This window comes from Acanthochromis polyacanthus, chromosome 9 (genome assembly GCF_021347895.1).
Source record: "Acanthochromis polyacanthus isolate Apoly-LR-REF ecotype Palm Island chromosome 9, KAUST_Apoly_ChrSc, whole genome shotgun sequence".
NCBI classification, from domain to species: domain Eukaryota; kingdom Metazoa; phylum Chordata; class Actinopteri; family Pomacentridae; genus Acanthochromis; species Acanthochromis polyacanthus.
Genome location: NC_067121.1, coordinates 33,359,919 through 33,498,545, shown reverse-complemented (window position 1 = coordinate 33,498,545; position 138,627 = coordinate 33,359,919). Strand labels below are relative to the sequence as shown.

At 39.6% G+C, this 138,627-nt stretch overlaps 15 protein-coding genes and 1 non-coding gene across 28 annotated transcripts in view; 8 read left to right on the top strand and 8 right to left on the bottom strand.

The window, feature by feature from the left end:
* Positions 1 to 5,151, top strand: part of pecr (peroxisomal trans-2-enoyl-CoA reductase) — a 6,788-nt gene extending 1,637 nt beyond the window's left edge. The window contains exons 2-8 of the mRNA XM_022207613.2: positions 679 to 812; positions 1,670 to 1,835; positions 1,905 to 1,986; positions 2,066 to 2,162; positions 2,247 to 2,357; positions 3,398 to 3,509; positions 4,737 to 5,151. Coding sequence (XP_022063305.1) covers positions 679 to 812; positions 1,670 to 1,835; positions 1,905 to 1,986; positions 2,066 to 2,162; positions 2,247 to 2,357; positions 3,398 to 3,509; positions 4,737 to 4,819 — 785 coding nt within the window. The 3' untranslated portion in view covers positions 4,820 to 5,151. The remainder of the gene's footprint in view (positions 1 to 678; positions 813 to 1,669; positions 1,836 to 1,904; positions 1,987 to 2,065; positions 2,163 to 2,246; positions 2,358 to 3,397; positions 3,510 to 4,736) is intronic.
* Positions 5,152 to 5,780: 629 nt separating this feature from the next.
* Positions 5,781 to 8,248, top strand: ndufb3 (NADH:ubiquinone oxidoreductase subunit B3). The gene is made up of 3 exons (XM_022207615.2): positions 5,781 to 5,911; positions 7,791 to 7,919; positions 8,017 to 8,248. Exons 2-3 carry the CDS (start codon positions 7,792 to 7,794, stop codon positions 8,165 to 8,167), a joined length of 279 nt encoding a protein of 92 aa, XP_022063307.1. The 5' UTR covers positions 5,781 to 5,911; position 7,791; the 3' UTR covers positions 8,168 to 8,248.
* Positions 8,249 to 8,359: 111 nt separating this feature from the next.
* On the bottom strand, positions 8,360 to 23,233 carry LOC110960390 (UDP-glucuronosyltransferase-like). Of its 9 annotated transcripts, none has more exons than XM_051953499.1 (10): positions 22,626 to 23,231; positions 13,200 to 13,304; positions 12,568 to 12,631; positions 12,338 to 12,486; positions 11,257 to 11,384; positions 11,038 to 11,131; positions 10,774 to 10,899; positions 9,099 to 9,186; positions 8,767 to 8,986; positions 8,360 to 8,649 (listed from the first exon to the last, which is right to left on the bottom strand). In XM_051953499.1, exons 1-10 carry the CDS (start codon positions 23,052 to 23,054, stop codon positions 8,379 to 8,381), a joined length of 1,674 nt encoding a protein of 557 aa, XP_051809459.1. In that variant the 5' UTR covers positions 23,055 to 23,231; the 3' UTR covers positions 8,360 to 8,378. The 9 variants fall into 9 exon arrangements, with proteins under 9 accessions (XP_051809459.1, XP_051809457.1, XP_051809462.1 ...); XM_051953497.1 differs by having other exon boundaries at positions 13,200 to 13,682; positions 23,004 to 23,230; XM_051953502.1 differs by lacking the exons at positions 11,038 to 11,131; positions 11,257 to 11,384; positions 12,338 to 12,486; positions 12,568 to 12,631; positions 13,200 to 13,304 and adding exons at positions 18,929 to 19,022; positions 19,148 to 19,275; positions 21,019 to 21,167; positions 21,249 to 21,312 and having other exon boundaries at positions 22,521 to 23,232.
* Positions 23,234 to 24,047: 814 nt separating this feature from the next.
* Positions 24,048 to 28,910, top strand: si:ch211-227n13.3 (uncharacterized). Of its 2 annotated transcripts, none has more exons than XM_022207618.2 (6): positions 24,048 to 24,233; positions 24,761 to 24,841; positions 24,987 to 25,477; positions 25,817 to 25,892; positions 28,088 to 28,180; positions 28,274 to 28,910. In XM_022207618.2, the coding sequence occupies exons 1-6, from the start codon at positions 24,094 to 24,096 to the stop codon at positions 28,647 to 28,649; spliced, it is 1,257 nt and encodes a 418-aa protein (XP_022063310.2). In that variant the 5' UTR covers positions 24,048 to 24,093; the 3' UTR covers positions 28,650 to 28,910. The 2 variants fall into 2 exon arrangements, with proteins under 2 accessions (XP_022063310.2, XP_022063311.2); XM_022207619.2 differs by having other exon boundaries at positions 24,225 to 24,339.
* Positions 28,911 to 31,192: 2,282 nt separating this feature from the next.
* cxcr4a (chemokine (C-X-C motif) receptor 4a) lies at positions 31,193 to 34,591 on the top strand. Its single transcript, XM_022207628.2, has 4 exons — positions 31,193 to 32,161; positions 32,249 to 32,463; positions 32,552 to 32,835; positions 33,799 to 34,591. Exons 1-4 carry the CDS (start codon positions 32,147 to 32,149, stop codon positions 34,392 to 34,394), a joined length of 1,110 nt encoding a protein of 369 aa, XP_022063320.1. The 5' UTR covers positions 31,193 to 32,146; the 3' UTR covers positions 34,395 to 34,591.
* A 6,611-nt stretch (positions 34,592 to 41,202) lies between these two features.
* Positions 41,203 to 48,628, top strand: mcm6 (minichromosome maintenance complex component 6). Its single transcript, XM_022207620.2, has 18 exons — positions 41,203 to 41,407; positions 41,548 to 41,694; positions 42,854 to 42,964; positions 43,051 to 43,138; positions 43,231 to 43,392; positions 43,468 to 43,633; positions 43,720 to 43,868; positions 43,957 to 44,107; positions 44,209 to 44,350; positions 44,808 to 44,949; positions 45,276 to 45,383; positions 45,508 to 45,663; positions 45,837 to 45,965; positions 46,060 to 46,224; positions 47,301 to 47,424; positions 47,552 to 47,755; positions 47,867 to 48,006; positions 48,098 to 48,628. Exons 1-18 carry the CDS (start codon positions 41,310 to 41,312, stop codon positions 48,203 to 48,205), a joined length of 2,490 nt encoding a protein of 829 aa, XP_022063312.2. The 5' UTR covers positions 41,203 to 41,309; the 3' UTR covers positions 48,206 to 48,628.
* Positions 48,629 to 49,325: 697 nt separating this feature from the next.
* On the top strand, positions 49,326 to 51,623 carry si:ch73-71c20.5 (DUF4748 domain-containing protein). Its single transcript, XM_051953583.1, has 3 exons — positions 49,326 to 49,480; positions 49,737 to 49,983; positions 51,199 to 51,623. The coding sequence occupies exons 1-3, from the start codon at positions 49,414 to 49,416 to the stop codon at positions 51,365 to 51,367; spliced, it is 483 nt and encodes a 160-aa protein (XP_051809543.1). The 5' UTR covers positions 49,326 to 49,413; the 3' UTR covers positions 51,368 to 51,623.
* On the bottom strand, positions 51,494 to 89,944 carry tmbim1a (transmembrane BAX inhibitor motif containing 1a). The gene is made up of 12 exons (XM_051953582.1): positions 89,672 to 89,944; positions 62,702 to 63,019; positions 61,725 to 61,792; positions 54,713 to 54,777; positions 54,575 to 54,628; positions 54,422 to 54,472; positions 53,920 to 53,959; positions 53,162 to 53,199; positions 52,973 to 53,060; positions 52,770 to 52,865; positions 52,636 to 52,689; positions 51,494 to 52,553 (listed from the first exon to the last, which is right to left on the bottom strand). Exons 2-12 carry the CDS (start codon positions 63,012 to 63,014, stop codon positions 52,404 to 52,406), a joined length of 1,017 nt encoding a protein of 338 aa, XP_051809542.1. The 5' UTR covers positions 63,015 to 63,019; positions 89,672 to 89,944; the 3' UTR covers positions 51,494 to 52,403.
* Positions 89,945 to 91,235: 1,291 nt separating this feature from the next.
* casp8 (caspase 8, apoptosis-related cysteine peptidase) lies at positions 91,236 to 99,055 on the bottom strand. The gene is made up of 12 exons (XM_022195254.2): positions 98,844 to 99,055; positions 95,775 to 95,947; positions 95,436 to 95,611; positions 95,185 to 95,287; positions 94,368 to 94,497; positions 94,228 to 94,280; positions 94,077 to 94,137; positions 93,893 to 93,957; positions 93,672 to 93,783; positions 93,394 to 93,521; positions 92,555 to 92,946; positions 91,236 to 91,573 (listed from the first exon to the last, which is right to left on the bottom strand). The coding sequence occupies exons 2-12, from the start codon at positions 95,880 to 95,882 to the stop codon at positions 91,438 to 91,440; spliced, it is 1,464 nt and encodes a 487-aa protein (XP_022050946.2). The 5' UTR covers positions 95,883 to 95,947; positions 98,844 to 99,055; the 3' UTR covers positions 91,236 to 91,437.
* A 260-nt stretch (positions 99,056 to 99,315) lies between these two features.
* Positions 99,316 to 102,843, bottom strand: catip (ciliogenesis associated TTC17 interacting protein). Its single transcript, XM_022195255.2, has 9 exons — positions 102,532 to 102,843; positions 102,138 to 102,314; positions 101,992 to 102,047; positions 101,011 to 101,097; positions 100,662 to 100,829; positions 100,450 to 100,574; positions 100,052 to 100,128; positions 99,901 to 99,968; positions 99,316 to 99,746 (listed from the first exon to the last, which is right to left on the bottom strand). Exons 1-9 carry the CDS (start codon positions 102,638 to 102,640, stop codon positions 99,558 to 99,560), a joined length of 1,056 nt encoding a protein of 351 aa, XP_022050947.2. The 5' UTR covers positions 102,641 to 102,843; the 3' UTR covers positions 99,316 to 99,557.
* Positions 102,844 to 105,857: 3,014 nt separating this feature from the next.
* LOC110951964 (caspase-8-like) lies at positions 105,858 to 107,796 on the bottom strand. Its single transcript, XM_022195256.2, is given in 3 exon segments — positions 105,858 to 106,252; positions 106,376 to 106,673; positions 106,676 to 107,796. Coding segments are annotated over 3 exon segments (537 nt in total). The 5' UTR covers positions 106,770 to 107,796; the 3' UTR covers positions 105,858 to 106,107.
* On the bottom strand, positions 106,517 to 115,599 carry LOC110951965 (caspase-8-like). 4 transcript variants are annotated; one of them, XM_051953592.1, is made up of 7 exons: positions 111,160 to 113,629; positions 110,743 to 111,086; positions 110,619 to 110,656; positions 109,688 to 109,793; positions 108,390 to 108,927; positions 108,082 to 108,266; positions 106,517 to 106,627 (listed from the first exon to the last, which is right to left on the bottom strand). In XM_051953592.1, exons 2-6 carry the CDS (start codon positions 111,077 to 111,079, stop codon positions 108,119 to 108,121), a joined length of 1,167 nt encoding a protein of 388 aa, XP_051809552.1. In that variant the 5' UTR covers positions 111,080 to 111,086; positions 111,160 to 113,629; the 3' UTR covers positions 106,517 to 106,627; positions 108,082 to 108,118. The 4 variants fall into 4 exon arrangements, with proteins under 4 accessions (XP_051809552.1, XP_022050950.1, XP_022050949.1 ...); XM_022195258.2 differs by lacking the exons at positions 106,517 to 106,627; positions 111,160 to 113,629 and adding an exon at positions 115,433 to 115,599 and having other exon boundaries at positions 107,931 to 108,266; XM_022195257.2 differs by lacking the exon at positions 106,517 to 106,627 and having other exon boundaries at positions 107,931 to 108,266.
* A 444-nt stretch (positions 115,600 to 116,043) lies between these two features.
* Positions 116,044 to 116,115, top strand: trnae-cuc (transfer RNA glutamic acid (anticodon CUC)). Its single transcript has one exon. It is a non-coding gene; the product is annotated as a tRNA-Glu (tRNA).
* A 3,403-nt stretch (positions 116,116 to 119,518) lies between these two features.
* LOC110951957 (granulocyte-macrophage colony-stimulating factor receptor subunit alpha-like) lies at positions 119,519 to 126,876 on the top strand. Its single transcript, XM_022195246.2, has 10 exons — positions 119,519 to 119,604; positions 120,100 to 120,173; positions 121,847 to 121,899; positions 122,001 to 122,155; positions 123,307 to 123,482; positions 123,667 to 123,800; positions 125,270 to 125,414; positions 125,563 to 125,668; positions 126,153 to 126,234; positions 126,318 to 126,876. The coding sequence occupies exons 2-10, from the start codon at positions 120,107 to 120,109 to the stop codon at positions 126,402 to 126,404; spliced, it is 1,005 nt and encodes a 334-aa protein (XP_022050938.2). The 5' UTR covers positions 119,519 to 119,604; positions 120,100 to 120,106; the 3' UTR covers positions 126,405 to 126,876.
* Positions 126,877 to 127,983: 1,107 nt separating this feature from the next.
* Positions 127,984 to 133,110, bottom strand: LOC110951958 (SH2 domain-containing protein 1A-like). The gene is made up of 4 exons (XM_022195247.2): positions 132,889 to 133,110; positions 130,618 to 130,678; positions 130,403 to 130,538; positions 127,984 to 128,696 (listed from the first exon to the last, which is right to left on the bottom strand). Exons 1-4 carry the CDS (start codon positions 133,062 to 133,064, stop codon positions 128,647 to 128,649), a joined length of 423 nt encoding a protein of 140 aa, XP_022050939.1. The 5' UTR covers positions 133,065 to 133,110; the 3' UTR covers positions 127,984 to 128,646.
* Positions 133,111 to 133,330: 220 nt separating this feature from the next.
* LOC110951959 (uncharacterized protein CXorf38 homolog) lies at positions 133,331 to 138,323 on the bottom strand. The gene is made up of 6 exons (XM_022195248.2): positions 138,075 to 138,323; positions 137,844 to 137,978; positions 136,785 to 136,907; positions 135,507 to 135,656; positions 135,212 to 135,424; positions 133,331 to 135,115 (listed from the first exon to the last, which is right to left on the bottom strand). The coding sequence occupies exons 1-6, from the start codon at positions 138,276 to 138,278 to the stop codon at positions 135,005 to 135,007; spliced, it is 936 nt and encodes a 311-aa protein (XP_022050940.1). The 5' UTR covers positions 138,279 to 138,323; the 3' UTR covers positions 133,331 to 135,004.
* Positions 138,324 to 138,627: the final 304 nt, after the last annotated feature.

Here is a 138,627-nt window from a genome sequence, read left to right as displayed (position 1 = left end):
TCATGATTGTGATTAATGATTGTTTAATTTTATAGCCCTGCTACTGCGCTAGTCTTTGTGATTGGCATGAGGGAGAGAAACTGAAATTAAAGTATCGCTCTTATTGCATTGGTATCGTTCAATATCAATAACAAATGATGGTATCGATATTTGGATGCATCAGTGTGCAGTTGGAGGTCTTTTGTCTGTTCCAGGGGTCCGGAAAAAAAGTCAGAGCCCCAAGGCTGAGGAATGATCTGTCCGAGGAAATCAGACCATCTGAATCAGAGTCTCTTCTTGAAACATCCTTATTATTGTTGTTATTGTTATTATTATTAGTAGTAGTATTAGTAGTATTATCGGACAGCCTTTCCTGATTTTAATTGAGCTTTAATTGTTTTCAAACTGCATTTTATTTCTTTCCATATCTAAAACTGTGCTGACCATATGCACAACATTGTGTTTTTGTCCATTAAATTCAGACTATGGTATAACTTGTCTGTTTAATTTGCTGCCTGCAAAAGCCCTTTGTAACTTTGGTTTTAAAACGATCTCTACTGTATAACCAATTATTATTATTCTTGTTATTTTTAATTGTTGTCGTCGTTGTTGTTGTTTCTGTTGCTCAGAAAGCTCTGTTTTAGTGTGTCTCTTCTGGAGTGATCACAGTTCTGTCCTGGCTGACTGTTGTGTCCTCAGGCTGTAATGTGGTGATCTCCAGCAGAAAGGCAGAGAGGCTGGAGGCAGCAGCTCAGGAGATGAGAAAGAAAATCCCTCCCTCCAGTCCTGCAAGTGTCACTCCTGTACCGTGTAACATCCGCAGCGAGGATGAGGTGAGTAGAGGGCTTGGACACACAGCTGAAAGAATTATCCTGATAAAATGTTTTCTGGGTCACTTAATATTGGTCAGGTCGCGGAGGCGTTCCCAGGCCAGACGAAATACATAATCCCTCCAGCAAGTTCTGGGTCTGCCCTGGGGTCTCCTCCTTGGCGCACGTGTTCGGAAAACCTCCAAAGGAAGTCTCCCTGGAGGCATCCGAATCAGATGTCCAAACCACCTCAACTGGCTCCTTTCATTGCGAAGGAGCAGCGGCTCTACTCCGAGCTCCCTCAGAATTTCTGAGCTTCTCATCCTATCTCTAAGGCTGAGCCCAGCCACCCTACAGAGGAAGCTCATTTCAGCTGCTTGACTCTATGATCTCATTCATACCCAGAGCTCATGACCATAGGTGAGGGTTGGAACATAAATGGACTGTTAAATTGCAAGCTTCACCTTGCGACTCAATTCCCTCTTCACCACGACAGCTTGGTACAACGGCCGAATTAGTGCTGATGCTGCACCAATCCACCTATTCATCTCTCACTCCATTTTCCCATCACTCGTGAACAAGATCCCGAGATACTTGAACTTTTTCGCTTGGGGAAGTAACTCCCACTCAACCTGGAGGGAGCAATCCACCGGTTTCCAGCAGAGAACCACGGCCTTGGAGATGCTGATCTGCATCACATTTGCATTTAAGTGAAAATATCAAATTGTTATTGCTGTGAAGAGTCTGTCACCTGTACATATCTACTTATCACTGTCATTTTACCATCCAGGCCTGAGGTGAGGACTCATCTGAACTCTGAATCGGCTCTGTGTTGATGTTCTCAGAATTTAATTTCAACATGTTGTCTCGTCCTGCGGCAGGTGAAAGCTCTTGTGTCTTCAGTGATGAAGCAGTACGGCCGCATAGACTTTCTGGTGAACAACGGAGGAGGTCAGTTCAGCAGCCCAGTAGAGCATATGTCCTACAAAGGCTGGAAGGCTGTTATAGACACCAACCTGAATGGAACCTTCCACTGCTGCAAGGAGGGTGAGTTTGCTGCGTCCACTTAACACTGCATCGGTGTGTTTAGTGTTAACAGCTCTGCTCTCTCTGTAGTCTACTCTGCATGGATGAAGCAGCACGGAGGTGTAATCATCAACATCATCGCTGACATGTTTAGAGGCTTCCCAGGCATGGCGTAAGAACCGCCTCCGTCTAAATTCACCCAGATATCAACACGCTTTCTGCTTTAACAGGGTGTCTGTTCTCCCTGACAGCCACACAGGAGCAGCGAGGGCAGCAGTGGACAACCTAACCAAGAGTCTGGCCATCGAGTGGGCACCTTCAGGGATCCGAGTCAACGCTGTTTCACCTGTATGTACGGCTCATGAGTTGGTTTGTTTTGGAGATTTTTGATAATGCAATAATTTGACTTTCATGTGTTTGTTTTCTCTGCAGGGTACAATCTTTTCCAAGACTGCAATGGAGAACTATAAGGAGTTAGGGTCGCATATTTTCAAGTTGAGTGCTACACTTAGCCCTGCAAAGAGACTGGGAATGCCAGAAGAGGTGGGTAACTGCTTAGACACCCACAAAGACAGATGTGCTGCATCTTAAAAGCTGTTTGACAGTGATTTTCAGTACTAATGAAAATAATGTATTAACAGAAACATATGGAAGTAGAAAAAGGGTCATTTTTATAGCATGTGATTGCATAGGTGAACCTAATGAAGTGTTCACTGGACATACACCAAATAGCCACAACATTGAAAAAAGAACTGCCTAATAATGTGTTGATCACTCTGGACTCCACAGACCTCTGAAGGTGTCCTGTGGTATCAGGCACCAAGATGTTAACAGCAGGTCCTTTAAGTCCTGAAAATTGGGACGAATGGCCTCCAGGGAGCTGCTGTGTTTTTCCAGCAACGTTCAGTGATGCTTAATTGGATTAGGGATCTGGGGAATTTAGAGGCAAGGTCTTCAAAGATATATCTGAACAATGTTTGCAATGTAGCAGGGAGCAATATCCTTCTGAAAGGTTCATATTCGTAATGTTAATCTGCATAACAAAGGTGTGTATCAGAATTCACAACACTGATTTTTTTTAAAAAGAACAAAAACAGATCAATTAGTAGTATCAGATGATATCAAGAAACCACATAGTTTAATGCAACGACAAGTTTGACACCTCAGCGAGAGAGGCTGAGCAGTGGAGCATTTTTATCCCCCGCCTCCACGAAGTGGAAAAAGGGGGATATAGGTTTGGCCTCCGTCCGTCCGTCCGTCCGTGCGAGATGAAGGGGACAGCTTTTCTCGGAAACTATTACAGCTAGGATTACGAAATTTAGTGTGTAGCTTCACACCATGGACACCTTGATCAAGTTCGAAAATGAGACCTGTGCGATAATATTTAACAGAGTTATGGCCCTTGATCACTATCTTGGATATAGACTCATAGACATCACATGTGGCGGGGGGGATATTGATGACCATGTCGTCATTTATATACTTGGCAACACAAGGCTGGCTGTAGTTCCAGAAGATGTTTTGTGTGTTTGTGGGGTTTTTTGCAACATCACACAGTAGTGACTTTTTTCCTGTTTCTTCAGATTTCAGCAGCAGTGTGCTTCCTGCTCTCTCCTGCTGCCTCCTACATCTCTGGAGCCACACTGAGGGTCGATGCAGGACAAAGCCTGTACAACATCATGTGGGAGATACCTGGTGTGTACACCTTCCTTTTGCAGCTGCACATTACAGTATGTGGGTCAATATAGAATTGCGGGACTTTTCGTAACATAGTTGGCAGGTATCATAGTTGACATTTTTGCTGTTTTCAGGCCTAAAATCAACATGGCCGCCTATAACCAAACACCACACGGCATTTTTAGAGAAAGATTCTTCTAAATATTATATATACAATTAACTTTCAATTTCAATTTTACTTAATTGTAAAGATATTGTAGTAAACCTGTTAAAATCCACACTTGACTCACACACTACTTTATATTAAATTTCTCAGAAAGCCTTGGAGTCTTTCCAGTCTTTTCTTCAGGAGGAAATGACATCATGTGGAGCAGGTCATGTGATCTGGAATCAACACACTTCCTTGAGAAGTGGTTTTGTATTGGGTAACTTAGCTGAAAGTGATTTCTCAGACACAGATACAATTTGTTATCCATCCATCTATTCTCTATACACCGCTTTATCCTCACTCGGGTCGCAGGGGGTGCTGGAGCCTATCCCAGCTGACTCGGGCGAAGGCAGGGGACACCCTGGACAGGTCACCAGTCTGTCGCAGGGCTACATATACAGACAAACAATCACACTCACATTTACACCAACGGGCAATTTAGAATAATCAATCAACCTCAGCATATTTTTGGACTGTGGGAGGAAGCCGGAGTACCCGGAGAAAACCCACGCATGCACAGGGAGAACATGCAAACTCCATGCAGAAAGATCCCAGGCCGGGATTTGAACCGGGGATCTTTTTGCTGCAAGGCGAAAGTGCTAACCACTAACCACTGTGCAGCCCCCAATTTGTTGTTTTCCATATAAAGTTTCTTATATATGTCCAGAAAAGAAGTATCTGTCATGATTATCTCAACTCAATAAAAAGAACACAATCAAAACTATTTTTTTGAATAAGCTCATTTTATTATTGTTTAGCTAATTAGAAGGTGATTGTTATTTAATTCAGATGGTTATTTAGTTGACATTTTAGTGATAGCCAGTCATTTTTTATTAATAAGTGGTTGTTTCCATAATAAATAATTATGGAATTTGTAAAGACATGATCATAATGAACATAAAAACATTAGTTTCTTTAACTTTTAATAAAAATGTATGCAAGATATATCCCATGGACAAAAGTCAAAAGTCCCTCAATTCTACATTGACCCATACTATACTGTGCACTAATTCCATGTTTTGTGTGTTTGTCTCCAGATCACACTGCATGGGCTGACGCTCCAAAGGGGGAGAACCTGGAGGCTATGAAGGAACTGTTCAACCCAAAAAGCAAACTCTAATTCAATTTTTCTGACATGCAAAGCCCAGAAAATCACATGGTCGACACGCATCATAGACACTGAGCACTGTCTCTGCAGTGTGTGATTTATTCTGAAAATTGTGTACATAATTGTGTGTAATTAGTAGCAACAAGACTGTAATTTTGTGGATGATGATTTATAGAATGTAACTGGTGAAATGTACAAAGAATTTTTCTTCCAGTGCCTTTGCTAGTAAATTTGTAATTATAGACAATTTTCTTCAGTGTAACTGCAATATGTGATGTACAAATTGAGACAAAGGATGGAGAGATAACTGCAAAACACAACAACTAAAAATATCAATCATTTCATTCACTTGTCCTTTTCACTTTAGCCTACCTCAGACTACACTCCTGCCATGATGAGAGGGGAGAGCATTGCCACACTATTTTCAAAGAAGCAAACTGATCGTTTAATTCTGTGAGTTTGATGTTTGTAACAGAGGTGGTAGTCAAAGTAAAAACAATTTACTATCTTATCATATCAACAGATGCCTTACACTGATGCTGCAGACAAACTGTTAATTTTAGCTTTTTAATGTAACATGTTGGATTGCAGTTTTTTGTGACAAATCCTGAATATTAAGTCATTTTGTTTTTAACACCAAAGGATAACACAGTTCTTTATTAAAAACGTTTTGATTACAAACTGCAATATTTTTGTCCTTAACTGAAAATCAGTGGATGCAAAATTTCCTTTAATATAGTGTACCAAAAGCTTTGGAGTTTAATGTTATTTTCATTAGAACTGCATCTAGTGATCCTGATCAGTCAGAAGTATTCCTGTAGAGTTGTGGATAAATTCTAAATTAATAATACATGACTACTTTTTTATTGTCGAAGTAACTTTTGTCTTACACTTAAGTAAAATAACAGATTATTATAACAACAATAATTAAACGTGGAGTTGTACTTGTAGAGTTGGTCTTGAAAAAGTAAAATATTAAAATGCCTTCTCCGCGATAACAACGCTCCGGTAGTTTGGCCCTAAAGCTTGCCGTAATGTTGCCGTCAACCAGCATTAACTGTTGCAGCACTTAGTCCACAGCAGAGGTCACAACAAACCATTCAGGTACAGTCATTTTTATTAATAACATAAAACATGTCGTGTATTTTTGTTGTACTGTCACTGTAGACCATAGAAAGAAGTTTACATAAGGTAGGTGGCGACTAAAAACGAGTCCTTGTACAAATGTCACTGTTCTATTAGCGCATGTTAGCATCATTAGCTAACGACATGCTAGCAGAGAAAACACCATCTGACTTGGTCGATGTATGTAATCTACACATTATCTCAATCAAGGCGTCTTTGATCTGGTTGATTACATTAGGATGGGTGAAATCAGTATCATTGACTGATAATGATACTGATTGTTAGTCGTTGATAACGTAAATCACATGAGTGCAAATTGTGTATTTGCCTTAACAGCAGGTAGCTTTAGCTTTAAATATGCATTACAGCAACAAATTCGTCTTATTTTAGTCGGAACAACGCCGATCTGATAAAGCAGACATTAACAAACAAGAGTATAATTTTGCAAGCATTGACTAAACCGTTAATTGTTCTGTTTCCAAACAGAAGTTGAAGACACTTCATAATTGTACATTTATTGAAAAAAACAACATTATTGTCACTTAATTTCAGTCTGGCTTTATGATGTTTTTATCTTTGTTTAACAAGTCCAAAGGACGAGGGAGAACTCTTTCATATAAGCTATATCTGATCATGTTTCAGTAGTGTAGGAGCTGATCTTTTTTTCTATGTTGTGCAGTGTTTTGGTTTTAAAATGAAACCCAATATTAGAACCAACTTTTACAAAACTACAGTGAAGTAGCCAAAGAGTTACGGAATGCACATATGTCTGTAGATTCTCAGTGAAGCAGATCATGGTTATCTTAAATGCTTCAGTGGAAAACAAAATGGACTTTTTCAGTTGTTGATCATAACTGGGGAGGCCTCTGGGCTGAGAGATGACACATCCTAAAGAATCAAAAAAGACAGTTTCCTTCTCCTTATGGCAATATGTCTCAAAAATAGTCCATTCTGCATGTGTGAAAATGTTTTATTTATTAATTATATGTGAATTTTAAGTACCGACAATTCAACAGTAATCCAAACTGTGTGTGTCATTTCGTCTTTCTCTGTTTACAAAAAACACAAGACTTATAAAAATGTCTCCCTTTAGATGAACGCATCCAGAAAATGTGTGATCAACTCGTCAGTTGTAGATAGTATTGAGTTAATTTGTCACTTATTTGCACTTGTTTTGTTAAAAATATATAATTGTTATGAGGCCAGAGAAACTTTAATTTGTATAATGAGTTCTCGGGCTGGACCCGAATATCCCGAATATTCGTTCGCTACGGCACTATCCGGATATTAATTTTGGTATCCGAATAAAAAAAAAATGTATTTGTATCTTTCTTAGTAAGGCCTTATTGAATGAATCAAGTCTGCATTCTAGGTAGGCCTCTTATGTGATTATCATTTTAATGTATGATGGGGGTCAAACGACAATCATCCTCTGTTTAGTTACATACCACAAGTAACAGCCCATTATCACTGAAGGACAAATGTTGAAATGTGAGATTATTTTCATGAAACATAAACAAAGGCATTTCAACAAGATTTTGGGTTGGAGTTTGTTTTATTCAAAATTTTAACACCAAGATTTTCATCTTCAAATATCAGCACTTGGTCCTTCTTTGATGACTTATAACTAGTATCAGCCCTGAAAGAACCATGTCAGTCATAGTAAATTGAAGAAAATATGTTTTTGTCTCGATGTAATAACTTTGAGCAAATGAACAAAGTCGTGGTCTTTTTTGTTGTTAACTGCAAATATATCTCAGTTGATTGATGAGAAGCAAATTGATCTTTACTTGCCTTCTAGAAAGGGTTAAACTTAAAAAAGGACTGCTAAATTGCCAATATCTGTTTGTATGTTCAGCATGGGAGGTGACCATGGACACAGCAAGTTGTCAATGCCAGACTGGAAACAATGGAAGGTGGAAGGAACACCGCTGGAGTTCACCCAGCAGAGGCTGGCAGCCAGGGGCCTCAAGGACCCATGGGCACGGTCTGTATTTGTACCTACATGCGAATACAAGTGAGATTTTTCTATCAAAGAAGATTCTGAGACCATCTTTCTGTCCTGTCAATCTCTCTCTCGACAGCAATGAGGCTTGGAGATATTCAGGCGGCTTCTCTCGTGCTGTGACTCTGTCAGAAGTTCTGCTGAGAGGATTCAAGTGGGGATTTGCTGCTTTTACTGTAGCTCTGGCTATAGAGTACACCATGTTCCCCCCAAAGAAGGGAGGCCACTAATGCTCATTATTGTCCCTCAAGACTGATGGAATCTAATGATATTCTGTATTTTCTGTTAAATAAATGTCTTTTTGATCACCACATGGTTCTTCTTACGCCTGATTTATAACACAACTGATTACACACATTTTGCATTAAGCTTTTACTGATAATGATGTGAGTTCCCTTAACAAATTATGCAGATACACAAAGTGTTGTTTATAAAATCTTGTTACTCTTGCTTCCTCTTCCTGGTCAGCCTTCGGAAGCATACTTTCATACACTTAACTGTCAGCGTTACAAAAACCAGCACGACAGTAACTAATAGTGCTATAACATCCAGACAGTAGTACTGGAAAAAGTTGAGGTCATGGACGGCAGCTTTGAGATGTTTCGCTCCTTTGTGTCGCATCACAAACTCTGTCCAGTACACTGACAGCTCCAGCGGGTCGAGTGGCCGATCATTATGAAGCTCGGACAGCTTCTGCAGATTCTCTTTATACCTGGACACAGATGGAGGGGAGGGTTGAAGAATATGACACTGAGTTGAAGTAGATGATGTGGAAAAAAGCAGATTCTGAAACTAAAGGTCAAAAAATCACACTGAGCAGCTTTCTCACCTGGTGTCATGAATGATGTCGTTCAGTCCCTTGAGAAGGCTTTCTGTCGTGATGGAGGTAATATCCAACATAACTCCCGCTCCTCTGCTCACCATCCTGTGTGCGTTGTCAGCCTGGTCTCCACCAAGTGGCACCATCAGCATGGGAACAGCGTGACACAGTCCCTCAAACAGACCATGTGAACCAGCATGAGTGATGAAAGCTCGAGCTCCCGGATGTGCTGCGATACAAAACATGCAGAATTGTCAGAAGTTATGATATGTGACATGTTATTTGTCAATTTTTACTAACATGCTTCATGTTTTAGGATGTGTTGCAGTCGACTCACAGACCTAGTAGTTCATTCTGAGGCACCCATTTCATCAGCCTCACATTCTCTGGTAATTTGCCAGGAACCTTCCCAGTGTACCTCCATACCACCTGTTAATGTAAAATAAATCAAAGGTGCAGTATGTTTAATATAGCAACAAGGAGCTGTTTACCATGTAAAGATAAAGTGTAGTGATAGTATCCTTGGCAGATAGTAAAGTCACACTCCCTCTGTGTGCGCTATAATGCCAGATTCTCTGTTATATGTTTTGGTAGATGAGCTGCACAGTTTGTGTCCGGCTCATGTCTCAGCCTGGGCTTGGGATCTTTCTGCGTGGTGTTTGTTTGTTCTCCCTGTGCATGCGTGGGTTTTCTCCAGGTACTCCAGCTTCCTCCCACAGTCCAAAAAGTAACTGGTGATTCTAAATTGCTCATAGATGTGAATGTAAGAGTGCTTGTTTGTCTCTATATGTGTAGCCCTGCGATAGACTGTCCAGGCTGTCCCCTGCCTTTGCCCTGAGTCCAGCCACCCCCGCAACCCTAATGAGGATCAAGCGGTGTATAGATAATCCTTGGATGTTTGGTCCACTGTTTCATTACTGGGATGGAATCCATATTGGTCCTCCCAAATCTAAAGTTCGACAATCGGTTGGAGCCTCCCTTCCAGCACATGAGAGTAAGTTTTCCTGAGGAGGCTGAGAAGTGTGATACCCCAGTAGTTGGCACACACTCTCCGGTTCCTCTTTTTAAAAATGGGAACCACCACCCCAGTCTGCCACTCCACAGGCATGGTACCCAGCACCCACATGACATTGTAGAGACATGTCAGACACGACAGTACAACAATGTCCAGAGCATTCAGCACCTTAAGGCGAATTTCGTCCACACCTGGTGCCTTGCCATCGAGGAGCTTCTCAACTACCTCAGTGACCTCTGCCACAGATATGGACTAAGATCCCCCCTAAGTCTTCAGGTTCTGCCTCCTCCACGGAGGACGTGTTTACCGGATTCAGGAGTTCCTTGAAGTCCCCAGTACGGTCAGCAGTTCTCCACCCCGACTGTACAAAGCCTGAGTAAAGCACTGCTTCCCTTTCCTGACACATTGAACAGTTTGCCAGAACTTTCTCGAGGCCAACTGAAAGTCCTTCTCCATAGCCTCTGCAAACTCCTCCCACACCCGAGTTGTAGCTTCCAGAACTGCTGTAGCTGCAGCCCTTTTGGACAACCAGTACCTGTCAGCTGCTTCAGACAACCCCCGAGCCAGCCAGGCCAAAAAGCCTCCTTTTTCAGCCTGACGGCTTCTCTCACTCCCCCACCAGCCCTGGCTCCAGGGGAAGGCCCCGGTATCCCTAATCCCGGCAAGATAGTGGCTTCTCCTTTTTGTGCTGTCATCAGAGTTTTTGAATCACTCTTAGTCTGGTCTCTCCCACAACACTAATTTGCCTTGGTAGACTCTACCAGGGACTAAAGCCGCGAACAACATTGCTCCCAGGATCACAGAGACACTCAAACTCTTCCACCGTGATAGGGTGACGATTCAACGGGGGTTTGTACACAAACTCTCTATTTGTAAATGAAATGTGAAGGGAGGAGAAGGAGGTGTGGTCGTTTGTTTTGATCTTGGTGTTCAAGCAACATCCATTGGTGCTTTAAACTTTTAATTGCTGCATTGATTTAGAATCCTATATTTTCTTGTACCTTTTGTGGAATTTGCCTGAAGGCCTCCAGGAAGACAGCGGTGATTGATTCCGGCAGATCTGACACCATGGATCCCAGAGTGAACACGATGAACCCATGCTCTCCTGACACCCAAGACTCCAAATCCTGCAAAAATATTCGCACACATTCAGACTTTTCTTTCACGAGCCTTTGTCTATTCATTTCTTAATCTTCCTGCTTTACAATTGGTGTTGCCTTTGTATTTTTCAATAGTAACTGGAATCTGAAATACACAGGTCTTACGTCAGGAAGACGATTTTTAACTTTGCAGTTGATGCCACCAACTTGTACCATGTTAGGCATGAGAGGGCGTGGGAACTCCAGTGTGAAGTCTATCCTGTTTAAACACAACATACCAAGATCTTTTCTTTCAGTGTGATCTGAAAAACTATTTGTACAATAGTTTGAGTAAGTCAGTGCTTCTACACGTTTATTCTTCTATGTAACCTTGATACATGTTACCTCATCAGCCATATATCAGAGTCTGACAGCACTTCAGCGATGCTCACTTTCTCTCCCAGGAACTGATGGGCGAGGTGGTCAAAGTGCCGATATATTAATCGGCAAAGCAGCGGCTCAAACAGGGCGATCTGTAGGTCAGAGGCATCAGAGAACAATAAACAAGTACACACCTCGATGTGTAGGTGCTTGTTTAAAGACAAGCTTCAGTTTAGCTGCATCAGTGAAATTTTAATAGCAGGTCATAAGTTTGAGATGCATGTGCAACAAAGCAGTCCAGGTCAAACTGGATGATTTACAACATACAGCAAAGTGGAGAGACGTTTGACCGATTCTGACAGGTCAAACAATGACCAAGGTGAGTTTCAGAATGGTTCATTTAATAGTAACAAAGTGTGCCCAGAAATGCATAAAAGTTGAAGCACCTCTCCTACTAGTTACTTTGCACTGCATAGCCTCTTGTCCTACTAAACACACCCAGGAGGTTTTATAGCCCAACCCTCTTAGCCTACAAAGCCCTTTTCACTCCAGACCTCTGCACCAAGGAACAATGAGAACATTTTACTTGGTTAATATTTCATTGGTGATTGTCTTATGGTTGTTTTGGATGTCTTTTATCTGTGCTGCATTAGATTTCTAGGGTTAAATAACTTAAAGAAAATGCAAATGCCAAGATAGTGCACAAATGCATTCAAGTTCAACTACCTGCCAGCCTACTTTACTTTATCCATTAAACAATATGCATAGAAAGAAATCATCCATCTATCTGCCCACCCATTCGTCCATTGCTCCACTTGACCATCCTCATCTGTAACAAATGAATTTCTGGAACAGATTGCTGGATTCAGTGTTTAAATGGGAACTCAAATGTCCATCATCATTTTCACTGAAATTATTTTTTTAGCCATGAACAGGGAAAATAAATCATACCAGGGTTAGGATTAGGTACTGCATTAGCTTACCAAACAAAATGGCCATTTAGGAAAGACATTTGTCATTTCAAAGAGTAAAGACTGAACTGACTGGATTAGCTCTTCTTTCTATGCATGAGCTTATCCCTGCATGTCTGGACCAAAGCACTAACCAAGCTGTTGAAAACTCTCTCCATGAAGGTCATTCGGTCCGTCAATCCACTGAAAAAGCGAGGCACGTACGATGGCGGGGATGGGCAGCCTGCAGCCTTTAAATCCAAGGAACATGGAATACCCCTCAGCAAGTTAACAGTGGGGAGACCTGAAAGTGTTTTAGCACCGACTGGTGAGAAAATGCAGCGGCTCATGAACACACAGATCATGAAAATGTGGATAAACTCACCTAATTTCCGAGCTATTAGTGAGCCCGTAGGCACCATGGGGTCTGTCAAGACGGCATCAAAATTCTATGAAGTGAAAAACTGGTGAATCTTCAAACAGTAAACAAAAACTTACTTATACATTCATACCCCACACATCAGAAGAATAGAAAGACATCAGCTGAAGACAGTTTACCTTTATTCTCTTGCACTCATCAGTGAGGGAAGGTAACTTAAAAGCATACTAAGGAACTTCCCACAAGTACAGTTTTGAGGCATATTTGGTTTTATTTAGGTGTTTGACATCCACAGTGGTGTATTTATCCAATATTTTCACAAAAACAAAGATTAAAAAGGCTTTTATCATAGTTTCATTTTCTTCATTTCCACCTCATTAATTAACACATGATCTCTCAAATTCATCTTGGGCCACTTGGAAACTTCAGTAGAGAAACTACACCATGAACACCTTACAGTATAGTGGATTCTAATGCAGTATCATCCCTGAAAAAGACTCGTCTCCACCTCTGTGACACAGTCTTAATGATTAACCTCAGAAATTCAGTTTAATTTTCAAAGCTTGAAATGCAACATGGAACTGTGCTCAATTTTAAAGTCGATCCTGATGGTGTTCAGTCACTGTATTTGCACTCACCTGCTGTGCCAGATGTGTGATGATACTGTCGTTGAACAACAGGCTCTCTGCAGTGACGTGAATCATGTCCATGATGGCCTGAAACTGTGACATTCGTGACTGCACCTTCTGCATGAAAGACTCTGTAGATTTTTCCAGCGCTTCTGTGTTTTTGGCCATCACTGAGTCTATAAGAGCCTGGTCATAAGGAACAGGATGGGTGACAGTGTCGTAGTGTTTCCCCGGGCCCATCCGCATGGAAATCTCAGGCATCACCACGGTAACACGGTGTCCGCGGCGGCCCATTTCCTGGGCAATGGCTTTTACACCGATCCAGTGACTCCCGTCCATCGGCACCACCAGCAGATTACCTTTAAAAGCTGAAGAACCGATGTCACTAGCAGGAACGGTGTCAGCGGTTTCAGCTTTTTTTCCCTTCACCTTCCCCTCTGGTTTGGGAGTTTCTGCCTCAGATCCCTTCTTCTTATCTGCTGCACCACTCACCTCCATTGCCGCGCTCAGCAGCAGAAACACAAACACTGCTGCTTTCCTCATTGTCTCTGTGTCTATGTCTGCAGCTCACTGAATGCAACACAAAGAAAACAGGAGGGAAGTGAGACAAAATGTTATAAGAAAATCCTTCCTTCTTTGCACTTTGAATGTTCCTGCAAAACTTCCTTCAGGCTCCTCTTGAGTTGTTCAATTTCCCCTATGAATTAACACTGCTTGTCTGTGCTCAAAGTCCTCACTAATACAGGAGCGACCGCCTCAGTCCTCAATACCTTGCAGCCAAAGGTCGTTGACAGTAGATTAGTGAGTCACACACACATAAAAGAAAATGCATAGTAACAACTTGTGTTGCACCTACGGAACTGGGGAAAAGTTTAGCGCCCAGTCGGTGCTTTTTGAATTGTAGTCATGAGAGCTTTTGTTTTTTTAACAATTGTTGTTTTATGCATTTGAGTCCTTTGTAAATTTGTTTTGGAGGTTTCACAACTGCACTGTTTTGTTATGCTGTTGCAAAGAGGTCCTGTGTCAAAATAAGGTCATAAAACTTACATTATTGTCATTAATTTAGACAGCGGTGCCTCTAAAATGGGGGACACGAGTGGCAACGCTCAACCCTGGACTCTCATTGGCCACCCCAGATTGAATAGATCTAGTAAGTTAATGCACTGAACTCCAATGTCTGAGTTTCATGAATGCAACTATGGTGTCCCAGTGCAAGTGACAGCAACATTAGAACAGCTACACCTATAGTAGTATCTAGTTGGCCCGCCCACAAAAACAGAGCATAGTTTGTGTGCCTTTAGTTGACAAAGGTACACACATAAACCTCTCCAAAACCACACAACATGGCTCCTGAATGGTAAATCTTGCCTATAAGGACAATGATAGGTTTTTTTAAGTCCTAATCTGCTGTAAAGTAATTATCAGTGTCAGATAAATCCTATAACTGTGGTGCTGAAAATTCTGCTGTCCCCAATGCAGACACACACTACTCACTAATTCACAGAGAAACTGTAAAAAACTACTTTGCAGATCAGCCATCCAATAGCACATAGGGCGTGTGAATCATAAAGGAGAGGGTTTGACTGATCAAAATATGTCTGTATCTGGTGTAAACAACATTATGGCTGCGTTCTGAATCACATACTGTTAATTTCTGTTTTCAAGTACGTACCACAGCTGCCCTCAAAAGGTGCCTACTGCACAACTTATAATTTTAAGGGTTTATTCCTCCAAAACTATTACACTCTGTCCTCACTCTTCAAGTTTTGAAGGTTTATTTCACCAAAACTCATCATAAAGGTTTATTCCACCCAAATAGTACTTTCTTAATAAAAAGATATGGATTTAAGTTTATTCCATCTTTTATTCCATCTACATTTTGTCCACTTTGTTGTAGATTTAAAGGCTTATTCCACCCAAATTGTGCTTTCTTTTAAAAGGGTATGAGTTTCCAGCTCTATTCCACCAAAAATACTACTTTTGTCCACTTTCTTATCGTATTAAATGTTTATTCCGCCCAAAATTGTTTAGAGGTGGATCTGAGAACCCAAGTGCAGACACAGATTGAGTCAAACAGATTATGGCTTACAGGATCTTTATTTAGAGGAGTGAAACATAAACCAGTACAGAATGTGGAACTAAACTGGGGGTGATACAAACCAAGCTCATGGCCTACACTTAATCTTAAACTCAAAGATAAACTTCATCTAATTTTACAAAAATCACGAAAATTAATTAAATGAGAAATTTTCTGTAAAAGATAACTGGCAATGGGAGGTTAACATCAGTAGATTCTGCTAAATTGAAATTCTCACAGGTGACATTTAAACTGAGCAGTGCTGTTTCTTCTGCTGTTCACCTGGCATAGCCCCTCTCTTTAACATAAGAAAATAAACAACCACAACAAGAAGGGGGGAAAAATCACTCACAGTCCACAGTCTTTACAAATCCAGGCTAACTACTTATTTACTCAAGTTGCTGTTGCAAACTCTTCATCCCTTTGGTTGATGGATGTGGGTGATATCCGAGGCATGCCAACCGGTTTCACCTGTTCTTCCTGTAGGGCTGACTTTGGGCTGTCTCCTATGTAGGATCTGGGCATGGAGTCAGCAGTTGGCATTGTCCATTGTTTTGGTCCATCCAGTTTTGTGAGAACTGCATCTCCCGGGCTCAGTGGAAGGAGAGTCCTCACGTCATTCCTGCAGTTGTAGAAGTACGCCTGCCTCTTTTTGGCAGTGGCATCAGTCTGCTTGATGACATCCTGGTTGGCACAGTTTGGGTTGAGGTTGCCCTGCAAAGTGGATACGGTTCTGGGTTTCCTACCCATCAACAGTTCCGCTGGGCTGACTCCAGTGGAAGTGGTAGGTGTGGCTCTGTACGACATCAGAGTGAGGAGGTGGCCTTCCTGTCTAAGTATTCCTTTTATAACCTGAACAGCTATCTCAGCATGTCCATTGCGCTGAGGATGATGTGGACTTATTGTAGCATGCTTGAAATGATACACTTTGCTAAACTCTCTCATCTCTGCTGATGTTAACTGGAGTCCGTTATCACTGACAATCACGTCTGGAATACCATGACCTGAAAATATGGCTTCGAGCCTGGCCACTGCCTGACTGCTTGGGGCTGTTGGCAGATGTAGGATTTTTAAATACCCTGAGTAATAGTCAGACACTATCAAATAGTTTTGCACAACATTTTGCCTTGGTCTGGATGGGATTAAAAGGCATAAGTCTCATCAGCAGTCTCTGACATCTGATGGGAACACCGTCTAGGTCTTTACTGTTCATAAGGGGAATGCGAGGCTTATGATCAGTTACAAGCCTGAAGCTATCAAGCATATAGGTATTTCTCAAAACGTCCACAAGCCCAAACCCTGGCCAAATACTCTTTTTCAAATTGAGCGTACCTGGTCTCAGTGTCGCTCAGGCACCTGGAACAGTCGACTATGGGCTTCCAGGGATTCCCGTGTTGCTAGAGTAAGACGCCTCCCAGTGCGAACTGTTGGCACCTGTTAATACCACAGTTGGCTTGGTGACATCGTAGAAAGTGAGCAGAGGAGCAGAGGCTAGTGTAGCTGAAATGGGAGACCCATATATTCCTGATGGAATCTAATGATATTCTGTATTTTCTGTTAAATAAACGTCTTTTTGATCACCACGTGGTTCTTCTTACGCCTGATTTATAACACAACTAATTACACACATTTTGCATTAAGCTTTTACTGATAATGATGTGAGTTCCCTTAACAAATTATGCAGATACACAAATTGTTGTTTATAAAATCTTGTTACTCTTGCTTCCTCTTCCTGGTCAGCCTTCGGAAGCATACTTTCATACACTTAACTGTCAGCGTTACAAAAACCAGCACGACAGTAACTAATAGTGCTATAACATCCAGACAGTAGTACTGGAAAAAGTTGAGGTCATGGACGGCAGCTTTGAGATGTTTCGCTCCTTTGTGTCGCATCACAAACTCTGTCCAGTACACTGACAGATCCAGCGGGTCGATTGGCCGATCATTATGAAGATCGGACAGCTTTTGCAGATTCTCTTTATACCTGGACACAGATGGAGGGAAGGGTTGAAGAATATGACACTGAGTTGAAGTAGATGGTGTGGAAAAAAGCAGATTCTGAAACTAAAGGTCAAAGACACACAAAGTCACACTGAGCAACTTTCTCACCTGGTGTCATGAATGACGTCGTTCAGTCCCTTGAGAAGGCTTTCTGTCGTGATGGAGGTAATATCCAAGGTGACTGCTGCTCCTCTGCTCACCATCCTGTGTGCGTTGTCAGCCTGTTCTGCGGTAAGTGGCACCATCAGCATGGGAACAGTGTGACACAGTCCCTCAAACAGACCATGTGAACCAGCGTGAGTGATGAAAGCTCGAGCTCCCGGATGTGCTACGATACAAAACATGCAGAATTATCAAAAGTAATGATATGTGACATGTTATTTGTCAATTTTTACAAACATGCTTCATGTTTTAGGATGTGTTGCAGTCGACTCACAGACCTAGTAGTTCATTCTGAGGCACCCATTTCATCAGCCTCACGTTCTCTGGTAATTTGCCAGGAACCTTCCCAGTGTACCTCCATACCACCTGTTAATGTAAAATAAACCAAAGGTGCAGTATGTTTAATATAGCAACAAGGAGCTGTTTACCATGTAAAGATAAAGTGTAGTGATAGTATCCTTAGCAGATAGTAAAGTCACACTCCCTCTGTGTGCGCTATAATGCCAGATTCTCTGTTATATGTTTTGGTAGATGGGCTGCACAGTTTGTGTCCAGTTCATGTCTCAGCCTGGGCTTGGGATCTTTCTGCATTGTGTTTGTTTGTTATACCTGGGTTTTCTCCAGGTACTCCAGCTTCCTCTGACAGTCCAAAATGTCATTGTTGATTCTAAATTATCCATAGGTGTGAATGCAAGAACGCTTGTTTGGTTTTATATGTGTAGCCCTGTGATAGACTGTCCAGGGTGTCCCCTGTCTTTGCCATGAGTCCAGCCGCCCTAATGAGAATCACATGGTGTATGGATAATGGATGGATGCTTTGGTCGCCAGTCCATGTATGTGAGTGCATGTGAACCCCTCCCTTGGAAACCATTAGGCCATTGGTCTACGCTGAACTTGAAAAATAATTTTCCAGATCATATTATCTCTGAACAACACACTCTTGCGTGAGAGATAATGTTTAATATATGTAGTATATATAAGATACTTTTGCCACTGATTTATGCGTTGCATTGCCTCTGGTCCATCACTTGTATGTGAAAACGGACATACATGGAGTGAAAAGGGCACGAGTGGTGCAAAGGAGAGACTGGTAAAATGAATACAACATTTCTCAAGTTAACAATTCAGTGTGAGTAGTTTACAGTCCTAGCATTGCCAAATGGTTGTGGTTGGATTATTTTTGTTTTTCCACAAACTCTGTTGCATTGATTTATGATCCTATATTTTCTTGTACCTTTTGTGGAATTTGCCTGAAGGCCTCCATGAAGACAGAGGTGATTGATTCCGGCAGATCTGACATCATGGATCCCAGAGTGAACACGATAAACCCATTTTCTCCTGAAACCCAAGACTCCAAATCCTGCAAAAATATTTGCACACATTCGGACTTTTCTTTCATGACCCTTTGTCTATTCATCTTCTGATCTTCCTGCTTTACAATTGGTGTTGCTTTTGTATTTTTCAATGGTAACTGGAATCTGAAATACACAGGTCTTACGTCAGGAAGACGATTTTTAACTTTGCAGTTGATGCCACCAACTTGTACCATGTTAGGCATGAGAGGGTGTGGGAACTCCAATGTGAAGTCCATCCTGTTTAAAAACAACATAAAAAGATATTTTTTCTTTCAGTGTGATCTGAAAAACTATTTGTACAATAATTTGAGTGAGTCAGTGCTTCTACACGTTTATTCTTCTATGTAAAATGTATACATTACCTCACCAGCCATATATCAGAGTCTGACAGCACTTCAGCGATGCTCACTTTCTCTCCCAGGAACTGATGGGCGAGGTGGTCAAAGTGCCGATATATTAATCGGCAAAGCAGCGGCTCAAACAGGGCGATCTGTAGGTCAGAGGCATCAGAGAACAATAAACAAGTACACACCTCGATGTGTAGGTGCTTGTTTAAAGACAAGCTTCAGTTTAGCTGCATCAGTGAAATTTTAATAGCAGGTCATAAGTTTGAGATGCATGTGTAACAAAGCAGTCCAGGTCAAACTGGATGATTTAGAACATTCAGTGTGTGAATGTGTGTGTGAATGGGTGAATGTGACGTATCTTGTAAAGCACTTTGGGTACCTTGCAGGTATTGTAAAGAGCTATATAAATACAGACCATTTACCATTTACCATACAGCGAAGTGGAGAGAGACCGATTCTGACAGGTCAAACAATGACCAAGGTGAGTTTCAGAATGGTTTATTTAATAGTAACAAAGTGTGTCCAGAAATGCTTAACTCCTAATGTAACCACTGTGAAAATCAAAAAGTTCAAGCACCTCTCCCACTAGTTACTTTGCACTGCATAGCCTCTTGTCCTACTAAACACACCCAGGAGGTTTTATAGTCCAACTCTTTTAGCCTACAAAGCCCTTTTCACTCCAGACCTCTGCACCAAGGAACAATGAGAACATTTTACTTGGTTAATATTTCACATTGGTGATTGTCTTATGGTTGCTTTGGATGTCTTTTATCTGTGCTGCATTAGATTTCTAGGGTTAAGTAACTTAAAGAAAATGTAAATGCCAAGATAGTGCACAAATGCATTGAAGTTCAACTACCTGCCAGCCTACTTTACTTTATCCATTAAACAATATGCATAGAAAGAAATCATCCATCTATCTGCCCACCCATTCGTCCATTGCTCCACTTGACCATCCTCATCTGTAACAAATGAATTTCTGGAACAGATTGCTGGATTCAGTGTTTAAATGGGAACTCAAATGTTCTTTGAGCTGCTATCATCACTTTGACTGTAGTTCTTATTTTTTAAAAAACATAAATAGGGAAAGTAAATTATACACGTGCACACACACACATATACTTGCAGATTATATCTATATATATACCGGGCTTTGCAAAAGTTCTGTTACACGGTTTCATGATCTTTAGAGACGTTTACATGTCGGAGTGAAAAATTCCATTAAATAAACTGAAAGTGTTGCCTTATAGGCAGGTGTCCTTAAAACATTTTTTTTCTCCGGTGAAGTTGTATCAAGATGGAAGTCAAAAGAGTTGAGATATCTGCTCTCCTTCATGCTGGCCACAACAAGTCTGACAGAGCCAAGCAGCTGAACATCAGCCGGATGACCGTCCACAGAGTCATGGAGAGGCTCTGTGGAGAGAATAGTGAAGACCTGAAAGATCTTCACCATTCTTGAGCCTCTCCGCAACTCTGTGGACGGTCATCCGGCTGATGTTCAGCACAAAGGAGAGCAGATATCTCAACTCTTTTGACTTCCATCTTGATACAACTTCACCGGAGAAAAAAATTGTATTAAGGACACCTGCCTATAAGGTAGAACTTTCAGTTTATTTAATGGAATTTTTCACTCCGACATGTAAACGTCTCTAAAGATCATGACACCGAGTGTAACAGAACTTTTGCAAAGCCCAGTATAATATATATGCCTCCAAATATATATGTTATATGTTATAAAATCTGCAAGTACGGCATTAGTTTACCAAATAAAATAGCCACCTGGGCAACACCATTTATCATTTCAAAGAGTAAAGACTGAAGTGACTGGATTAGCTCTTCTTTCTATGCATGAGCTTATCCCTGCATGTCTGGACCAAAGCACTAACCAAGCTGTTGAAAACTCTCTCCATGAAGGTCATTCGGTCCGTCAATCCACTGGCAAAGCGAGGCACGTACGATGGCGGGGATGGGCAGCCTGCAGCCTTTAAATCCAAGGAACATGGAATACCCCTCAGCAAGTTAACAGTGGGGAGACCTGAAAGTGTTTTAGCACCGACTGGTGAGAAAATGTTGCAATGCATGAACACACAGATAATTCAAATGTGAATAAACTCACCTAATTTCCGAGCTATTAGTGAGCCCGTAGGCACCATAGGGTCTGTCAAGACGGCATCAAAATTCTATGAAGTGAAAAACTGGTGAATCTTCAAGCAGTAAACAAGAACTTACTTCGTACATGACACATCAGAAGAATAGAAAGAGACGAGCTGAAGAAAGTTTACCACTTTGCTCTTGCACTCATCAGTGAGGAAAGGTAATTTAAAAGCATACTAAGGAACTTCCCACCAGTACAGTTTTGAGGCATATTTGGTTTCATCTAAGCGTTTGACATCTGTAGTGGTGTATTTATCCAATATTTCCTATAAGAGCAAAGATTTTTTATCAGAGAATTTCATTTTCTTCTTCAGCACCTCATTAATCAACACATGATCCTCCAAATTCATCTTGAGACACACTGGAAGGGCCAGACCTCCACATTAGGAGCCAGCGAATTAAAATTCCTATACGTGTGTACATCGATCAGCAACAACATTAAAGCCAGGTCAAGTGAACAACAGTAATAAATCTACACAATGTTGCATCAGGATTAACAATATAATAAGATTGGACATTATTAATATCATCATATAACAATATTTTTCTGTTAAATAAGTATTCTTTCTTTTGGTATTTTACCTGACACTACTTTTATCTTTACTTTTAAGATTGTTTATGCAGGATTTTAACATGCAATGGCATATTTGACACTATAGTATTGATACCGTAACGCACTGATATGTTGTTGATGTTGCGGTTTCGATGTTTCTTCTTCAGCTCAAGATTCATATAGTGTCAGTGAATGTGCCATGTTTGGTTGGCTCACTTCTGATTGGTTGAGAGTCAGCAGTGTGTGTGTGCTTAATGGGAGAGAGAGCTGAGAATGGCGGCTAGTTCTGGAGCTAAATTCAGGGTTTTCATAGTTATTTTGGGATTGGCTACGGCCCACAGTAGCCTGTGTTAAGGTTTTAATAAACGTTCAGAAAATTAGATAAGGTCTCGCTCATCTATCACAGCGGGTCATTCCAATATTTTTACCGAATAAGGATGTGCATACTTCTTCTGCAACTGTTCAAATTTTAGTAGATAAACTACACCATGAACACCTTACAGTATAGTGGATTCTAAAGCAGCAACATCCCTGAAAAAGACTCGTCTCCACCTCTGTGACACAGTCTTATGATTAACCTCAGAAATTCATTTTAATTTGCAAAGCTTGAAATGCAACATGGAACTGTGCTCAATTTTAAAGTCGATCCTGATGGTGTTCAGTCACTGTCTTTGCACTCACCTGCTGTGCCAGATGTGTGATGATACTGTCATTGAACAGCAGGGTCTCTGCAGTGATGTGAATCGCGTCCATGATGGCCTGAAACTGTGACATTTTTGACTGTACCTGCTGCATGAAAGACTCTGCAGATTTTTCCAGTGCTTCTGTGTTTTTGGCCATCACTGAGTCTACGTAAGCCTGGTCATAAGGAACAGGAAAGGTCACAGTGTTGTAGTGTTTCCCCGGGCCCATCTGCATGGAAATCTCAGGCATCACCACGGTAACACGGTGTCCGCGGCGGCCCATTTCCTGGGCAATGGCTTTTACACCGATCCAGTGACTCCCGTCCATTGGCACCACCAGCAGATTACCTTTAAAAGCTGAAGAACCGATGTCACTAGCAGGAACGGTGTCAGCGGTTTCAGCTTTTTTTTCCTTCACCTTCCCCTCTGGTTTGGGAGTTTCTGCCTCAGATCCCTTCTTCTTATCTGCTGCACCACTCACCTCCATAGCCGCGCTCAGCAGCAGAAACATAAACACTGCTGCTTTCCTCATTGTTCTGTCTCTGTGGATAAAACAGGAGGAAAGGGAGACAAAATGTCATTAGAAAATACTTCCTCCTTTGCGCTTTGAATGTTCCTGCAAAACTTCCTTCAGGCTCCTCTTGAATGAGTTGGTCAATGCCTCTATGAATTAACAGTGCTTGTATGTGCTCAGAGTCCTTAGTAATACAGGAGCGACAACCTCAGTCCTAAATACCTTGCAGCCAAAGGTCATTGACAGTGGATTAGTGAGTCACACACACATCAAAGAAAATGCAGACTTGCATCTGGGGAACTGGGACAAGTTTAGCACCCAGTCGGTGCTTTTTGAATTGTAGTCACGAGAACTTTCTTTTTACAACTGTTGTTTTCTGCATTGTAAATTTGTTTTGGAGGTTTCACAACTGCACTGTTTTGCTATGTTGTTGCAGAGGGGTCCTGTGTCAAAATCAGGTCATGAAACTGACATTTTAGTTAATTTAGGCAGTGGTGCCTCTAAAATGGGGGACACGAGTTTCAGCGCTCAACCCTGGACTTTCATTGGTCACCCCAGATCGAATAGATCTAATAAGTTAATGCACTGAACTCCAATGTCTGAGTTTCATGAATGCAACTATGGTGTCCCAGTGCAAGTGACAGCAACATTAGAACAGCTACACCTAAACCTAACCCTATCCCCCAATGCAGACACAGACTACTCACTAATTCACAGAGAAACTGTATAAAAAAAACAACACTACATATCAGCCATCTAATGGCACATAGGGCGTGTGAATCACAAAGGAGAGATTTGACTGTATCTGGGGTAAATAATATTATGGCTGCACTCTGAATCACATACTGTGACTTTCTGTTTTCAAGTACGTACCACAGCTGCCCTCAAAAAGAACCTATTGCACAACCTTTCATTTTAAAGGTCTATTCCACCAAAATAGCTTTCACGCATGTGTGTCAGACGTCGCGAATCACGTGACCAAACCACGCCTGATTCGATACGTTTACTTCATGAGCTACCGCGCATGTGTCGGAGCGTATCCATCATATGACCACAGATGATCACCACAACCTACAGAAAGTCCATCCAGGAAGCTGTTTCTACGCCGCGCGCTGATTCAAGTTTGTTTGTCCTTAGTCCTCGAGCTCAACATCACAAGCATCCTGCGAGCTCAGCGAGGCTCGAGCCCGTCAACAAGTAAGAACAAGCAGCGATGTTTAGCTTCCGCTTTTAGCTTCAGACGGTAAACCAGAACAGTCAGCAGTATGTCAAACTACGTCAAGTGTGAAGAATCAGAGACGAAGTAAGTACAAACGTGAACTTAGCTTCTCTGAGCGCTGGTGTCCCGCAAGTAGTTACTGTGTTTAGCATTGATGCTAAAGTTCGCAAAACAACAGTCGACTTAATGGATTTTGGAAACTTTACAACAACTGTTCGGCCAAAAAGCGACCACCTGCCTGTTTTTTATATTATAAACAGAGCAACAAATCGATTAAGAGTGGGAATAATTATTAGTTGCAGCTTTAATCGTCGTATGAAAGCAAAAAGAAAAAGGGACTCAACATAGTAGATTATGTATGCTCTTGGTCAAGTTTAGCTCAGTATATACAGTGAAAACGACTCGCTAAAGACGTGAAAGGTTGCATGTTGTTAAACTATTCTAGTATATTTGTCTCTGTTTTGATTTATCTGTCAAAGTGATTTGTTGCCTTCAACTTTTGCAGGTGTGTGATTCACAGCAGGTATGACACGTTTGACTGGGATTCATCTGCTCATTTGTTATCCATAAGAGTAGAATATCATAGGTAAGAGGATAAGAAAAGTATTCAGTTTGTAACCTCAGTTAAACTTTGAAATCAAATACAGCTGTGCACCTTTATAGTCACAGCACACTGTACCACACTTAATAGGTGCTTTATCATCATTTGTCACTGTTGCTCTCTGTCACAGGTCACTTGATTATCGTCTGAGGTGGAAAACATCCATGTGTCCCCAACGCTCCATCAGACGACCAAAGTCCTCCGAGAGGAAACCTCAGAAAAGCCCTGTGTCAGACGAAGACGTTGTTCAGCGTCGGCTGAAGAATCAGAGACGGAGGACGTTAGAGAGGAAGGCTGAAGCTGAAGACAGCAGGGTTGATTCATATGACTGGAGGCAGCGCGATGTCATCGACGTCATCAACTGCACTCATGATGCCAAACACACTGCCATGGAGGAGTCAGAATGGCAGGAGCCCGTAGAGATAACCGACAAAGGATTGACTGAATCAGATGATGACTGCGTCTCTGTTTGCAGCAGCATAGCATCTGGTCCTTCCCTCCTACACCATGTCACCCCCAAGAAACTGAGGCTTCCTCAGGACCTGTGCTCAGCTTGTAGGAAGCTCTATCAGAAGGCCAAGAGAACAAAAACACCAATCATAAGCAAACTTCTAGATATCGGTGAGTGCACTGACTTGTTTGATATGCAACAATAAATGAAAATGTAGTGTCTGTGTGAAGAAATTGGGTCATTGCTGCAGCACATTCTGGTCTAAAGAAAAGCACAGAATTACTGCGGTGGACATGCCACAAACATGTGCATAACACTGACATATGTGGAAGTTTCGACTTAATATATGTCTGGATGATCCCTACAGAACATTTTACAAGTTCAAATATATAGTCATTGTGGCTCTGGAATATGTGTGATAATATAAAAGGATTTTCAACATCAACAAACACCTAAATAAGCTATATTCAATGCAACATTCTGAAACACCTCTTTGGTTTGTTCTTCAGATCCCAAGTCCCTGACATGTGACCAGTGGGTCCTGATCAAAAGCTGGACACCCAGAGGGCTGACCTATGTGAGCGGGTAAGACCACACGTCTGTGCAGTGTGTGTGTGTAGATACCGACTTTAAGATGGAATAGGAATATTCTTCTAAAATTTGTCTCACATCCAAAGATCCACCCAAATGATAACAAAAACATTTAGTCAAACAGCAATAGAAATACTATAACACATGTACACTATACAGTCCAACATTATGAATAACTAGCTGCAGTGCATCAAGTTTAATCATCGCCTTTAATGCCTTTCAGTCCCCACAGGAGCACTGCTTTCTGCTTGAAACCCAAACTCTAACAGTATGACAGACTGAGAAACAATAGATTTCCTCAGTTCCTTTCTCTTAATTTTCCATGTGATGGCAACAAAAGCTGACATTCTTTAAATAAACCATGAAAGATTCTGTTTCTGTATGCAGCTGGAATATATGACTTCAGTATTTAATCCACGATTTTTAAGTAGATACTAGCAGTTGAGATGAACATAGTGACCACTGTACCCTTCACAGATTCCATAGTGCACAACACATCGGAAAAACAATAACAAGACCTGATTGTTTGCTCCAAATGTCTCCAAAGAACATAAATGTGCCTTACTACAAATATAATCTGTATGTGTACTCCAGGATGAACCAGCACCCCCACAAATGCTTAAATATTTACAGGAAACCTTTGTTTATCTGTTTGTTGTAGGCAGAAACTTCACTTACAAATTCAATGGAAGACCAAAAGTTATTTCTTACGTCTTCTTAGGATTGATAATAAGTGAATTTTTTGTCACACAGTCCTCCCCTTTAATTGCCATCACCAAGTGTAGCATCATCTGAAAACTGATAAAATAAAATTTAGGGTGCCACTTGTGCAATTGTTTGTACCAACTGTGAAGAGTAGAGTAGAGCTCACAATGCAAGTTGAAAATTTCAGGTTTACTTTAACTGTCTGCACTTAATGGTACAAATACAGTACAGGTCGTTACACCAAGCAGGCATAACATTCTGACCACTGACAGGTGAAGTGAATAACACTGATTATCTCTTCATCATCGCTGCTGTTGTATATATTAGGCAGTAAGTCAACATTTTGTCCTCGAAGTTGATGTTAGAAGCAGGAAAAATGGACAAATGTAAGGATTTGAGTGAGTTTGACAAGGGCCAAGCTGTGATGGCTGCACGACTGGGTCAAAACATCTCCAGAACTGCAGCTCTTTGTGGGGTGTTCCTGGTCTGCAGTGATCAGGATCTATCAAAAGTGGTCCAAGGAAGGAACAGTGGTGAACCGGAGACAGGGTCATGGTTGGTCAAGGCTCCTTCATGGATGTGGGGAGTGAAGGTTGGCCCGTGTGGTCCGATCGAACAGATGAGCTACCGTTGCTCAAACTGCTGAAGAAGTTAATTCTGGTTCTGATAGAAAGGTGTCAGAATACATGGTTCATCGCAGTTTGTTGTGTGTTTGACCGCATAGCTGCAGACCAGTCAGGGTGTCCATGCTGACCCCTGTGCACCACTGAAAGCACCAACAGTGGACACGTGAGCATCAGAACTGGACCGCGGACCAATGAAAGAAGGTGGACTGGTATTATGAATCAGTTTTCTTTTACATCATGTGGATGACCGGGTGTGTGTGCATCGCTTACCTGGAGAACACATGACACCAGGATGCATTATGGGAAGAAGCCAAGCTGACAGAGGCAGTGTGATGCTTTGAGTAATGTTCTGCTAGAAAACCTTGGGTCCTGCCATCCATGTGAATGTTACTTTGACACGTACCACCTACCTAAGAATTGTTGCAGACCATGTACACCCTGATGGCTGTGGCTCTTTCAGCAGGATAATGTGCCACTAAACAAAAATTGTTCAGGAAAGGTTTGAGGAGCACAGCAATGAGTTTGAGGTTTTGACTTGGTCTCCAAATTCCCCAAATCTCAATCTACACATCTGTGGATGTGCTGGATAAACAAGTCTGATCCATGGAGGCCCCACCTTGCAACTTCCAGGACTTAAAGGATCTGCTGCCAACATCTTCATACCAGATACCACAGCACACCTTCAGGGGTCTAGTGGCGTCCATGCATCGATGGGTCAGGGCTGTTTTGACAGCAAAAGGAGGACCAACAAAATATTAGACAGGTGGTTGTAGTGTTATGCCTGATAGGTGTACAATTAATCAGAAGTATTGATGTGTTTAGCTAAGCTGATTATAACTGCATCTCATTTTTTGTCAGGAAACTTTTGTGCCATGTACAGCTGAAAAAGGAGGCTAATGTGAGAGTGGGAGAATCCTCAGGCTGCTCAAGGCCACACGCTTTCCTTCAGAGGTAATGCATTTATCCGTTTGTTTATTTGCACGTTTCAAATCAGTATTCCTGTGTCAAAAGAAACTGAATGTATGTGGTGTGTCTTGGTGTCAGGAACCTTAGACGGTGTGTCAAAGTTGCCAAGAAAAACCAGAAGAAGAGAAATGGGAGAAAAAGGAGAAGAGATAACAGTCAGGGTTCCCGTGCAGCTAAGCAGCAGCGTCTCCACGGCAACAGTCACCGACAGCACTCCAGTCTTCCTATTATGAATGACGAGCCAGGGCTTGAGGGTCTTGGGCCTCAAGAAACCAACAGTCAGTCAAACACCGATCTGATGAAGGAGTTGATTCCCTGCTCTGTGATCCTGGAAAAAGTCAAGCCAACAGAGATGACACTAAGACAGAAAAGACTAAACCCAGCCGGTAGATTCAGAGACCTGCTCACTCAGCTGCAAAGCAACAGGAGCAGGATTGTCAGAGAGACACGATAGCTGGTGACACAGGAGTGTTTGTTTGTTTTTTAAATCTACTGTTAGAAGAATTCTGGATTCAGATGAAGGTTGATATTTTGTTTTTTCTGTTTCACCTGGTTACTCTGTTGGGGTCTTAAACCTGGAGTTTATTGACCAACTACTCATGCATTCCCATGCTTTTCCTTGTTGTTTAGTTGTTCTTGTATTTTGAAGTAGGAATTGTTTAAAATTGTGTACAACGGGACACCTGTGAATAAATATGTTACGTGTTTTTATTTACAGGTTATCACTGTGTCCTAGTTCAATATCAAACACTGCAGGATATGAGAGTAAACTGCGCTTACATCCTAATAAAAAAAGTCAAAAACCCACAATGCACATAGAAAGGGACATTATGCTCTCTTTTGCAAAACATTACCTGATCAGTCTTAATTTTAAATAGCACTCCTTTTTTTTTTTTAAACTGTATTGTAATCCGTCACAACATTTAACCCTCCTGTTGTCCTCATTTACGGGCACCAAAATTTTGTTTCCTTGTCTGAAAAAATCCAAAAATTCAGAAAAAAATCCCCAAATTTCTGAAAATTTACAAAATCTTCAGGAAGAAAATTCCTTAAAAGTTTTGTTTTTAAAAAAATCCCCAAAATTGGCAAGAAATAAAAATATATAAAATAGAAAAATGAAATAAAAATTGTAAATATTTTCAAAAATGAATAAAAAATCTTCAAAAAAATCCTAAAAATATCTAAGTGCTTCCACTTATATCTTAAAAGTTCTAATATTTTCTTTAAGAACACTGGATTTTGGTTGTTTTTTTCTGAATGTTCCTAAAGAAACCTTTTTTTTAACATTTCCTTTTTTTTCCCACCAAAAACATTCAAAAAATTTCCCCCAAAATTTTGAAAATATGGAAGTTTTCACTGTGAAAATTATCCCTCCCCCCCCCCCCCCCCCCCCCCACACACACACACACACACACACACACATTTTGAAACTTTTAAACGGGTCAATTTGACCCCCAGGAGGACACTGGGGTTAAACATTAGGTTGTGTTGTTGGATCATTTTTCTAAATGCCCACAAGGTGGCGCCACTTACTTTCATAATCAGCATTAAATTTTTCTTCAGACATGGTTCGGCTTTTAAAGAAGTTAGCAGCAGCTCATTTAAGAATTAACGTACGAAAGTCACATCCTCCCACAACACAAATACAAGGTTACTGTTTGAGAGGAGTGCATGTATGCAGTCAGTGAAGACACAATAAAGAAACAATCACTACAGACATACAAGTCTGTGTTACTCATCAACTGTCCCAGGGAGCCTTTACACACAATAACCAGCCTCTTCCTCGACGTCATGCAGCTTTGCACTGATTCATTCACACCTGTGTGACGTCAAAATGTCAGCTGGTAAAAAGTTCAATCTCCAGCTGCACAGATACTGTGCAGATATCTGTGCAGCAGTATTATCAACCTGAATGGGAAGATGTAGCTGAGGATAAATCAGACTGGATCTTGTTTTTTGTAAATCAGTGTGTATTTTTGAGCTGAGCAGTTTTGCACAGCAGTGTTGGTTTTTGAGATTCTTACCGCGACAGCGGTGAATGTGGAGGAAGGGTGTGAGCAGTGAGATGGAGGTAAGGGGCCTTGGATTCAGTCTTGACACTTCAATAGTTTATTTTAAAGTTTGTTTGCTTTGGAGTAGGTTTACTGTTTCCTTATGGGATCAGTGTATTGGGAGAGGATGGGGGACTTAGAGTCAGAGGAAATGTGTCTACTGACAGAGTCCACATCACACTCTTGGTCACATGTGTCAAACTCAAGGCCCGCGGCCCATATCCGGCCCTTAATACAATTATATCCGGCCCACGAGATCATTTTATATTGATTTATTATTATTGTTATTAATGGCCCGACGATATGAAGCGCTGATACCACATAAACTACAGATCCCATAATGCAGCGCAACAGCTGCCTTGCCTAGAGTCCCTATATTATCATAATATAGGGACTCTAGCCTTGCCGAATGATAGGTTAGCTGGGAACATTTCAGCGTCATTTAAAAGCATTATGGAGGATGTTTTTTTTTTTTTGTTTAATTTGTCTGATTCACATAAAATGAATATACTGACCTTTAGTGGACTTGTATGTATGGTTTCTAAAAAAATAAAAAAAAAGTAACTGTGGACATGGCAGGACCTGAAAAACATCAGCCAATCAATGCGCTCGGATTCTATTTGTTTATAGTGCTTTTATTATGTATCTCTGATTTTATTTGTTTTTAGTGCATCGATTATGCATTTTTATATTTGCTTTCAGTGCTATTTTTATTTGCCTTGCTGTGTGTACATGTACAGTATGTACAGCACTTTGGGTCAATCGGTGGTTGGTAAAAGTGCTATATAAATAAAGCTGGATTGGATTGGAAAATTCATGAAAAATTCAGCCAGTTTCGCTGGTTTTTGGTTGATATTTTGTGAATGTTCTCAAAAAAATATTAGAAATTTTACTGATATATATATGTAATCTTTTTAGGATTTTTTGGAAGATTTTTATTCATCTTTTGAAAATATTTACAAGAATTTTCTTGCCAAATTTGGATTTTTTTTTAAATAAAATTTTTAAGGAATTATTGGAATTTCTCCCTGAAGGTTTTGCAAATTTTCAAAAATTTGGGGAATTTTTTTGCAGGATTTTTGGATTTTTTTCAGACAAGGAAACAATATTTTTTGATGCCCATAAATAAGGACAGCAGGAGGGTTAAATGAAAGCAAAATATTTAAGATTTCATGTTTTCTGCCTTAACAGTTGCTTTAACTTTTTGGGTTTTTTTGTGGACTACAAAAGTTAAATTTGAATTCAAGTTTATTCAGTTTATTGTTCAAATAAACACTGATTAGTTCATGATTACGCCATGAGAGCGACATGTTCCTGCTTACATCAGTGTTGAAATACAATCCTGTTTTTTGCTTTTCAGGTGACGCACTGATATCAGAAGCACACATTTACGCTTCGCCGACAGTGAAAGATCAGAGAGTTTCACAGCTCCAGAGTTTACCAGATGTGCTGATAATCATCTCTCGCTCCTTCTGTGCTCCAGGCGTCTCTGTGTCTCCCTCTCATGCATGTTCATGTCATGCAGTGATACAAATATGGACAGATATGTTCACACTCTGCTGGGAGCTGATACTCCTGCTGCTTGTCCTGGTTCAACAGAGCATGGAGAGACCTCTGTTCACACTTATGTCGCCGTCTGATCCTCGTCTGCATTCTTCCCTACAGGAGCTGATAACCACAAACCAGAGCTGAAACAATTCACAAACACACACACAGAAGCAGGCGGTATCCTGTGATAGATCCACTATCGGCACCTGACACCTCGAAAACAGGAAAAACGTTTCAGCAGGAACACAGATGTCGGAGTGTTTGGGGGAGGAGCATGAAAACCACTATAAAGCTGCTGGAGATGGAAATCTGAGCTTCACTCTGCTCAGAGAGGAGAAGAACTGTTCCCATCATGTCGTACTATGAGGTAAGAATGGTTCAGTCAAGCATTGGAAGTTTTATTTCCATGTCTGATTGCTTTTTTTTCCACCACCTTCTTATCATGTGTCTCCAGCACATCCTGGTGGACTACGACTACAACGACACAGGTTCTGGGTCTGGTTCTGGTTCTGGGTACCTGGGAGTGGATCTGGAGGAGCCATGTGATGTGGAGCATGTGATGACGGCAGAGCTGCAGCAGGTCTTCTTGCCTGTGGTCTACGCCCTCATCTTCACCCTGGGCATCACCGGGAACGGCCTGGTGGTCATCGTGCTGGGCTGCCAGCGCAGGTCAGAGGACCGGTACAGGACTGATGACTTTGATGTTGTCATATCAGAAACAGCTGTGATGTTGACGATGTTCTATCTTCATCTGCAGGTCTAAATGCAGCCTCACGGACCGGTACCGCCTCCACCTCTCAGCGGCTGACCTCCTCTTCGTCCTGGCGCTGCCGTTCTGGGCCGTGGATGCAGCTCTGGCTGACTGGCGCTTCGGAGCCGCCACCTGTGTCGGAGTTCATGTGATCTACACGGTGAACCTGTACGGCAGCGTCCTCATCCTGGCCTTCATCAGCCTGGACAGATACCTGGCAGTGGTCCGAGCGACTGACACAAACACCGGTGGCCTGAGACAGCTGCTGGCTCATAGGCTGGTGTATGTAGGTGAGCATCTACACAATCATATGTGCTCTCTTCTCTTCTCTTCTCTTCTCTTCTCTTCTCTTCTCTTCTCTTCTCTTCTCTTCTCTTCTCTTCTCTTTCCCTTTTTACTTCTCTTTTCTTTCTTCTCTTATTCTATTCTCTTCTTCTCTTTTCTTCTCTTCTTCTATCATTTCTTCTTTACCTTCTCTTCCCTTCATTTTTTCTCATCTCTTCTTTTTCCCTTTCCACTCATCCTTTTTTCTCTTCCCTTACTCTTTGTCCTTTCATCTGTTTTCTCTACTTCTATTCTTTACTTTTTTTAAATTTCCCTTCTCTTTGTCTCTTCTTCTCTTTTCCCCTCTTATCTTCTGTTTTTTCTTTTCACTAATATCTTCTCTTTGTTCTCTTTTTCTCTTCCTCTTCTCTTTTCTCTTCTTCTATTGTTCTCTTCTATTTTTTATCCTCTTTTCTTCTTCTCTTTTCCTCTCTGTTGTTTCTTTTTGTCTTCTCTCCTTTTCTTCTCTGATCTGCCTTCTCTTTTTCCATCTTTTAGTCTTGTATCTCTTCTCTCATTCTTCTGTTCTCATCTCCTCTTTTCTTTTCTCTCCTTTTTACTTCTCTTTCCTCTTTTCTCCTCTTCTCTTCTTCTAGCATTTTGTTTTACCTTATTTCCCTGTTTCTTTTTTATCATCTTTTCTTTTTATCCTTTTCACTCATCCTCTTTTCTTTTCCCTTTACTCTTCGTTCGTTCCTCTATTTTCTACTCGTCTACTTTTTGTCTTCTTTTCCTCTTCTCTTCCCCTCTTTTCCCCTCTTCTCTTCAGTTTTCTGTTTTTCTGTCATATCTTCTCCTTGTTCTCTTTTTCTCTTTTCTCTTCTATGGTTCTATCTTCTTATCCTCTTTTCTTCTTCTCCTCTCTTGACTTCTGTTTCTTCTTCTTCTTCTCTTCTCTGACCTTCTTTCCATCTCCTTCCTCTCTCCAGGAGCCTGGTTACCAGCCGGCCTGCTCGCAGTCCCAGACTTGATATTTGCCCGAACAGAAGAAGGAGGAGAAGGATCCACTCTGTGCCAGCGCTTCTACCCGGAAGACAACGCTCCTCTCTGGGTCGCCATCTTCCACCTCCAGCTGGTCCTGGTGGGTCTGGTGATCCCGGGCCTGGTTCTGCTGGTGTGCTACTGCGTCATCGTCACCAGGCTGACCCGAGGCCCGCTGGGCGGCCAGAGGCAGAAGCGTCGGGCGGTCAGGACCACCATCGCTCTGGTGCTCTGCTTCTTCGTGTGCTGGCTGCCCTACGGAGCCGGCATCTCCGTGGACGCCATGCTGCGCCTGGAGGTCCTGCCGAGGAGCTGCAGGCTGGAGGCGGCTCTGGGCGTGTGGCTGGCGGTGGCCGAGCCCATGGCCTTCGCTCACTGCTGCCTGAACCCGCTGCTGTACGCCTTCCTGGGGGCCGGGTTCAAGAGTTCAGCCCGCAGAGCTCTCACCCTGAGCCGGGCCTCCAGTCTGAAGGTTTTACCGCGAAGACGCCACGGGGCCTCCACCACCACAGAGTCCGAGTCCTCCAGTTTACATTCCAGCTAGGGTTTGCTGCTGTATGGATACTGTAGATAGTGTATATAAGTGTGGGAAAGTTTACGCAAAGTATCTGAGAACATAAGGAGCAGTCTGCTGGCTCAGGACTTCTCTTCTCATCATGTGGTTTCTTTTGTAAATAGTGTTTTTATGCTGCTGTGCTTTTACACTGTTGTGGATGTTTGTAATAAAATTGACAAAATACTCATATTTGTGATGGTGTCTGTTATTTGCTTCCTGATTGTGAATTCTTGGCGTGCACTTCAATCACTCTACCACAACTCATTGCCTGAGATAGATATCACTGAAACCACACAAATAATCCAGAGCCCAAGCCGGCTAATGAGAGAGGAGATGAAGGCCTTTGAGCTTTATCACAAAAAACACATTGGAAAGAGACGGGAAATGTGGAGTTTGAAGAACAACAAGCCAGAATAAAATGTGTTTTGGCCGCATAGCTAGTCGATAGCTGCCAACGTGATGTCAAAGCTTGAAATCCTGCTTATTTTTGGGACGTATTACGGTTGTGCTTTAGGTTTGTTGGTTGAAGGTTTTAACCCTCGTGTCGTCCTGGAAAAAATTAATATTTTCACAGTGAAAACTTCCACATTTTCAACATTTTTGGGAAAGTTTTGAACATGTTTTGGTGGAAAGAAAGAAATGTTTAAAAAATGCTTCTGGATTTGGTTGATTTTTTTCCGAATGTTCTTAAAGAAAATGTTAGAAGTTTTACTGATATATATGTATTCACTTTTGATATTTTTAGGACTTTTTTTGGAAGAGTTTTATTCATTTTTTGAAAACATTTACAATTAGATTTTTTTTATTTTTTACATTTTTATTTCTTGCCAAATTTGGGGATTTTTTAAAAAACAAAATAAAACTATTCAAGGAAACTTTCCTTCCTGACGATTTTGCAAATTTTTCATAAATTTGGGGATTTTCTTGCTGAATTTTTGGATATTTTTCAGACAAGGAAACAACAGTTTTTTGGTGCCGTAAATGAGGACAACAGGAGGGTTAAGGAAAGCATCAGCAGTGGGATGCTCACTTCTAATCTTCTTAATCATCACCTTTTCTCTGCTTGTGTTGATTCATTACCATTCAGCTGTGTGCCATCTGAATCCACTGATCCGCAACGCACAGCGACTCTTTCGAAAGATGAAACTCTGAGATGTGGCGCGTGATAACCAGGTGTACCTGAGTCAGAGGGTGTGAAAAAGGGATGCGTTCACGTCAGAGTCTTCGGGGGGCGGGGCTTCAGGTTAGATTTATGTTGATGATATAAACAGTTTGCCGCTTCTACGTGAGAGGGAAGAGAGCACGAGGAGGTCAAGAGGGCCATTTTTCCAGTGTTTTAATGCACAAATACACACACAAAAGTGCTTCCCACAAGACTCCTTCCACTTCGAAGTGTGAGAAACAGAAGCTGGAAGTTTACTGTGTCCTGTTTCCTGGAGCGAAGAGGAGAGGATGAAGAGAAGATTTGTGTGAGAGACAGAAAGGAAAAATACAGTAAGTCAGCGGCACAAAGGAGGTTTCCCTCTGAGGCGGTGTGACTAACCAGACGAGTTCATCACTGGAACGGCGTCCTTTTATCTGCTTATATAAGTACAGAAATGTTAAATATGTGTAGGAAAATCTCTTCCCCTTGTATCTTTTCATATAAGTTTGCTCAACACATTCACACATGCTCATGCACACACAAACATACACACAATTCACTGCTATTCATAGTGTATTCAAAACAGGAAAGACTTCCTGCAGCTCATTTTAGGAAAAACAAGCAGCTAAAACAATCAAACAGCCGAGCAGCTCAGCGCCCGCCAACACAGAGAGCCGTCATGAAGTAAATCAGTTACTCTGAAGGAGGTTAAGGATCCATAACATATCATGACCCCATTATAGGGGTCAAGTTTTTGCTTTTTTTAAGTTTGGAGTCACAGTTTTAGTCCATAGTGCGTCATTAATCTTGCTTTTTATGAGCAGTTTGCACAGTTGTAACTTCATTTTAAGGAAAATCCACCTAAAGTATCCAATCTTTTCCTGTTTAGATATCTGCTTTACCCAAACATAAATTGAAAAACACGGTTTTGTAAATAGATGTGCTGTTCTTTTCATTAATGTGGACTCCTACTCAACAAAAACAGTGGCTGAGCTGCAGCAGAAACGTGAATGTCACATGCAAAAATACTAAAGATGCACTAAACCTCATTTTTACACTTGGAGCAAAGCTAAAATATGAAAAGGGATGAAGTGTAATTTCAAAGCAACAAATCCACGAAAGTAAACTGCCGTCAACAAAGCAGAAAGACAAAGAAACAGAACAATATTTAACACGTCTATACATGTAGAAACCAGCCAGTTCTTCTTTAGCTCCTTACATCAACTGCAGCTCAAATACACTTTTCACAGTTTAACATTCAAACACAGAATAAAAATGATAAGAAGAGATCACTTTAGACTTAGAATGATGTTGAATAGAGTTGTTTTACAAGTTGGTATTAATACTTCACCTGAAAGTATGGCTTTAATGTCCATTTGTCTGTCCATCTCTGTTTGCCAAACTGAAATATCTCAAATATAAATTGCCATTTTAATGAAATTATACATTCATGGTCCCCAGAGAAGGAATCTTCATAAATCTTCACCTCTACACTTCACTTTGTGTTTAGTTGTTAAAGTAAAAGGATGAAAGAATCACAAAAATATGACTGCCATTACTAGAAATCAGTTGTTAATTTTCTGTTAATTTACTAATTAACTGACTAATCATTTTAGCTGTACTTGGATAAAAATTGCACAGTTTTATTTATAACATAATATAAATTTTATACGATCTTCACATGTTTTGGTTGCAAAAATCCTAATTTCTTAGTAACAGTAGTAGCGGAAGTACAAAAAAGCAAAATATCCAATATTTCTCTGTCAGGTATAGTGGTGTGGACGTGTACAATGATATGAAAAGAAAAGACTCCAGTAATGTTCACTTAAATCATTTCCAACACTGCCACATATCGTCTCAACAAGCTGCAAACACAATGATAAGAAGTTTTAACATCTTTTTCAACATTTGCACAAGCTTTTGTTTGTACAGAAAACCAAAGACGATCCATAAGGAAGCTTTAATAAGTATCAGCAGGTTTGTATCGTTTCAGGACTTTTGGTCAGATTTGAAATGTCAGAATGATGAAATGTGAGATCCAATTCCAGATTTGACATGATTTCATTTGCATCCACATTATTAAAACTTTATTTCCAGTGTTTGGTTTCAGTATCGTCGTTCTTTACCCTCAGTTTTGAAGTCTGGCCTGGCTTGAACTAATACCTTTTCCTTTCTTGCATGTTTTAATGTTGGGTTCAGCCCATTTTATCCTGAAAATACCTCTTGGATGTCTTATAATTTTGTTTAATACGACCGTCTTGATGCACTGTCCTGAACTGGGGTTTTGTGGACGAGACAAACCGTACATCCTGTTCTGTTCATCCAGTGCTGATGTGAGCGACATGAAACTGAATCAGTACGTCTTGACTTCAAATCTGTGAGGAGAACATCTCCAAAACAATGAAACCGTGTCACCGTGTGAATACAAATGAGACAGGAAACAACTCATTTTCCCTTCTTCTTTTTCATATCCTGCAACTCGTTCTTCACATTGTGTAGTTTCTCACCTGTTACTCCAAATCTGACACCATAAAAGCTTAATTATTTATTATAATGTCACCATAGGCTGTGTTTAATCTGTGCATGCATGTTATTCTGACTAATAGTAGCTGCAGTGATACATACAGTTCTGGATTCAGATATTCTATAAAACCTTCTCACCAGTTGTCGTGGCACTGATGTTGTGAAGCACATGTGTGAGTGTTTGTGTCGGGGTGGGGGTTTGTGTGTTTGCCCTACAGATGGTCAGGTTCCTTCATATTCAGACAAGCTGAGTTTCCTGCTGCTGAACAATTGTGGGAAAGCCAGAGGTCAAGACAAAAGGAGAAATAAAGTGGCAGAGAGAGACTGAGTTGCATCCAAATGGGCCGCAATAACTTCCTGCCCTGTTCCTGGTGGATTAATACAATGTGACAGGTGAAACCAATAGCCTGCCGGGAGCGTTTGCATTGACCTCAGCAGGTGGAGACGTGAGAATGATGTGGGAACAGGAATAGAAATTAATGGAATAATGGAGCAGAAATCAGTGTTTACCCTCACAGGTGGTCCTCGGACTGAAAACTGCAGCATTTGTTGTGCTCAGTTTGGTTTTTCCTCCTATTCTGAAAAGCATAGACTTAAGAAAGGCACTGATCTCAAAGCTACAGTAAGCTGCACCAGAACTGCCAAATAATTAGAATTTACTTTCAATTCTTATAGCAATGCCTTTTTTTCTGTTTAGCATTTAAATCACAGTTTAAATCCGTGGTACATTATAATGCAGTATTGTCACTTTGGACAGGTCTTTTGGCATTTTGGAAGGGTTTTGAATCACTTTGATCATGTTTTTTGCCATTTTAGACATTTTTTGAGGCACAAATTTTGGCATTTTGAACATGTTTTGAGTCACTTTAGACATGTTTTTTGGCACTGGATGAGTATTTTTGTACTTTTGAAGACATATTTGTGCACGATTTAGGTCACTTTGGACAGGCCTTTTTTTGCATTGTGGACGAGTTTTGAATCACTTTGGTCCTATTTTTTTTGCCATTTTAATCAAGTTCCGACTCATTTTGGATGAATGTTTTGGCATTTTCGACAGGTTTTGAGTCACTTTAGTCATGTTTTTGACGCTGGACACTTGTGTTTTGAGATTATGGATGAGTTCTGAATCACTTTGACCATGTTTTTTTTTGTCAATTTAGACATGTTTAATTTCACTTTGGACATGTATTTTAGCATTTTGAACATGTTTTGAGCCTCTTTAGATATGTTTTTTGGCATTAGACACATATTTTTGTGGTTTTGTAAACATATTTAGTCACTTTGTACATGATTTAAGTCACTTTGGACATTATGACTTTATTATAGTTCTGTTATTATGCATCTGCTGGTTTGCCACTTTTTAGAAATCAACTGACTGCTGCTTTGCTCTGATAAACAAACAGCCTCCTCCAGCGGCCATTTAAAATTATTTCAATGCATCCTTAGTGACTATTGAGTGAAAAGTTGTGTTATATGGGATTTTACATGGAAAAAAATGTGCGAAATTTCTTTTAGAAACCCATCGTTTGCTCTGTCTGAAGAGAAGAAGAGAGATTCTAGTGAGTCTGCAGTTGGCACTCAAGCAAAAAAACTTTATTTCAGATATTAGACAGTGTCTCTAAACTGAGAGTTTCATCTCCTATACAGCAGCTTTTACTGGTAAATCAAAATAGTCAAGTACTGCAACAACATCTGCAGTTTAATTATCTGATATGACAAAATGGTTGTCAAATGAAGGCAAATGTACACATTAAAGAAACACGAAACAACTTTTTTATCACCCTAGCAGCAGTTCAAAACTACAACTTTACATTCCTCTGTGAGAATAATTCAAATGTTCATTGCAATTATTTTTCTGGAAGCATTTCTATTAGTTGTGATCTCTAGTATCTGTATTAGTAGTAGCAAAATATTTGAACTCCTGCTTCATGTAATGTGATTACAACAAGTAGCTCTACAGTAAATAATGTCTTCGCTAATATCAGGTTGACCTCAATGTACATACTTGGATCTCATGCAATAAAAGCACAAATGAAGGTGATAAATGATGAAGTTTTTGTTTTGTTTTTTATAACGATAGTTGTTATTCACCGTACTTGTGTGTTATCTCATCTCTCCTGAGGGAGGCAGGGTTGATACTTAAATTAAGAATATTCAGAAACATTAAGAAACATGAGTGTTTTCTGCCGTCCAGTGGTCACTGTGGAGAACTGCATGATGACAAAATGCTGAAATGCTGACTGAACTCTGTCCCAGAAGGGTTTAAGAATAGAACATCCACAGTTTATGTCAGTTATATGTGTCTGATCTTCTTCTCAAGAGACACGTCCTCTCCAGTATTTGGGTTGCGTCCCAGTCTGTTTGAACTTTCTTTTTTTTTTTTTGGAGTTTTAAGATATCTAATACAATTTTTCCATGAGAAATCCCTCTATGCATGTGAAGCAGTAATTGTGATTTGTGTGTTAATTATGTACTCTCTTAGTCTTAAATAAACTTTGTTGCACCATGAGTGTTTTTGCTGCGGCTTATCTGGATTTCCACAACACTAAATAATTTACATTTTTGTTGTTTTTGTTATTATTATGATTATTAATACTAGTAGTAGTGGTGGTGCTTGTATCGTGGAGTATAGTACTTGAATAAATGTACTAATATAAGTCAAAGTAATTGTACTTGTAAGTTATTTTTTCTGATTCAATTTTTTTCTCAGGGATGATTTTTGATGTACAATTGTTTATAGTGTATGTCTTCATTATGTACTAATGTTTGTATTTAAATAACTTAAATTAAGAATTTGAATACTTCTGAAAAGCATTGTATATGTATTGTCTGCATACTTTCAGCAGTTTGAAAAGCTGAAAACGGTCATATTTAATTAATTCGCAGTTTTCTGTCCTGATCTGCATAATGTCACAACAATTTAACACACATTTGTTGGACAAAGACACACAACGACGGAGCACGTTATAACTTTATTCCTCCTTCGAAGCAGGAAGCGGGATATAACGCGTCACTTTACGCTCTCTCCTCTGATTAGCTAAAACTCCGGTTCTGTTTGCATGGCGCCTCTGATTGGCCGAAAGTGGCGCGCCAAACGTCACGTGTGCCAGCTTTTCGCGCGAAACTGCTCTCTGTTGTGAGGAGCTGAACGTGTTGTCTGCAGCAGCGGCCCGGCTCGGAGTTTCTGCGCATATTTCTGCACATTTTTTTCGGATCTTTTCGGACAGTTTGTCATCATGGACGTCGCTACAGCCACCGCGGAAAATGTCGGAGCGACGGTGAAGGACGAGCTGGCGGAGAAATGCCAGAAGTTGTTCCAGGCTTTCTTAGAGGAGTAAGTCAGGCAGCAGCACGCTTCATTGTCATTGTACTGTTGGCTAATTTCTCAGTCACGGTGAGCATCCAGAGCTGCTCTGATCGGCTCTATTTTACTGTGTTTCCTGATGTTTTTTGTGTGTCCGTGTCTGGGGGCAGGTTTCAGTCCGGGGATGGGGAGGTGAAGTACGTCCGGGAGGCCGAGGAGCTGATCAGGCCTGAGAGGAACACCCTGCTGGTGAGCTTCACAGACCTGGAGGGCTTCAACCAGGAGCTGGCCACCACCATCCAGGAGGAGTACTACAGGTGAGCTCCCCCAGGAACACATGGAAACTGTGCAAAACTCAGATTAGGTTAGTGCTGAAGAGTTCAAGTTTTCTGCTGTAATTTGGTCTTAAAGTCAGAGACACCTCCAGGACTTTTATATATAGAGGATTGATGGGGCCAGAAAATCTAAGGGGTAGCACACAGAAACCAAAAGACATAAAAGAATATCTAGAATGTCTTTATACTGTTGTTTTATGGGGGCAAGTTCAACACTGTCAGCATGAGACAATGAATGTCATGTTGATGTACTTTGGTTTCTTGTTTATCAGTAAATGTTATAGAAAAGCATCAACAAGGAAGTATATCATTGTTGCATAAGTGTTGTTAGTACTTAACTAATGAACAGTAGATTCAGGTTTTAATTTTAAATATAACTTACCACAAATTTGATGAGGTCAAAAAATGTTAATGCTCAAAAGAAAGATTTTTATGTTGCTTTATACATTGTATTTGCCACTCCAGGGGTTAAATCTGAAAATTAGTGAAATCTGCTGGTTTTGCCCATGATGGACCCTCATCCTTTGCTGAAAAGCATTGAAAACATCCTTAACTAAGCCAAAATATGACTTAAAGTAGCAAGAACTACAAAAGGAATTAAAAATGATCAAAAATTAATCCAAAGATCATGCAGTAAGTCAATACTTGTAAGCCACTAAACATTACATGACATTATATTGCAGATATGCAATACAGAATGCATTCTATCTGGAATGTGCTATATAATCAATAAAAAAGTTGACAGAAATATATATATATAAAACAATTAGATTTGCTAATATAAAAAATTCCATGATAAATTAACTCTGAGTCACTCTGTCATTCTATCATGTGTCATTTCTGTTGTAATGAAAATACAAGAATAATGGGATTGTATTTGTAAACTAGAGATTCCAACGTTTTATGTGACATATAACATGACGTGCTGTGAGGCTGCTAACAGGCGGATACGGGGTCAGCAGATTGGAAATGTATCTTGGGGTGTGACCATGGCGAGCTTTAAAAGTGATCAGTAAAATCTGTAGCGTCCCCTTGGAGGTGCCTTTGCTGATCTTCTAATTTAGTGCACAAGTATTGATTAAATGCTGAATAAACAGACTCTGAAAGCATCGTGGATTAACTTTAAGCCTTCTGTTTCCAGGGTGTATCCCTTCCTCTGTCGGGCTGTGCGCAACTTTGCTCGGGATCATGGGAACGTTCCTCTGAACAAAGAGTTCTACGTTGCCATCGAGGATCTCCCCACCAGACACAAGTAAGACGCACAACAAATCTGAATCAGCCTGGTTTCACGTGCAGGGACAGAGGGACGTGTTAAATATTTACATGTGTGTAACGCAGGATCAGAGAGCTTTCCTCGATGCGTATCGGCACCCTGGTGAAGATCAGCGGTCAGGTGGTGAGAACGCATCCGGTCCACCCTGAACTGGTGAGATACAGATTAGTAAACATGAATCTAAATGTAATTATGAGCTTGTCCTCTGGCGTTGCCTATACTAATAATATTCTGTGTGCTTTCAGGTGAGCGGTACCTTCCTGTGCATGGACTGCCAGGCGGTGATCAAAGACGTCCCTCAGCAGTTCAAATATTCTCCACCGACCATCTGCAGAAACCCCGTCTGCAACAACCGCTCCCGCTTCCACCTCGACACGCACAAATCCAAGTTCACCGACTTTCAGAAGGTACTTCAGCTCTGACACAGGAGGCGTGCTTTAAATGAGAAGAACGTGAACTGATGATGCTGCTGGTGTGTTCAGGTGCGCATCCAGGAGACGCAGGCGGAGCTTCCTCGTGGTTCCATCCCTCGGTCCCTGGAGATCGTGCTGAGGGCCGAGGCTGTGGAGACGGCTCAGGCTGGAGACCGATGCGACTTCACCGGGACTCTCATCGTCGTGCCGGATGTCTCTCAGCTCAGCACTCCTGGTAAGGTTTCCGTCTGTCAGTGAAGAGCTTGAAGGAATCCTGCTGGAAGATCCGCTTTGTGACTTCTGTGGTTGTTTTCTGTGCAGGCGTGCGAGCCGAGACCAGCACCCGTGTAGCTGGAGGTCCTCAGGGCTTCGAGTCGGAAGGTTTGAGAGGACTGAAAGCTCTGGGAGTCAGAGAGCTCTCATACAGACTGGCCTTCCTGGCCTGCAACGTGGCCCCGACCAACCCACGAGTAAGGCGCTCACACCACATCTAAAACACAGCTGGGAAGCTCCAGATAAAGCCAGTGCTTAATCCTGAATGTGTCTTCTTTCTGGTAGTTTGGTGGTAAGGAGCTGCGTGAGGAGGAGCAAACTGCAGAGAGCATCAAGAGCCAGATGACGGAGAAGGAGTGGGAGAAGGTGTTTGAGATGAGCCAGGACAAGAACCTGTACCACAACCTGTGCACCAGCCTCTTCCCCACCATCCACGGTGAGTCACGTAAAAGCCCTTTTTTCAAATATATCTGGGGGTTCGGTGGCGATCTCGCGACGCTGTGACCCTTCAACTAAACGTTGGTGATCACTGTGCAGGAAACGATGAGGTGAAGCGCGGCATCCTCCTGATGCTGTTCGGAGGCGTTCCCAAGACGACCATGGAGGGAACCTCGCTGAGAGGAGACATCAACGTCTGCATCGTTGGAGACCCGAGTACCGCAAAGAGCCAGTTCCTCAAGTGAGCAACACACCTGCACACATTACTAAAGGTCTTGTCCTGCTGGAAAAACATTGAATGACAGTGAAAATCCTTGATGGGACAGTTAGCCTGCTTACTTGTCAAGAATCTTTTTATTAAAGTTGTTTTTGGCCTTTTGTTGGCTTTATTCGACAGGTAAGTAGAGAGGAACACTGGAAAGTATGGAGGAGAACGGGGGGGGGGAAGACATGCAGTAAAGGGCCGTGAGCTTGAACTGAATCAGGCCTCTGCGTCAGGGACTATAGCCCCTGTTCATAGGCCACCTGCTCAACCTGTGGAGCTATGTGGGCGCCCCAACTTGTCAAGACTTTTAATGTTTAAAGGAACTATGCAGTTGGTATTTTGACTTTTGTCTGCCTCCATAATGTATGAGATGGGATTGAATGTCTCCACTCTTAAGCACAGATCTGTTAATACTGTGAATCTGTGTTTCCAGACACGTGGAGGAGTTCAGTCCCAGAGCTGTGTACACCAGCGGTAAAGCCAGCAGCGCTGCAGGTCTGACAGCAGCTGTGGTTCGAGACGAAGAGTCCCACGAGTTTGTCATTGAGGCTGGAGCTCTGATGCTCGCAGACAATGTAAGTATTCCAGTTTAAAAATTAAAAATAATTGCACAAAATAAATGTGGAGAAATTCCATCCGAAACAAAAAATAAGATGAAAAATAAGGCTCCTTAAATAAATACTCTTCTTTTTAAATGGTTTCCCCAGGAGACAAAAAACAAAAATGAAATTATTACTGTTAAAAGAATGTTATGTCTCTGCGCCGTAAGAAAAAACTTATCAAAAAGAACCAGCAGCCAACGTGGCTGTACCACCTGGGAATTAGTGAAGAAAAGTGTCCGAGGTTCTGTGAACGGCATCTATGTACATTCTGTGCTACTAACAGCAGGATTTGCTTTCAGGGTGTTTGCTGCATTGATGAGTTTGACAAAATGGACCTGAAGGACCAGGTGGCCATTCATGAAGCCATGGAGCAGCAGACCATCAGCATCACCAAGGCTGGAGTCAAGGTGAGGCACATCAGCTTCAGCCCAAATATAGAAGAAAATGAGGAAAACAAAAAAGACTGTCAGTGTGTTTTACAGTAAATAAAGTGACCTAAGAGGCTTTTCAGTAACCAGACTTTTCCTCCAGGCCACTCTGAACGCTCGTACTTCCATCCTGGCTGCTGCCAACCCAGTGAGCGGACGCTACGACCGCAGCAAGAGCCTGAAGCAGAACGTGAACCTGACCGCCCCCATCATGAGCCGCTTCGACCTCTTCTTCATCCTGGTGGACGACTGTAATGAAGTACGCGGCACAGGCTATGCTTTTCTTTAAATGTTGTTTATTCCATAGTTTTTGCTGCTACATTTTATTCTGTGCTCAGCTGTTTTATTTTCTTGGTGACTGACATGACATTAAAGCTGTAACAACCCAATTTCTGACCGAGTTGAATACGTATCAATCTGTGCGTGTCGTAGGTTACAGACTACGCCATCGCCAGGCGCATCGTGGACCTGCACTCCCGTGTGGAGGAGTCGGTGGACAGACTGTATTCTCTGGATGAGATCCGCAGATACCTGCTCTTTGCCAGGCAGTTCAAACCTAAGGTGGGTGTGTTTGCATCTCTGCCTTCACTCATATCTTTAATTGAGGTTTTACTGTTTACATTAGGGTTTTATCTTCACCATTGCACATCTATAGATCTCCAGCGAGTCGGAGGAGTTCATCGTCGAGCAGTACAAACGTCTCCGGCAGCGAGACGGCTCTGGAGGTGTGTCCAAGTCTGCCTGGAGGATAACGGTGCGACAGCTGGAGAGCATGATCCGCCTGTCAGAAGGGATGGCGCGCATGCACTGCTGTGACGAGGTACAAACAGAAAACAGAGGCAGTACGAAACATAAAACACAACCGGTTTAAGCATGAATTTAACTGACAAAACAAAGGCACTTCATAATAGTATATGTATGTATATAAGCCACGACTGTGTAATTGTGAATCATTCTTTCAAAACAAAAGCCCAGATTTTGTTTTCTTCAATGAACTTTCAAAAACAGTACGGATATTTGGAGATACTGAACAGATTTAGTATATCCAAATACACAGCATGTCACATGAAGTATTCAGAAAGTACCAGGATGTCAGACTAGTATAAATGCCGCTACGCTTTTCTGGCCATTGTTTCCCACAATTCTCTGCATAATGGAAGAAACGTCACATCGTCTCACTCATGTAAAAACGAGCTTGAACACAGAGTGCACACGGACGGATGACAGCTCTGTTTGAACAGCAGACTGTGACGGATAAATGAGCAAGACGATCAGATTTTAAGGGGTGATATTATGATGAAGGATTCAGATTCGGAAAACTTTATTTGTGCCCAGGGAGTAATTAAATGGCACGTAGAGCAGGCAGTGCAACGATGATGTAAGAACATGAGCAGAAAAAAAGAAATTAAGTAAACTAACCCTACATAACACAAGATAAAACAAATAGGAATAAATATATATATGTAGAGCAAGTAAGATAACAAGAATAAAATGAAAAGAAAACACAAACTTAGTAACATAATAGTGTAAATACGGATGAACACTGTATACAAAGTGTAGTAGTAATAATACATTTTCTTTGAAGGCGCCTTTCTCTGTACTCAAGGTAAATGTACAGACACACACACATATATACACAAAATACACATTTAAAAACAGTAAAGACAATATAGGAGATGGAGCAGTTGGTGTCAGATGGAATTGGCAGTTTTAAACAGATGTGTTTTGAATTTTGAAACGGGAAAATGAATCGATGTTTCTGAGTTGGGAATTCCAGAGAGGCTGAATGCTCCAGACGTAGTACGTTCCACTGCATGCAACAGTACTTATTTTGCAAGGACGGCTACAGTTTGTCCAAAGCAACACTGACTTTGTCGTCTTGCTTTCTGTCTCCAGGTGCAGCCCAAGCATGTAAAGGAAGCATTCCGTCTTCTGAACAAATCCATCATCAGAGTGGAGACGCCCGACATCAACCTGGAGCAGGAGGACGAGCTGGAAGAGGAGGAGCAGCAGGAGGAAGGTACTGTAACCCACACTGATGTCTGCATGTATACAGACTGGACATGCTTCTACTGGACCAGTAGTCTGGATCTCTACTGAAAACAAGCTTTCATAAGATTTCATTTTGTGTAAACTTGACTCTGCAGGCGACAACGTCCCTAATGGAGTGAATGGCGTTAATGGAGTGAATGGTATCAACGGGCATGCAAATGGAATTAATGGTCATGTCAACGATGTAAATGGCCATGATGAACCCAGCAGTCAGCCCAAACCATCTCTACGTCTGTCCTTCACGGAGTACAGACGCATCTCCAACCTGATGGTCCTTCATCTACGCAAAGCAGAAGACGGTAGGAGAAGTTCCCTTTCAGTCGATTATTCTTCTGCCTCTATCTGCCTTCGTTTGTGTTGCCTGTGGATTCTTTTTTTCCCACCTAATCTCACATTTTAATGTGTTGTAGCTGAGGAGGAGGAGGAGCTGAAGAAGAGTGCAGTGGTGAACTGGTATCTGAAGGAGATCGAGTCAGAGATCGACTCTGAGGAGGATCTGATCAACAGGAAGAGTCTGATAGAGAAGGTCATCCACAGGCTGGTGCACTACGTAAGTCCACCTTTTGTAAAGATAAAATAATGAATCTCTGAATGCTGATCTCTGTGTTTACACCAAATCCTGCGTAAATCTGTTTCTCCAGGATCACATCCTCATCGAGCTGTCCCAGGCAGGCCTGAAGGGCTCAGAGTCAGCGAGCACAGAAGAAGTCGTTCTGGTTGTCAACCCCAACTACATCCTCGAGGACTAAACCGCTCCACCATGTAGCTTACCACCATGAAGCTGATGTTTGTTGATGCTCATACGTACCACATACATTATAGATGCATTGGAGATGCTGTTAGATTTTGTAAAAAAAAAAAAAAAGAAGATGAAATTCTGTGGCTCTTAAAGAAATATGTTTGCTCAGTCAAGCTAACTTTTTGTAAATATGTTGCTCTTTTCTCAAGTTTTTTACTGGCTTCTGTCTGAGGCGGAGTCAGTGGAGTTTCTCTTAAACTGTGTACTTAGTGTTTGTTTCCAGAACTGTAAATTGGAGACATACACCAAGGCTTACTTCTGTGGGTTCAAGTTATATTGTATGGTATTGTTTTGTTTTTTTTGTATATGTATGACCTCGATTGAATGGAAATGTTTGCTCAATAAAAAAATAAAAACTTTATATAAACACAAATCTGCCTTCTGTTGAAGTTTCCTGCAGTAATTCATATCAATGCCATACTGAAGATACAAAAGAACAGCACAATATACAGTATACCAAAGGATGTGTATAGTACTTTTTGCAATATAACAGCTTTCTCTGCTTTTCGCACTGTATCATGATGTACAGGACCAGAGTGGGACTCATTTTCAGCCCTGGGCTTTCATGCCTCAGACTGGCTCACTTTGAAATACATGATCAGAAAGGGATATATGAAAGTTTAAAAAAGGCTTTGATTTTCATTTTATATTTACAATAAGAAAATAAAATCAGTAAGAGACAGAAACGGAAAAAAAGGTCAGTTTTTTCATTTTCTGAGACCGGAAGTGGTCATCAGCAAGTTTGGAGCCAAACAGTACGGTGCATAGACTGTATGTAATTTTTTTTCGTTAGTTTTCATGGTCATAATGAGAGATCAGGTGGCCGATCTTAAAATAAAACAATATTGAATTTTTTTATAGAGCGTTAAAGTTTTGCGAAGCCAGGGGGCGGGGCTACTTTATTGACAGTCCGGTCTGGAATAATTGACAAGTCCTACGGAGGAGGCAGCCGAGACCCCTTGTTTGGATTAACTCTGACATGATCACTGTTGAGCCCTGCGACGGACTGGCGACCTGTCCAGCGTGTCCCATGCTTTCGCCCGAGTCAGCTGGGATAGGCTCCAGCACCCCCCGCGACCCGAGTGAGGTCAACAGTCCAAACTAAGCCAATTCTGAAGTTGTCCACTCGGTGGCAGCTTGCATTAAGAGCCACTGCGCATGCTCGACTACAGTTACTCAACAAACATGGCGGCGTCCAGTTTAGCAGCAGTCAGAGCACTGAACGGTAAAATACTGTTAATAATTATGTTACAGCTCACGTATAAAGTCACTATTAACCTATTCGTGAAATTACCGTCTTTGGTATCGCTATCCGTGGTTATAACCCAATGACTTATATAAATAACGTGTATAAGATGGTAAAGTTTTGCATTAGCAGGTGTTTGTAGAAGCTGTAGCTCAAGACCTGAGTTAACTCAGTAATGTTTCCTCAGAGCAGCTGGCGGTCATGTTAACAGATTAAAGGTAAATTTCTCCCCCAGGTGTCCTCCTTGTTCCTGTCCGGTGGCTCCTCACTCAGAGCGGTCAAACCCCGGCGGTGTATCGAACTTGTCGGCTACATGTGTCCCCTGCTGCCTCCCTGTGCAGCTCCAGGACGGAACCTCCGAGGAGCAGCAGCCAGACAGCCCGACCAAAGGTCAGCAGGGCAGAGGAGGAAGAACCGGAGGGCTACGAGTACATCCCCAGGAGGAAAGCCAAGAACCCCATGATGAAAATCGGCTATGCATGGTGAGTCCACCTTCTGTTTATGGGTCAATATATAATTGAAGTACTTTTGAAGTCCATATCTTGTATGCATTTTTTAAAAAAGTTTAAAAAAAACTAATGTTATGTTCATCATGATCATGTCTTTACAAATTCCAGAATTATTTATTATGGAAACAATCAATGTACCTGAATGTAAATGTATAACTAGAGCTCTTTGACTTCTAGTTATAATTCTTTTTTTCTCTCTATTTTAAGGTGCACACATTTGAAGTGTCACATCATTTGAGCTCTAGACATTACAGTTATTGTACTATGATTGTTGTTGCTGCAGCAGCATTTATTTGAGTAACTGCACAGAAAAAGTTGTTTTGAACAAAATGCAATGTTCCATTTTAAAATATTTGAAAAGATAATTTCATTTAATTTTCCATCCTACTTTAAAAAAATAAAGATCAAGTCCCGGTGTCTGTAATGACAACTAATCTGCGGAAACTAGTAACATGTCAGGCTACAAAGTAATCAGATTTGATGAGTGGGATGTTCTACTCAAATTACACGTTCAGCTGTCAGTTTAGTTTCTCCTCCAACCTAAAATTAACGCTGTCCAAAAGGATTTTAAGAGAAAATGTACAGTGAAGCCAGAATTGTTTTTACTCATGGCACATTCTGATTTATAGTGAATTTTTAATTGACCAATAGGCTTCTTGTGGCTGGAAATGACGTTAACATACACTTTCTCAGTAATCAAGGGAACAGCCTGTGTCTGCCACTACAAAAAAGAAAGCTTCTGGAGAAAAACCTCGCTTAAGGCAGCAGTGGATCTTCTCACAATGATCTGACACTTCCAGTCGAACCGCTGAAGAAATGGTTAAATTATAATAAAATCAACATGTTAACTCATCGAGACAGAGTCCAGACCATAATTATATCGAGAATCTGTAGAGGAAACTTGAGATCAGAATGACAAGGAAGCCTTCAAACCTTGAAGACCTTGAGACTCACAAAGTGGTCCAAAATCCAATTATGAGAATTATCAGAACTGTTGGACTGCTGTAGCGGAAAAAAAAGGCTTTGGCTCTGATTACAGAGAGAGAGTGAGACATTTTGGAGCAAACTCATTGTTCAAATGAAAATTCAGTAGAAATTTGAGTGTTTTCAGGCTCGTTGTGAAGCTTCTTAGTCATCCCAGCATTTCCTTTCTAACCAAAAGTAACTGTTTTCTTCTCTTCCTTCCAGGATGATCGGCCTCCCTACAGGTATCATCGGCTTCTTGCTGGCTAAGAGACAAGTGGACAAAAACCGACTGCAGCAGCTGAAGATCAGACAGAGGATGAAAAGATCGAATGAAGGCGAATATGAAGGAAGCCGCTACCGCCATCATTCAGAGGTTAAAGTGGACCGATGAGGCTCACGTGTGGCTGCTGTGATTTGACATCATATCCTGCCCAAAGACTGATTATTACATCTCTGTTGATGTCAAAGGTAAATGTGTATTTAAACAGGAACAATCAAACTGCAAATGAACCACAAGTAACCTCACAAAGAAGAATCTTTATTTGATATGAAACTGATTCTCTTCAGCGTTGATATGTATATTTACAACCTCTCACATCTGTTCTGTACATTCAAATCGATTGTTTTTGAGTAAAGAGTTCTGTGTACCTTTGTGTTTTTGGGCTGTGTGTGTAATAAGCTGAGGACCAGCTGGGTGGAGATGATTGTCTGAGGAACGTTTGGACGCTGCCACGTTGGCTGGAACTCCCTGGTGTTCAGAAATGTTCCAATAATGTAACACCTTGGCACTGATCGTGGTGTCCTGTGTGGAAAACTCCACCCTGCTGACCGAAACAGGCGCACACTACATGTACTTTGTGAAGTAAAAAGCGTCTCCTCAGAAACACGGCGAAGGCACTGCAGTGATGTAGCACGTAAAGGGTTGCAGTTAGGAGTACTGAGCTGTAAAAAAGTACGCCTAAGTGCTGGCTAAGCATCAGATCTTGTGGTATTGTCATTCCTTCTGCACTTCAGAACCAACAAAGGAGGTGTTATGTGTGTTGGCAAATTTGAGTTTGCCCATTTTCTCAACATTAATTTATAGTAATACATGCAGAGAAAAATGTTCTGCTCAACTTAAATCCAGCAAGAGGGAGTACACATAGATACATGATATTTATATTCTGGTATTATCTATTAACCACTACAAAGTTGCTTAAAGTAGATATAAACAGTTCAGAAAAAAAGTGCATAATCGTGCACAGGTTTGACCTATGCTGTCACTAAATCTCAAATTCAGCCCTTAGGACATTTTCCCTGGAGTGTTTTGTGATTTTTTTTTTTTTTAATAAACGTTTGCAGATTTTTACTGAAAAAAGCAAAGGTTTTTTTAATTAGCATGGAATGACTGAGGCGCTCGCTGCTTCTCTGCACCCAGCAGTGAACCCTTATTTGGTGGAAGCTCCGATTATTTGCAACAGGAACAGGAAGATCTGGACGATGTCGACGTAGATGGAGAGCGCGGCGAACACGTACTCCTCCTCGCTGATGGAGTGTTTCCTGTTTCCTATCAGTAGCTGCGTGTGATACGCCAGAAACTACACGAAGAAAACAGAAAAAAAATGAGATGTATAACAGCAAGTACGGGCAACTGTAAAAGGTTAAAGTAGAATTACGCACCAGAGTGAAGACGATGGCTCCTAAAGCTGCATAAAGCATGTGAAGCCACGGGATCTGCAACAAAACACAGCCATCAGGAAACATGGAACGTTTTCAGGAAAATAACTATGTTGTTCACGTCGACTCTGACTCACATATTTGAAGGAGAGCACAATGGCTGTAATGATGCCAGTCACAAACATTACGATCCCAAGGACACAGAACAGACCCTGGCACTTGGTGAAGTCGACCTGGACGGAGAAATCACCGACAGGCGTGTTGGAACAAGTGTGGCTGAACAAACAACCTGTGGATGCTAGAAGCTGATTAGCAGTTACACAAACACACACTCTGCTACCTTCGTCTGGAAGCAGAAGACAGTGACGGCGATGCAGACGACGGCGGTGATCCCCACAGCCAGAAACACTGCTTTAGTGTTGTAGTAACTAAAACGAAAAGGCCGAGAGAAAGTTAATACAGGGGACAGTTATTTATCAGGATAGTGCGAGTTTTTCTTTTTAATCATGTTTTTTTTTTTCTTTTTCACCTGGAGATGGATCCGGTCATGTAGGACAAAGCCAGAGTCTGTAAAGAAAAATGGACATATTTGGTTTTATACAGCTGAAAACAACACAGTCCTCTCTCCAGTGTATGAACAGTAACACCCTGTGTAATCATAAGACAAACACTATCAGTCAAAAGTTTGGACACACCTTCTCATTCGGTGGTTTTATTTATTTTATAGATTAATACTGAAGAAATCAGAGCTATTGAAGAATACATATGGAAGTATATTGTAAACAAAAAAGTGTTTTTCTTCAGTATTAATCTACAATGAAGATAAAGGAGACCAAAACAATATTAGGCTGGTGGTTATAATGTTATACCTCATCAGTGTAGATTTGAACAGTTACATATTTGGTCTAAGCTCTGTAGTAGTGCTGGGATGCAGTTTTCTAAGCAACACTTGAATAAATCGACAGCAAAGATGACTCCAGTCCACTACTATCACAACATTAAAGGCTAAATTAGTCCATTAGGTAATATACAGAGTCGTTTTGCTGTCAGAGCTGATAAAATAAAAACACATAACGTATTAAAGTCGTTGTGTAAACAGTGTTTTAGTCACATGTGGCGACTTACTGCTCTGGCATTAAGTGAAACCTGTAGCACTAATCCAACAAAACCAGGATCTAAAGGAAACTGTCTCAAAGTTTTAAGAATAGATTTGGTTCAATTCCAAGAAACTGTCAGTAATTAGGCACCTTTATTTCCTGAGTTAGAAGTCAAACTGCAAGAACTTACAAAGATGGACAGCAGAATGACGTTCCATGGAAACTTCCTCCTACAATAAAAGCAGAGACAGAAGAATCATTCAGATCCCGTATTTAAGTGAAAGTATCAGTACAGCAAAGTAAAAATACTCCATTACAGGTAAACGTTCTGCATGAAAGAATCATACATAAGTATTAGCAGCAAAATAAAATTAAAATATTTAGGTAAAAGTATTGATTTGGTTCCTCTGACTGATATATTATCATATATGTCATCATTATATTATTAATAGTGAAGCATCAGAGTGTCAGCAGCATGAATCTGTGTTCTTATACACGGATCTGTTTTTTTCTGATCTTATTGGATTATTTGAACATTTAGAGAGCAAATGTCACCAGTTTGGTGGAGCTGTTAACACCTCAGACATCTAAAATGTAATCCGACCACACACCGTTGTTTGTAAGACGCCAAAAAGTTTGGAATCACCGGCGTAATCCAAATCTTCTTTGTAAAATCAAGGAAACACACTCACCGGGGGCCCTTACAGCAGACCAGCACAATGTGGGTGATGAAATATACTGCACTAAAATGGAAAAAAAAAACAACAACATGCAGACATTCATGTATTAACATTTGTAAAGTTGGACTTCTGATTCCTCGAAAGGAGCGTAAGAGTGAGACTTACTATGACACCCAGTACACCGCCGGGTACCGATGCACAAAATCCGTGACAGGTCGGCTGTCAGGAAAAGACACAGTTAAAATAAATAGACACAGACGCAACGACAAACAGCCACACAAAACACACACTCAGAATACTCACACAAACGTGAAAATGGCCACGATGGCTGTTGTGACGAGGAGCTGACACGCCAGAATCAAATACACCTGAAAAACATAAAGGTAAGTGGAAGATGTCAAACCAGCCCAGGTTGTCTCTCATTTATGCTGTTCTTCATTATGCACGGCACCAAAAATACAAACATTTCACGACACAAAGGCAAGAAAATATAAAGAATATGCAGCATCAACCTGAAGTGTAGGGGTATCACTAATAGTGAAGGTGGATTTGAGCACCGCAGAGGAGAAAAAACAATCTGTAACCCGTCGCTAGTCACAATGCTCAGTCAGAGAGGTAGCCCACAGGATTAGAGGAAAACACAACCCAAATAATCAAATACCAGCACCTCTCACACACGGACAAACATTAAATCAACAGAAACCAAATTCAAAATCAGAGTCCTAATAAAAACCGAACCAAACGCTCATAAATTTAAATAATCATCAACTTGTTTGCCGGCAGGTTTGAAAAGCATGTGATTTCAAAAAGCACACCTTTTATCAAAGCCAGCGACTTTAAAAACAGGAAGAATAATTACATTTTTAACTTTCCAACACCTTCAACTACTTATCTGAAATGTAACCATCTTGACCTCAAAATCACGGTTTCTTTAAATAAATCGTAAAAAAAATTGCCCAAAATTAACCGTTTTCTCGAACCAGATTCTGTAAAAAACGTAAAATTCTGTACTCCTTGTAGCAACTGTGAAGCATTTAGTGACCAACAGTCATTGGACAAAAAAATTCCAAAAATATTGTACATTGATTGGAGATTTCTGTCGATTCTTGTAAAACAAATAATCAACCTTTTTATTTTTGGCCATTGCAACCTTATTACATTGCACAAAAAACATTTGAGTTCTCTCCCTTTGTAGCCACAATTGTGTTGTTTTCGTAGAGGTTCAGGACTTTATATTGCAGCGAAAAATGAGCCCACAGTGAATAAATAATACATCTGACAGGAGCAAAAACTGTCCAGAAACTACGTGGGATTGACATAGTTAAGGAGGATGAAAGCAGAGGAGGGATATTCCACAAAAAACTGTGACTGAACTTTCACTGGTTCCACCTCAAACCTATAATTCCACGTCTGTCTGAGCGGCTCTAAGAGGTGTTTCAGCCAGATCATCCCTGCTCCAGGATCAGCTCACTAATAAAAATAGTTCCTTGTTTCCCACGAGCTTTCAGTAAATGAACCCAGTTCTTGGAACAGCCGTTTACTCTCCGTTTCTATTTATGATGTCCAGATCCTGGGATGTTACATCCAGTTTTCTCCTCTGTCTGCTGCTCTCATGTTTCTGTCTGCTGCTTTTGTTGGTGTCCTTTTCAGCTCTCAGGTGTCCTTTCTTTCTTATCCGGGTGAAAAAGGCAATTTCTGTAGATTTTCTTCCCAACTGCTGCTACAAAGGCTTTGGAAATATCTGCATTTACGTATCAGTGTGTCTAAAAATATGGTCAGACGTTTATCGAAGTGACAATTATGAATGAATACTAGTCTATTAGAACAAAATACACCTATAATTGCGTTGTTGTTGTCCACACTAAAAGTAATGATTCAAACATTCACCACATAGGTCACAAAAAGTAAGAGAACCTGTCGGCTATAAGGTCATCAACAAAAGTTACTGAAGAAAGAGCACAAGTGTGGGTATGAGCATGTTATCGTCATGTTACCTAAAAAAAAAATCACTACATTACATCATTAGTCGGAGCTAGAAACTGTAAAAACAGAAACAATCATATTTTCAACTGTCCGAGACAGCGCTTCAACTCCTCATCTGAAAATAAACCAGATTTAAGCTCTAAATGGTGATATTTCATCAAATGTCTTTGATTTTTAAATCCAAAAGTAAATCTTTTACTCAAACAAAAAAAGTCTCATTTTGGTGCAACAGCAAAGCTTTACTTGACCAAGCTGTGTCCAAAAGACATTTCAGATGAACTGCAGGCAGTGTTTACTCAAAGCAGAAATCAGTCAAGTAAGTAAACATTAAAAATGTAAAAACTTGGAGTTCATGTAATGAAGCAGGAACAAAAGTGTGGGTTCGCGCTAATTCGACTCAAATACGAACCATCTGATCATCACCTAAAAGATCAGTGAAGACAAGCTTTGATTAATAATTTTAGATTTGAATCAAATTAAAGGGGGTCATAAAGTCCTTTCAGATAGTTAAGTCATTTATTAGACCAAATGGAGATCGTTTATAACCGTGGCAACTCTCCTTAGAAGTGTGTGTCCAGGTGAAATGACAATACAGAACGCTCAGGGACTTAAAAAAAACAGCCCGGTCAGTTCACCGTATGCAAATCATGGTGCATATTTGCTTGCCGCACTGTGGCAGAGAGGAAACTGCTGCTACTCTCCAAAAAAACATCACTGCGCATGGAAGTTTACCCACAGAGTTTGTGATGGGATGTTCAGTTTTGAAAACATGATCATGGATGCAAATGTACATTTGGTTTTCCAGGTTGTTCGTGGCTACGTGCCCTCATCTGTGAAGGTTTTTATTAATTTCATGTATGGAAATACTACCAGGACAAGAAGGGCTTCTTCTAGTGTCACTTCCGTGTAAAACTGCCTTTGGACAATCAACTTTTTCCTACGAAGCAATAACGGAACGGAATAAGCTCCAGACTGAACTAAAGCGAGTAACTGATTGTAAAGACTTTTCTATAGAGACACAAATGGATCCAGAGAAACCAAACCTGACAGTCCTTGAAATGACTTTTTTAACTGTGTGAATGTGCGATCCTTTTTTAAATTCCCTTTTTCTGCCTTTTCTACTTTCTCTCTTGCCTAGCGCTATAATCTGGTATAGAGCATCTTTATCTTGTGTTTAATGTTCTTCTGTGCATCGTCCCTGTCAAATAAACTGATTATAATGAAGGTATTTTACAGGATAACGTCCTTGTGGCTGTCCAGCAGCAGGACAATGAGGCCAAACATCGCAGTAAATCACCAACAGAAAGACTATTTTAAGAAAGAGTCATAACAGAGAGTTGCATAATAGAGATGCTGTGGAATGAAGTGAAGTTCACACAGACGTCCTGAGAATGTGGCCGAGCTGAAGCAGCTCTATGACGAAAAATCATCCAGAACGTTGTGCAGAGATAGAGAGAGAGAGAGAGAGAGAGATAGAGAGATATTAATCCTGAGGGAAATTCAAGGAGCTTCCTGCTGCCAAAAGAGGTTTTCCCATGCCTGAGAGCTTCAGTGAAAACTCTTCTTTTGCATTAGTTTCATTACTTTTTGATTGGAAATGATAATATCTGTTTAACAATTTAAGTCAAAAGTTGATTCTCTGTGAAAATGTCTACGAATTTCAGAATCTCTTGCAAAACCTCATCCTCCATGTGCTCACAGCATGATCTGACAGAGACCCAAACAGCTTCTGATGCCAGGAGTGTTTGGCTTCCTCAGTTTTCAAATGTCCACATAAATGCTGCGTGGTGTTGAGGTCACCTGACTGTGGAGGACAGTTCATGACAGTCGGTGTATCTTGGACTTTTTTAGCCCTTAGATCAAAGCTTTAAGGTTTGTTTGGACTCCTCTTCCTGCTGTAGCTTGAATCCTTGAAAACCACAGAGTGAAGCGTGTCTCTACAGAACGGAGTGTTCCTACTTTTTGTTCTGGGTGGAGCTGATTCAGTCCAGGTGTCTAATCCCAGCAGACTAAAACATTCCCAGCAGCATGCTTCACTGTTTTTATCGCTTTCTCTCCTGTTGGTCTCTTTACGTACATCCTTCTGCTACTGACACTAATCTCTAAGTGGGATTCATCTGTAAATAGGGCATACTGTGAAATGCTGCTGTGTCTTAACCCATCCCAAGTGTTTGTCCTCATTTCCCCTCGTGTCAAATGGCTTACAGATGTTACTGGTGTTAAGCCGCATTTCGTAATAACGGTGCATTTTGTAATAAACGTCCAAAATGTAATAACTTTGTCGTTTCATTTAGTAATAAAGCCGCATTTCGTAATAAACTGCCGCATTTTGTAATAAACTGACCCAACGCATTTTGTAAAATATTTTGCCGCATTACGTAATAAGTTATTACATTTTGAGAAAATTATTACAAAATGCACTTGGAATCTTTTGATTTTCTGGAAAAAGTAATAACATGGTGCATTATGTAATAAGGTATTATTATTGTACGTTAAACAATAAACTCATAGAGGAGTGACCTTTACTGATTTGTATGTATGTTTTCTTGTAGTTATTTGGCCTAATAAAGCTGTGTGTGGCAGAATACTCCAAAGATAATATATTTTCCTTAATATTTTTTCTAAGTCACTGATTTGCTATTTCTTTTAAAAAATATGTAGCCTATATTTTTTAATGTTTTATAATATTTTCTTTAACTATTTACTTTAATATTTCAGACGTTTTTCTGATGTAGCCTTCTATTTTTACTTCTTGGTACTAATTATTATTATTATTATTATTATTATTATTTTTACTTGAGTACATTCAAAATATTTATAAATATCTGACTTTTCTCCCCACCTTTGTGCAAAGTCAATGCACTACTTGTATACTGAACAGAATTAAAGAGCAGCCGTCTACGCACAGCTGAAACCAAAGCCTGGGATGGCAAACAAATCTCACTGCACAACAGCGCTTAAGTTCAGTTGACTCATGCTTTTGGTGCCTTTTACGTGATAAGTTTTAGCATTATGGATCGAAAAGAACTTTTGTTTGTAGTGCCTGTAAACGTGCTGCTGCTCTAAGACGCATCCATATGCATCTCTCTCTCTCTCACGCTCTCTCTCTCTCTCTCACGCTCTCTCTCTCTCTCTACCCCGCTCCCTCTTTCTTTCTCTCTCTTCCTCTTTGTCTGTCTCTCTCTCCCTCTCTCTCTCACGCTTTCTCTGTATCTCTCTCCCTCTCTCAAAATGTAATAACTTATTATGTAATGCGGCAAAAATTTTTACAAAATGCGTTGGGTCAGTAGTTTATTACAAAATGCAACAGTCTATTACGAAATGAAACGACAAAGTTATTACATTTTGGACGTTTATTCCAAAATGCACCGTTATTACGAAATGCGGCTTAACACTCATCCTGTCAGAGCACCACTGAACACCCTTCTCTTTTGCTAATGGGAGTCTTGTGTTCTTTGTTTAGCAAATTCTGCATCTGTGGTGAAACTGTTGCTGCTGGGCTTAGTGGTCTAAGCCTGTACTGTTGTTTATAGAGTCATATGTTAATAAAGAGGCAGTGGTGACCTTCTCTAGAGAACATAGATGTCATCCAGGAAGCTGAAACTCAGTGTTTGATACTAAACTTCATCTTAAAGAAATGCCACCAGTATTTCTTACAGGAAACTCAGTTCAATGGCGTCAACTGCAACACTCTCACCACATTTTACAGCTCATTCAGTGAAAATGTAGGAAAGCCAAAAGCATCATTCAGTTCATCAAACACGTTTTCTTCACTGCTTTTCAGTAGCTCCCCTGTGGGCAGCATTTTACACTGTCAAGGTTACAGAACTAACAGAAAAACAAGCTTTGTACCAGCAGCTGAGCACCTCTTTAACCAGAACCAGACAACAGTCAGCCGATTGTGTAACACCATTCACTTCAACCTTACTTCAGAATCATTGCCAGTACTTCATATGTTGTATTTTAGGTTATCTATGTTTATTTTAAGTTACATCTTATGTGTTTTCTATGAGGTATTTACTCCCATGTAATGCCATTTTTGTTCTGAGTAACATCTGGCACACATTTCCTTCAGGATCAAAAACGTTCTGTCATATTTGAGCTTATTTTGTTAGTTTATTGTTAGTGTTACTATACATCATATCGTACAGCTGCTCAGACCGTCTACACATTTTGTTCTAAAAGTATTTTTAATATATTTCACCTTATTTGCATTTAATGTGACATGTCTGTTCACGGAACCATGCAGCTTTCATAATTTCTCCTCAAGGACAAATAGTTCTTTCCTTGTTTCATTGATGTTCTGATGGTATGCTGGGTCAATATATAATTGCGGGACTTTTTTGTAACACAGCTGACAGGTTTAGCTGATCAGAAGGTGGTTGTTATTAAATTTGGACAGTTATTTAGTTAACATTGTAGTGATATCCAGTAATTTTTTATTAAAAAGTGATTGTTTCCATAATAAATAATTCTGTAATTTGTAAAGACATGATCACAATGAACATAAAAAACAGTTTTTTTTACTTGTAATGAAAATGTATGCAAGATATATGCATAGACTTCAATTGTCCTTCAAATACATATTGACCCTGCCCGCTTTTGCTTGTCTTGATCCTGTTTTTGACAAAACTGATCCAGTTTCCCTCAAATGTGTCACAGTTTCATGTACTGTCTCCTTAGAAACCTTCAATAAAAGCCATGATTTGTCAATGAGAAACTCTCTTTTTGTTTAGAGTAACAATCTGCCAATTGACACTTTCATTTGTTTCTGATGGTGTGTTTCAGTGCTCCTTAGTGAGAAATGTTCTGCTGAAAGCCTGATGCGTAGTCATATTTATAACAGATGAACAATGTCTGCAGGTTGATTAAGTTGAACAGGTTTCCAATGAATCCATAGTGTCCACAAGTGTCACCTGAACACTGCTTCAAAGCAAGGATACGACACCAAGGTCGCCATCAGTGGTATAAATTTGACTTCTGATCTAGCAATAACGTAGAGTTGTTTATGTATTTAAACATATATGAAAATATCTTTGACAATAAAACTTTTCTTTTATGTCACAGAACTTAAAACGAGTGATATGATTTCCTTCTAGATTAGAAAACAGCCCCAAGTTTGATTAGGCATTAAGGATCTTTTTATTATGCTGCAGTTCAGAGGATAAGAAGAGCCTGAGAGAATTCTGAATGTGACTTCAAAACAGTGAATTGTTGTTAAAGGGCTCCATGGGATGGGCAAGGATTTACCTTTGAGATAAACAGGTGCTGTGCTCTTTCATCATACATAAGACAAAAAAAAAGCTGAGTCCAATTCAACATAGACTAATACCTTTCTGATGAAGGCGTGCCGAATGCTCAAAGAGTCCCAATTGCTGCCACGAGCTGCAAACTCGTCACCTGTGTTGATAGAAAAGAAATGTGATCGGTGGATCCAAAGAGCAACAAGAAACACCTCAACAATGCAACAGTGATGACAAGAAATGCATTTATTCACTTTCTTGTTGCAAAATAAACATGACATAGTTCGTTATTTACAGAGCATTGGAGGCACTGGTAGGTGGATTTTGTTGACAGGTTTGCTGTTTCGCCCTGTTTCTAGTCTATACGTCAATCTCTAAGATAAGCTATAAGGCTTCATAATTCTCAAACAAACACAGGCAGTTAGTGTGAGTATTTCTTTTTGCGTATTTATTCTTTACATGAATTATGCCATCAGTATTAGATATTCTTCAAAAGCCATTTTCAAAGCATTGAAACTAGAGGATGCTACTTTTATATGAAGCCTCATACATACATTTTGGCCTTATAGTTCTTCGGTAAGAAGCTTTTCCATTACGTTATGCCAATTATGAGAATTACGTAAAACTAGGCGACTGTTTAAAGGTTGTACCGCTGGTTGGGTGTAGCTTGTTTTTGCCAACTGGTTCATCTAGTCAGTGCAGCATTTTAAAATGTCAGGACACAGTGACTAAAAGTTTCATCAAAATATCCATCCATTCCCTATACATCACTTAATCCTTATTAGGATAACAGGGGTGCTGGAGGCAAAGGACACCCTGGACAGGCCACAAGTCTATCACAGGGCTACATATAAAGAAAAACAATCACACTCACATTCATACCTACGGACAATTTAGAACTACCAATTAATCTGAGCATGTTTTTGAATTGTGGGAGGAAGCCGGAGTACCCAGAGAAAACCCACACATGTACAGGGAGAACATGCAAACTCCACACAGAAAGATCCTTTGAAGTCATCAAAATATCATCAATGTCATATTTGTTTTCAAAATTTGAATTCCTTACCAGAGCTCAGGGCATCTGATGGTATGGTAGGTGGGATGACGGGGGGCATCGGAGGAGGGTTGGGGTATCCTGCTCCTGGAGGCCCGCCGTGGTGAGGCTGTCCTGAGTAAGGGCCAGGAGGATAGCCCCCCGGCTGGCCAGGGAACAGAGGGGCGTTGGGACCAGTGGGGTAGGGAGCAGCGGGCTGGCCAGGCTGCGGACCACCAAAGGAGGGGAAGCCATAGGCAGGGGGAGGTGGGAAGCTCCCACCCTGAGGTCCGTACATCGGGCCGGGGGAGTCATGGTACCCTGGAGGGTAGTCTGACCTGGACATGACGCCTGTGAGGAGAAGAACACACAGTTCACATCAGATTCACATATTTATGAACACAATCTGACAACAAACACAGTAAATATAGGCGAATGAACACATTAAAGTTGACGTTTACCAACAAAAACGCAATGACGTAAATTCACGATAAAACAAGGGTCATTTACAGTGATTGAAATGGACTTGGCGGAACCATTTGAGATCTGAATATTCGTATCTCAAGATAAATATTTGTATACCACTGTCACCATTGAATATTGGGATATTTGGCTCCAGCCCTACAATTATCAAAATGTATTAGACAATCTATGACCTGTTGTATTTAATTGCTACCTGCGACCCGCATTTTCAGATGTGCAGTATAACACATATGAAAGACTGAAGAACAAAATTCATTGATTCATTTTTATCATACAAATTGAACAAATAACTGCAAAGTGTAACACAAACCTTCATCCAAAGATCTTGTTCATGTTAAGAATATGTGTAAAAATGAATATAATCATTACACTGGGGTAAAAAAATAAATAAATCATTAAATCATGCAAAAGAGCATTTATATTTGTTAGTTTTATCACCACGGTGAGCAAAAGCAACAGAGCGTCATAGTTTAGTATGTCGTCCGACAATGGACAAAAAAACGTCATAGTTTAGTATGTCGTCCGAAAATGGACAAAAAACGTCATAGTTTAGTATGTCGTCCGAACATGGACAAAAAAGCCATAGTTGAGTATGTCGTCTGAAAACGGACAAAAACGTCATACTTTAGGAAGTCGTCCAAAAATGGACAAAAAACGTCATAGTTTAGTATGTCGTCCAAAAATTGACGAAAACGTCATAGTTTAGTATGTCATCCAAATATCAACAAAAACATGTCATTTTTGCCAGAAAATGGAAAAAAACTTCACAGTTTAGTGTATCATCGGAAAATTGACGAAAAAGTCATAGTTTAGTATGTCGTCCAAATATCAACAAAAACATGTCATTTTTGAAAGAAAATGGAAAAAAACGTCATAGTTTAGTGTATCATTCGAAAATGGACAAAAAACGTCATAGCTTAGTATGTCGTCCGAAAATGGACAAAAACGTCATAGTTTAGGATGTCGTCCGAAAATGGACAAAAACGTCATAGTTTAGGATGTCGTCCGAAAATGGACAAAAATGTCAGTTTAGTATGTCGTCCGAAAATTGACAAAAAACGTTGTAGTTTAGGATGTCGTCCGAAAATTGACAAAAAACGTTGTAGTTTAGGATGTCGTCCGAAAATTGACAAAAACGTCATAGTTTAGTATGAAGTTCGAAAATGGACAAAAACGTCATACTTTAGTATGTCGTCCGAAATTGGACAAAAGACGTTATATTTCAGTATGTTGTCCGAAAACAGGTAGGAGAAGATATGCAGCAACGGGCCGCAAACAGGAATTGAACCCAGGCTGCTGCGTTGGAGAACAGCCCTTGCAGACAGGTCACCCGCTTAGCCTGTTGAGCTATACAGGTAGCCCACAAAATGGACATTAAACGTCATAGTTTAGCATGTTGTCCGAAAATGGACAAAAACGTCATACTTTAGTATGTCGTCCAAATATCAACAAAAACATGTCATTTTTGCCAGAAAATGGAAAAAAACTTCACAGTTTAGTGTATCATTCGAAAATGGACAAAAAATGTCATAGTTTAGTATGTCGTCCGAAAATGGACAAAAAAAGGTATAGTTTAGGATGTCGTCCGAAAATTGACAAAAAACGTCGTAGTTTAGGATGTCGTCCGAAAATTGACAAAAACGTCATAGTTTAGTGTGAAGTCCAAAAATGGACAAAAACGTCATACTTTAGTATGTCGTCCGAAAATGGACAAAAACGTCACAGTTTAGTATGTTGTCCGAAAAAAGGACAGAACAGTTGGGAGAAGATATGCAGCAATGGCCCCAAACAGGAATTGAACCCAGGCTGCTGTGTTGGAGAGCAGCCCGTGCAGACAGGTCACCCGCTTAGCCTGTTGAGCTATATAGGTAGCCCACAAAATGGACATTAAACGTCATAGTTTAGTATGTAGTCCAAAAATTGACAAAAATGTCAGTTTAGTATGTCGTCCAAAAATTGACAAAAAACGTTGTAGTTTAGGATGTCGTCCGAAAATTGACAAAAACGTCATAGTTTAGTATGTCGTCCAAATATCAACAAAAACATGTCATTTTTGCCAGAAAATGGAAAAAAAAACTTCACAGTTTAGTGTATCATTCGAAAATGGACAAAAAACGTCATAGTTGAGTATGTTGTCCAAAAATGGACAAAAACGTGATAGTTTAGTATGTCGTCCGAAAATGGACAAAAACGTCATAGTTTAGGATGTCGTCCGAAAATTGACAAAGCACGTCGTAGTTTAGTATGAAGTCCAAAAATGGACAAAAATGTCATACTTTAGTATGTCGTCCGAAATTGAACAAAAAAATGTCATAGTTTAGTATGTCGTCCGAAAATGGACAAAAGACGTTATATTTCAGTATGTTGTCCGAAAATGGACAAAAACGTGATAGTTTAGGATGTCGTCCGAAAATGGACAAAAAACGGTATAGTTTAGGATGTCGTCCGAAAATTGACAATAAACGTCGTAGTTAAGTATGTCGTCCAAATATCAACAAAAACATGTCATTTTTGAAAGAAAATGGAAAAAAACTTCACAGTTTAGTGTATCAATCGAAAATGGACAAAAAACGTCATAGCTTAGTATGTCGTCCGAAAATGGACAAAAACGTCATAGTTTAGTACGTCGTCCGAAAATGGACAAAAAAACGGTATAGTTTAGGATGTCGTCCGAAAATTGACAAAAACGTCATAGTTTAGTATGTCGTCCGAAAATGGACAAAAAAACGGTATAGTTTAGGATGTCGTCCGAAAATTGACAAAAACGTCATAGTTTAGTGTGAAGTCCAAAAATGGACAAAAACGTCATACTTTAGTATGAAGTCCAAAAATGGACAAAAACGTCATACTTTAGTATGAAGTCCAAAAACGTCATACTTTAGTATGTTGTCCGAAAAAAGGAGAGAACAGTTGGGAGAAGACATGCAGCAATGGCCCCAAGCAGGAATTGAATCCAGGCTGCTGTGTTGGAGAGCAGCCCGTGTAGACAGGTCACCCGCTTAGCCTGTTGAGCTATACAGGCAGCCCACAAAACGGACATTAAACGTCATAGTTTAGTATGAAGTCCAAAAATGGACAAAAACGTCATACTTTAGGAAGTCGTCGGAAAATGGACAAAAACGTCATGGTTTAGGATGTCGTCCAAAAATGGACAAAAACGTCATAGTTTAGGATGTCGTCCAAAAATGGACAAAAACGTCATAGTTTAGGATGTCGTCCAAAAATGGACAAAAACGTCATAGTTTAGGATGTCGTCCAAAAATGGACAAAAAAACGGTATAGTTTAGGATGTCGTCCAAAAATGGACAAAAAAACGTCATAGTTTAGTATGTCGTCCGAAAATGGACAAAAAACGTCATAGTTTAGTATGTCGTCCGAACATGGACAAAAAAGCCATAGTTGAGTATGTCGTCTGAAAACGGACAAAAACGTCATACTTTAGGAAGTCGTCCAAAAATGGACAAAAAACGTCATAGTTTAGTATGTCGTCCAAAAATTGACGAAAACGTCATAGTTTAGTATGTCATCCAAATATCAACAAAAACATGTCATTTTTGCCAGAAAATGGAAAAAAACTTCACAGTTTAGTGTATCATCGGAAAATTGACGAAAAAGTCATAGTTTAGTATGTCGTCCAAATATCAACAAAAACATGTCATTTTTGAAAGAAAATGGAAAAAAACGTCATAGTTTAGTGTATCATTCGAAAATGGACAAAAAACGTCATAGCTTAGTATGTCGTCCGAAAATGGACAAAAACGTCATAGTTTAGGATGTCGTCCGAAAATGGACAAAAACGTCATAGTTTAGGATGTCGTCCGAAAATGGACAAAAATGTCAGTTTAGTATGTCGTCCGAAAATTGACAAAAAACGTTGTAGTTTAGGATGTCGTCCGAAAATTGACAAAAAACGTTGTAGTTTAGGATGTCGTCCGAAAATTGACAAAAACGTCATAGTTTAGTATGAAGTTCAAAAATGGACAAAAACGTCATACTTTAGTATGTCGTCCGAAATTGGACAAAAGACGTTATATTTCAGTATGTTGTCCGAAAACAGGTAGGAGAAGATATGCAGCAACGGGCCGCAAACAGGAATTGAACCCAGGCTGCTGCGTTGGAGAACAGCCCTTGTAGACAGGTCACCCGCTTAGCCTGTTGAGCTATACAGGTAGCCCACAAAATGGACATTAAACGTCATAGTTTAGCATGTTGTCCGAAAATGGACAAAAACGTCATACTTTAGTATGTCGTCCAAATATCAACAAAAACATGTCATTTTTGCCAGAAAATGGAAAAAAACTTCACAGTTTAGTGTATCATTCGAAAATGGACAAAAAATGTCATAGTTTAGTATGTCGTCCGAAAATGGACAAAAAAAGGTATAGTTTAGGATGTCGTCCGAAAATTGACAAAAAACGTCGTAGTTTAGGATGTCGTCCGAAAATTGACAAAAACGTCATAGTTTAGTGTGAAGTCCAAAAATGGACAAAAACGTCATACTTTAGTATGTCGTCCGAAAATGGACAAAAACGTCACAGTTTAGTATGTTGTCCGAAAAAAGGACAGAACAGTTGGGAGAAGATATGCAGCAATGGCCCCAAACAGGAATTGAACCCAGGCTGCTGTGTTGGAGAGCAGCCCGTGCAGACAGGTCACCCGCTTAGCCTGTTGAGCTATATAGGTAGCCCACAAAATGGACATTAAACGTCATAGTTTAGTATGTAGTCCAAAAATTGACAAAAATGTCAGTTTAGTATGTCGTCCAAAAATTGACAAAAAACGTTGTAGTTTAGGATGTCGTCCGAAAATTGACAAAAACGTCATAGTTTAGTATGTCGTCCAAATATCAACAAAAACATGTCATTTTTGCCAGAAAATGGAAAAAAAAACTTCACAGTTTAGTGTATCATTCGAAAATGGACAAAAAACGTCATAGTTGAGTATGTTGTCCAAAAATGGACAAAAACGTGATAGTTTAGTATGTCGTCCGAAAATGGACAAAAACGTCATAGTTTAGGATGTCGTCCGAAAATTGACAAAGCACGTCGTAGTTTAGTATGAAGTCCAAAAATGGACAAAAATGTCATACTTTAGTATGTCGTCCGAAATTGAACAAAAAATGTCATAGTTTAGTATGTCGTCCGAAAATGGACAAAAGACGTTATATTTCAGTATGTTGTCCGAAAATGGACAAAAACGTGATAGTTTAGGATGTCGTCCGAAAATGGACAAAAAACGGTATAGTTTAGGATGTCGTCCGAAAATTGACAATAAACGTCGTAGTTAAGTATGTCGTCCAAATATCAACAAAAACATGTCATTTTTGAAAGAAAATGGAAAAAAACTTCACAGTTTAGTGTATCAATCGAAAATGGACAAAAAACGTCATAGCTTAGTATGTCGTCCGAAAATGGACAAAAACGTCATAGTTTAGTACGTCGTCCGAAAATGGACAAAAAAACGGTATAGTTTAGGATGTCGTCCGAAAATTGACAAAAACGTCATAGTTTAGTATGTCGTCCGAAAATGGACAAAAAAACGGTATAGTTTAGGATGTCGTCCGAAAATTGACAAAAACGTCATAGTTTAGTGTGAAGTCCAAAAATGGACAAAAACGTCATACTTTAGTATGAAGTCCAAAAATGGACAAAAACGTCATACTTTAGTATGAAGTCCAAAAACGTCATACTTTAGTATGTTGTCCGAAAAAAGGAGAGAACAGTTGGGAGAAGACATGCAGCAATGGCCCCAAGCAGGAATTGAATCCAGGCTGCTGTGTTGGAGAGCAGCCCGTGTAGACAGGTCACCCGCTTAGCCTGTTGAGCTATACAGGCAGCCCACAAAACGGACATTAAACGTCATAGTTTAGTATGAAGTCCAAAAATGGACAAAAACGTCATACTTTAGGAAGTCGTCGGAAAATGGACAAAAACGTCATGGTTTAGGATGTCGTCCAAAAATGGACAAAAACGTCATAGTTTAGGATGTCGTCCAAAAATGGACAAAAACGTCATAGTTTAGGATGTCGTCCAAAAATGGACAAAAAACGTCATAGTTTAGGATGTCGTCCAAAAATGGACAAAAAAACGGTATAGTTTAGGATGTCGTCCAAAAATGGACAAAAAACGGTATAGTTTAGGATGTCGTCCGAAAATTGACAAAAACGTCATAGTTTAGTGTGAAGTCCAAAAATGGACAAAAACGTCACAGTTTAGTATGTTGTCCGAAAAAAGGAGAGAACAGTTGGGAGAAGATATGCAGCAATGGCCCCAAGCAGGAATTGAACCCAGGCTGCTGTGTTGGAGAGCAGCCCGTGCAGACAGGTCACCCGCTTAGCCTGTTGAGCTATACAGGTAGCCCACAAAATGGACATTAAACGTCATAGTTTAGTATGTAGTCCAAAAATTGACAAAAATGTCAGTTTAGTATGTCGTCCGAAAATTGACAAAAACGTTGTAGTTTAGGATGTCGTCCGAAAATTGACAAAAAACGTTGGAGTTTAGGATGTCGTCCGAAAATTGACAAAAACGTCATAGTTTAGTATGAAGTTCAAAAATGGACAAAAACGTCATACTTTAGTATGTCGTCCGAAATTGGACAAAAGACGTTATATTTCAGTATGTTGTCCAAAAACAGGTAGGAGAAGATATGCAGCAACGGGCCGCAAACAGGAATTGAACCCAGGCTGCTGCGTTGGAGAACAGCCCTTGTAGACAGGTCACCCGCTTAGCCTGTTGAGCTATACGGGCAGCCCACAAAATGGACATTAAACGTCATAGTTTAGCATGTTGTCCGAAAATTGACAAAAACGTCATACTTTAGTATGTCGTCCAAATATCAACAAAAACATGTCATTTTTGCCAGAAAATGGAAAAAAACTTCACAGTTTAGTGTATCATTCGAAAATGGACAAAAAATGTCATAGTTTAGTATGTCGTCCGAAAATGGACAAAAAAAGGTATAGTTTATTATGTCGTCTGAAAATGGAAAAAAATGTCATAGTTTAGTATGTCATCCGAAAATGGACAAAAGACGTTATATTTCAGTATGTTGTCCGAAAATAGGAGAGAAGATATGCAGCAACAGGCCACGAGCAGGAATCGAACCCAGGATGCTGTGTTGGAGACCAGCCTGTGTAGACAGGTCACCCGCTTAGCCTGTTGAGCTATATGGGTAGCCCAAGAAATGGACATTAAACGTCATAGTTTAGTTTGTCATCCAAAAATTGACAAAAAATGTCATAGTTTAGTATGAAGTCCGAAAATGGACAAAAAATGTCACACTTCAGTATGTCATCCAAATATCAACAAAAACATGTCATTTTTGCTAGAAAATAGAAAAAAACTTCAGTTTAGTGTATCATCCGAAAATGGACAAAAAAACGTCATAGTTTAGTATGTCGTCCGAAATTGGACAAAAGACGTTATATTTCAGTATGTTGTCCAAAAACAGGTAGGAGAAGATATGCAGCAACGGGCCGCAAACAGGAATTGAACCCAGGCTGCTGCGTTGGAGAACAGCCCTTGTAGACAGGTCACCCGCTTAGCCTGTTGAGCTATACGGGCAGCCCACAAAATGGACATTAAACGTCATAGTTTAGCATGTTGTCCGAAAATTGACAAAAACGTCATACTTTAGTATGTCGTCCAAATATCAACAAAAACATGTCATTTTTGCCAGAAAATGGAAAAAAACTTCACAGTTTAGTGTATCATTCGAAAATGGACAAAAAATGTCATAGTTTAGTATGTCGTCCGAAAATGGACAAAAAAAAGGTATAGTTTATTATGTCGTCTGAAAATGGAAAAAAATGTCATAGTTTAGTATGTCATCCGAAAATGGACAAAAGACGTTATATTTCAGTATGTTGTCCGAAAATAGGAGAGAAGATATGCAGCAACAGGCCACGAGCAGGAATCGAACCCAGGATGCTGTGTTGGAGACCAGCCTGTGTAGACAGGTCACCCGCTTAGCCTGTTGAGCTATATGGGTAGCCCAAGAAATGGACATTAAACGTCATAGTTTAGTTTGTCATCCAAAAATTGACAAAAAATGTCATAGTTTAGTATGAAGTCCGAAAATGGACAAAAAATGTCACACTTCAGTATGTCATCCAAATATCAACAAAAACATGTCATTTTTGCTAGAAAATAGAAAAAAACTTCAGTTTAGTGTATCATCCGAAAATGGACAAAAAAACGTCATAGTTTAGTATGTTGTCCGAAAATGTAGACAGGAAAGAGGAGAGAACAGTACGGGGAAGACGTGCAGCAATGAGCCCCACGCAGGAATCGAACTTGGGCCCCTGAGTTGGAGACCAGCCCACGTAGATAGGTCGCCCGCTTAACCTGTTGAGCTATACAGGAGCCTCACAAAATGGGCAAAAAACGGTATAGTTTAGGATGTCGTCCGAAAATTGACAAAAAACGTCGTAGTTTAGGATGTCGTCCGAAAATGGACAAAAACGTCATACTTTAGTATGTCGTCCGAAAATGGACAAAAACGTCATACTTTAGTATGTCGTCCGAAAATGGACAAAAAAGTCATATTTTAGTATGTCGACCGAAAATGGACAAAAAACGTCATAGTTTAGTATGTCGTCCGAAAATGGACAAAAATGTCATAGTTTAGTATGTCGTCCAAATATCAACAAAAACATGTCATTTTTGCCAGAAAATGGAAAAAAAAACTTCACAGTTTAGTGTATCATTCGAAAATGGACAAAAAACGTCGTAGTTTAGTATGAAGTCCAAAAATGGACAAAAACGTCATACTTTAGTATGTCGTCCGAAATTGGACAAAAAAATGTCATAGTTTAGTATGTCGTCCGAAAATGGACAAAAGACGTTATATTTCAGTATGTTGTCCGAAAACAGGGAGGAGAAGATATGCAGCAACGGGCCGCAAACAGGAATTGAACCCAGGCTGCTGCGTTGGAGAACAGCCCTTGTAGACAGGTCACCCTCTTAGCCTGTTGAGCTATACGGGCAGCTCACAAAATGGACATTAAACGTCATAGTTTAGCATGTTGTCCGAAAATTGACAAAAACGTCATACTTTAGTATGTCGTCCAAATATCAACAAAAACATGTCATTTTTGCCAGAAAATGGAAAAAAACTTCACAGTTTAGTGTATCATTCGAAAATGGACAAAAAATGTCATAGTTTAGTATGTCGTCCGAAAATGGACAAAAAAAGGTATAGTTTAGGATGTCGTCCGAAAATTGACAAAAAACGTCGTAGTTTAGGATGTCGTCCGAAAATTGACAAAAACGTCATAGTTTAGTATGAAGTCCAAAAATGGACAAAAACGTCATACTTTAGTATGTCGTCCGAAAATGGACAAAAAACGTCATAGTTTAGTATGTCGTCCGAAAATGGACAAAAACGTCATAGTTTAGTATGTCGTCCAAATATCAACAAAAACATGTCATTTTTGCCAGAAAATGGAAAAAAAACTTCACAGTTTAGTGTATCATTCGAAAATGGACAAAAAACGTCATAGTTGAGTATGTTGTCCAAAAATGGACAAAAACGTGATAGTTTAGGATGTCGTCCGAAAATTGACAAAAAACGTCGTAGTTTAGGATGTCGTCCGAAAATGGACAAAAACGTCATACTTTAGTATGTCGTCCGAAAATGGACAAAAACGTCATACTTTAGTATGTCGTCCGAAAATGGACAAAAAAGTCATATTTTAGTATGTCGACCGAAAATGGACAAAAAACGTCATAGTTTAGTATGTCGTCCGAAAATGGACAAAAACGTCATAGTTTAGTATGTCGTCCAAATATCAACAAAAACATGTCATTTTTGCCAGAAAATGGAAAAAAAAACTTCACAGTTTAGTGTATCATTCGAAAATGGACAAAAAACGTCATAGTTGAGTATGTCGTCCAAAAATGGACAAAAACGTGATAGTTTAGGATGTCGTCCGAAAATTGACAAAGCACGTCGTAGTTTAGTATGAAGTCCAAAAATGGACAAAAACGTCATACTTCAGTATGTCGTCCGAAATTGGACAAAAAAATGTCATAGTTTAGTATGTCGTCCGAAAATGGACAAAAGACGTTATATTTCAGTATGTTGTCCGAAAACAGGGAGGAGAAGATATGCAGCAACGGGCCGCAAACAGGAATTGAACCCAGGCTGCTGCGTTGGAGAACAGCCCTTGTAGACAGGTCACCCTCTTAGCCTGTTGAGCTATACGGGCAGCTCACAAAATGGACATTAAACGTCATAGTTTAGCATGTTGTCCGAAAATTGACAAAAACGTCATACTTTAGTATGTCGTCCAAATATCAACAAAAACATGTCATTTTTGCCAGAAAATGGAAAAAACTTCACAGTTTAGTGTATCATTCGAAAATGGACAAAAAATGTCATAGTTTAGTATGTCGTCCGAAAATGGACAAAAAAAGGTATAGTTTATTATGTCGTCTGAAAATGGACAAAAATGTCATAGTTTAGTATGTCATCCGAAAATGGACAAAAATGTCATAGTTTAGTATGTCGTCCGAAAATGGACAAAAGACGTTATATTTCAGTATGTTGTCCGAAAATAGGAGAGAAGATATGCAGCAACAGGCCACAAGCAGGAATTGAAGCCAGGATGCTGTGTTGGAGACCAGCCCGTGTAGACAGGTCACCCGCTTAGCCTGTTGAGCTATATGGGTAGCCCAAGAAATTGACATTAAACGTCATAGTTTAGTTTGTCATCCAAAAATTGACAAAAAATGTCATAGTTTAGTATGAAGTCCGAAAATGGACAAAAAATGTCACACTTCAGTATGTCATCCAAATATCAACAAAAACATGTCATTTTTGCTAGAAAATAGAAAAAAACTTCAGTTTAGTGTATCATCCGAAAATGGACAAAAAACGTCATAGTTTAGTATGTTGTCCGAAAATGTAGACAGGAAAGAGGAGAGAACAGTACGGGGAAGACGTGCAGCAATGAGCCCCGTGCAGGAATCGAACTTGGGCCCCTGAGTTGGAGACCAGCCCACGTAGACAGGTCGCCCGCTTAACCTGTTGAGCTATACAGGCGCCTCACAAAATGGACAAAAAACGGTATAGTTTAGGATGTCGTCCGAAAATTGACAAAAACGTCATAGTTTAGTATGAAGTCCAAAAATGGACAAAAACGTCATACTTTAGTATGTCGTCCGAAAATGGACAAAAACGTCATACTTTAGTATGTCGTCCGAAAATTGACGAAAAAGTCACAGTTTAGTATGTCGTCCAAATATCAACAAAAACATGTCATTTTTGCCAGAAAATGGAAAAAAACTTCACAGTTTAGTGTATCATTCGAAAATGGACAAAAAATGTCATAGTTTAGTATGTCGTCCGAAAATGGACAAAAAAAGGTATAGTTTATTATGTCGTCTGAAAATGGAAAAAAATGTCATAGTTTAGTATGTCATCCGAAAATGGACAAAAGACGTTATATTTCAGCATGTTGCCCGAAAATAGGAGAGAAGATATGCAGCAACAGGCCACGAGCAGGAATCGAACCCAGGATGCTGTGTTGGAGACCAGCCCGTGTAGACAGGTCACCCGCTTAGCCTGTTGAGCTATATGGGTAGCCCAAGAAATGGACATTAAACGTCATAGTTTAGTTTGTCATCCAAAAATTGACAAAAAATGTCATAGTTTAGTATGAAGTCCGAAAATGGACAAAAAATGTCACACTTCAGTATGTCATCCAAATATCAACAAAAACATGTCATTTTTGCTAGAAAATAGAAAAAAACTTCAGTTTAGTGTATCATCCGAAAATGGACAAAAAAACGTCATAGTTTAGTATGTTGTCCGAAAATGTAGACAGGAAAGAGGAGAGAACAGTACGGGGAAGACGTGCAGCAATGAGCCCCGCGCAGGAATCGAACTTGGGCCCCTGAGTTGGAGACCAGCCCACGTAGATAGGTCGCCCGCTTAACCTGTTGAGCTATACAGGCGCCTCACAAAATGGACAAAAAACGGTATAGTTTAGGATGTCGTCCGAAAATTGACAAAAACGTCGTAGTTTAGGATGTCGTCCGAAAATTGACAAAAACGTCATACTTTAGTATGTCGTCCGAAAATGGACAAAAACGTCATACTTTAGTATGTCGTCCGAAAATGGACAAAAACGTCATAGTTTAGTATGTCATCCAAATATCAACAAAAACATGTCATTTTTGCCAGAAAATGGAAAAAAACTTCACAGTTTAGTGTATCATCCGAAAATTGACGAAAAAGTCACAGTTTAGTATGTCGTCCAAATATCAACAAAAACATGTCATTTTTGCCAGAAAATGGAAAAAAACTTCACAGTTTAGTGTATCATTCGAAAATGGACAAAAAACGTCACAGTTGAGTATGTTGTCCGAAAATGGACAAAAACGTGATAGTTTAGTATGAAGTCCAAAAATGGACAAAAACGTCATACTTTAGTATGTCGTCCGAAAATGGACAAAAACGTCATAGTTGAGTATGTTGTCCGAAAATGGACAAAAACGTGATAGTTTAGGATGTCGTCCGAAAATGGACAAAAAACGGTATAGTTTAGGATGTCGTCCGAAAATTGACAATAAACGTCGTAGTTTAGGATGTCGTCCGAAAATTGACAAAAAACGTCATAGCTTAGTATGTCGTCCGAAAATGGACAAAAACGTCATAGTTTAGTATGTCGTCCGAAAATGGACAAAAAACGTCATAGTTTAGTATGTCGTCCAAAAATGGACAAAAACGTCATAGTTTAGTATGTCGTCCAAAAATGGACAAAAAACGTCATAGTTTATTATGTCATCTGAAAATGGACAAAAATGTCATCGTTGAGTATGTCATCCGAAAATGGACAAAAAATGTCACACTTTAGTATGTCATCCAAATATCAACAAAAACATGTCATTTTTGCTAGAAAATAGAAAAAAACTTCAGTTTAGTGTATCATCCGAAAATGGACAAAAAAACGTCATAGTTTAGTATGTTGTCCGAAAATGTAGACAGGAAAGAGGAGAGAACAGTACGGGGAAGACGTGCAGCAATGAGCCCCGCGCAGGAATCGAACTTGGGCCCCTGAGTTGGAGACCAGCCCATGTCGACAGGTCGCCCGCTTAACCTGTTGAGCTATACAGGAGCCTCACAAAATGGACAAAAAATGTCATAGTTTAGTATGTCGTCCGAAAATGGACAAAAACGTCATAGTTTAGTATGTCGACCGAAAATGGACAAAAAGCGTCATACTTTTGGAAGTCGTTCGAAAATGTACAAAAGACGTTATATTTAAGTATGTTGTCCGAAAATGTAGACAGGAAATAGGAGAGAACAGTTGGGAGAAGACATGCAGCAATGGGCTGCGAGCAGGAATCGAACCCGGGCCGCTGCATTGGAGTCCAGCCCTTGTAGACAGGTCATCCGCTTAGCCTGTTGAGCTATACGGGGGGCCCACAAAATAGACAAAAAACATCATAGTTTAGTATGTCATCCGAAAATGGACAAAAAATGTCATAGTTTAGTATGAAGTCCGAAAATGGACAAAAAATGTCATACTTTAGAAATTCGTCCGAAAATGGGCAAAAACGTCATACTTTAGGAAGTCGTCCAAATATTGACAAAAAACGTCATAGTTTAGTATGTCGTCCGAAAATAGGGGAGAACAGTAAGGGGAAGACACGCAGCAATGGGCCCCGAGCAGGAATCGAACTTGGGCCCCTGAGTTGGAGACCAGCCCATGTAGACAGGTCGCCTGCTTAACCTGTTGAGCTATACAGGCGCCTCACGAAATGGATAAAAAATGTCAGTTTACTATGTCGTCCGAAAATGGACAAAAACGTCATAGTTTAGTGTGTCGTCCGAAAATGGACAAAAAACGTCATAGTGTAGCATGTCGTCCGAAAATGGACAAAAAACGCCATAGTTTAGTTTATCGACCGAAAATGGACAAAAAGCGTCATACTTTTGGAAGTCGTCCGAAAATGTACAAGAGACGTTATATTTAAGTATGTTGTCCGAAAATAGGAGAGAACAGTTGGGAGAAGACATGCAGCAATGGGCCACGAGCAGGAATCGAACCCTGGCCGCTGCATTGGAGACGAGCCCTCGCAGACAGGTCACCCGCTTAGCCTGTTGAGCTATACGGGCAGCCCACAACAGGGACATTAAACGTCATAGTTTAGTATGAAGTCCAAAAATTGACAAAAACGTCATACTTTAGTGTGTCATCCGAAAATGGACAAAAACGTCATAAATTAGGAATTCATCCAAAAATTCACAAAAAAAGTCGTAATTTAGGATGTCGTCCGAAAATGGACAAAAAACGCCATTGTTTAGTATGAAGTCCGAAATTGCACAAAAAACGTCATAGTTTAGGATGTCGTCCGAAAATGGACAAAAACGTCATAGTTTAGCATGTCGTCCGAAAATGGACAAAAAAGTCATAGTTTAGCATGTCGTCCGAAAATGGACAAAAAAGTCATAGTTTTGTATGTCGTCCGAAAATGGACAAAAAAAAGTCAGTTTAGTTTATCGTCCAAAAATGGACAAAAAGCGTCATACTTTTGGAAGTCGTCCAAAAATGTACAAAAGACGTTATATTTAAGTATGTTGTCCGAAAATGTAGACAGGAAATAGGAGAGAACAGTTGGGAGAAGACATGCAGCAATGGGCCACGAGCAGGAATTGAACCCTGGCCACTGTATTGGAGACCAGCCCTTGTAGACAGGTCACCCACTTAGCCTGTTGAGCTGTACGGACAGCCCACAAAAGGGACATTAAACGTCATAGTTTAGTATATCGTCCAAAAATTGACAAAAAGGTCATACTTTCGTGTGTCATCCAAAAATGGACAAAAATGTCATCGTTTAGTATGGCGTCCGAAAATGGACAAAAAATGTCATAAATTAGGAAGTCATCCAAAAATTCACAAAAAAAGTCGTAATTTAGGATGTCGTCCGAAAATGGACAAAAAAAACGTCATAGCTTAGTATGTCGTCCGAACATGGACAAAAAAGCCATAGTTGAGCATGTCGTCTGAAAACGGACAAAAACGTCATACTTTAGGAAGTCGTCCAAAAATGGACAAAAACGTCACACTTGAGGAAGTCGTCGGAAAATGGACAAAAAACGTCATAGTTTAGTATGTCGTCCAAAAATTGACGAAAACGTCATAGTTTAGTATGTCGTCCGAAAATGGACAAAAAAACGGTATAGTTTAGGATGTCGTCCGAAAATTGACAAAAACGTCATAGTTTAGTGTGAAGTCCAAAAATGGACAAAAACGTCATACTTTAGTATGAAGTCCAAAAATGGACAAAAACGTCATACTTTAGTATGAAGTCCAAAAACGTCATACTTTAGTATGTTGTCCGAAAAAAGGAGAGAACAGTTGGGAGAAGACATGCAGCAATGGCCCCAAGCAGGAATTGAACCCAGGCTGCTGTGTTGGAGAGCAGCCCGTGTAGACAGGTCACCCGCTTAGCCTGTTGAGCTATACAGGTAGCCCACAAAATGGACATTAAACGTCATAGTTTAGTATGAAGTCCAAAAATGGACAAAAACGTCATACTTTAGGAAGTCGTCGGAAAATGGACAAAAACGTCATGGTTTAGGATGTCGTCCAAAAATGGACAAAAACGTCATAGTTTAGGATGTCGTCCAAAAATGGACAAAAAAACGGTATAGTTTAGGATGTCGTCCAAAAATGGACAAAAAAACGGTATAGTTTAGGATGTCGTCCGAAAATTGACAAAAACGTCATAGTTTAGTATGAAGTCCAAAAATGGACAAAAACGTCATAGTTTAGTATGAAGTCCAAAAATGGACAAAAACGTCATACTTTAGTATGTCGTCCGAAAATGGACAAAAACGTCATAGTTTAGTATGTCGTCCGAAAATGGACAAAAATGTCATAGTTTAGTATGTCATCCAAATATCAACAAAAACATGTCATTTTTGCTAGAAAATGGAAAAAACTTCAGTTTAGTGTATCATCCGAAAATGGACAAAGGAAATAGGAGAGAACAGTACGGGGAACACATGCAGCAATGAGCCCCGAGCAGGAATCAAACTTGGGCCCCTGAGTTGGAGACCAGCCCATGTAGATAGGTCACCCGCTTAACCTGTTGAGCTACACAGGCGCCTCATAAAATGGACAAAAAAAAAGTCATAGTTTCGGATGTCGTCCGAAAACGGACAAAAACGTCATAGTTTAGCATGTCGTCCGAAAATGGACAAAAACGTCATAGTTTAGCATGTCGTCCGAAAATGGACAAAAACGTCATAGTTTAGCATGTCGTCCGAAAATGGACAAAAACGTCATTTTTTTCCAAAAAATGGACCAAAACGTCATACCTTAGGAGGTCGTCCAAACATTGACAAAAAACATCGATTATTGTGTCATCCGAAAATGGACATAAAACGTCATAGCTTAGTATGTCGTCTGAAAATGGACCAAAAAAAGTCATTTTTTTCATATGTTGTCCGAAAATGGACAAAAAACGTCATTTTTTTCAAAAAAAAGGAACAAAAACGTCATACTTTAAGAAGTTGTTCAAAAATGGACAAAGAACGTCATTTTTGGACTGAAAGGGGAAAACATGAAGCACAGGACAAAAGTTTGGGGTCCCCATATAGCTCATTGGGTTAAGCGGGCGACCCAGCAGCCCAGGTTCAATTCCTGCCCGAGGCCCTTTGCTTCATGTCTTCCCCCTTCAGTCCAAAAATGACGTTCTTTGTCCATTTTCGGACAACATAGTAAACTATGACGTTTTTTGTCTATTGTCAGACAACGTAGTAAAAAAAAAGGTCATACTTTACTATGTGGTCAGAAAACGGACAAAAACATCATACTTTAGTAAGTCCTCCGAAAATGGACAAAAAATGTCATCGTTCAGAATGTCATCCGAAAATGGAAAAAGAATGTCATTTTTGGACCGAAAATGGACAAAAATGTCATCGTTTAGTCTGTCATCCGAAAATGGACAAAACATGTCAGAGTTTAGTATGTGGTCCCAATTTTGCGAAAAAACACTATTGTATAGCATGTCGAAAAAAAAATGCCATTTTTACAACGTCGTAAAAACATGCCATATGATGAAATAATGCAAAGTAGGCTGTGAAAAACACTATAGAGCAGTTTTCTTTGGAAAAAAAAGAAATCATGATGAATTTTGTCAAACAAAAAAACATCATAGTTTAGTATGTCGTCTGAAAATAGAAAAAAAGTCAAAATTTAGTATCTCATCTGAAAATAGACAAAAAAACGTCAGTTTAGTTTGTCGTCCGACAACGGACAAAAACGTCCTAATTTAAAGTCGTCCGAAAATGGACAAGAATAGTCATAGTTTAGCATGTCGTCTGAAAATGGACAAAAAACATCAGCGTTCAGAATGCTGACCGAAAATGAAAAAAAACTTTAATGTGTCATCCTAACTTGGACAAAAAAAGTCACAGTTTAGTATGTCGACTGAATATGGACAAAAAAAACATCATTTTTGTCAGAAAACGGACAAAAAACCTCATAGTTTAGCATGTTACCCGAAAATGGACAGAAAATGTCATGGTTTAGCATGTTATCCAAGAATGGACAGAAAACATAGTTTAGTATGTCATCCGAAAATGGACAAAAAACGTCATAGCTTAGTATGTCGTCTGAAAATGGACCAGAAAGTCATTTTTTCCGTATGTTGTCCGAAAATGGACAGAAAATGTCATGGTTTAGCATGTTATCCAAGAATGGACAGAAAACATCATAGTTTAGTATGTCATCCGAAAATGGACAAAAAAGTCATTTTTGGACCGAAAATGAACAAAAAAGTCATCGTTTATTATGTCATCTGAAAATAGACAAAAATGTCTTCCTTCAGAATGTCGTCTGAAAATGGGGGAAAAAAACGTCATCGTTTAGTAAGTCGTTCAAAAATAGAAAAAAAAATGTCAGTTTAGTGTGTCATCCGAAAATGGACAAAAAAGTCATAGTTTAGTATGTCCAAAAAATGTCCTGTTAAGCATGTTGTCCGAAAATGGACAAAAACAGTTTAGTATGCCATCCAAAAACGGACCAAAAAAAAAAAATCTCAGTTCAGTATGTCGTCCAAAAAAATGGATAAGAAACGTCTGTCTCAAAATGGACTAAAACGTCATAGTTTAGTTTGCCATGCAAAATATGATCAAAATGTGACAATTGGCATCCGTGAATCTGTCTGTGTGAAATATTACTCAAAAACGGAGAAACAGATTTGGATGAAATTTTCAGGGAAGGTCAGAAATCACACAAGCACCAAATGATTAGATTTTGGCATTGATGCAGCTTATAATCTGGATCCATGGATCGGTTAAAGATTTCCTATTGCCAGATATAGCTGTCGGCACGGCGTCTGTAACCATGACGTGAACACTTTCAGTGACCCGCTGATGATCACATGATTGCGATCCTATGACAAAATGACTGATTTATCAATTGGAAATCATACAAGGAACAAATGAGTAAACTGTGGGGTGTTTCTGAGTCCCATCAATTCCTGCCGCCCGCTACATATTTAGGTCACACAGTGTAGCAAACCCCAGCCAGACACATTAAGTTCAGCCATCAGCCTTAGTTTGAACACAGATTCACCTTTCTGTCCTTTCCTCATTTCTTCCACCGAAAGAGCTTTTCCCCGCTAGGTGCGTATAAGTTTAGACATCCTCTGCTTGACAGCAACAGCATGTAAACGTTTTCTTTCATCTTTGTGAATTTTCGGACTTTTCGGCAGCGTCTTTGTCATGTCAAGCAACTGCTTCTTACGTTTCCTGTGTCGCTGGAATGGTTACAAAATAAAAGCCCCCTAACATTAAAAACCGGTCTTGAAAATAAAACCATGGAGAGAATGGTCATTTTAACACTAGCAAAACAAAGGCTTGCCAAAAGTGATGAACTTTATAAGAGTAATTCACATGCAATTCGGTATCCCTACATAACATCAACATGCAAAACACATGCCTGTGCTCAACGCAAGGTCATTTTTTTAGTAAAGATTTAAGCAGCTGTGGCAGAGTATTGTGCTCTCTATGTACTCCATTTACTAGTTAAACATAAAAACAAGACAAAACTGTAAATATTGAAAACATTCAAATTATAATATTGCATTAAAACATCCAAAGAAGTTGTTTACAGATATTTACTATTGTTCAAACCTAAAATGTTGCATATTAAAAATGACAAACATTTCTAAACTACTATTATATGGATTTTTCCTTTTTTGTTAAACTACAGATAATTACTAGTAAAAATTACAAAAAAACCCTGAAATCTACTTGTTAACCACAAAAAAGACTTCAAATTAGCTGAAGCTAGACATCTTATATGCATCGTATTTTCCCTTTCTTGTGGCAATGTTGTATGCATTTTCCCTGCCAAATAAACATTAAAATAAATATTTAAAAAAAACCAGACCAAAACTGTTAATGTCCACATAAATCTTCTGGATTTTCACATATGGGAATTAATAATACAGATATTACCCATTATTTTAAACAAAAATATATGCATAATAGGGGTTTAAATATTACAAATATCCTCTCAGTTCTAACATTCTAAATAACGTTTCTTTTGTCATAGCATGATTAACGTGATTTGATCTGAGCACAAAAAGCTGTGCAGCAACAGATTGGATACGACAAGAAGGCTTTTAAGCAACAATAATTTCTGCAAAAGAGTCAAAGTGTGGCATAAAATAGTGCACTAAGGGTCTTTTTAATTATAGTCAAAAATGTAATTTTAATGTTTTGTAATCTTTCCATCTATTGTTACATCACTTTCCCTGATGTTTAAGGTGTTTGCTGAATATCCATTTATTTGGGGAGGTATCATATGAAGTCAGAGTGTTGGTGTTTATGTAACACTTGGGCTGGAAAATGATGGACTTCTGGCTGGGTCACACCCATATATGAATTAGCGCTCATGGATACATATGAGGTTAATGTGAACATAAAGATTTGCTCAGCGATGTGGTTAAGAAAAACCACCAGAAGCTCAAAAAACACCACACTGCCTTCTGAAGGAAATTTCCAATCATAAACCCCACACACATGTTCGCACAATGAAGTCACAAGAGGCCCAACTATTCCATGATCCTGCAGGAAATGAGAGCGGCACCACTTTTACAGGATTCTTTTAGTGCCTAATAAACTAAACCAGCCCACTTTTACAGCGCGACACATTTAGATTTTGAGTTCCTTTAAAAAAAAAAAAAAATTGACTTCAGGAGAAGATCTTAATGCTAAACCACGACATTAAACAGACGGATCTGTGTTTCTTAGTGCATTTCTGTTAGCTCGGTTATTTTAAAAGTGTCCAAATGCAGCAGGGCAACATTCTCAGTGGGACTTTTAGGGGAATACACACAGTAAAAGAATTCAAGAGCCGACTCCACCTCCTGCTGCCATTACGTCACGACCCAAGCACCAAGCAACAGGGCAGAAAACAATCAATGGAAAAAGTGTTTAAGAGCGTCTTCAGTCAAACAGTCGCAGAGCAGATCGCAGCTACATCACCGAGACACAGTCAGTTGACAAGAAGGCCTGTGTTCAAGCAGGAGGGTGTAGCTCTGAAAATGTTGCTGGCCAACTGTGGAAGCTTGAGCAGATTTAATGTCTGATTATGATGAGTTTCCTCATCATCACCTCTAAGACCAAATTGTCATGTGGTTCTGAGTCAGTGTTGCAACAGATGACACTGTAAAAAGCCTGTTTATCTCCACACAACACGACCTACATTTCCTCAAATACCTCACCACACACACATACACCAAGCAGCACACACAGCAGCTTGTTCTGTCATGCGACTGGACAAAATAACACAAATACCACACAAGACAGCAGGAACCGGTTTGACGAGGATCAGAATTGTTGCTTTCTGTTCAGACCGCCTGAAGTTTTGATTTAATTTGGAAAAATATGACGCTGTTGAGTAAAGAACCTGTGAATGTCAATGCAGTCCCTCACTGTCATCAGGACCTTGTACATTTCTTTCTAAATGTCATTTTGCAGCAGGCAAAGCTGTGGACTTGAAGGTGGCTAACAAACTGAAAATCTAAAAAAAAAAATTTAACTTTTATGAATTTTTTAAATGCACTTTTATACTTAAAAAAACAACGTGTATCTGTTTTTCCTGTTCATTCACATTAAAGTTCAGCAGATGGGTTAAAAGAAGAGGAAACGTATTCTAAACTAGTCTGGTTCTTTTGATCTGGACAAAAGCAGAAGTGCTACATTTTAATTGTGGTTATCATAGTGCTCGCACAGTTCCTAAAACCAAACCAAAGGATTCAAAGCAAAGGTCAGAACCTGCCTGAAGAGCTTTTCTGACACTGAACTTGGCTGAATGGGGTCATTGGATTTCTGTGTCTGTGGTGGTACATTCGCCATGTGAGGATTCAAGAAGAGCTGATAAAAGACTCAAAACAGACAAATGAAGTTATGCTGCAAGAAGACAGCAGTTGTGCTGCGTGTGTTGAACTGGAACAGCCAACAAAGCTCCATCAATGAGAAGAACTGAGCACTCGTCAGTGTCCGGTCCGGTCTTTGGTTCATTTGGTCAAGTTAAGTCAAGTTTCAGATGGCAACGGTTGCACTGTTTCAAATGAACCGCACGAACAGAGCAGTTTAGTCAGATTTTGTAATAAACAAAACAAACCTACCAAGTGTGAACATGCTATTACAAGGGATTATATATGGTAACTTCCGCACACATTAAATATGGCGTTGTTCCCGCATCTCAGTGAGGTTGACAAGGATGTGGTTTTCACACGGCCAATCAGCAAAGATCACTCTACATTACAGCACACTACATCGTAGCATTTGACCAACCAGCAGAGGCTTGGAACGTATCAAAGTTTCTTTTTGGCTGAAACGTTCCCATTCAGCCAAGTTCAAAGTCATAAAAGCTCTTCAGGCAGGTTGTGACCTTTTCTATTTTGTTTTGCATCTTTTGGTTTGATTTAAGGAACTGTGTGAACATTAAGAGAACCAGGACTAAAATGTAGCATTTCTGCTTTGGTCCAGATCAAAAGAACCAGACTAGTTCAGAATGCTTCCTCTTTAACCCACCACACTGCATCGTAGCGTTTGACCAATCAGCAAAGGACGGGAACGTATCGAACTTTGTCTTTTCTCCGATGTTGGAAAAAGACGGACTTGCAGCTCGGTCCCCTTTCATATTTGTGGTCAAAACCAACCATGGTTAGTTGATGAAACTCACACATGTAGGGTTGAGTAGTTGTGCTAAGTGATGATAACCGGTAAGGAATCATATGTGGTTAACATGAAAATTGATAATTTTGAAAAAAAGTCACAAAAGTAAAAAACTCATGTCCTCCAATAACAGTATAGTGATTAAATTTTGAATTTCAAAGTATTTCAATGAGTGCCCTTTATAGGGATAAGTTTTCTTTTGTCTCGAGGCAAAAATAATCTAATGTCTTTAGAAGAAAAGGGAGGGTCTTTTTTTTTAGTATTATGAATCAGTTATGTCAATGCATACTGTTATTTACCCTTCTTTTGCAAATTCTTATCATTTGAGATTCTAAAATGTGAGACTTGGATGCTTTTCCTTTACTTTAAGGAACCAAAAAATGAACAGTGCTGTGTTCTAAATATTGGTAGACACATGACATTTGTCACTGCTTGAGAAAATACCCTCAGATTGGACAATAAAAGTCACAGACAACTAAATGTACAACTTTTACAAATTTGAGGTTCAACATATCACCTATCAGAACAGCTTCCATACAGTCCCTTATTGAAGCTCGGACATTTCAGCAGAATTCTTTGAATATCAGAGATTCCCCCTCGAAACACAATGCAAACTGATGCTGACTGATAAACTGTATTTTCATCAGCATCATGATTACAACATAAGCAGTAAACACATGCCTGGAATGCAATTAATAAGAATAACTGTTTTATCGACACAAGCCATGTTATCATTGACCTATCAGATAGAGCCTTGGGCACATGTACCCACAACCCTGGGTACATTCACACAATGGAATTAATCAGATGAAGCCCCAGATGCTGGTTAGTATGTTGGTAACAGGTTTCAGCGTCACTTATCTACACCATTCTGTAGAACATAATGGTCTGGCTGCACCTCAGTATCATTCTGCTATTGGGGGGGGAAAAAAAAAAAAAAACCCACACCAACTTCTTTGTATTTCTTTGAACTAATCCCAGGTATCTCAGATGGCAGGAGGTAAATGAGGGAGGCAGCTTCGATGTTCTGGTGAAACATTTGCATGCAGGGAGATGAGCACTGTGATTAAAATGGAAAATTAAATTTTAAAAACTAGCACAGCTGCCTCACTGCACGAGCTAATCCTCAGCAAAACGGGAAATTTTCTGTGTGGTCGTCGGCCACTCGGAGGTTGTTGTCGATATTTCCCATAGTGAAGCGGATTCTTAACACACTTATGCCTGCAGTCTACAGCCAAGGAGACGACTGAAGGTGTCAAGCACATTAAGTACGAAATAAACAAAAAGCCAGGAAAGTGTCAAGAGATTACTTTGTTGAATTCAGAAGGAACTTTATACGGGGGAGGGGGTCCTCGACTTATGTCAGAGTTCCGTTTCTTACGGCCTGACTTAAGCTGATTTGTTTGGAAATTTATACAAAGCAGTTACGTGCATCACGATATCGATCGACTCATCAGAAAAGTCATGAAAACGACTTTCAAGCATGTATGAGTTATACTACAAGAATATACAAGAGCAATCCGAGATTTCTGACCTCCACCAAGGGAAGATGTGGATGGTAAAGCAAGATCTTTTTTTGCAACAAGAAAAGTTAATGCTGTCATGATGATTGTCACTAAATTAAACGACATAAAAATCCGGATTCAGAATCAAGATCCTTATCCGGATCAACACAAAATTTGAATGGAGTCTTCCCTGGGCCAAGATCCACCTCTGGTGAAAATTTCATGAAGATCTGACAAGTAGTTTCCGAGAAATCCTGTCCACAGACACGCACACAGACAGACAAATAAATAAACGGACCCGATCGCATAACCTCCTTGGCGGAGGTAAAAAGAATATGCTGCACTGTTTTTACAACTTGATCTACTTGATCACGCTTGGGAGGCGTAACGAAGGACAAAAAGTTAGTGAATGTAGCACTATCCAAGGTGGCGTACAATCCGCGAATGTAAACAAAGCCAACCTATAGCGCCATGTGACGACGTGGTCGTCCGCTCCGTTCACCAACCAGTTCTGATGCAACAACCAAACGCCATTGGGTCAAGGATGTAAACAGAGGACACCCCCCCCCCATCTTCTTCTAGCCTTATTTAAATTAATGTTCTGTTTAACTGGTTGTGTGCCAATGCCTATTTGTTCAATTAAAGCATGTTTGACATAATTTAATTTCTTTATTCATTGAGTACAGCCTATTTAGTGCTTGGACTGTTAGCAGTGAGTCTGTCAAAGCAGGAAGTCAGAAACCACATTCCTAATACACTTAAATATTTGTTAACTTATCGTAAGTATCATCACAATGTTGAGGGAACAGTCTCACCCACAGGACTATCTGATTAGCTACATGTAAAACAGGTCTTGAAGACAAATATGCAAAAGTTCCGTTTTAAATTAAACACATGTAAAACAGAAAAGATATTGCAACAAAGCTTTGTGTAGTTTGTTATTCTACTTTTTAGCATCAAGATCTTCACAGATTTTCTCTCTCCTTGACGACTAATAATCGTGTCGGTATCAGCCCTGAAAAACAAATTAATCGACCCGTGGTGTGAGTGCAGAGGCTCACTGACAGCTGAATGAATGAACAAAGAGGAATTTGCAAGATTAGATGTCTGCAGCAGACGAAGCTGCAGTTTCAGGAACCCAGATGTACAACTGTTTGCCACCTCCTAAACTAGATCATCTTTAAAGTGCTCTACTTTTTTGTTTTACTCTACCCAAAATACTACTTTCTGTCCTGACTTCAAACAGTTTTAAAGGTTTTCTTCACCCAGATAATACTTTATAATGAACAAGTTATAGTGTTAAAGGTTTATGCTGCAAAAAAATACTCCTTGTAATTTTAATCTATTGTTAATTCTAGTGTTTTTTTCCACTAAGACAGATCTTTCTAAACAAGTTATGGGATTAAAGGCCCTTTTCCACTCAAAACTGTACACAGTTCATTTTTATTACTAGCTCAAAGTACCAACCATCACCAGACTACTGATGATTTTATATGTGGGGGAGCAGGTGAGAGGTGTTTCTGCTGCAGACTGGACATAAGATGCATTTAGGTCATGGCTGATGTCACTGGAACAAAGTCTCGGTCATTAAGAGAACCGCTATCACCCGAGTTTTCCTGGAGTGATGAGGCAAAATGTCTGTCTCTTTAAACACAAAAGAAAAATAACCGACACCTTTGCCATATTTATCCAGTCAGACAGCCCAGTGAAAAACAAATCTGCATCATCATAGTAACTACACTGAAAAAAAATATTTTTTAAATCTTAAAATATGTATATTAGGGACTGAACAATTATAAATAATATTAAACACATTTTTACTAATTTTTTTTTACATTAGTTATAACGTCTCATGGAAGAAAGTTTTATTTACATGTTGGCAGTTAAAAAAAAAAACACATCAAAGTTCACTGTACAATTTCACTGTTTTACTGTATGTAAATACACTAAAAATACAACAGTTTTACACAGATATCTGCTATTATTTTATATTTATTGAACACTGCAATATTATTTATTATTTTTTGGTATTTTTTCTGGCAGATGAACATATCTTTCACAGTTTCTTTGCATAGTGTATTTTCGCTTTGTTAAATTACCACCTCTATTTTTGTACTACATCATTGCTGACCTTCCTCTGCAGATTTTCACAAGCATTTTTTCCAGATGTGATTCATATCTAGGCTGCTTGTCAAACAGCTCATCAGTTAAACCACAGCTAAATTTAGACTCACTCGCTCTTAAAAAAATGTTTTCTCAGCTGAAACCTAAAAAATAAAAAAGGTACACAGTGAGGTAGTTCTATTTCTTTTAACGTTGGCTCGGAAGGCTGTCTCTAATATCTGAGGGGACCATTTTAGAGAGATTACAGTGGTAGAATTCATGTTTTAAAACAATATGGGGAAAAGTGACTAATGCTTTGGATATTCAGTGCAGAATTAAATTAACTTGGGTAAAGGACTGGTCTGTCCAGGTAGAAGAGAACCTCCTGATTTCTTTATTCTTTTCTGTATGTAGTTATTTATTATTTGCTGCTGTGAATTGTATCTTGGAGCCACTATGACTGTAGCACGTAAACTATGGTCCACTCTTGGTTTTTTTAATCTCTCTTTTCTCCCTGTTCTCAAAAATAAATAAAAAGAAAGTAAAAAAAAGAAAAAAAGATGGCTGGTAGATGGAAACACACTCCACCCTGTTCACCAACTAACAAAAGCCTTTTCAGGTGAGAACTCCACATCCACCTTAAACTCCACCATGAACACAAACATGACTCCATCTTAAAACCAGCTCCACTCACCGAATTCAGACTCGTCCACTCGTGTCCTCCGTGTTTCACTCCACAGATGAAATGAAATGAGAGCTTCTGCGCCGTCACCGTCCGACTCCCGGAGGACCGAACGAGTCCGGATGTTTCTCTTCCCTCCCGGTCTGTGCTTCTGCTCTCCCGGGTTCTGGGCTGCACTTGTAGCCGCACCCGGACGCGAAACAGCCGTGAGGAGTGTTTCCTGGAAGCGCAGAGATCAGGGTGGAGTCCGGAGGAATCTGTCACACTCACACCCACTGTGGGCGCAGCAGGCCGGAGAGGCGCTGACTCACTGCCAGCAGACACGCCTGGATCATAGAGGTGCATTACAACCACATGCACGTTAAGTGTTAAGCTTTAAAAAAATTAACAAATAAAAAAAGTAAAACAGTGGAATGCTGTAACATTCAAAAACTGGGAGAAAAGAAGCACAAATATAGAACAATAAATAAATAAATAATAGACAAGTGTTATTTGGAAAAAATCTATTCTGGATATGAACAATATTTACAGCTTTGGTCTCTTTTTTTGTTTTTCTTTCTATAGTCCTACAGTCCACATGTAAAATTAACCTTTTAATCTTTTAATTAATAAAACAAAACTGCCCCTTTCAGAGTGGCCTTTTATTGTGGGCAGTCTAAGGCACACCTGTGCACTAATCATGGTGTCTAATCAGCATCTTGATATGGAACACCTGTGAGGTGGGATGGATTATCTCAGCAAAGGAGAAGGGCACAGTGTCACAGATTTAGACAGATTTGTGAACAATATTTGAGAGAAATGGTGATATTGTGTATGTGGAAAAAGTTTTAGATCTTTGAGTTCATTTAATAAAAAATGGGAGCAAAAACAAAAGTGTTGCGTTTATATTTTTGTTGTGTATTACATGACGCAGGCGCAGAGGGAAGGGAAGAGCACACCCTAGAGGTACACAAAAATGGACTCAAACTGTAAAAGAACAAATTACTATTTGCATATATATATATTTTTTGAAGTGGACATTATGTACTTTTATGTAGTTTATCTCAACTAACAAGTTATGTCTCTATTAATTTCCAGCCATTGCTCTGCCTTCCTGCTTGTAATCAATAATACTGTGTTTAAATATCAATCAATAACAACACAATCATTTGTTTTACAATGCAAGTGATGTAACTTGCATGTCCCAGAAAGTCTTTAATTAGGATGTAGATTTTTTTAACACGTGCCAGAAGGATTGCTGTGAACCAGTTTGTTTACTCTTTATTTTAGGTAGCAGATTAGTTTTTTCTATCCTTTAAGTTTAGACTGATAAATGTTCATTTCCTTTTCCCATTTAATCTTAATATAATTATAAAAGATATAATGGTCTCCACAGATTTCCTTGAATCTTGTCTCCCTGTGTGTCTGTCACATTACACCAAGCACTTCATGAGGTTCCAAAACTTGTTTCCTCCTCAAAATACTCACTCAGCTTTTTCAATAAATGTGCTGACATCTGCAATCATGTCACTGAAAGCACCACATCCCCAATAATGTCTTCATGTTGATTTTGAAAAATGATGAGAATGAGACAAGATTTTAAAAATAAAATGTCATTTTATTCACCATGATCCTTATTTTTGTTCAAATCTCAAGATCAAGGTAATACTGAAATTCATGCAAGCTTCTGTATGATACAGACACACACACAAACAAACGCAACAATACTGTAAACAATCTGATTGGTGTGGATCTATGACTGTGACAGATCATTATTATTGCACTTGGTCCCAGTCAGCTCAGACATACTTGAGGACGAGCTTCTTGGTGAGAGTGTACTTGGGCTGTGGCATTTGCTTGCGATTCAAATACAGCCCTCTGCTGACCTCCCTGTTCACACGCGTCAGGACAGAGAGTATATCATCTTTCTCCGAGCTGCACAAAAACATTAGAAACACATGAAAAATTACAACTCCTGAATTGTAGGAATATTTTAACACAACATCCTGCTGTCTGATACATCTGAAAATAAAAGCAGACCCACAGATAAGTACAATGACTGAATGAATTTTAATCATGTGCCTTAGTCTGAGAGATGAGAAACATTATGTTGATTTTTCTGGAAAGAAAAGGGCTCACTTCACTGTCACAAAAAGCAGTTTTCAACTTAAACTAAGAGGCTATGGGTCCAATGTGTCAGGAACATGAGAGTTATGCATCAAAAGTTGGTCTTCCATTGACTGAATCATACTCTGTAACATTGAATAAGATTTGTTGGGTTTTGAATGCTTTTGGATTATTATAATTTACTCATTACCATGAACTGTGAAAATGGAATTAAACATTTTGCAATCAAAAAGACGTCACTATCATCTGTTTTCAGGTCAAGGACACAAAACAGATCAAACAGAGGAACATACGCAGCTTCATTCTGATAATTTTATGTCATGCAGTATAGATTTGTTTGAAAAAACAAACACTGTGCAGGAAACTATTTAATTCTGAGTCAGATATGTAGCATTTCTGGCTTCTTCGGTCTGTTAAAGTGATGGCATTCTGTCCAAACAGAGGTCACTTTTATGATAATGCTACTCACCACAGTGGCAGAAAGCCATGGTACATGCACAATATGCAAGACTGCATACTGCAAGAGTTATTCTGTGTTGAAAGTGATGCATAAATGTTACCAGGTCCAACCTAGTTAGACCGGTGTTGTGACTTTTACTGAAAAGTGAGCAGCTCAGATATGAAGCCGACAGGTTCAGATGCAGTCTGATAATAATAAGGAGCGCATGTCTGAAGGAGCCTAATGAGATTGTACTTTATGACAGATATTGTGATTAAACTGGTGTAAAGTGTGGTTTTAAAGTTCTGTCAAGAAACACCATAATCGTAAACGTTCTGGCTGTCTCTCACCTTCCTGCTGATTTGATCAGCTGCCTGCACAGCTCCTGGATGTAGATGGAGCCGGTGAGGGTGTTTCGAAACGACTTGCACTCTGGCACGGTGGCCATGCCTATCAAGAAGTCTGCGTCCCAGGGCACCGTCTCACTGCGGACTGCACCAGCGTCTTCTTCAAAGTGGCTTGTTCTTTCCACCTCCTCTGCTGCTGGTGTTGGGGGGCAAGGCACGGCTCCCTCCTGGTAGCCGGAACCCTGGCAGGCTTGGATGAAGAAGAGCTTGGGTTTCCCTGCCAAGGTGGGCGCTCTACCACTTTTGAAAGGCAGCGTCAGGTCTCGCAGAAGCACCGGCTGCTCATCAGTGCCATAGACACACTCATTTTCTCCATGGGAAAGCACACACACCACCTTAGATCAAGAGAAGACACACATTTTAATTGGTATTGTGTCTTAACGTGTCAATACTCACAACATTTACTAAAATTTTGCTGTTGTTAAATATGAACTGCAATTAATCACAGCAACTTGCAGGTTAATCACACTATGAAAGGACTACATGGTGACATTTTAGGAAATATGCTCCTCCACACTAAGAGTTAGATCAGATCGGTACACTTAATGAGGCAGCAACTGTTTCATAAACATTTGTAAATAAAAACTTAAGTTTAAATATGAAAAAGCTGGAGTTGGATGGTGGACTATCTTAATCAGCCCAAGCTTCTGGCTTCATATTTAAAACACATACATGAGAATGATTTGATCTTCTAGTGTAACTCTTAGTAATACTGCAAAAAAGTCCAAAATGCTGAACAAAGTGTATCTAAAAAGTCTCTGAAGGAATCAGAAAATGCATACCAAGGCATCGTCATTCATAAAATTTCTTTCACCCAGCTTTTGCATCTCAGCTCGCATGTCACTCGCAGTCAGGTTGTTGCGTATCTTTACGTCAAAGCCAAAGTCGGTGAACACTTTGTTCAGAGTCTCTGCGTCACATAGAAGAGAGGCAAATGGTATAAAAGCATATCAGTGGAGTGCATCATCATATAATAGCATTAAGGCTGAGAATCCTGATTGGACCAAGGCTGAATAACTAACAGATAAAATAGTCACGGTTCAAGTACAATAACACATACTTGCATCCTCCTGAGTTCCTTTTCTACTCGACAGGCCTGTTCCCGGAAAGTCCTCATTGTTGATGACCACACACAAACCACGAGGTTTATGAGTCAGATCATAGTAGTCTGCCTACAGAGCAGAAGCACGCACACACAGGCAATCAGAAATTTTAATTATTAAGGAAAAGAATGGCTGAATGACAACATGAGAGGTATTCATGATTCTATGAACAGGTTACCGGATCAGAAAGTGAGGGCGTCTCTGTCGTCGACTGTGCATCAGAATAAACACTCTCTGACCCATCTGAAGAACAAACACAATATAAACTTACATCTTTAGCATAGCAATAAAAATATCATGGCCGTAAATATATAATGTTTTATAAATTGATTATCAATTGAGTTGTTGAAAAAGCCACTTACAGCTGGGCTGAGCCTCAGACATGGACACAAAAGGTTGTGGCTGAGGAGTGTTGTTGACCCTCTGTTGGAAAACCAGTGATAGCAGTCAGTAAACTAATGTCAGGATAAACTGTTCAGAAACACACATTTACACACACACACACACACACACCTGGGCCTGGGGATCCACGCTGACAGGTAGACTGTGTTGATGCTGGTGCACCCCTGCAACGAGTAAAATCATTTGACTGATTTCACAAATAGAAAGTGTTTGAGTGTGTGCATGCTTCTGTGTAAATGTCGGTCTCATACCTTGCATGTATTTCTGCACAGTTGTCGCCAGCTGTTGATCTATCTCCAGCAGTATTTCATGCAGCTCAGTAAGATTTGTATTTGATAGCAATCCTACCTTTTCCATTTCAACAAACACATCCAGGACGGTCTGTAATTGACAAAGAAGATGTTTTTTTTCTAGAAGCTTTGCAGTTACATTCCGAGTTGCAATCATTTCTGCTGCATAAAATGGATCTAGTGAAGAATTGTCTGTATCTAAGTAATGAATAATAAAAAAAAAAGTCGCTAGCCAGCTCTTTGCAAAAAAAAAACAAAAACAAACATAATTCAGTTTTATTTTGATACGGGAAGGTTGCATGTTAAGACATGAAACCACTTATTGATTTATGGATGAAGCTCATCTTTGCTATTTAAATCACAACTGAATTTCCATTTACAAATGTAAAAATATTATTATACTCGTCAGCAGGCAAAACTAAACTGAGATAGCTCATGATAAAAATATGCTGTATTTGACAAAAGACGTCACCTAGACTGTAAGTAAACTTAGAAGTTAGCATTGCACTTTGGAAAACTCTAAGTAGTATGTTGTGTGATTCTGATGGTATTCTCTGTCGATTAAAAAAAAGGTGCAATTATAATAGTAATATGCCGGGCAGAGTGAGGAGAGTTTAAGTGTTAAACACACATTTAGTACCTAGTGTTGTGTATAAACTGTTTCCCTGAAAAGAAAAAGCTCTAGTTGATGTGTCACCATTACTTATGTAACCCCTTTCTGTGGGTGTGGCAAATTGATTTTCAAAGTGTTAGCTAGGTGTTATGAGAGGGTTCTTACACTACACATCTCCATTTTTCTGCGCTGCTCGTTGTTCAACAGAAACTTAAACTGGTTCAGATTCTCCTGAGTCATGTCATCATATATCCTGTACAGCATCACCCTGAAGAAAAAGAGACAGAAACACAAAGACGCCACAGATTAAGGCCTGAAACTCTTTGAAATCAAACTGACAATGTTTCAGTTCTGTTGCTGAATTGCCAATACTGTTTGTATGCTGGAATAATAAAATCAGTTTTTTCTGCTTTTACCTGTATTCTGACAGCAGAGGCCGAGCATCTGTTTCCTCTGTTTGTCTGCTGTCTGTCTCTATGAGGCTGAGGAGATCTGCTCGATGGATAGTGCGGAGCAGCTGTGTGAGGAAAAATTTGTTCTCCAGCAATTCTTTTTCTTCAAGTCTCAAGAACAGCTGTTTCGCATCCTTGATCTGTAGCACAACAACCAAGAAACAAACAAACAATGGTTCACTTAAACAAATCCATCTGTGAATGTGAATATATGGAGTGTCTATAAGGTAGCACGCTGTCAGTCTCATCTGTGACATTTTCCTCAAACATGGCAGAAAACAGTATGAAACATGTGATGCTCACCCCCTCCAGGCGTTTCCCGCTGATGACATCCCGACACAAGAAGCAAAGCCCTGCCACCTCAGAGGAGTCCAGCTCCTCGTCTATGCGGGACAGTAACCGCCTATCCATCAGGAACCCACTCCCACCAGCACCAGCCTGGTGCTCAGCTCCCAGCACTCTACAGGTTAGGGTTGCTAGAGTAAAAGAAACAAACAAGACGGGAAATCAGAAACAACTTCAGATACCATGTAAAGTGCACATTTTTAGAAGAAACTGTGTTAGAAACAACTGGATTCTAATCAAAAAACGGGGTAAGAAAACAAATAACGTAGTTTTGGCAAAAACGTAATGAATTTACTAAAGATCACATTGAGGCTATAAACAAATGACACATCATACTACACTTCTGAACATCACCTCTATACTTGATATGGTTACAGGAAAAATAGAGAAACATTCATTTACACCGGTGGTATAAAATCTACCAGAAAAGCACCTCATTGTTGAGCCAGAAAATGTCACTGAGTTACTATCTTTTCAACCAACCTACCTACAATCTGAAACTATGAGACAGAAAACGTGTCTGGTTTAGAGCTTTTGATGTTTGTGCATCCTAACTTTGACCTGATTGACAAACAGACTTGCAACGCTTGGATTTCCATTTAAATTGCTTTTAAAAGTACACCTCTATCAAAATACAGTCTCAGACTTAGCTTTTCTGCGTGGTACAGTGGTATGCTGTTAGCCACCTTTTACCATAGTCTGTGTATAGAAAACATGAACACAGCCACAGTGAGGTCTTATACTGGTTTGTGAACTTTTGTTTTAAATTGTCAAGTTTAGAATTTGGCGGGGACGATCTTACTCTTTTGAAACCAGACAGAACAAGTAAGCAAGAATCTGACTAAGAACTTAAGAACACTACACATGGTGATGCAGCAGCTACTTGTCTAGAAGTATAGAAAGCACTATAGACGCTAGTGATTGTGACCCCAAACTCATTAGGAAATTGTTTACTGAGGTGACAGATGAAGTCAGAAGAAGCATCATTGTCTCATTCAATTAAACCTACAGGTTTAAGTCACTTTTGCATTGGCTTCGCTGCACTATCAAACACTTTTGACACAGCCAGGCTCTCTTGGTGCTCGTCAGCTTGACAAAATTTGAAACCCCAGTCAGAGATAATGGGTATTGTGACAATGATTTTGAACAATCTTCGCTAACCCTGGTTTCATCATTATTCAGGCTCTGTGTGCACTTTCATAAAAGGAGGCATTCGACATGTGATTTGATTCCTGTTCTGCACAAAAAAAGACTCATCGCCTGCTTTCTACTTTAATTAAGAAGAACAGGTTTAATGGAGAGCTGTGAGGAATATAAATATTTATAACAGCAAAAAGTGCCATTACTGCAAGCAATGCAAGACAGAAATGCTGGCAGAAAACTGTCAGTGATGTAAATTTATATATATTACCACCCAGTGCAGTCTTTCTGCAGCTGCTTATTTCTAACATGACAGTTACGTAAAATTAAGGTTATTGATTGATCAATCTATGTGATAAATATCAATAGACTACATAATTTACAACATGTAGCTTATGAGCTGTAATGCCAGCTGGGTGATAAAGACTCGGCAACAAAACAGCAACAAGTATAAAACCATATTTACGCATATATGCATATTTATATCTTGACTTCATGGCAAAGAAAATAATGGAGTAGAGAAAATACGATTTGACGTTAAAGAGCATCACAGGGCTGCATAAATAATGTTTTTCCAGTAACTTCACTCATTATGTTGTTTATACACATAATATATATAAAACTTGCCCCTAATTTGCAGCAACAAGAAGTACAAGACAAGATGTATTTCATAACTCATTTATAGATTTACTTTTTTTAAGGTAATATCATTTCCCAGAGGTTTAATGCTTTATTGCATGTTTTTGTACTGGAAAATTCCTCTCTGTTGTAAAGTTAAACAAACACTAAAGAACAAAATATTGTAAAATAGTAAAATGCTCTACCTGTAATTCATATCTTTGTTGTTGTAAGGATTAAGGGACTGACAAAATAAGTTCTTTTATTCATTATAATCTTCCGATTAATCAGTCATCGGTATTTTTTTCTGCCAAATATCGGAATCGTCCTCAAAAAATCCATATCGGTCGGGCCTTACCATCAACTGAATGCATGTAGGTTCGAGTGGCAATACAATGTATACACTTTGACGACTGTAAACAGCTTCATTATTTTTATCAGCTGAAATCTCAGAGAATTGGTGAAATGGTGGCACTTCTTACAGCTGATTTAAATCTAAAACTCCACACATAACTTAAAGCAGCAAAAAATAACATAGTGACCAAGCAGGTTAAAAGGTGACACTGAAGACTTTGCCTTTAGGTTCAACAGGCCTGCTACCCCATTAATCTCACATGGTAGTGCAGCCCTCTGGAGGCCATATTTTATACACATTATAGCAATATCACACCTGTAATTCTTTTTAAGTCTATTTCTTTTGCTTATGTTCTTCTTAGCATTAATAGAATTTTATAGGGTTCACTTTCTCCTTATTGTTGCTTTCAAAAGCGTTTATTCTAGTGCTATACCAACCTTTACAGTCACTAAAACCAGACTAAACAAAGTAGTGTTTTGGATTTTAGGGGCCTTTTTTTAACAATACAGTATCGCAGGTACTTTATTGTTATGAAGCTACAAATGAGGACAAAAGTAACAAATAACAGCATAAAATATATTCCAAATGAGCCAGAGTTCTTCAGATATATATAGAGATTGACTTGAAGTAAAACACTAAAAAGAAAGCTCAGTTCTTCGGGGACTTGGTGCTAACATTGACAGTATGCTAAAGTGACGTCTCTGGGAGAATTCCAGCCACGGCCCCCCAACGTCTGTTTGACTTCACGATGTGTTCAACCACACCTTTATAAAGTTTCTCTCAAGCCTAGGGTGTACTACTACATACACAGTGTACTTTTAAACCAGTTTAGAGTACATTAAAGTCGAGGTGTCTTGTGTCGCCTGAAGCAGCGTCAACCGCCAGTTGAGTTTTACTACGACGTTAAAACTTACCGCTGCCGACTCGCCAGCCACCGAAACTATACGGCCACAAAAGCGAAAAGACGCGTCTTCCGTATGTCAGTAAAACTACTTCAACTTACGAGCGAAAACTGAACAAACTAACTCTTGTATTTAGCTGTTGTTCTCCGTGTTTCAGCCGTTGACTTTCTGCCGCTCAGAGTTTCACTTTCAGAGGAAGTGAGCGCATGTCTGTTCGTTTCCACACAGGTCGCCTCAGCTGTGTTCAACTTAAAAAAAAAGCCTTCTAAACAAAGCAAATATATTTCAGTTACCGTTTAATTCTGCCCCGTAGCTCTTACATCGGTTTATTTTAAATCTACATTAAATCTCAAGGTGATAGCGCATTTCATATCGTCACACATCTTCCTGTTTACAATTGTACACTTTTATTTTGAAGGGACACTGGTGGCTTTGGCACACAGTTACCGGAACTGCCTTGCACAAACCGTAACTCCAAACGGTGTTATTGACACAAATCAGTTTATTCAGATCACTAAAGTTCTCTGAAAAGATCACACAGCCACAAATTTGAAAGTTACTGCTCCTCTCCACTATGTTTCCCTTCTTACCACTAATTATCTATCATTTAAAAGAAAAATAAAAAAACAAGTGTGAATATTAAACTTCAGTGTGAGTCAATGTGATAAATTAACTGGGAAAAAGGCTGAGTTTTGAAACATGTGAGATGTCCCCTTAAGTGTGCCTTTAAAGCGACTCGGCTTTTGGGTCTGCTTCTGGAGGACGGCGAGATGCAAAAGGAAGGAAGTATTCTCTGGCAAACTGAAAGACGTCATCAGGTTTCCTCAGCAACAAGAACTGCAGGAAGTCAGACATGAGGGCCCTGATCTCTGGATGCTGTCTCAGGTATGAGGCGTGACCAGCCTTCAGTTCCTCCTGTCACAACAAGACATAAACACATTCATGTTCTGCAGTATTTAAATGGATTACAGGGTAATAAAACACATGTGAGAAGAACCTGCATTATTAAAGTAAAGTCTGACTGAACAAATTATATCAAGTTGTATCATCTGAGAACTTTATCGGTCACCTTTCTGTCCAGGAACTCTGAACGCATCTGCATGTCTTCTTCCCACATTAGGGGGATCTTTTCAAAACCTAATGCACATACACACACACACATAAACAGCATCAGTTTCATTTGAAGAATTCCTGTTTTCTCATTGTGAGGTAAAACTTACCTTTTTCTATTTTTGATGGAAGCTCCAGAAGCATCATGGTGACTGGTGATCCCACCTGCACTCTGCTGGCCAAGTGTCTGATTACAGAAAATATACTCACCAATTTGTTTGAAGCGGCTTTGCAAATGCAACACACATGAAAAATAACTAAAAACATGAGCATAAAAGCTAAATTATCTTACTTATCATCTTAAGGTTTTCTCATCAGGATGAAGGCCTAAAGATGATTTTATATATTTATGGTAGACAGGTCACAAATCTTTTGTTTTCCCAGTTTGCATGCAAATTCTGCTTGGATCTCTCCCAGTCTGTGGTGGTATTATATTCAAAGATTTAGTATATAATGTAATGTTTGGAGTCCAAACTTTTTACTGGTAGTGTATAGTCACTGAGCTCACCCGTCATCCAGGAAGTAGCAGTGCCAAGCGGTAGGACTGTCCTCCACAGAATGAACAATCCTCTCCACCCCAAACACCTCCAGTGTCTCACCTCCAACCTCCAGCTGCTTCACTCCCAGCTCACTCTGCCCAAAGACACAAAACAATCACATTTCACCATTCAAATAAGTCAACGATGGACTAAGAAGTCTGAGTCTGACATAATAACTCACAAAGGTGGTGTGGATGACGTGCAATCGTTGGTCCAAGGAGACAAACGTCATGTTTTCTGGCACCTTCTTCCTCAGAGCCATGAGACGCATCAGCAGCAAGGTGGAGCCCTCAGTTACCAGCCCTCTTAGGACTGACATGGGATGAGAAACACTCTCCTTTGTCACCTCCTGTTGACGCACAAAAGAAAGCTTACAACTCACTGTAACTTCCCAACTGCAGGTTTGTTGACATCAAGAACAAGCACGAATTGACGGATATTTCAGGGCCTAATTTTGCTAAATAGCGTCTGTAATACTGCTTTGTTAGTGTGTCATGCAGCTGTTCTCATGACATTGCTTCCCCTCTTACCTCTCCCACAGTTGTGACTTTATCGATCACCATCTGCCCGTCACGCTGCACCATGTGACACCTCTTGTCCAGACTGTGGCCGTTGACCTGAGGAGGGGATTCAGGAGGAAAACATAAGGATGGAAGGAAAGTGTAATGTTTTTATGTATAGTGCAACTGCTGAGCAAAAATGTCAAAGCAGTCAAATTTAGTCATAGAAAACATTTAAAAACAAAACACAAATCGAAATGAAATAGGATATTAAGCTCCACTTGAATCAGATGGTCAATGAAAAGAGGTGGGTCTGAAGGAGCAATTAAAACGTTTTTGAAGTTCTGAAGAGGTCTCACATGGTTTCAGACATTAGAAGTAGTTATTACGACGGTTTGATTGCGTCTAATTTTGAGGCTGGATCTTGAAAAACATCTGGTTGGTCACCGTCTCTAACTTAGATGTGATGGTGTGAAAGTGTTGCTCAGTAAAGTGGCACCAATCCATTTAAAACCCTAACAACAACACATAAAAATCAAAAATGTGACAGGAAGAGAGAAAAATGTGGTATAAATATGGATGGCGGATGAGCACAGTGTTTTTATGTAGAGTGCAACTGCAGATTCATGTGAGCAAAAATGTCAAATTTATTTACAGAAAACTTCTTAAAGCACAAGTCAGATCTAAATAAAATGAATAAAATAAGTTGTTAAACTCTACTTGAATGAAATGACAGCAAACAAAGGTGGGTGATAAACAGTGATTTCAAACTTTCCATAGTCTGTCTAGTTCTTATGTAGAAAAGTGAACGACTTCAGATGTTAGAAGCAGCTACTGCAATGGCTTGATTGCATCTAATTTTGAGGTTGGATCTCGAAAAACATCTGGTTGGTCGACAGCAGTGCTCTCACTTAGATGTGATGGTGTAAAAGTCCTGTTAAGTAAAGCGGCACCAACCCATTTAAAACAAATCTTGGAGTCAAAAATGTGACTGTTGGAAGCTTGACTCACCTTGACATACTCGTGGAAATCTTCCTCCAGCACCTCCAGGTCAGAGGTTAGGTAGGCTGAAATGACCAAAGAGGGCAGGCGTTAAAGGAAGCGTGCTGACAAACCTGTATTTTAAATGGAAAATAGCAGATTTTAGGTGGTCTTACCTGTCACTGTTGTCCCACAGGGGCAGTTATCAATGGCTCCGTGGCTCTGAGCATGCAGCAGCAGACAGGGTTGCTGGAGTCTGCGGCCAAACTCCACCTGAACACTGAACTTTCCCAGATCTCTGCCTCCTTCAGACACAGTCACCAGAGAGTCTGCAAACATGCACTTCTGAGGCTCTGTGGGAAATGTGAAGACATCAAGCTGTGATATGAAATATATTCAAAACTCGTCTGACCTTTACTGCTGCTCACATACAATGAACAGTGTCCAGTTTGTTTTTAATTCCCCCCACTGGAGCGTCTCAAGATGTGCCATAAGCAGGTGGTGGGAGTCCAGGCGCACGCAGCTCTGGTCTCCTACTGGCCTGAAGTTAGAGCAGAATTAAGGACTCACCGATGCTGGACATGAATGCGATTGCTTCTTCTGACGCTTTTAACTCCTGTCCTTCAGTCCCCGCTGAGGCACCGACAGGAGCCACGTCTTCCTGCGGGGCTTCCATCATTAACGCTGCCCGTATTTAGTGCAGGTGCTCCCGGTTTGAAAAAGAAAGAAGTCCCTGCGCAGCCGGAGCAGCTTCACAAGACAGACTTTTGTTGCGACCCACAGCGTGTTCTCGTCATATTTTAAACAGTCTTCTGCTGTACTTCTGTGTGCGGCTTGTTTTCAGGGAAGAAGACGAACGAATCCGAGTTGTCATGGTAACGACGCTGTGGTACCGTAAATGCTGAAGTGTTAGCGCAGCATGAATTGTATGTGATGCGCAGGGAGAAGTGGTAGTCAAATACAGTGAAAGTCTGCAAAAGTCTACTGTGTGAAGGCCATGGTGAAGTTTTAACTGATAATATACAAACAAAATTCAACTAAAATTAATAATATATCTATACCATGGAAATGTCTATGAAAAACAGAAACATTTACATTTTGTTGTATGCTGGTAACTCAAAGAAAGAGCTGCTAAACTAACTGCATTCATTGTTAATCACTGATATTAAACATCTATTCTATTCTATTCTATTCTATTCTATTCTATTGTTGTATTTAATAAATATGTGATATTGTACAATGATAGAAGTTAATCATTTACAATGTAATGAATTGTCCTGATATTATTAAATTGTTGTTACACAGTATGCTGCCATATTGACAGTTTTTTTTTACAATAAAAATTGATGACTATCCCTTTGCAGTTGGACTGGCCCAATTTACCTGATAAGCGTCCCATTTTACCTGAACTTTGCTTGTGTAAAAAAATTGGCACAGCTGACGTATCAAGACCTGTAGGAACTAAACAATCCTATTTACTAGATAATTTCAATGCAAAATTAAAAGAAAACAACCATTACTAGCCATAAAACCACATTTTAATAGAATACATTGTTTTTTGTTAGTGCTTCAAGCGATTTACCAAAAAGTGGCCCATTTTAGCTGATATCACCCTGCATCTTAGAAAGGACCATACAGTGCCTATCATAAGTATTCACCTGCTTTGATGGTTTACCCTTTTATTGCTTTCATAAATCAATCATGGTCAATAAAATTTACCTTTTTTAACAAAAAAAAATATTGGAAAAAACTCTTTAATGTCAAAGTGAAAACAGATTTCTATAAAGTAATGTTAATGAAAGAAAATTATATAAATGAAAATAATTGTTTGCATAATTATTCACCCCCTTCAAGTCAGTATTTTGTCGATGCACCTTTGGCTGCAATCACAGCAGTGAGTCTGTGTGGATAGGTCTCAATCAGTCTTGCACATCTGCCCACTGCAATTTTGCTCCATTCTTCTTTGCAAAACTGCTCAAGCTCTGTCAGGTTGCGTGGGTATCGGGCATGAACAGCCCTTTTCAAGTCCAGCCACAAATTCTCTATAGGATTGAGGTCTGGGCTTTGACTCGGCCACTCCAGAACATTTACCTGGTTCTTTTTTAACCATACCTGTGTAGCTTTTGCAGTATGTTTTGGATCATTGTCTTGCTGGAAAATAAATCTTCTCCCAAGATGTAGTTCTCTTGCAGACTGAAAAAGATTGTCCCCCAGGATTTCAGTGTATTTTGCAGCATTCATTCTGCCCTCTATCTTTACAAGCCTTCCAGGTCCAGTTGCTGAGAAACATCCCCACAGCATAATGCTGCCACCACCATGCTTCACAGTGGGGATGGTGTGTTTTTGGTGATGTGCAGTGTTTGGTTTCCGCCAAACATGACGTCTTGTCTGATGGCCAAAAAGCTCAATTTTGGTCTCATCAGACCAAAGAATCTTCTTCCACTTGACCATGGAGTCTTCCACGTGCTTTTTGGCAAACTCTTGTCGAGATCTAATATGACTTTTCTTCAACAGTGGCTTTCTCATTGCCACTCTCCCATAAAGCTTTGACCGGTGAAGAATCCGGGCAGCAGTTGCTACATGCACAGTCTCTCCCATCTCAGCAGCTGAAGCTTGTAACTCCTTCAGAGTAGTTGTAGAGGTCTTGGTGGCTTCTCTCACTGGTCTCCTACTTGCACGGTCACTCAGTTTACGAGGGCGGCCTGATCTAGGCAGATTCACACAAGTGCCATATTCCTTCCATTTCTTGATAATTGATTTCACTGAACTCTGGGGGATGTTCAGTGCCTTGGAAATTTTTTTGTAACCATCCCCTGAATTGTACTTCTCAATAACCCTTTCCCTGAGTTGCTTAGAGTGTTCTTCTGTCTTCATGGTGTAATGGTAGCCAGTAATACTGATCAACCACTCTCTGGACCCTTCAGACAGGTGTTTTACAACTCAATCACTTGAAACACACCCACACCACTCAGGTGATCTTTATTTCACTAATTGTGAGACTATTGGCAACAATTTGATGGACCTCTATTGAATTAGACCATTAAATTAAAAAGGGGGTGAATAATTATGCAAACAATTATTTTCATTTATATAATTTTCTTTCATTAACATTACTTTATAGAAATCTGTTTTCACTTTGACATTAAAGAGTTTTTTCCAATTATTTTTTTTGTTAAAAAAGCTAAATTTTATTGACCATGATTGATTTATGAAAGCAATAAAAGGGTAAAACAGCAAAGGGGGTGAATACTTATGATAGGCACTGTATGTGACCTGTGAAATAGATGGTCAGTATGAGAAGTCTGTAAATAAGTTTTAGTAACTCTTTTCTGTGAGCCCTCTGTGTCATATATAGGAGTATTTCTACTGGCCTCAATATTAAAATGTCAAGATGTACTGAAACTAAAGATTATGCAGGGTCTGAGTGTAAATAAAAGCCTGCATAAAGATGATTGCACACAGTGTGGTGACACTTGGTTTTTTGTACTCTTCTCTTTTTGTGTTATACAATAAATTTACAAGTAGACTGAAGATCACTGACTCTGCTCCATTTTTCCTTTTCTCACATTAGGATTTATTGGTGTTGGAGTAACTCAATGAGTGTGGTAGTCGGATTAGAAATTCATAGCAATTACATCAGTCAGTAGAAATTTATCAATTATATCTCAGATATACAAATGTTACCAGATTTTAACATGCAGAGCTGCTGTTTGCAAAGGTTTCTAAATATCAGGAGTTTATGTGATTAAGAGTTGAACCCACCAGTGATCACCAGAATTTCAGCTTTATTCTCAGATAAAAATGTATAAAAGTGACAGTATAAAAGACAAAGATTCAATATGATATAGAATAAAAGTTTTAGACTGATTAAAAAAAACTATAAAGATTTTAAGAAATCAAGTCAAGTCAGTTTTATTTGTCAATTACTTCACATGAATTAAACATACAAAGCAATCGAAATTGCGTTCCCCGCTGTCCCATACGGATAAGTGTAAAGACAGGACAAACAGTAAGGTGCACAGACACAACAAAGCACACAAATTAGACAAAGAAAAAAAATAATCAAATAATAAAAAATACTAATAAAGGCCATGATACATCCTAAATTATGAGACAAAGTTTGCTGTGTTTGCATGATTCATGGCCTCAGTTTTGACTTGTAAACACAAGTTTCTTCGTCAGGGTGAATCTCACTTCAGACATCTGCTTCACTTTACCAGGTTGGTTGAAGCCCTCTTTGTGACTCACGTCATTATTCACATGATGCAAGATGGTGGTTAGGTCCTCACCCCTAAAACAGAGCACAAATTCTGATTAAACAAAACGGACATTTTATACTATGGGGGAAGTCATTGGATCTACAGAATAGAAAGAACCGTAGATGTTTTAGATTTTCTTTGAGCTTTATATTTACCTCAGACAGCGCTCCTTCAGCTGCTGACACACAGATTGGATAAACCAGCTCCCATGTTGTATGTGTCTAAATGATTTATAATCTTCAGCAGTGGAGATGGCAACCAGAACATCTGCTTCTACAGGGATGGAACTATCTTCCTCCAGATCTTTTACTAACACTCCACGCTGTTCCTCTTTTCCTTGACTGGCCTGGATCAGGAACACTTTGGGCTTCCCTTTGAGGGCCGACTGCTCGGTCGCCCTGAAGGTTCTGGTGATGTGTTTAATGATGAGAGGAATCTCGTTAGTTCCCAAACTGCACCTTCCACTCCGTGACTGAGAACACAGCAGATGAAGGCATCTCCATGATTAAAGCTGCAGTAATGACAGGAAGTAAACTGGTCGAGGCTCATTTCGGCTCCTTAATGGCTGAACACGGAAGCAGCCGGTACAACTTAAAGAATGTCGTTTTCTCACCATCACCACATGGGGCAGCAATGAACCTCTTCATCAGAGTCACCAGTGAAAACACTAAAACACACAGCTGAGCCTTTAAGGTAGAGTTTTTCGTGCATATGTTTAACTTTACCAAGGTAAAGGGCATCAATGCATAAAAAGACCAACTACCAGCTGAGCTGGCTGCGACAGACAGCATGTTCTGGTCATATTTTAAACAGTCTTCTGCTGTACTTCTGTGTGCGGCTTGTTTTCAGGGAAGAAGACGAATCCGAGTTGTCATGGTAACGACGCTGTGGTACCGTAAATGCTGAAGTGTTAGCGCAGCATGAATTATATGTGATGCACAGAAAAAAACAGAGAGAAAAAACAGTGAAACTCTGCAAAAGTCTACTGTGTGGAAGATCATGGTGAAGTTATCACTGAAATAAATGTCAACTAAATTTCATAATGTATGTACACTGTGGAAATTTCATATTAAAAACAGAAACATTTAAATTGTGTTGTATCCTGCTGACTCAGTGAAAGAGCTGCTAAACTGCATTCATTGTTAATCACTGATATTAAACATCTGTTCTATTCTATTGTTCTATTTAATAGATATGTAGTAATATACAGTGATAGTTCAAATAAAATGATTGTTGTTATTTAGCACAGTGTAAATCACACAAATAAACTATAATGATTATATACGTGCCTTACAAAGGACCAAATGTGGCTTGTGAAGTAGATGGTCAGTATGAGAAGTCTGTAAATAAGCTTTAAAAACTCTTTTTTGTGAGCTCTCCATGTGTCACTGGTAGGAGCTTTTCTACTGGACTCACTTTTAAAATGTCAAGATGTACAGATTCAGAAAACTTCAGAAAACTTTATTTGTCCCCAGGGGGCAATTAAAAGTACTGAAAGTAAAGATTATACAGGGTTTGAGTGTAAATAAAAGCCGACATAAAGATTACATAAAGTAAGTAAGAATTACATCAGTAAGCTGAAATTGATCATTTATTTCTTAAATATGAAAATGTCACGAAAATTCAGCATGTAAAGCTTCTGTTTGCAAAAATTCTTTTAAACTGTTTTAAAAATCTCGAGTCTATGCGATTCAAACTAGGACCCACCAGTGCTCATCACAATTTCAATTTTATTTTTTGACGAAAATGTACGACAGTATAAAAGACAAAGATATTTATTCAGATTTTTTTTTTACACGTTTATCTCTGCAAAATGAATGGATGTGAGAAACATCATTTTGTTTAACTGTGTACTACGCACATGAATGAAATAAAGCTGAAGCTGAAGATTCGTGGCCTCAGTTGCGACGCAGTGAAAACACAAGTGTCTTCCTCAGGTTGAACGTCACTTCAGACATCTGCTTCTTTTTACCAGGTTGATCAGAGCCCTCTTTCTGACTCACGTCGTTGTTTACGTGAGTCAGGATGGTCAATAAGTCCTCGCCCCTGAAACAGTGCACAGATTCTGATTAAATAAAGTGGATATTTTATACGACGAGGTAAATCATTGGATCTACAGAATAGAAAGAACTCTGGATGTTTTAGATTTTCTTTGAGCTTTATATTTACCTGGGACAGCATTCCCTCAGCTGCTGACACACAGATTGGATAAACCAGCTCCCATCTTCTATGTGTCTAAATGATACATAATCTTGGACAGTGGAGATGGCAACCAGAACATCTGCTTCTTCAGGGATGGAACTATCTTCCTCCAGATCTTTTACTAACACTCCACACTGTTCCTCTTTTCCTTGACAGGCCTGGATCAGGAACACTTTGGGCTTCTCTTTGAGGGCCGACTGCTCGGTCGCCCTGAAGGTTCTGGTGATGTCTTTAATGGAGAGAGGACTCCCATCAGTCCCCAAAACTGCACCTTTCACTCCGTGACTGAGAACACAGCAGATGAAGGCATCTCCATGATTAACAAGCTGCTGAGCTTCAGTGAATTTAGTGGCAGTCCACTCCTTCACCCTGAACTCCTGTAGTGGCAGAGCAGGGTCGGTCAGGGAGGAAAACCAGGTCAGTGTTTGCTCCATCTCATCTTTGGTTTGGTCTTTACACATCAGCACTCTGAAGCCCAGCTTACTGAACTCTTCAGCCAAACTTTCTGCAAAAAGATGAATTAGAGAAATTAATTGTAAAGCTTCAACCACAAACAGGATAACAAAATAAAATGTTGAATCAGTTTCAGATCAGATATAAAACTTAGTTCATCCAAAAGGAAATTCTTTTACCAGACGTTGCTCAGAAAACAAATATTAGAAAATGCTTTGGAGACTAGAAAAGCAACAAGATTTGAGTAGAATACACCACTGAAAATATAATAAGCAAGCTAACATGAGATTAGAATATACAAGCAAGACGTAATCCTGGCAATGATCCTTAGGTAGTGAAGTAATATCACACACGTGTTGTGACTTTACCTGCAGTCACCGCGAGGGGCAGTTAGGTCTGCTTAGTCTGACACGTGCGCCTTCAAATTAAAACAGTGTCTCTGCTTGTTTGTATATGATGCTTCATTTATTTACGGCAGTTGCAGGTAAGTTATCATTCAGTTCACACAATAGGTTTCTAATAAACCAAAAATAAAAACTGAAAGCATCAACCTGCCTGACACGGCGTTTATACACAGTCGAAAACTGTTTGGCTTTTTTCTCAAACTGCACGCCTGGCTTCATTCATGCATTAGCAGGTATATAAGCGAACCACCCCCTGCAGCGGACAACCCCCGGTGACTACTAAAGCCACACCCACACAGAGTCATACCACCACTCAGCAATCAGAATAAAGAAATTATATTTTGGCTCCAACACACGATAAGTAAATATTGCACGTTATTATAAAACTGGATCCACTCTGAAACTTACGAGCGTCTTTGTCTGACCCTCTTCTGACTTTGTGACTCATGAAGTTCACATTGTTTATGATCAGACAGAGGCCGACCGGCTGGCTGTTCAGTGGATAAACTGCATCCTACAAAAGACAGAAGCCATAACACTTACGTGGAAAATAAAATAAATGTAAAGTAAATGTTCAGAATCATGAAAATATCTATAAGTACAACATCAGCTACACTTGTTTTGATATTAATACAACAAAATATCATGACAACAATAAGCTACATCATTGTTGTCATCGATGACTCATACATGACAATACAAAACTTTATTTATCCCTGAAGGAAAATTCAAATTAATTAATTTCAATTTTTTGTACACTTAAAAACAGTTTACTACATATTTTACTTTTGTTACATATATTTATTTACTACACCGTGGAATAATCCTGGACCCAACAGGATGAAACCACCGTTTCTATATTCAGATTATTATTGTTATTGTTATAGTGTGTTTAGACCTATTGCAAAATACTAGCATGTTTTTGCACCTGATTTCTTCTAGCAGCACAGTTTGCACATTTTTTGCCTTTTTAAAATCTAAAATGTGTTGTCTATCTATCTATCTATCTGTCTATCTATCTTTTTCTAAGTGTTGCGAGATGACATATGTTGTGAATTTACACTATATAAATGAAATTGAATATTCTATTCTATTCTATTCTATTTAGTGAGGTATTAAAATGCCACTAAGATATTGTTCTACATGTTACAACAGACTAATAACACATTTTTAAACATGCTTTGAGATGAAAATGTATCTTTTGATCATTTGCAAGGAAAAAGTACATAACTTCCTTATTGTCTTTATTAATTTATACTTAGATTTTCCATTTATTTTCAACACTTCCTACCAGTCTGCAGCTCTGTTACATACAGCAGTGAGTTATTTAGGATCTCACCATCTTTGGCCTCTTGCTGAGTTGTCCCAGAGGTACTTCTGAGGAAACCAGAGTGAAACAGAATCACACATCTGAACTTAAAACTCTGGGAACATGTTTACTTCAGCTGTGTGTCTTTACGTACCACTGTGCTCTGAGGAGACCTGGACAGGTCTGGTTAAAGGTCTTGCACCATGTAGTTGGATGTTGCTCAGGTCAGGAAAGGTTCCTTTAATTTCCTCGTCAGTTTGCAGGAGATCCAGGAAATCTTGGCAGGTCTTTTCTCCTTTAGTCATGATTTTATCCACAAGCTCAACAACGTGCCCCTCCTCATTTACTTTGTTGATGTTTTTCAGATTGCCGTATTCACGTTCAGTTATCAGATTCTTCTCCTGGACCTTGTTGAGGATCAACATGCGATCTGAACATAAAGCCGCCAGAATGTCTGTTTTATTGCGCCTCAGTGTGTCTTTGGCAGACATGTTGAAGCTGCGAGGAACGAGAAAACGAAGATTACTAATTAGAAAACCTGGACACAGTTGTTGAAATACGACTTTTTTACCTTGTCGTGCCTCCAGACGGTGCTCAGGGTGGAGTGTTCCCGCTGGAATCAACTTTCGATAACAGTCAGAGTGAAACTTTATCGCTTTATAGAAACCTGCCCAGACCTTCTCTTTAGACCTTCTCGGGTGTTTTTTATCCAACGTGAAAGTTCCGGGTAACAGCAGTATGATAATTGTATCTACAGCTGTCGCGTTTTCTTGTAAAGAATGCCAACAGACGAGACTTTCAGATAACTTCCTTTACTTACATGCAGAATTCAATTCAACTACCTCACATGCTCGGTTCCATGTCAAGTTAAGTTCACCATGCAACTTCCTGTTCTAACCTCCCATGTCCTACAAAATAAAAGCACATATAACCAGCACTCTACCACATCTCCCTTTCTTTAAAAAAAACATAAATGCACTTGGACTGAGGCAAATTATTTCTGTATCCAACTTCAATAAACTTTTATAAACTCTTATGCCTTCCAGGGATGAACACAAGGAATTTTCAGGAACAAAACATCACCCCTTTTTACAAGTTCAGTTTCAGAGGTTTTACCACCACTCTGCCAAACCTAGTTCTGGTAGGGACAGGTGTTAATGTCTTTTGAGTCTGATCGAGAGGCTCAGGGAGCCTCGGTGTGTTTGGGACACACTCAGCTGGTGTTAGTGTGCAGGGTGTCTCACTCTGAGGAACAGTCTCTGGCATGGGAGTAAGATGATGTCTGTTGCGCCTAATGGCACCCGTAGGACTGTTCACTACATATGAACGGTGTGTGGAGTGGGTTGAAACTACTGTGCCTTGTGTCTTAGAATCAGTGATCCACACTGGCTGTCCAGGAGTGAGCTGTTGTAGGTTTCTCACACGGTGTCGCTTGTTGAATGCTCTTACATCCTTCCTCTTCTTCTCCCTGTCTTTTTCTGCAAATGCTGTCTTATCAGGGAGCTCTGGGCTGAGTAGAGAGGGATGCTGGGGTACTGGAGTACGAAGTCTACGGCCCATAAGCAGTTGAGCCAGACTGTAGCCATTAGACAGAGGAGTAGCTCTATATGCTAACAGAGCTAGGTATGGGTCTTGTGCTTTCTTTAGCAGTCTTTTCACAGTCTGTACATGTCGCTCTGCTTCGCCGTTGCTTTGAGCAAATTTGGGACTGCTTGTAACATGCCTGAATCCATAGGCTGATGAAAACTCAGTGAACTGTTGGCTGGAGAACTGTGGGCCATTGTTGGTGAAAAACAGTTCTGGGATGCCGTGTCTGGAAAAAAATAGACTTCAGGTGTACAATCACGTCCTCTGACCGTGTTGGTGTTAGTTTAGCAATCTCCACAAATCTAGAGTAATAATCCACTACTAGCAGGTAATTGCAATTGTTCAGGATGAACAGGTCTGCTCCCACCTTCTGCCATGGCCTATCAGGGAGTTCACTTGGCAGCAGCAGCTCCACAGGATTTGCTTGTTCTTTGATGCATATGGAGCAGTTCATCACCAGTTCATTCAGTTGGCTGCTCAGGCCTGGCCACAACACCGAGTCCTTGGCTCGCTCTCTGCATCTTGTCATCCCTTGGTGTCCCTCATGGAGGGCCTTTAAGACAGAGCTGAGCATAGCTGTGGGAATGACAAGTCTGGAGGCTTTAAGTAACAGTCCATCATGTACAGTAAGTACTGCTCTTTCTGGCCAGTAGGTTTTCAAAGGACCTGTGAGTCTACGGTAGTCTGGGAAACCTTTCTGACAGAATGTCATGACTACTGAGCAAACACTATCTTCTTTCAATTGCTCTCTCAGCTGTGCCATGTATGTGGTGCTGGTTGGCATGTTGTGGATTAGCTCATCAACATAGATGTTTGTGTCTTCCATCAGTTCATTGTCTATCAATTTTGAACTTGAGCTAGTGGTAACAGGTGCACGTGAGAGCGTGTCTGCTGTGTGTAGCTCTTTGCCAGGTGTGTGTGTGATAGAGTAACTGTACCTCATTAGCCGAAGTCTAAATCGCTGAATTCTGGGAGGAAGCTCTGTCGGTGTTTGATGACCTAACAGGCTAACAAGTGGCTTATGGTCAGTCTCTAACAGAAAATGTCTCCCTATAAGAAAGTCTCTGAATCTTTCACATCCCCAAGTCAAGCCTAGGGCCTCTTTTTCCACCTGGGCATATCTCTGTTCAGTCTCTGCCATTGAGCGTGATGTGTAGGTCACCGGCCTCCACTGATCCTCTTCTTTCTGCAGAAGGACAGCACCGAGTCCATACGAAGATGCATCAGCAGACAGTTTCAGCTCTTTGTTGGGGTCATAGAGTGTCAGTACTGGAGGTGAAGTGAGATCACTTTTCAGCTGATCGAATGCATTTTGTGGCACACAACTCCAGGTTAGGGTGACCATATGTCCTCTTTTGCCCGGACATGTCCTCTTTTGAGAGGCTGTCCGGCCTGTCCAGCCGGCATTTATAAAGTCCTTCAAATGTCCGGGTTTTTGATCTTGCCTAGCTTGAGCGCGTCACAGACCAGTATATTTATCATTCACGTTGAATGGTTCCCTTGGAAACACGCTCTGAGAGGCGGAGTTTGAGCCGAACCCCGGAACGCTCCACACTCACTCACTCCTCGCAGGCTGACAGGCAGGTAGGCACACTGCGAGAGAACACTCGAACCGAAAGAAAATGCCGAAATGCAAATGTCATTTCACTGATGAAATGCGAAAAAAGTACCCGTTTTCGTCCGGGTCGTGTCAGATGGGAGGCAGAATGTACAGTCTGCAAAGCTGGGACTTATGTCTCTGAAGCTAATAAGAGAAGGAAAAAGAAGGAAAAAAGGACTGTTGACTTGAGGCATTATTTCTATATTTTTTTCATTTGCCATTAGACACATTATTTTGAAGAATGGGCTAACTGAACATTGAAGAATAGGCTACCTCTCTTTTTTCTTTTTGTTTAATATTTTGACCACCTGCAACACTAACTGGCAGTGTGCAAAATATACGTAAAGCAATACACACTTCTCCAAAGATGCTTTGAGCTGCAGTTTACAAATAGCATTCAGGAGTTCAAGAAGGGACAAGTTAGGGAGGAAATTGGAAGCGTATACACTGTTAAGGTGTCTTACTTAATTTTCAAAATCAGGTGTAAGATCACCAGAATACTTTGTGATCAATTGTTGGCACAGAGAAGAGATTTTGTCCTCACTAATCTGCCCAACTTTCAGAACAGCAGAAAATTCATTTACAATATTTGCTGTGGTCTGGAACCTAGTTCCCAAGTCACTTATGATACTGTCCATAGCAGCAAAAAACAGTGTTCCAAATCACAGTTTCTGCACTCTCCTGAGACCTCTCCTCTTCAGAGGTCTCATCATGGAATCTTCGCCTTTTCTTCTGGTGGCTACAGTTGCTCACCTCCTTCCTCAGTTGTGGGTACTGGGGCTTGTTCAGGGGTAGGGGGCTCATAGGCCTCATAGACAGCAGCTGCTGCTTCTGCACTTGACGTGTCTGTTCAAACATGCATCATTTTGATACGGAGGGGGGGGGGGCTGATTAAATATGGGCAGCTTGCTAAATGTGAACAGTGAAATATAAAATTCCAGAGTTTTCTTCAAAAATATGAGCTAATATGGGGAGAAAAGTGAGCTAGCTTAAAAATCACAAAGTTAAGATAGAGTAGAAACAACAACAGGCTAATGTTCCAGAACTTTCCACCACATGAACCAAACCCACCTTGTTTTTTGAAAAACTGGGTAACATATTGCCGACCCTTGGCCTGTTTCTCCTGCCTTATCTTTTTTCTTTTCGTTTCTGACTACCTGACTTCTGATGCATACTGTCGTCACCCTACTCAGTCTGACTGAAGCACCGCCCGCGGCGCACAGCAGTTCAGTTGATTCAGTAGGACTGAACCATTTTACGTAAAAAGGGAGGGGGGCCCTTGAGAAATGTTTCCAAAACAAATAAACTTAGTGTTACCAGCGCATTATAAATAATATTTATTTGTGATTATAAATTAACAAGATAGTGCCATATTCATTTTGTCTGTATTATAATTTTATCAGGGGCCTTTCTGGGCCCCTGTTAATGATGGGCCGATTGAATCCTTCCCCTTTCCCCCCCTTTTCGGTGCCCCTGGTTCCCAGTCTTGAGGTTTTGAAAAGTCGAAAGCTTCTGGAGGTTGAATCGTGAACGTTGCATTTGGACAAGGGTTAGCAAGGTTAGCCGCAAGCCGGGGAGCCTGTGAAACGGGAGCGCTCGCCCCGCCATCGTCACTCGACATTTTTCCAAGTCTTGTGGAAAAAAAAACTTCACTCACCCGCTGTCTTCCTCTGCTTCTCACCGCGAACACACTTCTGACACCATGTCGCGTTTTCTTGTAAAGAATGCCAACAGAAGAGACTTTCAGATAACTTACTTTACTTACATGCAGGATTCAATTCAACTACCTTACATGCTCGGTTCCATGTCAAGTTAAGTTCACCATGCAACTTGTTGTTCTAACCTCCCATGTCCTACAAAATAAAAGCACATATAACCAGGACTCTACCACACAGCGGAGAGTAGAGACAATAAAGGACAGTCCCCCACCTAGTGGAGGAGCAGCCGAGTGACTTCATGTAGATTCTTGAGCTACAGTAATGGCAGAAAGTGCACTGAGGCTTATTTCGGCTCCTCGTGGCTGAACACGGAAGCAGTCGGTTCAGATTAAAGAATGTCGTTTTCTCACTATCGCCACATGGGACAGCAATGAACCTCTTCATTAGAGTCACAAGGAAAAACACACAACTGAGCCTTTAAGGTAGTTTCATGGTGCATACATCGACTGCATATATTTACAGTCTATGGATGGATGCATGGATTGAATTCTCTCGCGACAAAGTAAGTAGATACATATAAAACCAATTGCTGAACCTGAATTAAACGTCTTCCCTGGTGGTCTAGTGGTTAGGATTCGGCGCTCTCACCGCCGCGGCCCGGGTTCGATTCCCGGTCAGGGAAAGTATTTTATCTTTCCTCCATTGGTAAAAGTAGCAGTAATGCACTTGCAGACACTGATATCTCAAAAAAAAAAATCTAAGAAGGTAATCTTTCATCATGAAGTTCATCTGTATGTTTAGGCAACATGTGACAATGACAAAATTAGTCTTTATTTTTTGATTATTTTAAATATAGCTACAGAGCTGAAAATGTAAAGGTTCACTGATATGTACATGCGGTCATATGGTCTACATATGGTCAAAGCAGGACTGGATTATTGAAGACCATTTGTGCATTCAAGATTCAAGACTTTTATTTATCACAAACACAATTATCCACAGTGTAATGCACAGTGAAATGTATTGTGCACCTGTTTCAGACTGAAACAATAAAAATAATAAGAATTATATATATATATATATATATATATATATATATATATATATATATATATATATATATATATATATTTATTAAGTGACAATAGTGTAAGGTAATATATATTTACAGGGTGGAGTGTAAACAGTATGGTGGTCAGGATTTGCAGTTTGACTGTCTGTTGAGTCTGAGTCTGTTTCAGGTTCAGCAGAAGAAGGTGCTCCTCATCCTCTCTGTGTTTGCTTTCAGGCAAACACATATCAATGAGCCTACAACATTTCTGGTCTCTCGCTGTATTATTTCTCAAGTTAAAGTCAAATCTGAAAAACTAATGTTACCTATGACCCTACATTTTACAAGTGGCCAACTCAATCAGTATTCTCCACTTTAAAAAAATCTGTCAAATTGAAGATAGTCAGGCGTGGGGCATTCTGTTAATTCAGGTGGAATGACTCAGTTGTTTTCAATGTATTGAGTTTGAGTTTATTTCGAGCTTTTACAAGGTAAAGTTTAAACATGTTGTGAACAGTTCCTTGGCAGTTTTTCTACTATTTCAAGATGTTTTGATACAATTTCTTTGAACCTCATAAACATATCAAACATGTCATACAAAAAGAAAAAAAAAAGAAAAAAAAAGAAAAAAAAAGAAAAAGCTCGAAAGGGAGTTGGGAGAAGTAAAACTTATTAAGCTCCCACCCCCTTTACACCAATATTTACAAGCTGCATGCAATGTCTTTTCTCAGATACATCATCATTTGGTGCGTTGGAATAATATAAATATACAATTATACATTTACATCTACACATATCTATTTATACAACCTTATATACTTGTCTACCTATGCAAACATACACTCATAGCTCTTTCTATACACCTATTTACAAATACAAATATATATATATATATATATATAAATATCTACACATACAGACAGACCCATAATATAACTAGGTATATGTGTATATCCTGTATACATACATACCTTTTAGATGATACATTGTAATGATGATACATATAGAATAATTGTTGTTCTAGTTTTACATTCATAAGATAACCATTGCGGTCAGTAGAATGGCCGCTCCAGACAATCTCCCCATGCCAGGGCCACGACGAATCGGTAGTCCGAGAGCACCACACGGCAGCTGAGCTACAACACACAAGAGCCCCTTCTTCCCATGCTGCAGCCATCCCAAATGTGAAGTATATAATTTTGTACACTTTTTTTCTATAATTATTAGGTCCTTGCCTTATACAAAACGAGCCATGACAACTGTGTGTGTCCAAGCTCCCTCTGCTGGTCAAGGAGATTCCCTAGTTCATCCCTTCCTTACACTGAATGAGCCATAACAGCTGTGTGTGTCATAACTCCCTCTGTAGGTCAGGGAGATGCCAATAACAATCCCCTCCTTGTGCAGAACGAGCCTTAACAGCTTTGTGTCACTGCTCCCTCTGTTCATCAGGGATTTCTCATTGTAATTTTCTTGAGTTTGCGTGTTATTTTATTTTTATTTTTATTTTGATAACTCCAGCACCTCAGTTAGGAGCTGACTGTAGCTACCATGGAAAGTACAATACGGTTCGATATCAGCTTTTAAACTATAACATCATGTTTTATCTTATCTTATCTTATCTCTGATCTGATCCTATCTTACCAGTCAGGAAAAGAGATCTTGAATCTAAACACTTTTTAAAAGACTTCGGCTTGTTGCCAGGCAGACATTGCTGCCCAAATATGTCTCTGCTTTTTGGTTCCTGAAAAGTAAAAAAAAAAAAAAAAAAAAAAAAAAAGGTTTAAAAACAATGAAGTAAAGGACGTTGCAACATTTTTTTTAAATTTCCATTTGATTTTACAACTTACTAAATGAGAAGTACTTCAGAAACAGACACTGCTTCTTTCTTTCACTTGTGTTCCTTTCGTACTTACCAAGAACCGGCCGTTTTTACAGGAAATGCTATATACAGGGCAATGGAATTATTTTAATCTTGCAGTGTATGCATGAGTGGAGAAAAACAGAGAAATGAAGACACACTCAAAAAAAGGTCACTGAGGAAACTTTTTACTGCCACTTCATTAAATGCATGGTTGCAGGATAAAAATGCTAACTTACTGATTTAGATAAACTGTTTAAGTTGTGCTGACATAACAATAAGCTAAAACTCCTAATATTGTAACTTAGTGTAACTTCTTTATGCATTAATTGATTTAAAACAACATTTGAGTTGCAGTGAATTAACCCTCGTGTTGTCCTGTGTGTCAAAATTGACCAGCTTTAAAGTTTGAAAATGTGGGGAAAAAACACATTTTTACAGCGAAATTTCTGCTGTCCACATTTTCAACATGTTTGGGAAAATTTTGAACATTTTTGGTGGAAAAAAAGAAATTTTAAAAATGTTTCTTAAGAACATTCACCAAAAAATCAACCAAAATCCAGCACATTTCAGTGGATTTTGGTAGATTTTTTGGTGAATGTTCTTAAAGAAAATATTAGAAATTTTACTGATATATATGTGTAATCACTTCAGATATTTTTGGGATTTTTTTTTTGAAGATTTTTACTCATTAAAAAAATATATATTTACAAGAATCTTCTTGCCACAATTGGGGGATATTTTTTAAAATAAAACTTTTAAGGGAAATTTTTAAGGAATTATTGGAATTTTCTTCCTGAAAGTTTTGCAAATTTTGAGAAATTTGGGGATTTTTTTTGGCTAAATTTTTGGATTTTTTTCAGAGAAGGAAACAATATTTTTCGGTGCCTGTAAATGAGGACAACAGGAGGGATAAATAAACTGGCATGATGATTTCATTTTCTTCCACTTTGAGTTCAGGTTTTTAACTTTTTGTTCATGCCACCAGCTATTAACTGGTCATTTAAACTATCACAGATTAAAAACTTAATCCAATTACTCTGACATAGTTTATTGTCATTTGGTTGTTTCATTAGAAGTTTGTCATAACTAAAAAAGACTGATGCAAGCTGTTGTGTTGTAGTTTTGTTCTGAGCGCAGCGCTTGGCTTCCTGAACCCTCGTGCATTACGTGACGTCACGCTTCTTCTTTCCCCAGAAATGTGTCTTTGTCTTCAGGCAGCGAGAGCTACAGCGAGCGACAGAGTGGAGGAGCAGCAGGAGGTAACTTCTTCTCACTAATGTTGTTTACTATAATGTTATTAGGATTGATGCTTTTGTGTTAGCTTTGAGGAGACCTTGAACCCAGAGTAGCACGTTATAGTTATATCCATTAATGGCGTGAGTGTGTTGGCAAAGCAAAGCAGCGATAACTCAGTGATTCTGTCTTTTTTTATGGAGGAGGTAAAGATGTTTATAGGCAGTTGAGATGCTTATGTTGTTAAAACTTACAAGAGAATGTGAAACAGTGGAGAATTTGCACTCGTATAAGGCAAGCAGCTTATTTAAGTTTCATTATTTGCCCACTGAGATGTCTTACTATCACGCAACCTCTAGATGTTAGCGCTTAAAAAGGGGAAGTATGAAATGCCAGGAAATTACTAAGTGTGTTGTGATAAAATAGCGTCCCCATGCTGACTGAATCTTACCTCAGTACTGTGCGTTCATCAGTGGGTGTTAATGTACACCTGTCTGTTTTTGTGTCTTATGAAACCGCAGGTTGGCTATGAAGCTGTTTCCTGCTTATCCAACTCTTTGGACCAGTTTGCTGGTTTTGTGGGTGTCACAAGGTGGTGAGTGGCTTTTGGTATTACACACAATTCACACACATACGCGCCGCCAATATGCCAACGGGATGATGTTAAATAGCTGTCAAAATGGGATTTTTTTTTCCTAAGTAAGCCATATTTTATTCCTCAAAGGTTGTTTTGCTGTTCTTGTTTTCATCGGGGTGGTGGCACAGTTTGTTTCCTTTTTCCTCGTACATGAAGTTTGAAGTTTTGTCCTTTGACCCCCCCAGCTCTGAGCCACAGTCCACCCAACGCAAAACCTTTTGTTCAAATGATAAGAAGTAATTAAGACCCTGAAGGGGGGAAGTGGACAGGCATGGAAAAGGGAAAGCGACACTCAATCGGCCACATATTCGGCTTTCTTGGTGGTTGAGGATTTTCCCCACCTCAGAATTCCCTGAAGTGAATGTTTTTGTGATGGGTTCTGAGCTCTGTTGGCTTGATTTGGACTCTGGAGCTCTTGGAGGAGGAAATGCAAGCCAAAGAGAGGACTTAGGCAGTCTGAGGTTAGCTAGAATGAGGCTAGGATGAGGGTCTGAAGGGAACAATGCAGTCCAGTGGGGTTTCTAAGGTGGTTCAGACTTCTGTTTTTGTGTTCTTGGACAAACACAAAAACGGAAGTCTGAACCACTCCACTACACTTGAAAGACAGCAAGTAGTGTGAACTCCTAAATGAGTGATTTCAATTGCTGAAAGGCATTAACATTCTTTCTGTTTTAATTTCATAATGGTTCGAGAAGCAGATTTCCACTGCAGGGAGTCAGGATAGACACAAGATGGCGCATATGTTAACAGGAATGGCCCCTGATCAGCCCTTTCAGCCTCTGCTTTGACAGTTTTAACGATAACATCAAGTGTGCTGAAACAAAAAGAAAGAGTGCTAATAAAAACATTCACCAAAGCTGAAAGGGGACTTCAGATTCTCTATATATGTTCTGGTGAACTCTTGCCAAGATTTTTGCTTTCCCTTTACTTCTCTCCCATAAAGCTTTGTCTGATGAAGAACATGCAGCAGCTGTTGTATACACAGCTTTATTTCTCTTAGTCACTGAAGCTTGTAACTGCTCCAGAGGAGTTATATGTCTTAGTGGCCTTCACTAGTCACATTCCCTCCATTTCTTAATGATAGATTTAACAGTGACTTGGAAATTTTATTGACTTAATCCCTGACTTATGATTTTTAATGGCCTTTTCACAGACAAACCATTAATGGCGTGAGTGTGTTGACAAAGCAAAGCAGTGATAACTCAGTGATTCTGTCTCTTTTATGGAGGATGTAAAGATGTTTATAGGCAGTTGAGATGCTTATGTTGTTAAAACTTACAAGAGAATGTGAAACAGTGGAGAGTTTTCACAGTGAAACTTCTTTTTCTCACAAATGTTGAAAATGTGGACATTAGACGTTTCACTGTGAATCTATTTTTTTTCCACATTTTCAAACCTCAACAGGACGACACGAGGGTTAAAGGAAAAACATTTCAAATGCTGATGAATTAAACATGGTGCACTGCAGAAGAGAGTCTGTGTTGTGTTTTAATGTCAGCAGGCTGTACTGTCGCTCACGTTGAGTTACATGTTGTTATGTGTTCATTCTCAGAGTTCAAAGCTGTGGCCAACATGAATTATAATTCTCTTTTCTGTAATGCTGTAACTATGTGTACCATTTCTTTTAACAGTGGCTGAGGACAACAGCTTAAATGTCTGTGAGGAGGATATAGAACTTGGCCTGGTGAGAATCTAAGTTTTTTTTTTTTAACTTCTAAAGGCTGCAAAGACGCAGTTAAACCTCGATGCTTGAATATAGATCTGTGTTTTGGTTTTATATTTCAGGTCCGAGTGCAGGATTCTACTGAGATGGATGATCATGTAGAGAGGACTGATGTAGAAGAAAAATTTATCTGCCTCCTTTACCCAACCAATATACTCAACTGCTCCTGGTCGTTTGACACATCAGAGAAGGACTTTCAGCTTTCAGTTCATATGAGGTATTCTGTATTTTAATGAGACATTACCCAGATTTACTTGCATACATGTGTTCCCATATTTTTCACAAGTATTTCTCAGTATGAACATCTGAGACAAAATGCAAGTCATGCACAAGAAAATGAAGACGCTTTTCTTTGTCCAGTGCCTTTAAAACATATCCCCCCCCCCTTTCGGGAGTTTAAATTAAATTGAATCATTGAATCATTGAATCATGGTCACTTTTATTAGGGTTTTGACAAGAATTTACAAATTAAAAAACATTGTTTCATGTCAAGTTTCTACAAAATAATGTCAGTTAATTAAAAGCATAAAGCACAAAATAACTGCATAGTTATACACCCCCATTAACCCCTTAATGCCTATTGAATTCACTAAACACCACTTTCATTCAGACTGCAGCAGAGATAGCGTATCCATTCCCCCAGTACCGGTTTGTGAATATTCAATACGTACCTCGAAACCTTTTGCAAACACTGGTTTCTTGTAGGACCAGTCGGAGTAGGAACTATCTGTTATTATTATTATTGTTATTATTATTATATATCTGTTCTATGTGTAATAGATAAATTAACAATCTCCACTTATTTTAGCATCAGCTGGAAAGCAAAAACACACAAAAAATGTTTTCTATTCAATTGTAAATAAATTCGGGCGTCAAGGGGTTAACCCTCGTGTTGTCCTGCTGATCAAAATTGTCCCATTTTGAAGTTTGAAAATACGGGGGAAAAAATATATTTTCACAGTGAAACTTCTGATGTGTACATTTTCAACTTTTTTGGGAAATTGTTGAATATTTTTTGTTGGAAAAAAGAAATGTTAAAGATGTTTCTTAAGAACATTCATAAAAAAATCAACCAAAATCCAGTGAAATTTTACTGATATTAAGTTGTATTGATACAATCTGATGAGGCAGTGTTTAGATCATGGATGGAGGAATATTTCAAATGAACAAACTTATTTTGCAGAAATTTGTTTTCACATTTACATAAAAGACTTTTGTTTTTTTTAAATGAAATCTTCTCAAAAAGTCACATTAAATTGACCATGACACAGCAGAAAACTTCAAACAACAGCAAATCATATTTACAAAGGAGTTACATTCCAATGAACACATTATTTTGAGTGTGTATCTCTAATTTTCTTTCCTCAGTTTTTGTGATGGAAACGCAGTTCCCTCTCGAAACATTTCGTCCGTGGAAAGAGTTGGATCACTGTCTTTGGATCTCAGTGAGCATGAGATGCCTCAATTTGTAATCCTCCACCTAAACATGTCCCAGCACAACGAGTGGAAAACTTACACCGACAAGTACGACATGGCGCTGCTAGGTAACACTCCAAGACAAACGCTGTTACAGAGCTGATGATATTACACTTCAGATTTTTAAAAATGTAATCACTGAAGGGCCTAATGTATGTGTGGTTTGACTGAGGGTTTTTTTGTACAGTCCTCAGTAAATTTTCAGGACTAATCATAATTTATTTTCTAATAGTATGGTTGCGCTTTTCACAGAGGTTCTGTCTCCACCCCAGAACATCTCTGCTTCAATCAAAAATGGAGCTCTCAACATAACATGGGATGTGCCTCACAGCCGATCAGACTACAGTCCGAGATGTTTTACATATGAGCTGGACATGGGTGACCAGGTGCAGTATGTCTTGAGTGTGTGGATCACTGTGGGTGCTGATCAATTCAAGGATAAGACACCCCATTTACTGCATTACTTTCTGGTAAGGGACATATCAGCAGAACTATTGAACAAGACAAACCTGACAAGATTTAAAAGGTAACAAAGTCTAAAAAGGGAGAGCAAACTAAAACTGCTGTACAGGGATATCAGATAATATCGGCCCACAAATATCTATCTATATCTATATCTATATATATATATATGTGTGTGTGTGTATATTTATATATATATATATATATATATATATATAAATCAGTTTTCATGATAGGCAAAAAAAAACGATAACGATACTGACTGATATTACGTTTTCATGCCAATGATATTTATATATATATATGTACAGTCGAGGTCAAAGGTTTACATACACTTGTAAAGAACATAATGTCATGGCTCTCTTGAGTTTCCAGTTATTTCTACAACTCTGATTTTTCTCTGATAGAGTGATTGGAACAGATACTTCTTTGTCACAAAAAACATTCATGAAGTTTGGTTCTTTTATGACTTTATTATGGGTTAACAGAAAAAGTGACCAAATCTGCTGGGTCAAAAATATACATACAGCAACATGAATTAGCAATTTTGGTGACTTAGAAAGTTGTGTCAATGAAATGAGCTTCATAGCATTGCCTCTTAACTTCTTGTGAGTGATTATGAGTGACTACAGCTGGTTACTTCTCTGAGGCCATTTAAATAGGGCTCAGTGGATACAAATGCCCACAAACGCTACAACGGGAAAGTCAAAGGAGCTCAGCATGGATGTGAAAAAGCGAATCATTGACTTGAACAAGTCAGGAAAGTCACTTGGAGCCATTTCAAAGCAGCTGCAGGTCCCAAGAGCAACAGTGCAAACAATTGTTTGCACTGTCATAATAAAGTCATAAAAGAACCAAACTTCATGAATGTTTTTTGTGACAAAGAAGTATCTGTTCCAATCACTCTATCAGAGAAAAATCAGAGTTGTAGAAATAACTGGAAACTCAAGAGAGCCATGACATGATGTTCTTTACAAGTGTATGTAAACTTTTGACCTCGACTGTATGTATATGTATATGTATATATATATATATATATATATATATATATATATATATATATATATATATATATGGCGTTTTCCCATAACTTAAGTTGAAGTACTTTTCTTATTTTGCACAGACAATGTTTACATTTGGAAAGCCTTGCTGCATTTGAGAATGCATGCAATGGAGCATCACAATAAAATTTTAACATGATGTGTTAATTCCATGACAGGAAATATGTGATGTTACTTAAAATTAATTAAATAGCCCACATATATTGGTATCGGTTGACATCAAAGTCGGAAATAGAGAGTTGGACAATATCGGCAAATCGGTTATTGGCAAAAAAAGCCAATATCTGACATCCCCACTGCTTAGAGTTTACTAAAGAATCTTTTTACAGCAGGAAAAACCAAAAACCTTCACCGCCAAGCGGTTCTATATAGAGCCAAGTGTAGATCCCAGCCGCACCTACAAAGTGAGAATGAGGACGGTACTGGCGAACACATGCCATGGATCTCCTGAATGGAGTGACTGGAGTCAAACTGTCAGTGAGTGCTCTCTGTTGAACAATAATTTAATCAATATCTGGTCAACGTTATCCACTGATTCAATGGTCAGTGCCTGGAAGATTGACTACTAACAAAAGCATCAACTTCAGCGCAATAATCAGCTTCGTTGTGTGTCTGTGTATTTCAGCGGTGGAACAGTCAGCATACAAACTCAACCCTGTGGTGATCATCTCCATTTCCCTCGGATTACCCATGATCCTCCTGGCTGTGTTGTTGTTGGTGCGCTATCAGAGGTACAGTTTGTCTGTTTCTGGCTGAATTACGCTAACACCTGCTTTTTTTTTTTATCCTTTTTGATGAGCTGTTTCTAAACTGCTAGATAAAATCTGTCCTGGTTTTCAAATGTGAACCAGAGTCAAAAAAGAGGTTAAAGTTGACCCAGAGGACAGCAGAAGCAAAGTAAACAAAGCAGAAGTGAGAGACCTGTGTAGGGGCTTTTCTTTGAAAAGCCACAAGAGCATCCACCCTAAACTTCCTTAAACTGCAGACACAAGTCCTCCTGCATGAGCTGTGAGCAGAAAACACCCAAAGAGAAAATGCGATCACAGATAAAGGACAGATGAACTTCCTTCCCCTTTTCTTTGATTGTTTCACATGTATAAAAATACTGCATGTATCAACTATTATGTTTTTCCAGTGCAGCAGGCAGCAGAAGAACTTCAGATTGTGCATTAACGGTCCTGCCTAAGGCTCATGTTGTGTACGTGTGTTTTTCAGGGTGACTAAGATTCTGTTCCCACCGATTCCTCGTCCGCCGGCAAAGTACAAATATTTTTTGGAAAAAAATGATGCATTTAATGTAAGTACACACCCATTTGCTGCACATTTAACAGCTGACACTGGCATACAAAAGATCCTAAAGCTGGTTTCTTGTGTTTTTAGTTCTTTCACCCTGCGCCACCAGCGAAGCCTGAAGAGGAGATCACAGAAGTGGAAGAGGCAGAGCCGAACACTGGAAAGTCATTTTAAAAGCAACACCAGATGGACACATTGAAATGCTTTTGTTTAAATCTATGCACTGCCAGGCTTTCATATATATATATATATATATATATATATATATATGCTAGAATAGACATGGTGAATGCAGGAAAAGTGAGTGCTGATGTGTATTTATGTGCAAACGGTGGTCAAATGCTTTTATAGTCTTGAAGTCGTGCTGTCAGATCTAAACATTTGTTGCACATTGTGTGACGTTTATTACATTTTAATGCATTTACACCAATATGAAAGCAAAATATGCTGTAGATTATTTGTCATTATAATGAGAAGGACTTGCCTTTAGCATGCTCTGCTTGATTGTCTCATTCAAATGTGTTTATTTTGCTTAACTTAAGTAATGTGACTAGAATCTACCAGTTCACTGGTGAGATTTGATCTGGAGCTTCTATAAAATGATTGTCATGTTTATTTGTGAAATAAAGTTGGGTGAGATATTGTCTCCTGTGCTCTGCTCATTGTAACCCTGAGAGCAGTTTAGCTGAGCAGCCTCGATAAAACCTAAAGAATCAGAGGTAACTCTGCTTAGAAAAAGACACTAAAAATTGAGGAAATACTAAATTTTTGCAGAAGGTTGATACAACTCCCATGTGGGTCCACTAGATGTGAAGCCACAGCCAACATGCATGTAGCTCCGCTTAGCACAAAGATTTCAACAGTCTAAGACCATTTATATACTACCTGCATCCAGGAGAAGTGATGATGTCTAAGTCCTTAAGGTGGTGTTTTCTATGAGGGCAGTTGTGTTCATGTTGCAGCAAATATGCAGATGACAATCTACTGTGCATTTGTGGAACGCATCCCCCAAGCAGAGCACAAAATAGGATCATTTTTAACACATATTTGGATAAAATTTCTATATTCCTGGTTCAGGGCTTGGTTAGCCTTCGTTGCAGACACACAATGACAGCTGTGGACAACGTGAACATGTAGCTGTTCTGCTTTCTAGTCTGCTGAGAGGACGTCAACCACTAAAGTAGTTTGTGGTTTATGTATTTCAGCGTTTTCACAGCTGATGCCCTTGTAGCAGGATGTCCACACAGATCTTCACCTGCACTGTCTGATAGCTAGAGTTGTTGCTGCCTATTTTTGTTATTTGTCTTTTAGGCAGATTGAAAAAACAAGATGTAAGATATGAATCAGTAAGCTTTAGAGGTGCTGGTATCTTTGGTACCAAGCCAGGCAGGGTTCCTTTCCCTCTTGTTTCAGGTCTTCATTACTAAGCTAAGCTAACTAACTATTACTTAATTTTGGATCTATCTTCTCATCTGCGTGTGCACAAAAAAACAAATATACACATTTCCCAAAATGATGTACTTTACAGTTGTCACAACTCTTACATTCTGAAGAAGCTCCTATTATGAACCTCAGAGTGTTTTAAAGAAAGAAACAAAACATTTAATGACTGAAGTGTAGGTGCTGTTGGAAGCTTTGTACGAAATCTATGCGTCTGGCAGAATGACGGTAACACTGGATAGGCCTGAGTGAAGCTAAAGCTAAAAGGGCGACGGACTGGGTGCTCATTTAATGCAACTGGAAACAGTGGACATTACTTCAACCTTTATCTTTTATTCTTTCACAGTTGATACCAGAGATTTGAGTTCATGGACAGATCTGAACATCATCGTGTAGATTTGATATCGTCAGTCTCAGAAGAGACATGTCTTGGAAAAATGAATTAATAAAGTTGAATTGGTGAAAGAAGTTTGGCCACAGTAGTTTGAATGATCTGCCTTCTCTGTGATGCTACATGTTCTGTGTTGTTACAGCCTGAGGCCATTTTGGTTCATGGTGTCAAAACATACAGATAAACCACACAGCCTCTACACAACAGTGACTTCCCCATAATGACATAAAAACCCCAAACATCAGCTGTCTTGACCCAAATATGGTGAAACATCAGAACACACACAGTTATTATGCACAAGACTCAGACTGAGCTTCTAAGAAAGGAAGGTGTTGGTGCTGGTGCAGTCGTCGTCACGAACAAATAAAGACAGTAACGGATCACATATAGAAGTCTGCTGAAAATAAAACCAGAAATAGTGTGCGTTATATTTACACAGCATTAACTAAGAAACTCTCACCTAAGCTAAATTTAAACATTTTTCAATGACTTTGAAGTCTCCGGAAGTTGCTAGACAGTGTCTGCATGATTCTGTTGTCCTCTTTCCTGTCTGATTAACAGCATCAGTCTGAAGATGGGAAGAAATCAGCACACAGAGCTGCTGCTGCCGCTGCTCAACTCCATGTAGACAAACTCTGTGGTGGAGACCATTGAAAGTGGGTTAGAGTTGACTGAGTAGGTCATAAGCCAAAAAAGACAGCTCGCAGACGAAAAAGAAGTCTTTGACACACCACAAACACAAACCATGTCTGTACGAATGCAAAGACCAGATTTAGGTCTATACGGATCAACTGCAACTTTAAAACCACCGGCATGCAAAGAAAACAACCAAGATCATCCTGTTCAATGCAACGTTTTGCTGGGAAACCTTGGGTCCAGACATTCACACGGATGCTACCTCCTCCTCACCAGTGGTAACAGGACTCCCCAACAGGAGCAACATCAGGACAACGTGCCCCATCACACTGCAAAAGCACCGGGAAAAAATGCCCCTTTCAAAACAAGAAAAAAACTTATTTCAAGAACTTGTACCTTGAAATAAGTGGAAAAAAATCTGCCAGTAGAACAAGTGAAAAATGGCTTGGTAAGATTTTTTGATTTTGTCAAGCTTAGGTGTCAAAACCCTCCTGTCGTCCTCATTTATGGCACCAAAAAATATTGTTGCCCTGAAAAGAATTCAGCAAAAAAAATTCCCAAATTTCTAAAAATTTGCAAAATCTTCAGGAAGAAAATTCCTTAAAAGTTTCCCTTAAAAGTTTTATTTTAAAAAAAATTCCAAAATTTGGCAAGAAAATTTTAAAAATGAAAAAAAATGTAAATATTTTCAAAAAATGAATAAAAATCATCCAAAAAATATTCTAAAAATATCTGATTCCATACATATATGTGAAAGTTCTAATATTTTATTTAAGAACATTCGGGAAAAAATCTTCTGAGTGTTCTTAAAGAAACATTTTTTTAACATTTCTTTTTTTTTTGCACCAAAAAATGTTCAAAAATTTCCCAAAATATTGAAAATGTGGAAGTTTTCACTGTGAAAACATATGGTTTTTTCCCTCATTTTCAAACTTTAAAACAGGTCAATTTGATCATCAGGACGACACGAGGGCTAAAACAAGATAATTTCAAGATTGTTTGACTTTACAAGATATTTAAGATGCATTGTCTTAAAACAAGTCCCTCTATCTTGTTGAAATGTCACTTGTTAAGTGAATTTACCTTAAATCAAGTGAGATGAGACATTTTGACTAAAAATAAGACAAATAGCCTCAGTAAGATTTTGAGTTTTTGCAGTGAGCTGCTCGAGGACAGCTTGAGGAAAACGACTAAGAACTTAACGTGTTGATCATTCCTCCAAACTCACCGGATATCTGATCAAGTGTCCGTAAATGGATGATTAGACCACACTATGTGGTGTTTTAAAACGTTTCTGGTACCTGCAACTTCACAATCCTTCTTATAATGACTTGAAAATACTTGTTTGGGTGAGATTGAGAGAAGTCTGCTGGACCGAGATGTTCATTTGTTCTTTGTCAGATTAATTTTAAGTTCAGTGTGATGAACAGTCACGGGAGAGTCGGCCCTGCAAACCACAGGACCCACTGTAAATTTCCCAGTGCTAGATACCACAGATCATCACAAAAGGCTTCCTGTCTTCACCTCGACAGATCAGAGCTGTTTTGGCAGCATGAGAAAAACCAAGACAATATAAGGCAGGTGTTTTTAATGTTGTGAACGGTGCATACCGTACTAAGAGATTTTTGAGGCCGCCTTTGCAGTTTGGCACTATTCAGTAGCATATAAAGCAGAATAAGCTTGTGTGTGCATGTGCGCGTCGTACCCGGGTTGTTCTGTAGTTGTGTTTTGTCCAGTGGGTCTGTGAAGGGGACGATACCAACATCAGAGGCGGTAGATCTTCTGTAGGTCTGTATCAGTGTTTCCAGGGTCCTAAATTTTTGTGGTCTGACTCTCAAATCCTGCAAATCAAACAGTCACAAACCTTAAATAAGCGCCTCAGTCGCGTGTTTGTGTTCTGCATGCAAAACCCTCACCCACCTGGAGACACCAGCCGTCGGCGGAGTGTACGAGCCTGTAGGTGTGCACGAACGGTGTTTTCCTGTGACACAAAAAGATGTGAAATTTGAATGTATTTCTGCGCTGGGAGATCAAAAATACACGTTCATGTGATGATTAAACCCGAAAGAGGCGCGAAATGTGGAACAGAGGCTGCAGCGACTCAGTGGTTTCGTGTTCGACACACTTTGGGGCGAGACCAGATCTCAGCTACGATTTAATAACTGATGGAGCTTATTTAAAATATATCAAATTTGAATAAGAATTTCTTCATGTTCGTCTTTCTCTCATAGGATTCCCTTGCTTTAGAAGCTGCTAGATTAAATTATGTTTTCATGTTTTCCACATGAAACTGGAAAATATATTTATCTTTGTGACAAATATCTGTAGTTCTTAAGTGACGCTTTGTTGTGTCTGAACCATCGAAACACAGTTCACAGTTCACACAGCAGTGAAAGGAGGTGAAAAGTGGGGCTTAAACCCTTTAGGTTTTGATTTCCAGTTATTTATGCCTCACATAGTTTTTTTTTGTGCTCTAAATATTTACCAGTGTTCCTGAGTTTAAATGTAACAGAATTTCTCTGAAAATAGAAAAAAACTAAGAAAAAGCAGCATAACTTTTTTTGTTTCAGAGAAGAAGTTAAATATTAAAGCTGCTGCCACTGGCTGCTCCTTTTTAAATCCAAATATAGTGTGAGAATGTGCAGCTGAACACATGCAATGAAAGACCATATGTGGATATGTGGTTTCCTGTCAGGCATCAAAGTACATTCATATTTAATAAAGCAAGACTGTAAAAAAAAGAACAACAAAACTTAATACAAAAGAAGGACCATATTCCAACAAATACATATTATACACTGATTCAAACACATTTAAGAAGCTTCTGTAATTACATAAGATGTTGATTTAACAAACAAATCTATCACGAACCAACACTTCATTTAGTGTTATTTGTCATTAATTGTGTATAATTTTAGAAATATATTTAAAGAATTAAACTTGAATTAATCTACTGAATAAAAATGGAGTATTTGTGAAATTATCCAAAACACATGACTGCATTTAAGCTGCATTTTAATGTTTAAAAACTCAAAAAGAGAGTAAAGTTTGTGGTTATTCTGAGCTATTTTTTCTGTACTTTCATTGATATATAATCTATTTCAAAAATGCAGAGAATAATAATCTTTAAAATAAAAGGGAAGCAGGCCATTATGCAATTTACAGTGTGGAATACTGTAGCATGTAAAGTGCTTTTTATTTACATAAAAGCTCTTTTTCTTCCTCCATTTGTGATAATTGCAGATTCTAAAACACGAGGACTTGCTCGCCTTCTCTTTTTATGAAAAACACTTGATTTGTTTTATTTTACTGCTTGGTCTGCTGCTTGAATAAAACAAAGCTCTGCGATTGTTTCACTTTGTGCTCTGCCTTCATTTCAATCTGAAACTCTCTCAGCAACGTAGTAAAAGATGAATTCCACAAACAGACACGTGCAGCTTGTGTTAATCACGGCGCTCATTTTTCTGCATTGAGTGCTTTTACTTTAAATACTTGAAGTGTTTTGTTTGCTCAGACTTATGCTTGTGTTTTCATGCCGGAATTTTTCTCGTAAATAGTATTTTCAAATGTGGTTTTACGGTACTTTTGCTGAAGGATCTAAGCACTTCCTCCATCAGTATCATCATTTAGCAGAAATTACAAGCTTGTTGTGCACAATATGAAATGCTGTTTATTTTGTGTTCTTATGGAGAGGAACTTTAATTCTTGGCTAATAGCTCCACATATTGTGATAAAAAATGTGTAGAAAGTTCTTTTTTGTGTGATTTTAGACACATTTTAACTCAATTTGTTGACGCTCTGTGTCTTCTTTGCAAAAAATTAGTGACGCATCATTTTTCTTTCAGGACAAACACAGTTCAAACTTGTCATTTTGTTCATTTAACAAAAGCACTGAGCAAAATAACAGAAACACTGAGGTGTAAATTGCTTTCATCTCTGCCCTTTGTGTGTCTCTGAAAGTTTACGGATGTTTTATTGCAAAAAATAATTTAAAAAAGCTGCTAGAAAGGAGACATTGTGTGTACGTTGCTGCATCAACACACCCAGCTGGGTTTCTCAGCCCATCTCCATGTGATGTATGATTAAAGACCATTACTACAAACAGAACATGCTCAGTGTATTTAATGATGGATAAATAGCTTAAATAAAGACTCATGTAGGAGAAGTGAATGTCGTTTTTGCTCAGCTCACCTCACACACAGACAGAAGGCCCCCTGAACCGTCTCGCTGTCTCTTAGCAGAAAGCTGCCGTCGTGTCCAAACCTCTCCAGCAGCCTCTCCGTGGCTTCACTTCCAATCCTGCCAAAGTAAATGGACTGAACCAGAACCCCTTCCCTGTCCATGATGCCTGGGAGGCAGGCGCCCATTTGAGCTGTGTGAAAGCGCAGCAGACTGCAGCAGCAGATGAGTGTGTGAGAGGCGATGAGGCTATGAGGCAGGAAAAGCTTTTCTGGTTTTCACACTTTTCTGTCATGCAGCTGCACCTCACATGTCATGAACTTTTTTTTCTCTTTTAACCTGAATAATAGATTTTATCTGCTGAAAACTGAAAGTACTCGATGCCGTTGTTGCGGCTCGGTTCATTTATGAAACAGTTCTTGTTCTTAAAGACACAGAAGAAAGAAAATATGAATAAAAGAATACACATTTTTATTAAATATTTTAAAATGTATTTCTCGCCAACACTTTTGTGATTTTTTAATGCTGATGTACAGAATTGCATTTAGTCAATTTTACTGGCATTTTTCATGTGTATCATGAGTCTCTTCAGCACACATTCATATACATTCATCTGTTGGACAATAGAGAACAGTGGCTTTGAGCAGGTAGATATGCAAACAAACACATAAACCACCAGCCCACTCGTCCACCCACACACACTAAACAATACATATCTGTGGTTTGATTCGGAGCTGTCAGGACTCTTTGCATGGTACCACCCTATAGTTTCACATGTGAGAAAAGGCTGAAGGAAACATGGCAGCAGGAAGTAACAGCATAACTACTATAAATAGTGTCCAGCTTTTATAACATAACTGCACACATGCATAAGAAATACAGTAAATATAGAATGTGCAAAGTCAAAGGGTGAATCCAGAGGAATACTATAAATCTATACGGCTCAGTGTCTTTCAGAGGCTCTGCTTCTCTGCATCAGTCAAGACAGAGTATAAAATGATAAACACAAGGTAAAGTTGGGTTTTAAGTTGCAGGAAGCACAACGGAATGTGTGTTGCTTTAATTCTCTTCTTTATTTTGACCGTCTAATCTGCTCCTTTTTGTAAGTTATTTTCTTTTAAAAATATTCCTGCTTTATGTTGCAGTCCCAGAGTTGATGTGTTTATTTCCTGTACTGTTTCTCCTTCTCAAAAAAAAAAAAAAAAAGCAACTTCCAGAACAAGAAAGAGAACAGAAAGAGAAGGAAAACAGCACCACAGATATCCCTCCTCAGGACCCCCCATCAAGAATCAAGGATATATCATGTAAAATATTACAAATATCAAAACATAACAATATTAGGGAATAAAATCATTAATGGTGCCTAAAAACACCCATGTATGTCTACAATTAACCTGTAGTCATTTCAAACTAAAGCTGATCAGATCTACCTAATCCAATAACAAAAATTCTATTAGACAACTCTTAGTTTAACGTGTAATCATTTGGTGTTTTGCTGCGTAAATTAGTTGTTTGACACAAATTTGTGACAAAGCCAAGAAAACATGGAGAACCGTGAGTACTCATGTGCCTCTGGCTTATGAATAAACATTTAAATTAGGCTTTGTAGATTTAAGATAAGTGAAGATTCAGCAAATAAACTGCTTATTTCTCACCTCAGACAGTTCAGAAACAGATTTAGGTGGATCACAAAGGCGAAATAAATGAATATTTACGTAGTTTATATACGACATAAGGCTACTCATCCTGCTCAACCCTGACTGGGTGAGGAGTTGTATCTGCTGTGGGATTCTTCTACAGGACTGATAGTTACTGTAGGAGTTCACTAACTCCAGAAGGTGGCGCTGATGCAACACTAGCTGCCACCGTCTGGGATTGTTTCGTTTTCACTACATTCACTTTGTAAGTCACTGCATAATTTGATCTTCATTATTTTTATGAGCCATTGAAGAAAAAGTCCACAGATTTTGTGTAAAATCTTTTATTCATATTTTAATAAATCCCTGTGTGCATGCTCATAGAAATCTGTTGTTCTTCAACTTATATTCTGACTTTACCTAAATCAAAAAATGACTCTAAAGACTTGGTACAAAACTCCCTGATCCTCCATTTCACCTCCACCTTCTCATTACTGTCTGGCCTGCAGAGAGTCGATGGCTTGAAGCTCCTCAGAAAACCTCTCACTGAGATCTTGGTTGGCCTGCAGGAAGCCACTCAGGCTCTTCAGCTGCCGAGTGTCCTGAGGAAGAAACAGAAAGCCGGTGAAAGGCGTGTAGCCCAAACTTTTCTTCTTATGTATCATGTGTATACGGACATCTGTAGTTGTTCTTCCAACCTGTGTCATTGTGTCACCGTCCTCAGCAGCAACCTGCAGAATCTCCTGCAACATCTCTTGGAGCAACTCAGATTCCCATCGGCTGACTAGGTCGGCGCAGATCTCTGGTTTGGGCCGTTGATTGTCAGAATCGGACTGTAATTCATTCACCAAGTCAGCAGAATCCATTCGGTCCGCACCAGAGACGTATATTGACAAATCAACGGTCAGCATCTGGACAAAAAAAACAAACAAACTGTAATTCAAAACCACAGCTGAGCGTCTCCCATCATGGACTATTTTACAAACAACTAACCTCCTCAATCTGTTCTTTGACTGATGCAATCTGTGGCCCACGACTGAACTGCTGCATGAAGTGTTTCAGAACAAAGTAGTACTGTCCCATCCATTCGTCCTCCACACGAAAATCACAGGAATGCATCAGCTCGTTCCTCATTCGGATCACCTGGAGACGCACACAAACGCTCAAACATCACGAAATATCAGCAAAAATGTTCACACACAAAAAAACTTTACTTTAAATTCATTTAAGAAACTATTAATGGATTTGAAAAGGCACTAAGGAGAGAACAATCCTATTAACTGTGCAATTATGACACATTGCTGCATTCATTTACCTGCATTCATTTATAAAGTAGTGTGTGAGTCAGGTGTGGATTTATGGCATGTCCATAGGCGTCAGTTTAGGGGGGACGGTGGGGACGTGTCCCCCCCACTTTTTGTCAGGGGTCATTTTGTCTCCAACACATTCAAATTCTTCACATGTAAGTCATTGTAAACCCAGTTATTTTCAGTAGTATAGAAAATTCCGACGCTCATGAACGCACCATCCGGACTCGGCCGAGAGTTGCACAGACATGCAGCACACCTTCGTGAGGTTAAAAAAAAAAAAAAAAAAAAAAACCGCGCAGATGCTAAATTTGTGCCTGTGCCAAGTGGAAGCTCCGACCAGAGGCGTACAGGGGCAAAATTTCGGCCCGGGAGAATTAGTACTATAGCGGCCCACAGACCTCTCTACCCACATGTACCGACAGCTCAACAGTTTGAGCCTCCGCCTTTGGCGCGGTGGTTGTGAGTTTGAGCCCAGCTTATGGCATTTTGCCTCCGTTCTTCGACATTTTCTCAAAGTGCTGTGGTCTCCGTCCCCCCCCCCCCCCCCCCCCACTTTTAAAAACAAACTGACGCCCTTCATGTCAACAGGTGTACTACAATATCTTTAGAAATAACTTTCAATTTCAATCTTACTCAGTTGTTTATATAATATTTAGAAGAATGTTTCTGTAAAAATGTCATGTGGTGTTTGGTTATAGGCGGACATGTTGATTTTAGGCCTGAAAACAGCAAAAATGTCAACTATGATACAAAAAGTTCCACAATTATACATTAAACCAGCTGCAGATTTGTAACTTCACCATGAAGTCTCCAATGGTAACATGAGTGTGACTACTCAGTTTTACAGTCTGCTTTTGGCTCCTACTATGTAAGACTTGATTAATATACAGGATTTAGCATCTTACACTTGTCTAACAAAAAGCAGCACAACATACCTGATTTTAAATAGGTTAATATTTACCTCTCTGACCAGTTTTGGATCCACAGTTGAGAACCGTGTGCAGTGGTTGATCAGGTTGAGCAGAGCCGACGCATCGCACTGCCCTCCATCCTTCGTTTTAGCCTGACCTCGTGGCATGTAGGCCTGCAGAAACACAAAGAGGTCGACTCATCAGACTCACGTATTCATCTGAAACTTAAAATATTATTGAATAAATATTCATCTGCAATAAAATCACATCAACCTGTAGACATATTAGTGTATATTTTCCTCTAAAATGCAACATGAACATTGTTTTACTTCTTCTTTTCTCTCATGGAAATTTACTTTAGATATCCAATATCACCTCTGAAAAAAACCAAGATGTCAAAAAACAGAAATGAAACAGAAAATTTGAAGCTAGCTTTATCCATGTTCAGATTTCTGTTGAAGCAGATTAGTGCATATTTAGATGAATTACGCCTCCCTTTTGTAATTAAGCATTCAGATGTTAAAAGTTGAAATCTGAAAAGTTTTAGGTTACTTCTCCTTCAAGGTTTTGTTTCTCATGTTGAGTTTTTGTTCAGGCTCTGGGCTGGAAACCTAAAATGCAGCTGCATTTCCAAACACCAAACCTCCCAGTTTTTTTCCTGGATAAGGTTTTAACACACAGGTTGCTACACAGATCATTCATTTATTGATCGTTTTATTCCTGAAAACATGGGGGAAGTGACTCCTTCTAGCTGCTGACAGTAATGTGCAATTTATGGAGGAAGAAAAAGGCTCCTCTGTAAAAACAAACAAACTATGGACTATATAATGCCACTAAAATTAAAAAAGTTTGAAGCTTACTTTGACCGATGCTCAGATTTCTGTTCTGGAAATTAATTCATATCAGTGCATATTTAGACAGCGATTAGTGACAGCGATTTGTGATTGATGGGGTGATAGAAACGAAACAAAACATGGAGTCTATAATTTCAGGAAAATGAAAGTGAAAGTTTGGAGCTGACTTTGACCAAAGCTCAGATCATGGGACAGGTTTTGAAGCCGTGTCTGCTTGTGTTTCCTCCTGCTATGAGCGCAGTATTTGTGCTGTACCTTGGCCAGCTCCCAGTAATGTGTCCTCCAGTGAGGAGGGGAGCAGTTGTCCCAGTTGATGGTGGATTCAGGCTGTCTGTGGTGGGCAATGATCTCTTTCTGCCACTCTGAACACACTCTGCATGGAGAGAGAAGCTGAACACACACTCAGAATTACTATTTATACAAACTATTGTCAGAAAAACAATGCTAGAGACAGGATATGATGTATAAAGTCACAATAAATCCCACCTTGTTGCCTCTGGGTCTACAGTTTGAGTTGCAGGACATCCGCAGCAGAGATTTCCTGTTGAGCAAATCTCTATGGAAAGATCTCATGTGTTCATCAGTGAAGGGAAGCAGGAAGTCCCTCAGGATGATCAGACATCGTCCTGCCTTCAGCCAGTTTGTATATCCCCTGTCGTTCAGACGGACCTGCAGCTCCTCCAGGACCATCCCGGCTTCACTTCCTGACGTCAAAAACAACAAAGACGGAAAAGAAGCCCACGTTTGGCTCCTCCCAATCAGAGCAAACATCAGAAACCACTAGATGGCGCCATGTGCTTTGTTATTACTGCTGCTGATGTTCTCAAAGGTAAGAGGTGATTTCAAACTGCTCCTTCAGCTGCACTCTAAAACATGAAGTTGTTAATTGTTCTTTCAAAGGAAATAATTAACTTTTAATTTAATAATGTTCCTTGTTTTGTTTTTTTTTAAAAACTGCAGGCAATATCTAATAAAATGAAGAAGAAGGAAAAAAGCACAAACTGTAAATAAAGTCCATAATAAAAATCTACAATATTAC

Coding starts and splice junctions, on each gene's coding strand:
- LOC110960390 (XM_022207617.2), bottom strand. CDS start 23,054: ATGAGGAAAGCAGCAGTGTTTATGTTTCTGCTGCTGAGCGCGGCTATG. Junction 19,023..19,147: donor TCTGATATATGGCTGGTGAG/GTAATGTATACA, acceptor GTTTTTAAACAG/GATGGACTTCACATTGGAGT. Junction 18,791..18,928: donor TTAAAAATCGTCTTCCTGAC/GTAAGACCTGTG, acceptor ATATTTTTGCAG/GATTTGGAGTCTTGGGTTTC.
- cxcr4a (XM_022207628.2), top strand. Junction 32,464..32,551: donor GTGCTGGGCTGCCAGCGCAG/GTCAGAGGACCG, acceptor CTTCATCTGCAG/GTCTAAATGCAGCCTCACGG. Junction 32,836..33,798: donor TCATAGGCTGGTGTATGTAG/GTGAGCATCTAC, acceptor TCCTCTCTCCAG/GAGCCTGGTTACCAGCCGGC.
- si:ch73-71c20.5 (XM_051953583.1), top strand. CDS start 49,414: ATGCTCGACTACAGTTACTCAACAAACATGGCGGCGTCCAGTTTAGCA. Junction 49,481..49,736: donor AGCAGTCAGAGCACTGAACG/GTAAAATACTGT, acceptor TTTCTCCCCCAG/GTGTCCTCCTTGTTCCTGTC. Junction 49,984..51,198: donor ATGAAAATCGGCTATGCATG/GTGAGTCCACCT, acceptor TCTTCCTTCCAG/GATGATCGGCCTCCCTACAG.
- LOC110951958 (XM_022195247.2), bottom strand. CDS start 133,064: ATGGGCGCCTGCCTCCCAGGCATCATGGACAGGGAAGGGGTTCTGGTT. Junction 130,679..132,888: donor GCCTTCTGTCTGTGTGTGAG/GTGAGCTGAGCA, acceptor TTTGTGTCACAG/GAAAACACCGTTCGTGCACA. Junction 130,539..130,617: donor CCGACGGCTGGTGTCTCCAG/GTGGGTGAGGGT, acceptor TTTGATTTGCAG/GATTTGAGAGTCAGACCACA.
- casp8 (XM_022195254.2), bottom strand. CDS start 95,882: ATGGATAGGCGGTTACTGTCCCGCATAGACGAGGAGCTGGACTCCTCT. Junction 94,138..94,227: donor GCGTGGATCCCCAGGCCCAG/GTGTGTGTGTGT, acceptor GTTTTCCAACAG/AGGGTCAACAACACTCCTCA. Junction 93,958..94,076: donor GTCTGAGGCTCAGCCCAGCT/GTAAGTGGCTTT, acceptor TTTGTTCTTCAG/ATGGGTCAGAGAGTGTTTAT.
- si:ch211-227n13.3 (XM_022207618.2), top strand. CDS start 24,094: ATGATCACCACAACCTACAGAAAGTCCATCCAGGAAGCTGTTTCTACG. Junction 24,842..24,986: donor ATAAGAGTAGAATATCATAG/GTAAGAGGATAA, acceptor TCTCTGTCACAG/GTCACTTGATTATCGTCTGA. Junction 25,893..28,087: donor GGGCTGACCTATGTGAGCGG/GTAAGACCACAC, acceptor ATTTTTTGTCAG/GAAACTTTTGTGCCATGTAC.
- catip (XM_022195255.2), bottom strand. CDS start 102,640: ATGATGGAAGCCCCGCAGGAAGACGTGGCTCCTGTCGGTGCCTCAGCG. Junction 102,315..102,531: donor CGCATTCATGTCCAGCATCG/GTGAGTCCTTAA, acceptor CATTTCCCACAG/AGCCTCAGAAGTGCATGTTT. Junction 100,575..100,661: donor ACGTCATCCACACCACCTTT/GTGAGTTATTAT, acceptor GTCTTTGGGCAG/AGTGAGCTGGGAGTGAAGCA.
- ndufb3 (XM_022207615.2), top strand. CDS start 7,792: ATGGGAGGTGACCATGGACACAGCAAGTTGTCAATGCCAGACTGGAAA. Junction 7,920..8,016: donor CTCAAGGACCCATGGGCACG/GTCTGTATTTGT, acceptor CTCTCTCGACAG/CAATGAGGCTTGGAGATATT.
- LOC110951965 (XM_022195258.2), bottom strand. CDS start 111,079: ATGTCTGCCAAAGACACACTGAGGCGCAATAAAACAGACATTCTGGCG. Junction 108,928..109,687: donor AGGGTCAGACAAAGACGCTC/GTAAGTTTCAGA, acceptor ATCTTTTTGCAG/AAAGTTTGGCTGAAGAGTTC. Junction 108,267..108,389: donor CTGAGGGAATGCTGTCCCAG/GTAAATATAAAG, acceptor GCACTGTTTCAG/GGGCGAGGACTTATTGACCA.
- tmbim1a (XM_051953582.1), bottom strand. CDS start 63,014: ATGTCCAGGTCAGACTACCCTCCAGGGTACCATGACTCCCCCGGCCCG. Junction 54,778..61,724: donor GGCACGCCTTCATCAGAAAG/GTATTAGTCTAT, acceptor TATGTTTTTCAG/GTGTATTTGATTCTGGCGTG. Junction 54,473..54,574: donor GCGGTGTACTGGGTGTCATA/GTAAGTCTCACT, acceptor TTTCCATTTTAG/TGCAGTATATTTCATCACCC.
- LOC110951959 (XM_022195248.2), bottom strand. CDS start 138,278: ATGGTCCTGGAGGAGCTGCAGGTCCGTCTGAACGACAGGGGATATACA. Junction 136,908..137,843: donor ATTACTGGGAGCTGGCCAAG/GTACAGCACAAA, acceptor GTGTTTCTGCAG/GCCTACATGCCACGAGGTCA. Junction 135,657..136,784: donor ATCCAAAACTGGTCAGAGAG/GTAAATATTAAC, acceptor GTGCGTCTCCAG/GTGATCCGAATGAGGAACGA.
- LOC110951957 (XM_022195246.2), top strand. CDS start 120,107: ATGAAGCTGTTTCCTGCTTATCCAACTCTTTGGACCAGTTTGCTGGTT. Junction 122,156..123,306: donor CAGCTTTCAGTTCATATGAG/GTATTCTGTATT, acceptor TTCTTTCCTCAG/TTTTTGTGATGGAAACGCAG. Junction 125,669..126,152: donor TTGTTGGTGCGCTATCAGAG/GTACAGTTTGTC, acceptor TGTGTTTTTCAG/GGTGACTAAGATTCTGTTCC.
- mcm6 (XM_022207620.2), top strand. CDS start 41,310: ATGGACGTCGCTACAGCCACCGCGGAAAATGTCGGAGCGACGGTGAAG. Junction 43,869..43,956: donor TGGCCCCGACCAACCCACGA/GTAAGGCGCTCA, acceptor TCTTTCTGGTAG/TTTGGTGGTAAGGAGCTGCG. Junction 47,425..47,551: donor GGAGGAGCAGCAGGAGGAAG/GTACTGTAACCC, acceptor TTGACTCTGCAG/GCGACAACGTCCCTAATGGA.